This window comes from Pteronotus mesoamericanus, unplaced genomic scaffold, assembly GCF_021234165.1.
Source record: "Pteronotus mesoamericanus isolate MK-2021 breed Mesoamerican mustached bat unplaced genomic scaffold, CSHL_Meso_final contig_20, whole genome shotgun sequence".
NCBI classification, from domain to species: domain Eukaryota; kingdom Metazoa; phylum Chordata; class Mammalia; order Chiroptera; family Mormoopidae; genus Pteronotus; species Pteronotus mesoamericanus.
The window spans coordinates 3,172,043-3,316,221 of record NW_026555085.1 but is presented as its reverse complement, the minus strand read 5'-3'; the positions used below and the strand labels follow the sequence as shown (position 1 = coordinate 3,316,221).

At 41.7% G+C, this 144,179-nt stretch overlaps 4 protein-coding genes and 2 pseudogenes across 10 annotated transcripts; 3 read left to right on the top strand and 3 right to left on the bottom strand.

The window, feature by feature from the left end:
• Positions 1-26,363: 26,363 nt before the first annotated feature.
• Positions 26,364-38,137, bottom strand: BRD2 (bromodomain containing 2). 6 transcript variants are annotated; one of them, XM_054569186.1, is made up of 14 exons: positions 37,771-38,137; positions 37,070-37,249; positions 33,963-35,280; positions 32,092-32,395; positions 31,325-31,462; positions 30,693-30,831; positions 30,400-30,614; positions 29,934-30,308; positions 29,289-29,417; positions 28,857-29,096; positions 28,454-28,719; positions 27,569-27,873; positions 27,247-27,369; positions 26,364-27,130 (listed from the first exon to the last, which is right to left on the bottom strand). In XM_054569186.1, exons 3-14 carry the CDS (start codon positions 33,989-33,991, stop codon positions 26,994-26,996), a joined length of 2,400 nt encoding a protein of 799 aa, XP_054425161.1. In that variant the 5' UTR covers positions 33,992-35,280; positions 37,070-37,249; positions 37,771-38,137; the 3' UTR covers positions 26,364-26,993. The 6 variants fall into 6 exon arrangements, with proteins under 6 accessions (XP_054425161.1, XP_054425159.1, XP_054425162.1 ...); XM_054569184.1 differs by lacking the exon at positions 37,070-37,249; XM_054569187.1 differs by lacking the exons at positions 37,070-37,249; positions 37,771-38,137 and adding an exon at positions 37,464-37,556.
• A 66-nt stretch (positions 38,138-38,203) lies between these two features.
• On the bottom strand, positions 38,204-48,043 carry LOC129067925 (DNA polymerase epsilon subunit 2-like; annotated as a pseudogene).
• Positions 48,044-52,599: 4,556 nt separating this feature from the next.
• Positions 52,600-56,052, top strand: LOC129066989 (HLA class II histocompatibility antigen, DM alpha chain). The gene is made up of 5 exons (XM_054568700.1): positions 52,600-52,784; positions 53,996-54,268; positions 54,824-55,102; positions 55,330-55,455; positions 55,815-56,052. The coding sequence occupies exons 1-5, from the start codon at positions 52,697-52,699 to the stop codon at positions 55,817-55,819; spliced, it is 771 nt and encodes a 256-aa protein (XP_054424675.1). The 5' UTR covers positions 52,600-52,696; the 3' UTR covers positions 55,820-56,052.
• A 9,670-nt stretch (positions 56,053-65,722) lies between these two features.
• On the top strand, positions 65,723-71,100 carry LOC129066987 (HLA class II histocompatibility antigen, DM beta chain). 2 transcript variants are annotated; one of them, XM_054568698.1, is made up of 6 exons: positions 65,749-65,949; positions 66,654-66,935; positions 68,151-68,435; positions 69,770-69,886; positions 70,034-70,069; positions 70,407-71,100. In XM_054568698.1, the coding sequence occupies exons 1-6, from the start codon at positions 65,895-65,897 to the stop codon at positions 70,421-70,423; spliced, it is 792 nt and encodes a 263-aa protein (XP_054424673.1). In that variant the 5' UTR covers positions 65,749-65,894; the 3' UTR covers positions 70,424-71,100. The 2 variants fall into 2 exon arrangements, with proteins under 2 accessions (XP_054424674.1, XP_054424673.1); XM_054568699.1 differs by lacking the exon at positions 70,407-71,100 and having other exon boundaries at positions 65,723-65,949; positions 70,034-70,125.
• Positions 71,101-72,024: 924 nt separating this feature from the next.
• Positions 72,025-82,137, top strand: LOC129067924 (HLA class II histocompatibility antigen, DO alpha chain-like; annotated as a pseudogene).
• Positions 82,138-110,510: 28,373 nt separating this feature from the next.
• Positions 110,511-140,914, bottom strand: LOC129067923 (uncharacterized). The gene is given in 7 exon segments (XM_054570201.1): positions 110,511-111,507; positions 111,636-111,809; positions 115,872-116,048; positions 120,401-120,503; positions 139,288-139,483; positions 139,636-140,004; positions 140,906-140,914. Coding segments are annotated over 7 exon segments (2,025 nt in total).
• Positions 140,915-144,179: the final 3,265 nt, after the last annotated feature.

The following is a 144,179-nucleotide window of genomic DNA, read 5'->3' as shown; positions in this document are numbered from 1 at the left end:
AAAGTCCTAGAGGAGAACATAGGCAGGAAACACAGATATCCCACGCAGCAATATGCACCAGTATGTCCCCTAGAGCAAGGGACATAAAGGAAAGAATAAACAATGGAGCTTCATCAAAATAAGAAGCTTCTGCATGGCTAAGGAAAACATCAGCAAAATGAAAAAGGAACCAAACTTATGGGAAAATATATTTGCCAATGATACCTCAGACAGGGGTTTGATCTCCAAAATATATAAAGAACTTACACAACTCCACTCCAGGAAGACAAACAGTTCAATTAAAAAATGGGCTAAGGATCTTAACAGACACTTCTCCAAGGAGGACATACACAGGACACAGAGACATATGAAGGGATGCTCAGCATCACTAGCCATGAGAGAGATGCAAATGAAAACCACAATGAGATACCACTTCACACTGGTCAGAATGGCCATCATAAATAAATCAACAAACAATGGGTTCTGGTGAGGTTGTGGAGAAAAGGGAACCCTAGTACACTGTTGGTGGGAATGCAGACTGGTGTAGCCACTATGGAAAACAGTTTGGGATTTCCTTAAAAAGCTAAAAATGGAACCTCCTTTTGACCCAGAGATTCCACTGCTGGGATTACACCCTAAGGATACCAAAACTCCTACTTAAAAAAACCCATGCACCCCAATGTTCATAGCTGCACAATTTACAAAAGTCAAGTGCTGAAAGCAACCTAAGTGCCCATCAGTAAATGAGTAGATCAAAAAACTATGGTACATTTACACAATGGAATACTATGCAGCCGAAAGAAAGAGCTACTACCCTTCGCAAAAGCATGGATGGAACTGGAGAGCATTATGCTAAGTGAAATAAGCCAGGCAGTGAAAGACAAATACCATATGATCTCACCTATAAGTGGAACCTAATCAGCAAAGCTAGCAGGCAAGGAAAATAATGACCAACAGCACTTAAAGAAAGAAGAAACCGATGGGCACAGGAGGGAGGAAAGGAAGAGAGTAGTGGGGAGGGGAAAGGGAAGGGTCAGATCAAGGAACAGGTATGAAGGATACATGGATGAAGCCAAGATGGGGAAGGATTAAGGGAGGGGTGGGGCAGGGGAAAGTGGTGGTGGGTAAATGGAGACAAATATATTTGAAAAATAAAAAAATGTAAAAAAATTTTAAAAAATAAAAATAAAAGAAATGAAAGAGGGGAAACAACACTAGTTACCACAGAAATACAATGGATTGTAAAAAAATATTATGAACAATTATATGACAAGAAATTGTACAACCTGGGTGAAATGGATAAATTTCTAGAATCATACACTCTCCCAAAACTGAATCGAGAAGCAGCAGAACACCTGATCTAATGAAATTGAAGCAGTAATCAAAAACTTCCCAGAAAACAAAGGTCCTAGACCACATGGCTTCACAGGTGAGTTTTACCAATCATTCAAAGAATAACTAACACCTATCCTTCTCTAACTATTCCAGAAAATTCAAAGAGAGGGAAGACTTCCAAGCTCTCTTTTTTAGGCCAGTATTATCCTAATTCCAAATCCAGGTAAGGACACAACAAAGAAAGAAAACTATAGTCAGTATCTCTGGTGACTATTGATGCTAAAATCCTCAATAAAATATTATCAAACTGGATCCAGAAATACATTAAAAAGATCATACACGAAGATCAAGTGGGATTCATCCCAGGGTTTTTACTGATGCAAGGTTGGTAGAATATTTGCAAATCAACAAATGCGATACATCACATAAACAAAATGAAAGATAAAAATCACGATTATCAATAGATGCAGAAAAAGCATTTGATAAAATCCTGCACCAATTTATGATAAAAACTCCCAGCAAAGTAGGAATAGAGGAATCATACCTCAACATAATAAAGGCTTTATATTAAAAACCTACAGCCAACATCATACTCAAAAAGCAAAAATTGAAAGTGTTTCCCTCAAGATCAGGAACAAGACAGGGATGTCTACTTTCACCGCTCTTATTCAACATAGTATTGGAAGTCCTAGCCACAGCAGTCATACAAGAAGAAGAAGAATGGCACCCAAGTTGGAAAGGAGGAGGTAAAACTCATTATTCACAGATGACATGATACTGTACATAGAAAATCCTATAGGCTCCACCAAAAAAAAAAAAAAAAAAAAAGAAAAAAACAACTAGACCTAATAAATGAATTTGGCAAATAGCAAGATACAAAATCAATACTCAGAAATTGGTGTCACTTTAAAAAATACTTTATTTATTTTTTTTAAGGGGAGGGGGAGAAAGGGAGAACAATGTCCATGTGTGAAAGAAACATTTTTTGGTTGCCTCTCACATGCCACAAACCAGGGATGGCAAGCAACCTAGGCATGTACCCTGACCAGGAACTGAACTGGTGACCTTTCCATACACGAGCTGGTGCTCAATCCACTGAGCCACACCAGCCAGGGCTTGGTGGCATTTTTTATACACCAATAATGGACTATCAGAAAGAGAAACTAAGAAAGAAATTCCACTTACTATCGCAACAAAAAATGAGGTACTTAGGAATAAATTTAACCAAAGAAAAGACCTATATTTGGAAAACTATAGAACACTGAAGAAAAAAATTGAGGAAGATACAAATAAGTGGAAACGTACATTGTGTTAATGGATTGGAAGAATTTACATCATTAAAATGTCCATACTAACCAAAACAATCTATAGAGTCAATGTAATTCCTATAAAAATACCAATGACATATTTCACAGATCTAAACAAATATTCCAAAAATTTAAATGGAACCAACAAAAGGCTCTGAGTATCCTCAACAATCTTGAGAAAGAAGAATGAAGTTGGGGGGATCACAATGCCTGGTATCAAACTATATTACAAGGCCACAGTAATCAAAAGTGTCTGCTACTGGTATGAGAAGAGACAGTACATCAATGAAACAGAATAGAGAAACCAGGAATAAACCAATGTCTCTATGGTCAATTAATATTTGACAAAGGAGGCAGGAGCATAAAATGGAGTAAAAATAGCCTCTTCAACAAATGATGTTGGGAGATCTGGACTACTACTTGAAAAAGAAAGAAAAGAAAGAAAGAAAGAAAGAAAGAAAGAAAGAAAGAAAGAAAGAAAGAAAGAAAGAAAGAAAGAAAGAAAGAAAGAAACTAGACCACCCACTTACACTATATACAAAAATAAACTCAAGATATATAAAAGACTTAAATATAAGTCATGACACCATAAAAGTCCTAGAGGAAAGCATAGGCGGTAAAATTTCAGATATCTCATGTAGCAATATTTTTGCTGATAGGACAAGGACAAGGGAAACAAAGGAAAAAATAAACAAATGGGACCACATCATATTAAAAAGCTTCTGCACAACTAAAGAAACCATCAGCAAAATGAAAAGGGAACTCACTGTATGGGAGAATATATTTGCCAATGATATGCAGACATGGGTTTGATTGCCAAAATATATAAAGAACTCACACGACTCCACGCCAGGAAGACAAAGAATCCATCTAAAAAATGGGCAAAGGACTGGAACATGCACTTCTCCAAGGGGGACATATAGAGGGCCCATGTACATATGAAAGGATGCTCAACATTACTAGCCATTAGAGAGACGAAAATTAATACCACAATGAGATACCACTTCACACCAGTCAGAATGACCATCATAAACAAATCAACCAAGCGCTGGCAAGGATGTGGAGAAAGGGAACCCTAGTACACAATTGGTGGGAATGCAGACTGCTGCAGCCGCTGTGGAAAACAGTATGGAATTTCCTCAAAAAACTAAAAATGGAACTGACTTTTAAAAAATTTTCTTTTATTGTTGTTCAATTGATTAAATTTATTCCTAGGCACCTCATTTTATTTTGTTGCAATATTAAATGGCATTGTTTTTCCTAATTTCTGTTTTTGATGTTTCATTATTGGTGTACAAAAATGCCTTCAATTTCTGAACACTGACTTTGTATCCCACTGTTTTGCCAAATTCACTTATTAAGTCATGTAGTATTTTGCTGGAGTCTATAGGGAAGTGACAGTTTTATTTCCTCCTTTCCAATTTGGATGCCTTTTATTTCTTTCTCTTTTTCTTTTTTTAAAAAATTTTTATTTATTATTTATTTTTAGAGAGAAGGGTAGGGAAGGAGAAAGAGAAGGAGAGAAACATCAATGTGTGGTTGCCTCTCATGTGCCCTCTACTGGGGACCTGGCCCACAACCCAGGCATATGCCCTGACTGGGAATCGAACTGGCGACCCTTTGCTTTGCAATCTGGTGCTCAATCCACTGAGCCACGCCAGCCAGGGCTTATTTCTTTTTCTTGTCTGATCGCTGTGGCTAGAACTTCCAATACTATGTTGAACAGAAGTAGTGAAAGCAGACACCCTTGTCTTGTGCCTGACCTTAGGGGAAAAGCTTTTAGTTTTTGCCCATTGAGTATGATGTTGGCTCTAGGTTTCCATATATGGCCTATATTATGTTCAGGTATGCTCCCTCTACTTCCACATTGCTGAGTGTTTCTATCATAAAGGGGTGCTGTACCTTATCAAATGCTTTTACCACATCTATTGATACGATCATGTGGTTTTTGTCTTTCCTTTTGCTTATGTGAAGTATTATGTTTATTGACTTGTGAATATTGAACCATCCTTGCATCCCTGGGATGAATCCCACTTGATCATGTTGTATGATCTTTTTAATGTATTGCTGGATGTGATTTTCCAATATTTCGTTGAGGATTTTAGTGTCTATGTTCATCAGCAATATTGGTCTGCAGTTTTCTTTCTTTGTTGTGTCTTTATCTGTTTTTGCGATTATGATGATGCTGGCCTCATAAAAAGAGTTTGGGAGTCTTCCCTCTTCTTGGATTTTTTGGAATAGTCTGAGAAAGACAGGGGTTAGCTCTTCTTTAAATGTTTTATAAAATTCTGTGAAACCATGTGGTCCAGGGCTTTGTGTGTCAGGACTCTTCATTACTGCTTTGGTTTCACTAGCTGTTATTGGTCTGTTCAGGCTTCCTGCTTCTTCTTGATTCAGTTTTGGAAGATTATATGTTTTTAGAAATTTGTCCATTTCACCCAGGTTTTCAAATTTCTTGGCATATTTTTGTTCATAGTAACTTCTTACAATCCTTTGTATTTCTGTGGTTTTGGGTGTAATTTCTCCTTTTTCATTTCTGATTTTATTTAGCTGGGCCATCTCTCTCTTTCTCCTGATAAGCCTGGTCAAAATCTTGTCAATTTTGTTTATCTTTTCAAAGAATCTGCTCCTGGATTTATCTATCCTTTGAATTGTTCTCTTAGTCTCTGTGTCATTTAATTCTTCTCTGATCTTGATTATTTCCTTCCTTCTATTTGCTCTGGGCTTTGTTTGTTGTTGTTCCTCCAATTCTTATAGATGTAGGGTTAGGTAGTTTACTTTAAAATTTTCTATCCTTTTTATGTAGGCTTGTATTGCTATGAACCTCCCTCTCAGGACTGCCTTCACTGTGTCCCATAGGTTTTGGGCTGCTGTGTGTTCATTTTCACTTGTTTCCAGAAACTTTTTGATTTCTCCCTTGATCTCATTGTTAATACATTCATTGTTTAATAATATGTTATTTAGTTTCCATGATTTTGACTGTTATTGTGTTCTTTCCTTGAGGTTGGTTTCTAGTTTCAAGCCACTGTCGTTCAAGAAAATGCTTGATATGATTTCAGCTTTCTTGAATTTGTTGAGCCTTGTTTTGTGTCCTATCATGTGGTCTATCTTTGAAAATGTTCCATGTGCATTTGAAAAGAATGTGCATTTTGCTTCTTTGGAGTGAAACGTTCTGTACATATCAGTTAAGTCCATTTGATCCAGTGTGTCATTCAGTGCCACAATATCCTTGTTGATATTGTTTGGAATATTATCCATTGTTGACAGTAGGGTGTTAAAATCCCCTACTATCAGTGTGTTGCTGTTTATATTTTTCTTGAAGTCCTCCAAGATTTTCCATATATATTTGGGTGCTCCTATGTTGGGTGCATATAGGTTTACAATGTTTATGTCTTCTGGGTGGATTCTCCCTGGAGTATTATCAAGTGTCCTTCTATATCTCTTCTTAAGGCCTTTGTTTTGAAATCTATTTTGTCAGATATAAGTATTGCTACCCCAGCTTTTTTTTCCTATAAGTTTGCTTGAAATATTTTTTTTTCAGCCCTTCAGTTTCAATCTGGTTAGGTCTTTTGTTCTGAGGTTGGGTCTCTTGTAGGCAGCGTATGTGCAGATCATATTTTCTTATCTATTCAGCTACCCTATGTCTATGTCTTTTGATATTACATTTCATGTTGTCCTGCAGCTCCCTTAACCCTTCTTTGTTCTTTCTGAGACTTTTTTGCTCTTGCTGGGAATTTTTTTCTACCTTGTCCTCTAGCTTGCTGCTTCAATTCTCTGCTTCATCTAGGCTGCTTTTAATTCCCTCAACTGTGTTCTTCATTTCAGAAATTGTATTCTTCATTTCCTCTTGTCTCTTCTTGATAGTTCCTATGCCCTTTTTATGCTGATGTAGTTTGCAGTAAGTTCCTTGAAGCTTCCTTGGAGTTCTTTGAAGTTCTCACTGTGTTCCTTGAACATCCTTAAAACCATTATTTTGAACTCAGTGTCTGATAGTTTGGTTGCTTCAGTTTTGTTCAGCTGTCTTTCTGGGGATTCCTCCTTTCCTTTTGGTTGGGGGTTGTCTCTTTGTCTCCCTATTTTAGGTGACTCTTGTTTTTTTCTGCTTTTTTTGATTTATCTGCTTTGACTCCCTGTCTTCATGGTGTGATTTTTCTGTGGTAGGAGACCTGTGGGCCTCAGTGGTGCAGTCTCCTTGATCTCCTGAACTTGATGCTCTTGGGATGCCCTCAATGCCGTTTATGTTGGCTCTCTGGATGTAATTGGGTTTGGTTGTTGGGCCTTTCTTTGGTGGGTCCTTTTCTCCAGCTGGCTGAATGAGAGTCACACCACCCACCACATCTTGTATGCTGGAGTGCAGGTGTTTTATTTTACTTCAGCGGAGAAACAGGAAATGTACTTGAGGGGGAAAGCACCAGGTGGGTAGTCAGGAGCTCCTTTCCAAGCTTCAGCTTCTGCATTCACCAACTGAGTAAGTTGGTTAAAGCTCTTCCCTCACTGGAACTTCACCTTCTCTTCTGGAAAAACAGGATGAGAGATGGCTCTAGGATCCCAGTGCCTGCCCCTCCTCCTTTGGCTGCTGCCTCAGCCTGTGGAGGGCGCTCGCCATCAGGACTCTGGTAGCAGCAGTGAGGGACATGGAGCTAAGAGCGTGGCATGTGAGGAGCTTTGGAACTTCCTGATGACTGAGTGATTCAACCTCTGGGAATATATCCAAAGAATCCCAAAACACCACTTCAAAATTATATATACATCCTTATGTTCATAGCAGCATTATTTACAATAGCCAAGGTTTGGAAACAGCCTAAGTGCCCTTCAATAGATGAGCCGATGAAAAAACTGTGGTACATTTACAGAATGGAATACAATACAGCGATAAAAAAAGAAGGAATTCTTACTTTTTGCAATAGCATGGATGGAACTGGAGACTATTCTGCTAAGTGAAATAAGGCAGTCAATGAACGACAAATACAAAATGATCTCACTTATAACTGGAATCTAATGAACAAAATAAACTAATGAGAAAAATAGAATCAGAGGTACAGAAACATGGAACAGACTGATAGCTGCAGGAGTGGGTGAGAACTGGTTGAAAGAAGGTGAAGGCATTAGACAAAGAACAAATATGCATGACCCGTGGATGGAACAGTGTGGGGATTGACTGTGGGAATGGGGGGCCCGCTGGGGGGCGGGTGCAATTGGGGAAAACTGGGATAACTATAATAGCATAAACTAAGAAAAGTTTTAAAAAAACAAATACCTGGGTAACAATTTGTAAAGTGTACAGTTGTCTAACCACTGTGTTGTACACCTAAAACTAAAACGAAATAATGTTGAATGTAAAATAAATAAATAAAATAAAAATTAAGCAGAAGTTCCAACGTAATAAAATAAAAAATAAGAGGAAAAAGGGAATCTTACCAATTAAATCCTAACCCATAATTTCCAGAAAACTGACCTTCCTTCAGCTACAGGAAGACTTGTGCCATCCCGAGGATCTGAGACGGGAGGGTTGGACGTGAACCTTGAGCCTCTGACTCCTTTTCCAGGGCTCTCAGCAGTCCGCCGGGCTGCCTTGTCCTGGCCCTTGGGTTTCTGTGTCACAGACACTCCTGCCACCATCGCCTTTCCCCCTCACACCACCCGCGCGGCGTCTCTGCGCCCCAAGCGCCGCCCGTGCCCCTGTCCTTAATCGTCTCGCTCCGCGCCCACGCACCCCGTCTCCCGCTCCGGACCTGATGGCGCAGTTCGAGCAGAGGGTCATGGCCAGGATTTAACCTCGGGGATCCCAAGCATGACGCCCCTTCCCCCGCAGGCGGGCCGGCGGCCCCTGCGTGCCTGTGCCGGCCAGAGCGTTGGGCACGTGCCGGGTCCCTCTGTCCTCTCCGCTCCACCCCCCACCCCGCCCCCGCAAGCAACCCTTCCATTCTCCAAGGACCAGCTCAGGTCGGAACAGGGCTTGTCCCCTGAGAACCCAGGATCGAGCTCAGCCTCAGACAACACAGCACGTGTCATGGATGAGACACATTTTCCTCTCTCTTCCTGACCTGAACTCGCCTAAGCTACATGGGTTGCTACGGACCAGGCTTCTTCCAGGCCTGCGGTGCTCGGGGCAGTGCGCCTGCGAATTCCACGGGGAACAGCTGTTCTCGGTGGCGCTGAAGACGAGGGAGGCTGTGTGAGGCCTGCTTGAATTTGACGACTTCACCCACTTGACCCGCAGGTGGGGCTGGCCAGCACTGTGGTGACCAAAGCCCCCTGGACGTCGGGCTGGAGCGCTCCAGCTGCGCCGAGAGCCACCCTGACGCGCCCTCCTCCTCCAGGCAACGGAAGCCCAGAGCCGCCTCCCGCCACCTCACAGGCCCCTGTCCGCGCTGGCCCTGGGCTCCCAGAAGCTGCGCCTGTGGTGCTGAGCCCCTTTCTTCCCAGGAGGCTCTAGATCTCTCCCACCTCTTCGGCAACGCTTCCTCCTTGACGGAGGAGCCCCGCCCCCCGGACTCCCCTCTTCAGGGACCTGTCAGGTGCAGGAGCCGCTGGCGCCCCCACTGCCCTCCTCCTCTTCTCCTCCCTCTGTCCACCCCCCGCCGCCGCCCGCCCCCGCCCGCCCCATGGCCTCCTGGCCCAGCGGCTGCCTGCCCGCAGGTGTCTACATAGGAGCACATGTCCCTCAGTCCCAGTCCTAATAAGGCCCAGCTGCAGCGATGATCCTGGGATTTAGGGCCTCATTTCTCCTCGTGCCTCTAAAGGTGACCCACTCCCAGAGTCTCACATAGAGCTGGGCCAGACCAACGTCTTCACCTGCATCGTGCACAACCTCTTCCCCCCGAGATCCACGTGGCCTGGCTGCGCAATGGTCCAACAGTCACCGACGGGGCGGCCCAGACCAGCTTCTATTCCCAGCCGGAGCGCGGGTTCCGCATGTCCCACTGCCTGACTCTCGTGCCCTCAGCAGAGGACATCTGCGACCGCTGCGGGCGCACCGGGGCCTGGGTGGCGCTCCTCCGGCCCTGGGGTGTGGACCCTCGCCGGCCCACTCTCCTCAGTCCCTGTTCCCTTTACCCTGAAATCCCTCCGCTGCGCCCCTCACCTTCCTCTCTCTGCCAGAGCCCCTGGTGTCTATCCCGCTGCCAGACACCGCGGATACCCGGGTCTGTGCCCTGCACCGGAGCATGCGCCTTGTGGGCGTCCTCGTGGGCATCGTCCTCTTTGTCACAGGCACGTGCATGTCCAGTGTCACCAGGTGCAGAGCTCAGGGGTCTGACGGGGGTGGAGGGAGTGGAAGAGGCTGAGCAGAATGAGGGCGGAGAATCAGAAATGCTGTGGGGAGGAAGGGTGACATGGACACGCAGGGGACAGGGGACAGAAGAGCAGAGGTGAGGCGAGGGGGGAGGTTTCAGGGAGGTGGCAGTCAGAGAGAGGATCCCAGGATTGTGAGCCTAACCAGCCTTGGTGATATGGGTTTTTCTCTTTTAGGTAATGACCCTTCTGAGAGAAATGGATTGTGCGAGACTCCTACGACCCCTCCACGTTTCTGGCAGCCCTTGCCTGCTCCCTGCCACAGTCCTAGTATGCCGCCCCCCCCCCCCCCAGCCCTCCCCGCTGACTTGGGATCAGCCTCTGTCCCCTAGGTCTCTTCCTTTCTGTCCCCAGTGCTCATGGCAGGACTTGCGGGGCACCAACTCCTTCCTTCCCCCTGCCCGTGCACTCACACACACTCACGGGCACACATGCACACACACATGCACATGCATGCACATTCACGCACATGCACACACGCACTTTTTAAAATTTAATCTTTATTGTATTTTTTCCACTACCATTTTGTCCCCTTATACGGCTCTCCCCCAGCAATCACCACCTCTTGTCCACATCCATGAGTCATTTTTCCTTTTTGCTCAATCCCTCAGTCCCCTAACGTCCCCCAACATCCTGCTTTCCATCTATGAGTCTGTCCCCATTTTCCTTGTTAGTTCAGTTTGTTCATTAGACTCCACCTCTGAGTGAAATCATATGGTATTTGTCTTCCTTTGACTGGCTTATTTCACTTAGCATAATGTTCTCTAGGTCCATTCATACTGTCACAAATGGTAAAATTTTCTTCTTTTTTTTACGACTGAGTAGTATTCCTTTGTGTAAATGTCCCATAGTTGTTTTATCCACTCATCTACTGATGGACACTTGGGCTGCTTCCATATCTTGGCGATTGTAAATAATTGTGCAATGAACATAGGGGTGCTTATGTTCTTTCAAATTAGTGTTTTGGGTTCCTTCGGATATATTCCCAGAAGTGGGATTGCTGGGTCAAAAGGCAGATCCATTTTTAATTTTGTGAGTTATCTCCATACTGCTTTCCACAGTAGCTGCACCAATCTGCATTCCCACCAACAGTATAAAAGGGCTCCCCTTTCTCCACATCCTTGCCAGCACTTGTTTGTTGATTTATTGATGATCACCATTTTGACAGGTGATACACACACTTTCTTGCTCTAAGCAAAGCTCTGGTTCACAGCAATAAATTTATTAGTGATGTTGGCACTGTATACTTTCACCAGTCTTTGGCCAGTTATCCCAGGGTGTGAGGGATGCTGGACTTGGAAAAGGGGATTCTGGGTCATGGCCACTGAGCATGACCACCTGGCACTGGGGATTGGCAGTTAACCTGAGGCCGGCCCAGCTTCATCTGACTCATCAATTCAGGGCCCATTGTATGTTAATGTGAATGGGGGATTTCACAAAGACTTCAACAAATTTGTCTCCTGATTTCAGATGTGCTGTGAACAGGATGCAGAATAGTCTGTTGTAACTACCTGAAACCAACGACAGTTCTGAAGGGCACAGGGAGAGGAGACGTTCATGAAAATTCCATTCTTGTTCAGATTTACTCTGTAATGAAGAGGTCATTGGTGTTTAGCCAAGACATACAGCGTTTTCTTCTTCTCCTCCTCCTTCTTCTTCCTCCTCCTCCTCCTCTTCTTCTTCTTCTCCTCCTTCTCCTCCTCTTCTTCCTCCTCCTCCTCCTCCTCCTCCTCCTCCTCCTCCTTCTTCTTCTTCTTCTTCTTCTTCTTCTTCTTCTCCTTCTCCTTCTCCTTCTCCTTCTCCTTCTCCTTCTTCTTCTTCTTCTTCTTCTTCTTCTTCTTCTTCTTCTTCTTCTTCTTTTTCTTCTCATTCCCTAAAGATGTATGCAGACAAAGAGTGTCCTGAGGCTTGAATAAGATGGCTATTTCCTCAGCCTGGGGTCAATCATATCAGTTAAGAGGTAGCAGAGTAGATCTGTAGGTGTCTGGTGAGAGGGGAGGTCTAGCCCTGCCTGCTGTGGCTCAGTTGGTTGGCACATCATACCATAACCAAAAGGTTATGGATATGATTACAAGTGAGGGCACATCCCTAGGTTACAGTTTAGTCCCAAGTCCAAGCATGTGTAATCCCTGGTTTGAGCCTGGGTGGGAGGCAACCACTTAGTGCTTCTCTCGCATTAGTATTTTTCTCTATTCCTTCCTCTCTGTTTAAAGAGCAATGAAAAAATGTCCTCTGGTGAGCATTAAAGAAAAAAAAAGAGGGAAGTTCTAAGAAAGATTGACTTGAAGACTCTCTAAATGATGTGAGAACTCAGGAGTTGAAGAATTTTTAGTTTTAAGTTATAGTTAGTAAGCTTAGTAATTAATGCATGTAAAAAGCTATTGTTCCTGGAACTGAAGGTATGGCCTACTCTGACTCCAGAAGGCCACAAGCAATTCAACCTTTGTGCCCCAGGAGGACTGCAAGCAATCAAGATGGTATCTGAGCCCTTGTGCTGCAGGGAAGAAATGTCTACAGCCCAGGACACAGATAAAGAATCACCAAACAACAGATGAAAAGATGCTAGGAAAATTGCTGGACTGCACTTTTATCTGATGAACCTTTCTCTTGAGTTCCAAACCCATTACCTACCCTTTTATTCTCCTTATAAAAAAAAATCAGCTTGAAATGAAATGTTTAACGGTCTCTTGGGGTACATAGCCTGCCGTCTTCTCAGATCACCGCCCATCCGAATAAAGCACCCGTAAAGATTCAAACCTTGTCTCTACTTATTGATTCTGGTAGTACAGGCAGTACAAACACTGACTTTTCTGGTTTCGTAGATAAGTGGCCTAGAAGATTTTGGTTACTGTGAATGAGATAAAAAATACACACAGAAAGAAAAGTAACCATACAAGCTAGTATATGTCAAGGACCAAATGAGTGGTATAGACTAGTGGTTTTCAAATCAGAATGAACATAAGAGAGTCACTTGGGAACCTTTTAAAAAGTTCAGGATTCACCAGATCTACTGAAGTAGGCTCTAAGGGGAAGGAGGAGTAGAGACAGGGAGTCTGTGATTTTGGACAAATTCCAGATGATGATTCTGCAGCCATCCTTACAGGCTTCCTTTATTTCTTTAACCTCCTGGAAAGCCTTCTGGGAAGTGACCATGCCTTTAGGGGAGCAGTCACTTTCCCTGAGGCTGCACTAACTGTGATCCAGTTTCATCTTGTGGTTTGACTTCCTTTGGTGTAGAGGCTCCAAATCTGAGCAAGCCCAAATCTCGAAAGGAGAGGACACCATGGCATTTCTGGTCCCTGGAAACTTCTGCTGCCTCCTCCCTAGAGCCTCAACCCAACTCCTGAGATGTGGTTGGATTCCAAGTTGCCCCCTACCCCTTCCCTCAGGCCTTCAGTCTCTGACTCTGCTGCAAGGACAAGGTCTGACCGTAACACCTGGGACATGGTTACTCAATAAATTATGAACTGACTAAAGAGTCAAATGTGTCCATTCAGCTCTCAAGTTTCTAATGACATGCCCAAATAAAGAAAAATTAATAATATAATTTATGCTGTTATTACTTTTATTACTATTATCTTTCATTTATTGAGCACTTCCAATGTGCCAAGCACTAATCTAAACATTTTACTTTTGTCAGATTACTTGTCTGCACATTCACCATGAGGCACACCTAGAGTTTCCCAAATTGTTTCATGAATCTCCAGTGTTCTAAAGAATGTTAATTAAAAGCAAATTGACATAAGTAATATTTTCTTCTAAAATATACTTTAATATGTGTAAGGAAATGTCAAACATATGTAAGTGGTCATTATTAAATAGTCATCTGCCATTTAAGATGGAGATGCCATTTTTTTTGTAATTGCAAAAGACTGGAATTATATAGCGTAAGAATGGAATAGTTGAAAAAGCTGTGGCACATCCACTCAATGGGGTAACATAAAGTTGATAGAAAGAATGAGGAAGGTCTCTTTTATTTGGCTGGTTTTTTATCCTTACCCAAGGACATTTTTTCATTGCTTTTAGAGAGAGAGGAAGAGAGATGGAGAAAGAGATACATCAGAGTGAGAGAGAAACATTGGTCAGTTGTCTCACATATGTGCCCTGATCGGGGATCAAACGTGCAACCTAGGTATGTACCTTGAATGGAAATCAAACTCACAACTTTTTGGTGTACGGAATGATGCTCCAACCAACCTAGCCACATCCACCAAGGGAGAAAGATCTCTTTGAAGTGATGTGGAGGGATCTCTGGGATGTAGTGGAAAATGCAAGATACAAAGAAATGTGTCCAGTATGTGCTACCTTTAAGGTAAGAAAAAAGGGAGATATACATTTATAAAAAGCCACACTGTATAGATAAACCAGAAATTGATTTGAAAAAATGAAGGAAAAGAATAGATTTTAAGGAATGGGTTTGAAGCAATAGTAAATGTTGACTTTTTAAAACATTTTATTTATTGATTTTAGAGAGAGACGAGGGAGAGAGAGAGAGAGAGAAACATCGATTTGTTGTTCCACTTACTGATGCATTCATTGGCTGATTCTTGTATGTTCTTTGACCGGGGATTGAACCCACAAAACTTTGGCATATCTCGATGATGCTCTAACCACCTGAGCTATCCAACCAGGGTAACATTGACTTTTGAAATATATAAATTCTTTACAATTTTTATAAAAATTAAACAAAAATTGTGAAATCTAAAACAAACAGAAACAAGTAAAAGCATTTAGTTAAAACATTAGTTAAAGTAATTAGAAAACAATATTGTATATTTTTAGTGGAATATATTTTAAGGACAAAAAATACCAAAAACATCAAATGTCACTCAATAGTTTAACAGTCATTGTTAACAGTAATATTGGATATAATTTTGAAACTATGTTATGTATATTGTAAGATAGAGCCAATCAGTGATTACTGATGTAATGTAATTAGGAACCAAGATCTTGAGTGTATATAAAGGAAGAAAAAAGAAGCTGAATTATAACAAATGTCAATTCTAACTAATAATTTATTATATATCTATAAATCCTGGCCCCAGCAAATGGAGAGCCTGGAACCAATGGTACCTCAGCAGCCATGAGCATCCCTAGTGCACTCACTGCTGTTTCCAAACACCACTGTCCATGAAAGGAGATGGAACTTCTTGGAGAAGTGACTGGCATCAGGTCTGGGTTAGGGAAACTACAAGGCAAGCATGTTTTAGAAAACAAGGAAGTGGTCAAAGACTAACAGAGTCCTGTCAAAAGAAAAGAGCAGGCAGCTTGAAGGGGTTCTCATTTGGGACAACTTGAACATCAGAGAAATGACCATAATTGACTTAAATCATTGAATATATAAAAATCTATGAGTCCCTAATAATGATTCAATAAAGATAAAACAAACAAACAAAACTTCACTGTTACCACTGATGTGATATTTGAATTCCTAACACAGAAAATTGGTCCTCGAAGGAGACAAACGTATCTATCCTTACTTTTCAGAAGGAACTATGTTGTTCCTTTGATGAGAAAAGTTCTTCACTTTAGATGACTGCCAGCTAGTAAATGTAGATGAAATAACAGAACTAGAAAGCCAGCATTTTGCACTCTAATGTGATTATTGGTTTAGGGAAGGCACCGTAGATGTTAAACCATTAGTAGAACAGATGATGGGGAACTGGAGAGATACATCGTGCCAAAGTCCCATGCCTATAGAGCGTTTGCTAGTGACAAAAGGGAGAAACTATCTTTACAGAGGAGAGAGACCTGGCTGTCACTACCTCAACTCAGTAATCAACTTGGGCTCATGAATAATGGGACAAAAATATAGTAATCATACGCTCCTGAGGAGATGATAAATGAAGTACACAGCATCGTCTATGAAGAATTATTGCAAAAATCTTTCATCTGAATCTAAGCAAGACTTTAGTTCAAAGTTCTAATTTATAGAAAATATATTAGACAGAAGAATAAGTTAAATAAAACCATTAAGAAACATCATACAGATTCAAAATGTGGGATACTCTACAAGACAGTTGGCTTGGTCTCTTTAAAAAGGCAGTGAAGAAATGGTTAGCTTGGGGCCCTGATTGGAATGGCTTGGTTGGGCATCAACACGTGAAGGGAATGGTTGCTGGTTCGATTCCTGGTTGTATCACATGCATGGGTTGTGGAATTGGGGGTTTGGTCCTGGGGAGATGTTTCTCTCCTTCTCTTTTTCCCTCCTTTCCCTTTTCTCTAAAATAAATAAGTAAAATCTAGAAAGAAAGAAAGAAAGAAAGAAAGAAAGAAAGAAAGAAAGAAAGAAAGAAAGAAAGAAAGAGAAGAAAGAAAGAAAGAAAGAAAGAAAGAAAGAAAGAAAGAAAGAAAGAAAGAGAAAGAAAGAAAGAAAGAAAGAAAGAAAGAAAGAAAGAAAGAAAGAAAGAAAGAAAGAAAGAAAGAAAGAGAGAGAGAAGGAGGGAGGGAGGAAGGGAGGGAGGGAGGGAGTAATGGTGGGTTGTGGAGAGATTAAAAGAGACCTAAGAAATATTACAATCAAATTTAGTGGATTATTCTGGGTAATATCCCTGGGGAAAAACACAGATAAAGACACTTTTTGAGACAAACAGGAGCATTTTAATATGGACTGTGTAATCAATGATATTAAGAAATTATTTTCAGTTTTGTTCAGTATGATTATGGTACTATGGTTGTATAGCAATATATCTTTATGCTAAAGTATTTAGAGATGAAATACCATGATGTCTTCATTATGCAATGGATTCAGATACACAAACTTTCACAGTTGAAACAGACAGGAAAATCTTGACAGTCACTGAATTTATGTTATGGGTATTCAAGTATTCTTGGTACTTTTTCCAGCTTTTCTGTCTGTTTAGAATTTTCACAGTGTGTGTGTAATGCTGTGCCATACTTGACAATAGCAGATTAAATGAGAGATCACTGGAACCGGAATCCATGAATTGATGTATGCCACCTATTGAGTAATTGAATTACTCCTCTGTAATAGATATTTTAAATATTTTGTTCTCTGATTTTAACTAAAATAAAATAATCATTATGTAATTCCTTTAACATTTTGTTTCATTGCATGATTATTAAATACACACATGAAATTTGACCATTTCTTCCAGCAACTTTTTCATCCATGGGTTCAAAGCACAGTCTCATTTTTATCTTGGAGTCCTACAATTGCTTCATTGACTCTTATCCTTTGAAAAAAATGTACCATAGTCAAAAATTACTATAATGCTGTCTATAGTCATTTCATGAACTAAACTCAACTGTAAAAATATTAAGATGGTTTATAATTTTTTGCTTTTCTCCATGTTTGAGATTTTGTTGTCAGTCCTAATCAGAAAACAGACAAGGTTAATACAAAATAGTAAAAATGGAGAAGATACAAATCTTATAAAATCTTACAAAGTTCTTGTAATGTTTATTCCTGGTCTGTAATTTTTGTCATTCCTTTTCTGTCCTTCTTTCAGTACAAGCTCAGATATCACCACCCCTATCCCATTTCCTCTCATGGTCCTGTCTACCTGGTCACAGCCCCATCTTCATCACCTTCACCTCCTACACCCTGGTTCTCACAGGCCTTGTCCTTCATAAAGTTCCCAGTGGCTAAGCCACACCTGAAGAAGGGTTGGGAGGGTGGTAGATATAAATAGTCACCATTCAGGTATTACTCAGTCCAAAGTGAATAATTTCCTCTTAGTCTGCTTCCTCTTCACACAGCAAAAGCAATCACTGGGAACTCCCTCACTTGTACTTGGGGAACAAGGTGGTTTCATTTCTTCTTTGTGTATTCATACTTCCTAATAGTCCTTCAGCTAAACTCAGTTAGTTGGGCTTGGTGAAATAAACTCATTTCACAGAGCATGGAGGAATCTTGGGCAGAAGCTACTTAGGTATAGATAGATGGAGAGAGAAAGAGGAAGGGTGTGTGTGTGTGTGTGTGTGTGTGTGTGTGTGTGTGTGTGTGTGTCCAGCCTTATTCTTTGGTTCACGTTGGTGGAGTTAACCACATCTGGATGTTTTTTTCCTAAGTTTCACTTTGAATTCCTTTCTTGCTTATATCTAGAACATAGTCAAAAATTTTTGATATAGAAGAAAGAATATAAACTATGAAATCAGCTTTATCCTGTCTCACTAGCTCTATGATCTTATGCACATTGTTAGACTTTCTCATCTCTGAAACAGGAATAGCAATGTATATGTCATCAGGATGTTGGGTGGACTGAAAGAGGTAAGTGTAAAAAGTGCCCATCAAATTACCTGGCAGTTAGCAAGAGCCCAGTGTCAATATCTTTTTCCTGGCTTTCTCCTTTGCTCTCCGCTCCCCTGGAAACCATGGAAACAAGGTCCTTTCTGTTTTGTTTTGACCTTACTCTGAAGTGGACCCTAACCACCACTCCCACTCACAGACTGCTCTCTGAACTAGCCTTGTGAGTTGACCCTAAGCTGCCCCCATAGTTGCTCATCATTCTTTCCTGCATTCAATTTTTTTCTCCTGGCCAAATCATTGGTTAAATCACAATGGGGATCTCCAGGATCTATTTGAGAGGCCAAAGCTAGTGATGGAAGAACGTGATACCAGGGATCAGGATGAAGGGCAGGCGATGGACTCAAGAATAGCAAATCAGTGACTTGGAATCAGGTCCAGAACAGGATACAGAGTTTTAAGGGGAAGTCTAAGCACAGGTTCATGGCCAGTATCAACACCAGGTCATTGACCAGACCCTAGGGAACTGGGGGCCACAAAAGAAGAGTTCTGTAGGGAAGGAAGCAGCTACAACTAGAAATCTGATATAGGAACCCTAGGGGGTTGGGCAGCTCTGTCCTTTCTCAAATCAAAAACCATGGAAGAAGAAAAACCATCATTCTCATTCCCATCAAAGAGCACTTTGGTTCACTCTCATAAGGACGAGGACTTCCTGGTCCTTTGTAACTATCACTCTGTTAGTGACTTTTCAGCTTTTATTTCCCTGGGGTTACTTAAAAGCATACAAACTTAGAAAACCAGGAAAACTGCCTTTTTTTTTTTTTTGAGAGAGAGAGAGTGAAAGAGAGAAGCAAAAAGATGAGGAAACTGTGAAACTGTCCCCTTTTTTGTAGCAACTCTGGCTGAGAAACTCGGATTAGGCAGAAGGACAGGTAATAACCATTTTCACAAGAACTCTCAGTGTCTCTACAAACTGCCTTTATGGGAAGGCAGTTCTGACATATACATTGCAGGTACAGAAGAGGAGAAAGTGCCGATTGACCCATTCTCATAGTCTCAGGGATTACAATAGCAACAGCCTCTTGGAGGGCTGACAGTTACAGCTGTTAGAAGCTCACTTTAGAAATGCTCTTTTTTCAAATGAACACCTGACACAAATTCTTATCCCTGGAGAACCCCTTTTCTCCTCCAACCTCAAATCAAACATTAGCTTAATTAACAAGGTTTGCAATGTCTTCACTGGCAAACACATGTGAGAAATATTTTGTATAGATATTTACTTCTTATACAAGAACCAAGAAATACATGAAATTTGTTAAGGATGATTTGCTCCTCTTACTTGCATGAGGAGCTATTCTTATCTTGGCCACCTTAGGTTGAGGTGACAGGCCTGGTGCTCAGGGAGGGAGGTCTTCTGGCAAGGGGGATGGTGGGGCAGGGTGTGAGGGAGGAAGATGGTTGATGATCCCCCGAGACAACATGGCACAGCAGAAAGGCATGGACTTTGGGACAAATGATGTAGGCCAAGTTAATACACCTCTGTGAGCCTCTGTTTTCTTTTCTATTAAGTGGGCATAATAGAATCCAATGACTGGGAATTGGATATTTTGGTAACCATGAGATGATGTATGTAAAGTGACAAGCATAGGGCATTGAAAATGATAAATGCCTAGTGTATGTTAGCTCTATCTCCCCACACAGCCAAAATAATGATATCTTCTATTCATGAGGTGATGACGTATCCCAATTTTCCTGGGATTTCCTGCTTTATTGCTAGAAGTCTCATGTCTTGGGACTTGCCTCAGCATGCAGCAAACCAGAGAGTTGGCTCCCCTATGGTTAGCACACCTTGATGATACACCTGTCTAAACCTCAGCTCTTGGACCTGCCAGCAGGGCTGGGGCAGGGCTGTTGAGCCTCCTTTGGGGATCTGTGCTTGGGTACCTGGATGAATACAAATGCCAAGAGGTGGTATAACCATCTTTTATGCATATATCTAAACTGTCCCCTAGCACTGGGAGGGTTAAGGCTATAAGGAACAAGACACAGTCCCTACCTCAAAAAGGAGGTATAGGAGTCATGTATGTATAAGGGGACAAAATTAAGGAGGAAGGAAGTACTTAAGTGTGAACTGAAAATGGAAGATTAGCCCTGGCTGGTGTGGCTCAGTGGATTGAACACTGGACTGTGAAGCAAAGTGTCACTGGTTTGATCCCCCGTCAGGGCATATGCCTGGGTTGCAGGCCAGGCCCCCAGTAGGGGGTGTATGAGAGGCAACCACACATTAATGTTCTTTCTCCCTCTTTTTCCCTCCTGTACCATCTCTCTAAAAATAAAGAATAAATAAAGAAAATGGAAGGTCAGTCTGATTGACAGTCCTCCAAGGTTGATGAGCAGAACAGCCTTAATAGGCCACGCTAACTCAGTGCAAGACAGCCTGGAAACAGCACAGTGGTTGAATGGAGAGGGCCCAGTACAGTTAGTTTAGCAAGGTCCCTTGGAAGGTGTGTGTGTGCCGAGGGATTAAAGGATAGTTAGAAAAGCCTTTTATAAAAAGATTTCTTTATTTTTAGACAGAAGGGAAGGGAGGGAGAGAGGGAGAGAAACATCAATGCATGGTTGCCTCTCACACGCCCCCCTACTGGGGACCTAGCCTGCAATCCAGGCATGTGCCCTGACTGGGAATCGAACCAGAGACTCTTTGGTTTGCAGGCCAGCACTCAATCCACTGAGTCACACCAGCCAGGGCAAAAAAGTCTTTATGGTGGAGGTAACAAGCTATTTTTGGAGACTCTGTAGGATTTACTGATGGGAGAAAGAGGATGTTCTGGGCAGAGTGAACAGTGTGTGTCAAGACCCAGTGGCAATAAGCAGCATGGGAGAATCTCAGAAGGCCCATTTTTGCTCTGAGTTGAGCACATAGTTCAAGTAAGGGTGAATGAAGGACATGACCTTTTAGGGGTAAAAAGGGCTAGATAGAGGCCTTGTAGGCCTTGCGAAGGACTTTAAACCTTAAGGGTAATAAGCAACATGATCAGATAGATTTATTTTCTAAAGAATCTCTCTGGCAGTGTGGGGGATAGATTAATCAGATGGAAATGAGACTGTGGGTAGACCAGTAAGAAGAGAGTCATGACAGTCCAGCCTGATGGGGGCACTGATAGGAAAGCAGTGACAGAGGAAGGCATGATGGGTAACAGCGAGGGGCGAGAGAGCAAGGGGCAGAAATTCAGGCAGATCACCAGGCTCTGGTTCAAATGACTGGGAGAATAATGATACATTAATAATCCTGGCTTTGCTACCACTTATTTACAATAGAATTCTTACCGAATATCTCTGAGTCTCAATTTCCTCATCTGCAAAGGGTGATGACTACCTCATGGCATTATTGTGAGGACTTAAAATTGTAAATGTTTTCATAAGTGTCTGGCACATTAGCAAGTTCTGTATGAGTGCTTCTTACATACACAAAGAAATCACAGGAGCCTGTGGGACATTGCCATCAGGCAGCTGAAAAACAGACTTGGGACTTCGGAGCAAGGTCTGGACAGATTTTATGGATCAGCGTTGCCTCCAGAGGAGTGGGTAGAATTGCTTAGAGACACTGTGCAAACAAGGAGAAGAGGACCAAAGACAGTAACACAGAGACAGCAACATCTTGTGGAAGATCGAGGCTGACTTTTGAGGAGTAGACCAGGAAAGGCTGTGTGAAAAGTAGGAGGGTAGAAGTGGCGTCACAGGACCAGGGGAAACACAGGAGGTGCTTCAGAAGTCACAGGACATGAGGCCTCTGCACTGTAACAGTGACGCTCATGTTTCAAAAGTTGAAGTGCAGGGAAGTAAGAAGGAAAGAACCTAGAGATGGGAAGGTGGGCACAAAAATATCCACAGATTCAGGAAGTCATGAATAACATCATCACCAGGTGGCTCCAAAGAAAGACCCTTTGTGGCTGTCCTATGAGCAAGTGTCTCAGAGCCAGCCTTTTCTGATAGACTTGCTGGAGTTTCACTCACACCTGCCAGTCAGCCAGATGGCACTCATGTAGTCAAGGATCAAACTTCCACTGCTGCAAAGCTCTGGGCCTCTCCATGTCTCCCTATCGACATCGCTGCCTCTCCATCCCAAACCACTATCCTTACTTGCTGGGTCTGAGCGCAGTTACTGCTTTCTAAATTATCACTCTGCATCCATTCTTGACACCCCACAAACCCATGATTCTCTCTACTGCAATTTCTTCAGAGCATGTCTCCTAGCTGCCCACCAGTTCACAGTATTGGGATTCTAGTGTTGCAACTCCTGGAGAAAGATTGCTGGGTTCAATTCCTCCTCCAGCACTAACTGGCTGTTGGGACTTTGGACAACTAACTTCTTAACCTCTCTCTGTGCCTCGTTTCCTCAGCTGTTAAATGGAGCTATGAGGATGAAATGAGTTCACAGTTTCTGTCCTTCCTTACCCTCCCTCCCTCCCTCCTCCCTCTCTCTTTCTCCCTCCCTCCCTTTTTTTCTTAGTACAGTGCTTCGCATAGTAAATTCTCAATAAATGTGAGCTATTGTTAAAATATTTGGGATAAAAATTCAAGTTCTTATCATGGCTTCTCCAACTTTCTGGCCTTTTCTGAAAGCACTCACCGTTTCATTCTTACAGCTTCAGCACCACCTGCGTTCAGGCAATTTACTTTCACATCTCAGATCAGTGATCTCAGATCGGAACCCTCTTCTAAATTCTTTATAGATCTTTGCATATTATGCCACCAGAACCACTTAAATTTAAAAACCAACCAACCAACCAACCAACCCTGAAGTTGCCTAATGTGGCCCCTTTCCTCACTCCCAGCATACAAATTATGGGGCAGCAAGCTGTCCATTCGGGGCTGGAGACCAGTTAGTGGGAATTTGGAAAGAGCTTGAACCAAGGTGATCCAAGAAAGGGGAAAGCAGCAAAGGTGTGAGATGATAGAATCATCAGACCAGTACCCTTCTACCATTCCAACATCTTCATTCCAGAGCCCAGAGAGATCTTCCTCAAGTTTATTTTGGGTAGGCCCCAAAGAATCTCTGGTCCTTGTGCTGGGAACCCTTCATGCTGGTCCCTCAGGGAAGCAGGGCTTTCCAGTAAGGATAGTCCTGAGCAAACCTAAGAGCAAGGTTGGCAGGGCTGGGACTGCGGTCCACACATTGGGGTTCAAGAAAGTTGAAGTCTGAAAGTCATGCCTTTATCTTCAAAGTCAATACAACCACTGTTACCATGCATGACTGGACTCTATGTACAGAACAAGCTTCTCTCTTCATCAACTTCGCAGAGCTTGTTGAAGAATAAAAAGCAATCAAGGAAATTCAATAAAATATGTTGACTGAATAAATATTCCCTATGGAAACATTCAAGAGGAGCAAATGGCATGAGAAGATGAAAAGAGAAAAGCAGAGGCAGTGGGACACGATTCCAAGAGCTGAAAAGAGCATGGAGGAAAATGGCCATGGTGTTAGTTGTGCTGGAGATCAGTTACTGTGGAAGGCAGTTGTCCCAACTAAGATGGCACCCAGTCTGACTCCTGAAACTATCACAATGTCAAAGGGGGATGTGACAGGGTAGAGCTGGGGTTTGGACTAAGGGAAAAAGGTAAATCAAAGGACAAACTGGCTCAATCCTCAAGGGTCAGGGAGCAGGGCAGGGACTTTCCCAAAAGGTTGATGGTCAGGAAATCCATACTATGTTAATTGGCTACTGATGCCAGTTACTGTACTGTATGTCCAGGGCCACTTTGCCAGTCTCAGCCAGATCTGCAGTCAAGGGGATGAGGCAGGCCTCCTCTCACAGCATTTACGGTTATTTCCAAGGTTATAGGAAACCCTGCTAAGGTGCCTCCAAAGGTACGTCACAAATACTTTTTTCTCCCTGATTTAACTTTTTATATTTTTTCCCACTACCATTTAGTCCCCTTATACCTCCACCCACCCAGCAATCACTCTTGTTCATGTCCGCATCCTTTTTCCTCAGTCCCACCACCCCTCTCCTCCTCCCACCCCAGCCGTCATCCTGCTCTCCCAGTCTGTCCCCATTTTCGGTTAGTTGTTTGTTCATTAGATTCCACATGAGTGAAATCATATGATATTTGTCTTTCTCTGACTGGCTTATTTCACTTAGCTTAATGTTTTCCAGGTTTATCCATGCTGTTGCAAAGGGTAAAATTTTCTTTAGTCTAGTATTCCAGCGTGCAAATGTCCCATAGTTGTCTTGTCCACTCATCTCTTGACACTTGGGCTGCTTCCGTATCTTGGCAATTATAAATAATGCTGCAATGAACCTAAGGGTGCTTATGTTCTTTCGAATTAGTGTTTTGGGTTCCTTCAGATATATTCCCAGAAGTAGGACAGCTGGATTAAAAAGCAGATCTATTTTTAATTTTTTGAGGTATCTCCATTACTGCTTTTCAGAGGCTATACCAGTCTGCATTCCCACAAACAGTACAAATTGGTTCCCCTTTCTCCACATCCTTGCCAGCAGTAGTTTGAGAAACACACCTTCTTTTGATAATTGAAACTTTTTATTTTCTCAAAAACATTTTAAGCATGTATGAACATAAGGATATGAAGCTACAGTCTGTCTTCAAAGTTTATTATAACAACCCTGGCCAAGTAGACTGGTTAGTGTTATCCACATATACCAAGGTTAGGGTTTGAACTCTGGTCAGGGCATGTACACAAGCAACCACGAATGCATAAATAATTCTCTCGCTTCCTCTAAAAGAAAAAATTTTTTAAAGGCTCTATAACTAGCCTCCTCCTCAAATTAACCCAACTTAAACTTGAAATTCCTTCTGAAATGTTACATGCCAAGTGAGGGGATGTCTAGCAATATGAACAATGTCCACACTCCCCAGTTGTCTATGCACTGCTCAGCTCCTGTAACTCAAGAGCTCTACAGCTTCCTTCGTGGGGTCAATCCATTTCACACTTGGGTCTTTCTTCCCTGCTGCCTTTTTTTATTCTCCAAGAACTTTGCCTTCTTTCCCAAAGAACGCTGCTTGTCATGGTATGCCTGTAGTCCCAGGCATCCATCTTCATAAAACCTCAACCTGAACATTTATTCCTAAGACTTTGATTCTTATCCCACTAACACAACGGAACTCTATTCAGTACCCCTTAGTTTTCAAACTCTTACCTAATGCTCAAGAGGACCAGAACTCAAAAGGAGTTGAGGCCACTCAGTATTTGAGTTGGCCAAAAAGCCCAATCAGTTTCTTTCCCTTTAAAACTAAGTGAAGGACTTTGTGAAAGTTCAGTTCTCAATCATGGCTGCACATCACCATTTTTGAGCTTTTGAAAATTGTTGCTCAGATCCCTATTTGCTGAAAATTCGAAACTGTAGAATCTTGAAGTTAACTGCCGTTTTAAAAAGCTCTGCCAACCCTAATATGTAATGAGGGTTGGAGGATCACTGCTCCTTTCAAAATCTTCACTATCATCTCCACCAGACTCCACCCTATACCTTCTTTCAACATTTCTAGCATAATGAGTCATTTCCTTTACATTCCCAATTCATAGCCTTTCAGAATTGATATTTCCTAGTACAGCCCATTATACTAAGCTAAATGTCTTACTTTTTTAAGTCTGTGAAACCCAGTTCCAAAAACCACATGTCCCAGCTCCCTGAATTACATGGCCCCTCCCCCCTTGGAGAAAGACATAGGTTTAGATTTATGGAGGTTTTTGTGATTTGAACTTTGTGAGAATTGCTGTTAATGATCTAAATTAACATACTAATAAACTATGCAGGACTCTTGTCTAGTTTGAAACCAAAGCAGCAAATTACAAAAGTAGGCACAACTGCCTTCTCAAGGTAGATACCCAATGCCTAAAGAATGTATGATTTGGCCACCTCCCACCCCCCTCACCTTCTGTGTTCAGGAGACAATCCATACACCCATCAAGCAGAGGAAAATCTCGGAGCCTCCTCCAAGTCTTGAGCTCTAAGCTCATGATTAAATAATGCATGAGCCAGGGTTTGCTTTTCTTCATCTAAACCACAGTAAATCATGAACCTAAAGTTTATTTTGAAGGACTCACTTTACAAGGGACAGATGTATTTACTTTGGCCCCATCAACAGCCTACAGGTTTTTAGAAAAACTAAGACAATCCATCAAGATGGCTCTGACTTGTTTCACCTCAAAATTCTCAGACTATTCTACCATTTTTTTTTTTTAAAAGCACCACAGAAACAAATGTTAGGTAACTCAAAACTTGAATAATACTTTCTTTATTTACAAGTTAGAATCAACAGACAATCCAGGGGACCAAATGGGGAGATGACAGAAACCCCCAGGGGCCCCAAATTGAGGAAAGGGGAAAAACAGAGTAGAAAAAATGTCAACGTAAAAAATGAGCTCCACTTTCTTCCCTCTCCATGGAGGCCAAGAGTGATCACATCCCCACAACCCTCAGCCTTACCTAACTTAAAATAAATTAGAACCAACCTCAAAACTGGGCCTTTACAAGTGAACAGGGCAGCTATGGCCTCAGGTAACCCCCTATGAGGGCCTTTGCCCACTAATACCATCTACCTGTCCTGTCCCAGACATTTTGAATGGGGCTTCTATGCCCCATTTATGCCCAAGAGATCACTCTCTATGGGGCTGGAAACTGAACCTTATTTTGTCCCTTGTGTCCCTCCTCCAGTAAGTATCCTTGCATCCCTCCCCCTGCAGAGCCAGCTCTCCTACAGTGGGGGGAGGGGTGAGATGAGGAAGCCTCCTACGGTTGGGGGGGGAGAGGGTGAGATGAGGAAGCAGCACAGCAAGGGGAGAAGGGGTGGGGCAGGGTGGTCTAAGGATCCGGTCCTGCGGAGCCTCCTGCCCCATCTGGCCTGGCCCCTTAGCCTGAGTCTGAATCACTGGTGTCTGAAGAGGAGGAAGATGAAGAGGAAGAGCTGGAGTCTGAGCTGGAGCTGGAAGCGCTGAGACGTGACACTGCTACTTGCTGAGCAGACAAGGACTCTGTTTTTTCACTTGCTGCAGAACAGTGTTAAAGGTTAAAGATGTGGTAAAAGTTTGATCTCCGTTTTTGAAGGCAAGGCAGTCAGCAGGGGAGAATGCCGTGAATTTGCAGTGATTTACAGGATACTCACCTTTCTTAGGGGGTTTTTTGGTGGAATTGAGCTGCCCACTAACATCTTGTAACCGCTTTTCTAGTTCCCGCTTCTTCTCCAAAGCGAGTTCCTCCTTTGTCTTTCCCACAGGTTTTTTAATGGCTAGGAAAAGAATTTTAACAGGACTAAGACTGCTGTAAGCATCCTAGTTTCTACACCCTGGTGTTGCCAACTTCCTTTCTTGGACACCATCCTGGGAGCTAACAGTTGTAATTCCATCAAGTATGCACACCCTACTACCCCCTTTTCTTATATTATCCTCAGGATCTCTTAAAAATTGGTGAACCTGATTTATACTCACTGTAGGGCTTCCGAGGTTTCTTTCGAAGGCAGGAAAGGACGTAGCGCTCAAGCTCTCTAAGTGTGGATGGCTTCAGAGTTTCAAAATCAATCTCAATCTCTTCTGGGTTTGAGTCACGTAAAGAAGGCTCTCTGGCTTGGATTATGTGCACAACTCGACCCAGCTTCTCCCCAGGTAACTTGTTGATGTCCAAGCTCAACTGCCGCTTCTCATCGTAACTCATGGGCCTACTTTCTTCCTCCTCCTCTGAATCATAGCCTGTAGGCAGGGTAGGTGGGGCCATCTTTGTGGTCTTTTTGGGCAATCTATGGGCAAAAAAACCCCTCTCAGTTAGAGAAGCATCCTTACCCTCTCCCAACATGTTCCCACTGTTCCAATCCAATACTTTGGATTTCCTGCCAGGCATGCAGCTTGGTTTTCCATTAAGGCAAATGAATCAGAGCTAGGGCAGTACAGTAGGGAATGCGAACCACTTAACATTCATTTTGGGCTTTGACAACTAAATACAGGTATGCTGGCATGAGTATATCTTTTGTTCCCTAAAGCTCTACTAACCCACCTCACCGTAGAAAACAAGAAAAAACAATTATGGACTCACTGGTTTACATTAGGAGTTGATCAAACCATGGTCCTCAGGTCAAACCTGGCCTGCCACTTGTTTTTGTAAATGAAGTTTTATTGGAACATGTATCCACGTTCACATCTTTATTGCCTAGGGCTACTTTTGCACTGTACTGTCAAGAGTTGAGTAGCTTAGAGAGACCCTGTGGTCCTCAGAGTTCGTGTCTGTTGCCTGGCCACTTACATAAAATGTTTGCTGACTCCTGGCTTAGGAGTAAATGTTGCAAGGAATGGGAAAAAGCATCCTCCCCTGTTAGGACTCACTTGGTGCCACTTCCTCCTGAGGGTCCAAAGCCAGGGGGACCTAGTGCGGCACCACTGCCACCCCCACTGCCACTCGCTTTCTTAGCCTTCTTGGGCTGAGAGAGGCGGGGTGCCCGAGAGCCCTTGTCGTCATCATCTACCCCAGTTCGGCCTCGATGCTTCTCGGCCTTCCGTTTTTTCTTTTTCTCTTTTTTCTCTCTCTTCCGCTTGGGCTTGGATATTGGGCCTTGGGACAAGGCTGCCAGTTGCTCATGGACAGCCCGGAGCTAGAGAGGAAAAGGAATCATTATGTGAAATGGGAAAAACACATAAAAGCAGAACAATTTAAAAAGACTGAGGAAAAACAGGGGGCAGGGGAAGGACTCAGGCATGAATTCTTAGTAAACTGAATAGTGACCAGTACCTGTTCCTGTAGTTCAGCCAAGCGATGAGCCCTTTCTTCCTCAGAGTCAGAGCTTTCACTCTCTTCATCTTCCTCATCATCTTCCTCCCCTTCCTCTGAAGAGCTCTCACTGCTACTTTCCTCACTAGAGGAATCTGAAGATGATTTGGCCAAGCCAGCAGGCAAGGCAGTAGATACTGGTAGTGGCCCTGGTTCCAGTGGTTCATCTGGCATCTTGGCATAACGGAATTCAAATACATCCTAGAAAGAGAGGCAGACTTTTGAGTCTGCCTCAAGCTGGGGCAATAGTACCGATCATACCCAGCCACCTGGTGACACAACTCCATTTTACAACTACAAAAATCAGGAGATCCTCATGTTGAGATATGCAGTGTGGGTAACAAAAAAATCTCCCGATGTATTTATTTTCCAAACTCCAACCTTGACACTCACCTGTAGCTTTCGTGCCATGGCCACAACATCATGGTCAGGGGGATTGTACTTGTAGCAGTTGGAGAACATAAGCCGCACATCAGCAGCAAACTCCTGGGCATCCCGGTAATCACGATTCTCCATCTTCCGCTGCAGAAGGAGGCAGCATCAGAAGCTGTGTAGGTAGGGAGACTCACCATTCCCTGCCAACCCCAGACAGAGCAAGAGCAGCCCTCTCAAAAGCACAGTGGGGATGACTTTAAGGATCTGTGCCCCAAGGTTCAAGTTTGAAGTCAAAAGAATTTGGGTGGGTTGAAGGAAAAAAAAATCTGTCTAGGAAAAAAGAAATCATCTCTAAGTGATGGGAGGATCAGTGGCCTCTCTCCTTCTCTTCACTCCCTTTAAGTGAACACCCTCACTAAGTAGGACTTAGCATAAGCAGTGTTGCTCTGAATATAAAACCCACCACAGAGTTTCAAACTCCAGAAATTAGAAGCTCTTATCAAGTACTTGCCCAATTGCCACATTACTATTCTGTAAAAATTAAAATTACTAAGTACCAAAGATTGCTGTGTGCCCCCCTAAGGGGAAGTGACTAACAGTTCTTACTGATCCTTAGGCTCCAACCACTGTCTGAGCATCCCATCTGCCCAATGCAGTGGATACCTTGACAGTGCTGAGGTCCATGGGGTGCTTAATGATGTCGTGGTAATCATGCAGGCCAAGAGCAGAAGCATCCACCGGTTTATAGAAAGGCCAGGCATAGGCAGCATGCTTCTTAGAGAGTAACTCCTTCAAAATCCCATTGCAATGTTTCAATTGTTCAGACAGTTTTCCTTTTTTGGAGCTCTGGTGTTGTTGCTGAGAGTCAGGCAAGTCTTTGCGTGGGGGCTTAATGGGACGACCACTTTCTCTACGCGTAGGAGGAAGCCGTGCTGCCTTAGGCTCAAGACCCCCAGGGGGGCTAGCTGGGGAACCAGGAGCCAGGATGGCTGTAGGTGTAGGGGTGGTAGTATCTGCTTTCCGCTTTACCCCCTTTTTCTGCAAAAGAGATGGAAAAGCCTTTTACTTCAGGTCCACTTCATTCAAGCTTGTCCTCCCCATTGTCCAAAAGAAATCCATGGATCTATACCTTGGCAAGGGGCTGGGCTGGGGGAGCTGCAGAGACAGCAAGGAGCGGGGGTCCGGCAGAATGTAAGGACTTGAGAAGGGGAGAAGAGATGACCGATGGGTGGGGAATGTTGAGGACAGTGGTAGGTATCTCAGGAGGTGGAGTATACAGGGCTGTGTGAGATACAGAAGAGACAGCAGGCACCTGATGGGCACTGGTGATACTGCCTTGGAGTGCTAAAAGAGAAAAAAAGATTAGTTTGATCATCTTTCCCATCTTTTAGTCTCCATTAGCAAAACTCCCACTCTTCATACCTGCCAATTTGGCCCCCTTCTTGTGGCTGTTCTTAGGGATGGTCACCACAAGCTCTTGTTCCTCTTGTGGCATTGATGCCACTTTCTGTAGAAAAATCTTTTCCAGCGTTTGTGCCATCAGGACAATATCATCAGTGGGCTACAGAAAAAAAGTGTTAAATATCAGCAAAGGATAAACCCTTTCCCAAAGGAATTCCTAGCACCAGGCATCATCACCACCACTCCCTTAGCTGGTTTGTCACCAAGTACTAAGAGTTACCTATACTGGTACACTAATTTCCACTTTCTCTCCCAACTCTGTCGCTCAAAATACAAGGGAAGAAAACTCAGAAATAATGGAAGGAGATCTGACGAGGAAAACAGATCCTGCTCTATTCAGATCTCGTCAAGTTTCTGACAAACATGGCCACCCCCAAGTATGAAAAGTGTTCTACTTAAATAATCTTTAACTCTGGATTTTTGAAGCTGTGTCACTTAGTGTAGTGGTACCCTCTGAAACTCATTTTGTAGGTGCTAACTATTGAGAATTACCTCCTATAGTAAAAGACTTGGACTTCGAGTAGTTAAAACATCTTGCAATAAAAGCAGTCTCTCACCATCTACTAATGAACACACAAAGAGGAAAAACTCACTTTGTTATAAATGTAACAGTTGGTAAACATGGTATTAAAATCCTGCATACACTCTGAAGCAGCCCAATAGTAGTTATTTTCAAGTCTCCTCTTAATGGTACCCATGTCCATAGGTTGCTTTATAATTTTGTGATAATCCTAAAAGCAAAGAAAAACAAAACAGAAACAAACCTAAGTTAGAGATAGTTGAAAAATGCCTCTGTTCCCAAGCAACAAAAGACCCCAACACACACACACACATATACATACCCCACGTCAGAGAGGTACGTAAGTCCCCTAAACTGCGGCCCCAATTAAACTACAGGACAGAAAAAAGTGGAATAGGATTCTTCACACCCAGTAGGAGGCCCCTTACTGTCTTTCTCTAACCACCCAACTCCCACCCACTCTGGAAGGTCTCCCATCCTGTGACATTACCTCTGGGGCTGGCTATCCATGGGCTGCATGAGGGAGAGGAAGAAGCTAAGAATTTTGGCCACCGTGGTCCTCTCCCAACCCGGGGTGGGAATCTGTAAAATGGAGCCAGGGCACAAAAGTTAAGGAAGGACACATGGAGGGCACAATGAGAGATGCCAAGACAGCAAAAGGATGGATCAATCATAAAGGATCAAGAATCCAGAAATATGGTAATCTGGTGGCTATCTGCCCTATGGGGTGGGGAAGAAGGGAAATCCCTAGGGGCCGCAGCACCTGTACTAAACAGCCCACCCCACTCACACACATTCTTATTCATTTCCACACCTCCCCACTCCAACTTTGCAACTCACCGGCAGACCCAGTTTGACGGCATCCACAGGCTGCCGGAAGGGCCATGCAAACTGATGTTTCCACAGAGCCTTCATCACTACCTTGTGCAGGTACTGTAGCTGGTTGGTAACCCGTCCTGGTTTTTTGGGATTGGATACCTCCGGGGGCGGTGGGTTGGCAGGGGTCAGTTGTAAGGCTGGCACTGAAGCCATTGTGGGGCTCTCGAATCCTTCATACAACAGGGAAGGCTTTCGAATCCTTTTCCCAGGCGCTGCAGCCTCCGGACCTAGCCCCAGTAACCCTGCATTCCCCTCCCCAGGGAGCCTGTGAAAATGGGAAACAAAATTAGATATGGTAATCTTACAGCAACTAGGGAGCGCAAAATTTACACTATATACCCAACAAACCCAGGCCTGGGACCTACTGAGGTGGACAAGTTTAACCACAAGCAGTATTTAAACATCACGGGAGATTCTTGTCCCTACTGCCATACTTTCTGTTTTCTTATTTTTAGTACACCTATGTAGGTCTCACCTATAGTCTAATGGGCTCTATCAACTTTTTTTTTTAACATAGGGGAAAAAAGCCCCCAAATGGTTTCTTACACGACATAACGGATTACCACAGGTTTATGGGGAAGAGACTTAAGCAAAATGGGTGGAGCTTAGAAACTCAAGCCCCAAGCTAGAGGAGGACCTCATTCACAAGGGGCTTGGTGGTTGCGCCTGAGGGAAGAGGAAGGAAGCAAAACAGGGAGAATTTCAAAAAATGCTGATGAGACAGCTAGGAATCCATTTGGGCAGAAAAGATCAGCATCCTCCACAAGCTCTACACAGTTAACTTCAAAGCAGAAAATGAACCAGAAGTATAACAGAACACCATACCCCCCCCCACTAAAAAAATCCGATAACCACCATTCCTGGGACTTTACAGCCTGAAATAACTCAGTTGCCAGCTCCCAGAAATTTCTTGCAAATGCAGTCTGCTTCCTCCAAGGGGCTCAGAAAATAGAGCTGCCCATTCAAGGTCAGCAAGTTCCCTCGTAAGAGGAACTGACCTCCCCCACACCTTGCTAAAAAAACAACATTCCGACAACAGTTTCCACTGTGGTATCAACTCTGGAGATCAAAGGCCAACAGTGCTTGAAGTTTACATTCTCTCCGATGCTCCTCAGGACCAGGTGTTTCCCAGGGCCTAAGATTAAAATCACTACCCTGATACCTCATTGTCTACACCTGAAGACAGCTGGACTCACGAATCCTCACCTCCAACCTCCCGCCTTACCATGAAACTCAAGGCTATCAAAAAACGCCCTCTCCCCAAACCACGTGCGCGCGCGCGCGCACACACACACACACACACACACTCAACACAAAACTGGCCCATTCCCTGAAAGACAAGCAGGGCTTTAATGACCTACTCTAGACACCAAGAACCCACAGGCTAAAACAATCATCCCTCTATCCTACCCTGGGAATTCCCGTTGCCAGTCCCTGAAGCCGTCACCATGGCAACCGTGTAGGACACTTGGATGTGGCCAAGAACACTCGGGCAAACCGTCGCAAAACATCAGACCCCCTACCCAATCAATGTCATCCTTCCCCAGTACATTCCCCTACCAACCTAGCTCTGACCGACTCGGTGAAGACTGGGCCACAACGGGGAAAACAACGGAGACATTGACTACCTTCTACTCCCTCCACACGCAGAGTCTGGGACAGTACCACGGTTCCAAAACCGTCGCTCAATCCCCTCCGCGAGCCCCCGAGTCAACAGCCGCTCCACTGAATAGCGACGCGCTCGAGTCGGTTCTGTATTCCCTTCGAACCCGACGTCCCACACCCCCGTGCCGCAGCCCCGCAACGTTCCCTTCCCGCTCACGGCGACGTACTTGTTGTGGGAAGTCACGTTTTGCAGCATCTTGACGGCGGGGAACCGGCGTTACACTTAGCCGCGTCAAGTCCGGGTGGTCTCGGTTCCCCTTATCTCCCCGTCCAGCATAACCCAGGTAATAGGGGGGGCCGCTGCCCTGCCTTCCAGGCGACAACCCCCCCTTCCCACAGGGCAGGCACGAAAGCAGTCTCCTCCGCTGTTTTCACGGAAGGCTCCCGGCAGCTTGGCGCACTCCACAAGAGGCAGACAGCGAGAAAATGGCGGCGGCCCCAGCAAAGGTGGGCGAGCGAGACGAACTCTTCAAACCCTAGGAAGGACCCCGATCCCAGACACCGTCGTCAATATCGTCCGATGATGGTCTGCAACGATCCCCTCTTCCTGCGGGGACCATCCGGGGTGGACAAAGTCCCGTTTCGATTTCGATGGAGGCGGATGAACACGGAAAAGTGGTTTAGGGAGCCGCCGCCTCCATCTTTGAAATCCTCTCGAGGGCGGAGTAGAGGGGGGGTGGACAGATTCCGAGGACTGGGCGGGGCCCGAAAAAGGGGAGCTTCTGGGGCTTCTATGGGGTCTGTACTGTCCCCCAAGACCAGTCATAGGCCGAGAGGAAGGCCATTTCCAAGAGGATGGACGTGGATTGTAATGGCGGCCCCGACGACTTGAGAGCTCTGTATCAGTAGGCAGAATCCTCCAGCCCGTCCTAGAGGTTGCTCCACTCCAGCGCGAAATGGCGCCGCGGAGCTCCGCGCCAGCCCTTTATATAATAGCAGTGGGGGGGCGGAGCTTCGCCGCTCATGCGCGCCACCGTGCTCGAGATTTCCCCCACCCCCTCCGCGCGCGTACGCTCACTCGCTCACGCGCTTTAAGTCCAGTGGAAGCAGAAGACACGCCTCTCCGCGGGAGCATTTTCTATTGGTCCGCTGAAGCCATTATGTCATAAACTTCATTTCCAAAGCGTCAGTCACCAGGCAGAAGAGTGCCGCATTGACCCATAGGGACACGGCAATCCGCCATTATCACTGAGCCAATTGGCTGCGCTGTGGTTCGGCGACTCCAAGAAGACAGGGAGGCTGGCAGGTTGCAGCACCTCCTCCCCATATTCCTTTCCAACAAAGTCTTCCCAGGCGTGGAGGCCCGGTGCGACTGGCGACTGCCGAGCTCGGGGCAGGTCGTGCCATTCGTAGCTCCTCCAAAGGTCAGACCAGCAGGACGGGTGGGGGATGCGTGGGCGTAGCCAACCTCGGCCCGCCAGGGTGTGGCTGTAGGTCGCTTGGCCAGTGGTGGTTCTCGACAGAGAGGCCGCTGTGGTGAAGAATCTGAAATGAGAAGACGCCATCTTAAAAGCCACGGCCTGGCACTCTGGCGAACAGCTACGCATCCCGAACGTACCGAAGACGGAATCTAAAGTCTCTCTGTTCCACACAAAAACAAAACAAAACACACACACACACACAAAAAAAACAAACACACAAAAAACCCACAGGCTTGCTAGAGTCTCTAAAATCGTCCCTGCCCTTCCCCAGGTCACACAACCAACCGAAAGGCAAAGGCAAAACACTCCTCTGATTCTTTAAACTCCCCAAAGCTTCTATCAAGAAGGTAACCAAACCTAGAAAACGTTCCAAAAGCTTACACCTTGAACACATGACCGATCCGTACCCATTCATACTTTGTAATCAATACAAATACCTGCCTCCTCGACAAAACCTCGGTAGCCCTGAATTGGGAGCAAAATCCGCAAACATACCTATGAAACCCGCCTCCTCCCCAAATTTCATTCCGGTGTCTGCCTCAGAGCTGAAAAACACAAGTCCCGCCAGTGAGTGTGAACATCACCCCCCCGCGCTGCGGAGAACTCGGTCTTCCCCCCCACGTAGCCCACCTCCCACATTCCAAGGGCATGCCCGCACCCCCCTTAGGGTCCCACTGCTGCGGGGGGCAAGTGGGCCCCCATCCCCCCACCAGGGTCCGGAGTCCTCCCCACGGAGCGGTTGGTCCATCGGTCAGCACCAGGGAGGAGGGCAAGCGGAGGAGGCGGCCGCTACCGCGCACTAGCCCTCCCCCTCCTTCTATCCCCTTCTCCCCTCCTCCCCCGCGGGCCGTCCGCCTCCGAGGAGGGGCAGAAGCCATTTTGGGAACTCAGTTTCGCCCCCTCCCTCCAATCTGTTTATCTGATTATGGTTAGACTACGGATGACTAAAGAAGAGCCAGAGCACAAGGTCAGGATCTCTAAAGCCATCTCTGGGGCTCCCTGTCCCCTTGCGGGAGAGTAAATACACCCCATTTCCCTTTTCTGGATACCAAGGAAAACATTGCATAATCAGAAAGGAAATTAAAGCAAGTCAACGAATGTAAGAACTCCTTCGCCTTGGAAGGCTTCTGATGACCTAGATCCTTGAGCTCCAACCACATCACCCTTCTCTGCAGTTGTTCTTGAGCCACAACCTCGTTACTGCGTCTAAAATGGCCGTCAATCTCCTGCCTTCACGACCTCCCGAGTTAGACAAACCCCGGGGGCGGGGGTGGGGTGGGAATGCGCCCCGGGAAGGCAGATTCGCTGTCCCTCTTTCCGCCAGGGATCAGGCCTCGGTCTCAAAAGTACATGCGGGCCCGCCGCTGCAGCAGACATAGTCAATGACACAGCAACTTTGCAGAAGCCTCCCCTTCCTCAGTGGCCCAGCCTCTCAAATCTGCTTTTCTCCACCCGGGACCATACAAGTCTGCACAGAGACCAGCCAAGAAAGGAAAATTTAGAGATTGTGAAAATTATGGGCCTTAGAGAAAGCGAAAGGGCAGCTAGACATTACTTTGGCTGGTTTCCCTGAATTGCGGAAAATCACTGCTATCCTTCTTCCTCCCAAACCTCCCTTCCCCCACAGAAGTCACACAGGAGGCTACAGCTACTCAGTAATTTGGAAAAGTAACTCTTTCCTCCTTTCCGTTCCCACCCCCGCTGTACACAAGTAGAAAACTGTTAGGAATGGGGGAAGGGAATAGAGGCGAAACACACCACCCTGGAGAAACCCGAAACCTTGTGATCTGTGAAATCCTCCCAGGTCCTAAGTCTAACTTCTTCCAGTTCCAGACGCCCTCCCTTGCACCCACCTTGGGCCTCTTGTCTGCTCCCAAGCAGACTCCGAGCTTTCAGCCTAAGATCCCAACGGGGCAACGAAGGTTTGTGCAGAAAGCTCCACAGGTCGTGTCCATGTGAATGCACACAATTTCGATAAGTAACTCGAAGCGTAACCTCCAGCATGCCAAATGACGACTGCGAGCTTCCTACCGCTGACACAAAGGAAGCACAGAAATGCTCTTTCTAGAGTCTGTGGAGACAGGGAGTGGGCGCCTGGGAAAAATCTCAGTTCGCACGCCAGGCTGCCCACTCTAGCCCCTCACACCCGTGAGTACGAATTACAGTCACCACTTCCACTCAGCCCATTAGGTCTCGCTTCCCCCCCTCACCCACCCCCGACCCCGGCCGCCAAAAGGAAAACCTCACCTGGCTCCGGGTTTCCGTATCCGTCGGGGATGAAGGGAATTGGCGGGGGTGGGAGCACAGCGCCCCAGGCCCCTTTGCCCTCCTATTGGTATGGAGGCCTGAAGTTGGCCATTCCCCTCCCCCATCAGAGTTGCCCTCTCCCTCTCGCCCCTCTTCACGCTCCCATTCACTGACTGTGAAATACTTGAAGGACACACCCACCCTCAGGATTCTACTCTGAACCCCAGGAATCTCCCTCCCGGACTCCCCACCATTGGTTAAGCACGTAAATGACTGGCAAAATAACCCTCCAAGGGCTCCTTCTTACCTGGATCCTGGAACCATCCAAAGGGGATCCAACGTTACCCTCGGCTCGGTGCGGGGGGAGAATGTAATCCGGGGTGTCACCCCCCCACCCCGGAAACTGAAGCTGTTGGGGGAGGGGGCGTAGCCCCCAGCCCCTCCCTTCCCCAACGAGTGGGGTGGGGTGGGGAAATCATCGAGGCCGCGAGGCCACGTAAGCAACACCCAGATTGGGTGAGCCGGGTCACGTGCTAGCTATTTCACTCCTCCCCGTCCGTGGGGCAGACAGTTTTCCGAAGGTTTCTGGGGGTCGTCCGAGGGACCAAGGGAACTGCATGAACCTAGTCCATTCCCAGAGACTCAGAGCGTTACAATGCCGTTGCTTCTCTATAATCCACGGCTTCCCATCCTGCTTTCGCTGACCTTGTCCCCGCCCCTCAACGCCTCTCCTAACGGGTTCAGCTAGGCTGCCGCAGCCCGGAAACGTTGCACTGCGCAGGCGCAATGGTGTGACCAGCTTGGGGCAGGGGAAAGGAGTGCTGGAGGCCGCGAAGGAAGTAGTAGAGCGCAGGCGTCGGGGCTGGCACCGCAGCTCCGGCGGCGCGTTGAAGGCGCTGGGTGCGTGGGGCGGAAGCGGGCGAGGCGCATGGACCTGGGACCTCTGACCTCTGACCTCTCTGGGCTATTCCCTGGTACCCGCAACCTTCCGGGGTGGCTTGACTAGATGCCTTCTCCGCAGGTATCAGGTGCAGCTGCACGCGTTTGGGCTGGGTCCAGCGAAAATGCAAGCCGCGGAGCTGTAGTCAGTGAAGGAGAATGGAGCCTTGATTTGGAGATGTGAGGGTTTGCAGCGTGAGAGGGACTTGGTCACCCTCGTGGTGCTTGCCGCGGGGAAATGTGCCAACGCCAGGTGTGGGCTTTTTATTTCGCCTCTTTGCTTTACAATCTCTCGTTTTCCCCGAACTTCGGGGAAAACTTCCTTACTTCATTGAGACCTGCTAAGCCTTGGACTGTTCTATCTTCTGCCAAATTTACCAGCCTTCTCATCACTTTTATTACTTTACTCATCTCGTGCTCAACCATTTAAGTTAAAACTCTTAATAGTTTTCCCTAAGGCTTTGCCCGCAACTCTTGACCTTGAGTCAATCCCATAAAAATCTAATCTAGGGATGTTACAGTGATTGAGTTGCCACTTAAAGCAGACCTTTTACTTGTTCATAGACAATAATTCCTCCCTTGACCCTGAACATAGTTAAAATTTTCGCTTTGTAGTCCGCAACCCCTTCACTCCCCACGAGTAACAACAGAAACAGGGCCATGTCTGTCACTAGAAGTCCTCATTTCTGTGTAGGGAAATTCCTTTCCTTTTGACCTGGTTGACCTTATCTTTTGCTCTGAAGCTATCCTTCATTTTCTACCAATTGGCATTTTTAACTTTTTCATTCTACAAGTTTCCCAGTCCAAAAAAAAGGGAAAAAAAATAACCTTATCACTATTGTATCCTCTTGTAGACTGTCTTACTTCTCAGCGCCTCTGCACAGCCAACACCTGAAATTACTTAAATTTTCCTCTCTGCCCCTTTATTCCACTACTGAAACTCTTCCGGCAAATGTCACCAAGGAACTCCTAACTGGTAAGAGCAGGAAGCACTTTTCAGTTCTTACCTTCCTTAACCAGCTCTCTAAAGCGTTTGACACTTGATCATGCTTCCTTCCTGAAATTCTCAGCACCCTTGATTTCTGTGACCAGTTTCACATGTTTCTCTCCCTACTTGTCCAGTTGTTCCTCTCCGGTCTCCTCATGTACTCTCTGTTATTCCTTTCTATGTGTTGATGTTTGCCAGGATTTTGCTTCAGTTTATTTCTAGTTTTGTTCATCTTCTCTAAGTAATTTCACTCAGTGACACAAATTCTCAAATATGTCCAGACAACTCTCCTGAGCTTAACTTGCTACTAAATATTGCCACTTGGATAACCCTAGACATTTCAGCCTGTTCAAAATTGATGTGATCTGTATGCATGAAAGATTTGATCCTACGTTACCCAGGCTACTTGTGAATGGCAGCTGTTAAGCCACAATGCCTGGAATCTGGGAGCCCATTCTTGATGTCTTTTCTTACAGCTTTATATCTACTAAACTTATCATTTTGCCTCTAAAATACCCATTGAATCACACTCGGTCGTTATCCTATCACCTGAGCTACATTAACAGCTTCCTAACTGATTTTTCTTACTTCTAGCGCTGTTCAATTCAGTGACCACTAAGCCACATGTGACTATTTAAGTTAACAGTAAATACAATGTTAACTTTAGTTCCTCAGTTGCACTGGCCACATTTCAAGTTCTCATTGCCATATGTGGCTGGCTAATTGCTGTCATATTGGACAGCACGCAGTATAAAACATTTCCATCATTGCGGAAAGTTTTGTTGAACAGTGCTGCCCTGGATTTTGCTCTCTGCCTCTGCCGCAGTACTGTTAGGAGGGAGGTGTCCAAAGTACAACTTTGGCCTTGTGTTACTGTTTAAACCTTATATTAATTCCTCGTTGCCTATGAAATAAAGTCCAAATTCCTGTGCTTGACAGAAAGGTCTACCTACCTCTTCAGTCTTGAGTCTAGCCACTCTCTCTTGTATCCTATACTCCAGCTATAATGAACTGTTTCCTAGACATCATTGTTTTATGCCTATGTATTTAACACATACTGCAGTCTAATTGGCTTTTCCCAATCCATTTCAGTCCCTAAAGTATCTCAAAAGCCTCCTCTTGCCTCCCAGATTGAGCTGACTGCTTATTCCCTGGTGTCCCTATTACTGTACCTTTCACAGTGAATGGCAATTATGTGATTACATTTTGCTCTCCTTTATGAGACTTTGATCTTGAGAACAGGGCCATCTTGTTGTTGTTTTTTTTCAGTATATATTCCTAGCTCCTGGCATAGTACCCAGCCTGTATGAGGTGCTCACAAAGTAAGCAAAATGTTGAAGGAAATTGATGCTTAAGTGAGTACATGACTTAGGTAAGATTGTAATGTATATGTTTATGGGGTACCATGCATAGTTTTGGGGAAATAATCATAGTAAGACAGTCATTGCTTTCAAATACATATTTGAGACATTAGAGTGGTATGAGGAAAGACAGAAGCAGTACAGCAAAGGTCTTTTTTACAGAAAGCAGTGAAGTCCAGTCTGGCCAGAAGAGAATATAAGCTACAAGGACTAAAGCAGTAGGAGAGAATACCAGGAGGTAAATTTATTTGAGGTGGTATTGTGAAGGATTTCTAGTGTTGTTAAGTTAGGACTCAGTGGGAAGCCACTAGAAGTTTTTGAGCAATGACTTAATCAGGATTATGTCATAGGAAGGAACTCTATCTTCATATCCCTAGTAACTAACACTATACCTGTTAATAAACACAAAATGAAGAGGGTAAAGGGGGGATAAATGACGAGGGAAGAAAACTTGACTTCGGTGGTGAACACACAGTACAATACACAGATGATGTTACAGAATTGTATACCTGAAACCTATGTGATTTTATTAACCATTGCCACCCCAGTAAATTCAATAAAAAATTTTAAAAACCCACAAAATGAGAATATCAGGTTGGAGGGAGATGAGACTGGTGATAGCTAACATTGTTAAGTACTTGAAATGAATCAAGCCCTGTTATAAGTCCTTTACATGTATTAACTTTCCTAATCATTATAATCCTATGATGTAGGTACTGTTGTTATCACCCCCATTTTTCAAATGAAGCAACTGAAGCAAGAGGTGTTAAATAATTTGTCCATGGTCACACTATTAGTAAGTGACCAAAGCTGGGATTTGAATCCAGGCAGTTTGCCCCCAGATGGCATGGGCATGTTATTCTGGTTGCTGAACATTGCAGGTAGTTTAAGATCTAGGATTGAAGTTGGAGAAAAAAAGGGAGAGGTAGATTTGGGAGTCATCTTTGAGGCAGTGTTTGAATTAGTTGTGTTAGTAGGTGAGATTTATAAGGGAGGAAGTATGGGACAGAATTTAGTTGTGAGTCAGGGATTGAGCTTTGAGGTAGCTCCCCAGGGAGCAAGAATAGGAAGTGGAACCAATGGAAGAGCATCAAACAGGAAGGAAAAGCAGAACAACGTAATATGAGTAAGACAGAACACGAGTGGGCTCTAGTGAGGACTTGACGTTTGATGAATGAGTTTTTAAGTGTGTTTGTGCCATGGATGTCTTTGGCAGTTTGGTAGCACCTTTTGACCTTGTCCGACAGTAATACTTGTAACTGCATAAATAAAATATACAATTTTCAAAATTCAAAATATTTAAAGAAATATGATATACTAATATGAGTTTTATTAATACAGCACATGTGTTTCTCAATTCGCACATTAAATAAAATGATTTACTGGCAGGTCTAACAACTTCCATAATTGTAGAAATATTTTGAGATGTCTGTTTATGTGATACAAAAATATTAATTGATGATTTCTATTGATGATGACATAATGTTAGTACTACAAAGATATATTGTCTACATTTATAAAACTAAATTTTAGTTGGTTAGATACTATTGAAAATAAGGTGACTTTTTTATTCCATCAAAGTTCATGGACCCCTGAATTTTATGACATGTGGACTGTAGGATAAGAACCTCTGTTCTGACTAATGAGGAAGTAGGACCCCCCGCAGATAGGTGTGGGAGAATGAAGAAAGGGGAACAATCACTAGCTGGTGTGGGGCTCACTACTGATACTGGAAAGCACTTTCTGTCATCTGGGGATAGAACTCGAGTATAGGCAACCCATGCCAAATAATTTAGACTGAGTATAGTAGAAAGGAAAGGTCTATTTTGAAGTTTCTTGATTGAAGAAGTGAGAATTACCTTTGTAGGAATATTTACCAGGCAACAGTGTATACCATGGATTGGCTTTGGAGAGACTGGAGGTGGGTCAACCAGCAACCTTAGCACACGTTCATGCACGGGGTCAGGAGGAATAAAGTGGTTGCAGCATCAGAACTAACTACACTCAGAACCCTCTGTGGTTCACAAGATCCCACATGGCTTTGCTTCTGCATGCCTCCATCCTCATCTGCTGTCCTCTCCAGCTCACTAATTATGCTGCAGCCACATGGGTCTTCCCTCACTTCCTGGAAGAAGCCAGCCCCTTTCCTGCCTTGTGGTCTACACATGCTGTTCCCTCTGTTGGTGTCCTCTTCCCACTCTGCCTGACTAACTCCTACTCACCCTTCAGATCCCATGTCAGTATCAGGAGACTCCTAACTCCAGGTACTCTCTTAGGAAATCATACTTTATTTCCTTCATAGTACCTTTTTCAATTTGCTTTTTTTTTTTTTTAAAGATTTTATTTCTTTTTAGAGAGGAGAAGGGAGGGGGAAAGAGAAACATCAATTGGTTTGCCTCTTGCTCATTCTCTGACAGGACCAAAGCTGCAACCCAGACATGTGCCCTGACCTGGAATCAAACTGGCGACCTTTCACTTTGCAAGATGACACCCAACCAGCTGAGTCACACCGGTCAAGGGTACACTTTGCTTTTATAGATTTTTATGTTTACTTGTTTAATGTCTCTTTATTTTCTTTAGATTTTAAGTTTCATTGTAGATGTCTGGTGTCCACATACTTCCAGGTACATAGAGGGTGGTCAATAAATATTTGCTAAATAAATGAATGAACCTCTTTGAGCCACAGTTCTTGTTTATATAGTGAGGATAATAAGTCCCAGCTTTGTAGATCAGTTGAGAGGATCACTACTGCTTGTAATGTAGCTTAAAGGAGACGATGAATATGGGTATGTACAAACTGAGCTGGGAGTGAAGGAGAATGTGGGAGCTGGGTGGCTAGGTTTGCTCTGAAGTAAGAGGTGGCAGGGACTAGGAAGAAAGTGACAGTTGGGAAGGACCTAGAATGGAATGGGAAGAATGGTGGGATGAAATGGGAAGGCAGTAGGGGTGAAGGTGTTTGTAGAGTAGCCCAGAGACATTCCTGGTAAGATTTACTGTTGAAATCTCTTTTAGAAGGGTGTCTCTGTTGTTCCTAAGCAGGGGTGTTCAACCTTTTGGCATCTCTGGGCCACACTGGAAGAAGAGTTGTCTGGGGCTACACATTAAATACATTGTGACACATAATCACATAAACATCTCATAGTGCTTTAAGTAAATTTATGATTTTGTATTGGGCCGCATTCATAGCCATTCTGAGCCGCATATGGTCCGCGGGCCTCAGGTTAGACATCCCTGCAAAAGTTTGAAAGCTTCCAGGCTGAGCTTCAGCACCTTCAGTAACCAGCAGCTCATCTATTCATCTGATATGCAGTCACTTGGTGGGCCTTCTTGGTGGATGCTGAGAATGTAAAAAAGAATATGACATGATCCCCTTAAGGTCCTTGCAGTGGGGATGAGGTGATTGAAGCAGACAAAAATAAAAGAGATAATGATGGTGATGGCAGGCCAGGGTGCTGTGTTCACTGAAGACACCACGCACTGACCTCTATTCAGTTCTGAGAAGGCTTCCTGAGGGAGGTGAGATTCTGTCTCAAAGGAATATAGAAATAGGTTAAATAGGATCCACATGAAAAGTATGATACGACTGAATATGCATAATAAAAATACCCCTTTAGCAGCACTGGAAAATAATAAGTTTGGAGACAGACCAACTATGAGAAAGTCGCAGTAATCCAGGGAACAAACCAATGACTGAACCATTGGGAATGGAAAGAAAAAGTAGGACAGATTTAAGACGGGTTGAAGAGGTAGAATTGATAGGAATTGGTATACAATGGGATGAGAAGTTTTGAGAAAGATGAAATCAAGGTTGACTCATTTGTACCTTAGATAATTGACTGGACAGTTATTAAGTTCTGGAAAATAAGACTTGGAACATGTTGGGAAGGGAAGGTGATGAATTTTGTAAATGTTGAGATGGAGGTGCATTCAGAGTAGTATTTGCTAAACTTAAATTTGTCTATTAGAATTCATTATTGAACCATCAAGAGGGATTTATGAGACAATATAAAATAGAAAACACCAATTTTTTAAGAAATGAAAGCACAGTTTGAAAACATAAGACACTCCTTTTCATTTAAAACATCTTTTAGGCATTTTTGAGATAATTGGGGAAAAAACATTGTGTTAAATGAAGTTAAGCAATTGTTTTTAATGTTTTTGGTGATAGTATAGTTACAGCAAAGGAAAGTTACCATCTATTATAGATATTCTTAGAAATATTTCCTGTGCAATATAATGACAACACTTGCTTAAAATACTGCAGAACAAGGGGTATGCAACAGAATAAATGAAACAAGGGAAGACTTTCAGAATGTTGAAAATTGTTGAAACTTAAGAGAGTATGTAGGGGTTTATTCTTTTGTATGTTTGAAAATTTTAATAGAATTTTTAAATATATTCTTTTAGTCATAAATCCAAAGGAAACCAATTAGTGGAATATATTTCTATTCATAAATCAACATTGGATCGTATCATATTTTGAGTTCGTGGCAAGGTTTGTGACAGACCAGGATCATCAAGCAGATGACATATCACCCAGGCAGTTACTTGGTAAACGCTGTCTGAGCATTAATGCAGATTTTACCCCCTTTTTATGCCTCAGGTGATCTCACATAATTGGGACGCCATGAGTTCAAGAGAGCTGTGTTGAGGTGGTTGTTTGGTTTGTAGTGATTTTCCCTTCTCTGGAAATAGCTCTAATGCACAGAGGTGATGATATTGTGCTTGGTCACAGCTCATTGATCGGAGATGCACATCTAATACAAGGCGAGGCATGTTAATGGCAACTAACTCCTGGTGCTCGGGTCCCTGTGGCTCCCCTTCCTGGGGCTAGCTTATTTCCCTATAATTTTGATTTCATGAGCTTGCTCAATTTCCTTCTAATAAATTGCCATTTTAAAATTTAAGTTAGGATTGGTTTCTATTGCTTACAACCAAAATAGCCTTATTAAATATAATAAGTTGTTGCCAATAATTATTCTGTAAATATGTTTTGTATTTTGAAATAAATTTAAAAATAAAAAATACATTAAAAAGTTTCTTGGGGGAGACTTTTCTGGGGACAACTGTTGCAAAGCACCCAAACGAAGCTGCCTACAGGCAATTGGGGGTAAGCGGTGGGGAACAGAGCAGAGCTGAGCTGGAGGGTTAGATTTGGTCGACTGCAGCCGGTCGGTGGAAAGGGAAGTTATATGGGAGTAAATGCCATTCAGGACATGTATGGTGTAAGAGAAAAGGTTGAGGACAAAACTCCAGGAACATCAATACTTAAAGGGTAGCTGAAGGAAGGATTCCACGAAGGATACTGAGAAGAAGATGGCAGAGAAATGGGAGGACTTGCCAGCAGGGAGTATGATCTGGACGCCAAAAAGCTACGAAGGAGGGCCTTGTCAAATGTTACAGGGAATGCAGAGTCCACTTGACTTAGCAACGCAAATACTAGTGAACAATTTCATTGTGGAGGGTTAAGGATTAAGGGGAGAGATGGTTGCCACGACTCTTTGAGAAAATCTGGCTCCGCCAAGAAGAAAACAGCAGTAGTAGAAGGGGTGGGAGAGCTGAGTGTCAGAAAGCCGCGGCCTCCTGGGTTTATGGTGTCATCCTGCTGTTCCCAGATGTACTTGTATCTGAAGACCAAAGCAAATAGTTCCTGGTAGACCAGACCAGCTCCCTTGCTCCTCTTTTGCCCACTATTATCACTTTCCCAAACTGATGAAACTGTTTTTGAGATCATTTTTTTTGTGTGGATATATCACAAGAAGTATTTAATAAACATGAATATTTTATTAAAATACATATTTTGAAATACAATATAAGATTTATGAGTTTAAAAGCTAAACAGGAAGCTTCAGTGAAATTTCCTGCCTGTTCTGGGCTTTCCTCAGCCCCCTAGGGGATACTTCAATGAGAGACACTAACTTAGTAACAAATACTAACTTACTGACAAATACATTCAAATTATTTTGAACCATAAATAAACATGAGAGTAAGTAATCAAGTGGCTTAACAAAATTTTATTTAACACAACATGTAAGATAGTTTCATAAAGAAGACTGAACTTACATGACTTGGATATTACAGGAATATCCAAAATACTACTAGGAAAAGGGACACAGTTTCTGCACATTTTATTCATTAAGTCTTCACGAAAGACAATAATTTCTTGTGTACAATACTGAATTCTGCAAGGATTAGTAGTAAAAACCGAAAGTGGCACTCTTTTTTTTGAATTCATTAGTAATGTTTTCAGCAAATGGAGGCCTTGGTAAGATGGAACCAAATCCAGGATCCTCTGGACTAGGTACAAACACAAAACGACTACTTTGGTGAATATTGGGATATTCATGTATTTTGTCTGCCAAAGGTTTTAGGGAATCTTTCAAAGCTTGAACTTGATTTTTTCCATATGGTGCAGATGGAAAACTGCCACATAGGATGAAGCAGGTTGGAGGTGCTGGTGAATAATCAGAAAATACGGTGTGAAGTTTGTCCAATACTTCTTTCTTGGTCTAACCAAATATCAGATATAAACACAAACATGGCATCTTTATTCTCATCTTCTAGTTGTTTTAGTTTTGCAGAAGTCTTTACAGATATATTAGAAGGCCCTCCAAAAAAATTAATATTTTCCATAGTATGCCCTAGTAGTTAGTAGAGGGTTCAGTGGGTGGAAATCCAAAGACATTGACATGAAACACTTGATCTGCAGCCTTCGGCTAATACAAAGCAAGGCTCTGTATAAGCCACTATGAAACTGAGCTTTACTAAGATCCAGTTGTACTGTTTCCGTCGGATCTTCCAAAAAAATTTTTCCCCTCTTTTAACTGTGTTACCATTCCAAGAACAACTACATCTCCAATTTTCGTCATACTGCCCAATAAGGTTTCTACTGTTTTAAGCTGGAATTCACTTCCACTTTCATCAGGGTGAGAACCTATCACTGGAGGAATAAACAGTTCATGTCTTTGGGTCCTCTGGTGCAAAATTGTGTATCATTCACGAAACAGCTCTGCTTTATCTCTCGCTGTTCCAAATAAATTTGGTGCAGAATAAAGGGAGAAGTTGTTTTTTTTTTTTTCAATTGTACACAAAGCATGAAATATCAAATGCTCCTATGATATTGAAAATATGTTCTATGGTTTCACCTACTGACTGACTGCCTTCCTGGACTGCTGCTTCCACTACACGCTGTCCAATCATGGTGGATGACAGGTTGCTTTTCAACTGCATCAATGATTTTTTTCCAGTGCATCTTCAAGCTCTACTTCACTGATAGACTGAAGAGCTTCTGTGAGGATTTAATAGCTTCCTCACACTCACTCCCTCTGAGCTCCAGCACTGCGGTAGCAGCTTGAAACGCACCAGTGGCATCCAGGGAAGAAGTGATGTGTCTGGCATCAAGATGAGAGCTGGAGGACAGCTCTCTCCCAGACAGAAAGATGGGTAGAAGCCATTGTCCTTTCTCTGAACCCTCCTCCTATAGGGCCATAGAGCCATGAGGTTGGTGCCGTATGTAGCCTGCATCAACCTCAAGATATTATGAGGTTGTTGGAGGGTCCTGACAGGAAGAAGGAAAGGTAGTTACTAGTGTTTGAACAAGTAATTAGCCGCACCCCACTCTTGTCCTGGTGACAGAAGTTATCACTCTCATGCTGGCTTTGTCCACCCTCTACGCTTTCCCTTGTTCCTCCCACCCAGAGTAGTTGCAGCATCTGCTATATGTTTTCCCAGCCCTCCCATCTAGACCTCCTTCCAAACAGTCCATTGTATCTGGGACACAATGTGTTCATTAACCAGTTGTCATTCCCAAGGGCTAATGAGGCTCTTCTTTGGAGGGTGGGTTTATTTTGGTTCCCCCACCCCAATTCTGACTACAGGCATAGAACAGGGTTCAGCAAACTACGGTCTGTGAGCAAAATCCAGCCCACCGTCTGTTCCTATGTGGCCCGAGTACTAAATGGTTTTTACATTTTTAAGTGGTTGAAAAAATTATATTTTGTATCTAACTTATATGAATTTTAAATATCAGTGTCCTTAGGTAAAAAGAAGGTTAAGAACAGAACTCCACGGACACCAATATTTTAAAGAATAGCTGAAAGTAGTCCAGGAAGGAGACCAAAGGAGAGGCCCAAGGAGTGGGAGAAGAAACAGGACACATCACTTTGCTCTTTCACTGACATGTTGCCTGGGGCTGTTGGCAAGCCTTGCTGAGTGATGACCCAGACAGTGGCCCACAAAGCCTAAACTATTTACTATCTGATCCTTCACAGAAAAAGTTTGCTGTCACCCTGGGTGGCTGTATGCCATATATCTCCTACCAGCTTGGTGATGTCACAGACTTTACTTTCCTAGGGGCCTGAATCTTCCCACCACAACAACTAACATGGGTTAGTCCACAAAGGGAGGGACACTGGGAAAATGTGATTCTGTTTTTTGGAGTGTAATACAGTGATTTTCAAACCCTCCCCCAACCCTGGCACCCTGCCTGCCACACACCGCCTACTCCCACCCCCACCGACGTCTCAGAATATCCAGGAGGTCATGGGGTTGCCTTTGTTTTGGGCTGTTATTGCTGTTACTTGCTTTTCTAAAGGGAGTACGTATTTTGAAATTCTCAGAAATATGGATGGACCATATTAACAGATTAATTTCTATTGCTTAGTGGCCACATTAGTTCTTCCCCCACCCCTTCTGTCTTTCTCTTTTCTACTCTATCAAACTTGCAGCTATATGCTGACAGTTTCTTCCTCACCTCCCACTTTTCAGCCCACGACCATCTGGAGTCACTCCTACTACAACACTGAAACTGCTCTCCATTAATCTGTCAACCATCTCATAATAACCAAACCAAAGGACCCTTTTCAGTCTTTCCTTGATTTCTGAGTAGCAGTTGATAATGCTGACCTTGCCCTTCTTCACAGAATACCTCTATTTCTCTTAATTGGCTTACTCTGTGTTGTTCCAGCTCTTTAGATGCTCCTGCTGCTGCCGCCAGATTCTCACAAGTCAGTACATTTTAGTGTACTGGTTATCATGCAGTTGTGACAGTGAGTGCCTATACCATGTCCTGGACTGCTAAGTCCAGGATTCTGCAAGGTGTGTATTTTGAGCCCTCCTGGCCATTTGCCTTCCTGTTAGATTCTGTCAGTAGGAGAAAGCTCAGAAGGCAGGAGAAACTGAGAAGCTTCCTGCTTTCTAGACTCTGACTGACTGGCAGTAGCAGGTAGTTACAGCAGCAGCAGGGACAGGTGATTCTGGACTCTAGCCTGCTGGGCAGAGGAAGTGCCTTCTCAATGATCCAGCCTTGTTAGAGGTGACAGCTTTTCAGTAGATCCAGAATGGACTATGATAGTGTGTGCCCTAGGGCAACAGCAGGTGTACATGGATTCCAGCTCTGGCAACAGCAGCTTCTGATTTCCAGGTGTTCCTCTCTCCTATGTGCACCTCCAGCCACTCTTCCCTTTTGCACTTCTTGCCTTTGTAATGAATTCTCTTTATTAAATCTCTCAGTCGGAAATCCCTAGTGTAGTTATATACTCCTTACCGGATCCTAGACACTGACAGGTGTGAGGTCTGGGTTTGAACTCTTGCAAACTATATTCTGTGTCTCTCCCCAGTCATCTCTGCGCAGTTCACTTGGGTGATCTCATCCACCACCTCTGCTTCAAGATTTGTGTTGATGGCTCTCAAATGAAGGTTCTTCAACCCAAAGTGGAAATCCGTACCCATATGCCCTGTGTGGCTGTTCTATGGACATCTCAAATTTGTCATGCATAAAACTGAATTCTCTTCATCGAATCTGCTTCTATGCCATTTTTTTTCTTTTTCAGTTCAGTCCATCACTGACCACTCACCCTGCCAGCCAATCTAGAAACCTTGATGTTATCCCTGACCCTCCACCTCACCTTCCCAGTCACTAGCCAAGCTCTTTAGATTCTAGTTCCAAATTATCCAAATATTTGATTCTCCCATCTCCTCTCTTCATAACTTTGTTACCACCAGTGTTCAGCTAGATATTGATAAAGGAAAGAGAGCAAAGGGAACTAGACATTGAGCTTAATAAAATGGGCTCAAAATTAGACATTAAGCTTAATGTCTAATAAAATGGAAAGCATGAGGCTGTTTGCTTCACCAGGAAGTTGCAGTTTCACACCCCAGGAGATTATAGCAAAGTGCTCCACCACAGGGATAAACAGTCCTCCCTCCCCCCGCACCGCCTCCAGCACCAGATTGTTGGGGGGCCCAGGGAGAGGTGCTGGACCATAGAGGCCTATTAGTCTAACTAGAGAGTGTAAACCTATTCAAAGCCCGCAAAAACTTGGGAAGTTGACTGGTTCTTTTGAGAAAGTTCCTGGCCCATCCCAAGCCCAAACTAATATAACCCCAGGGGAACAGAGAAGCACGCGCACACTCTCTCTCTTCCCTCCTCTCTTCTCTATTGCTTGTGACCCACGCTCACACAGTACATGCACCTGTTCTCTTCATGGCCATGAAGCCTTAGCCATGTGGCCCTGGCCTCCAGGAGAAAGCCTGAATACCATAGTACAGCAATGCACTGCAGCTGGAAACACACTAAACTCTCTGGCTGTTGGCCTGGACTGTGCTTTGATATGGAGCAGAAACTGTGGGCAGCAGCCTTCATCTTGGCCCTACTGAAGACAAGATTGGACTTCTTTCATGGTAAGATAGACAAAGAAGGGACACTGGGAAGTCAAGAGGAGCACCCCCTTAATTGTACATCATCAATAAACCCTACCAGAAAGCCACATCCTCCTGTGTGGGTTTCAGGAAATTTTTTGCCTTTGGACTCCAAAAGAGTCCCACGTCTATTGATAACTTGGGTTCTTAACGTTTGTTACCTAAATCACGGCTATATTGCAACAAGAGGGCAGCGTGTGCGTGCAGCTCTTTATTTTGGTGTCATATACTACAGACTTGTGACCAACAGTTTTGCCTCAATTCTTTCTAAGTTCCATTGTTTGAAATATCAGAACAATTCTTTTTAATTGTTGAAATGGTTGTTCACTCTTCAGTTTTAGTATCACCATCATCTGCTAAGTACAAGCCAGACCCTCCTTGTGGCAAAACAGGGCTTATGTGATCTGGTTCTAGCTCATCTTGACACTCCCCAACCCCTCCCCAAGACCGAACAGGGACAGAGGAGTGGTCTCCACAACATTCACATATGACTTCACAGGTGACCCCACAGGAAGGTGCTCTGAATGCCTTCAACTTTTACACATTTGCCTGTCCCTCAACCTGGAATGCTTTTCTCTCCCCTCATGTTCTTTTAGTCAAATTGTTTTTTCTTCAAGGCTCTTAGAAGCCTTCCTGAAATGCCTCACTTATTCCTTCAACTTATAAAATTACTACTTCCAAAACACTTGGCACATTCGTATTTAAATACATTATATTGTGTATTTATTGACCCTCCCTCCAAACACATACTAGATTTTTAAGCTTTTGAAGGCAGGAATATGCCTTATTCACCCATGTATTTCCCAGCACTGCAGAATGCACTCAAGCTGATGATGGAAGGAGGAGGGGGCCTGGAGAGGTCCTTGAGGGTGGGCAGAAAGCAGAGGCTGAAGAGCCCTGTCGGTTTGCTGTGGGAAGAGGAGATTCACCGGCAGGGCACAGGGTTAGATTACAGGCTGAGACTGTAGCCGACATTGAGAGGGGTCCCCACCAGGAGGCAGACATTCCTGCACGCCTACCCAGCCCAGTTACACACCCTATTCTGGCCTGGTGAAAGAGCAGTCTTCAGGAGGTTGCTGGCCCCGGCCCTCTCTCCCCAGAGACTGGTGATGTAAAAGCCTTCACTTCTGTGATTGGTTTAGCCAAAATGGCAAGTGAACTATTGGAAGTGAGCTGTCAGAACATGCTCTCGGGACGGAGTCTGGAGAGCTGGTGGGCTGCTCCTAGCTCACAGTGTGGGTGAAGTGATGGATCATGAGTGGCGCCCCGGACCTGCACTGCTGCATATGCTACACCTTCTGTGGCTGCTGCCCCACTCCTGGACCGCCCCTCAAGGTATGACAGCATCTCCCCTTTGCTTCAGTCCTGTCGGGGCTCGGGCCTAGGGAGCCAACCCAGAGCACTGGAAGAAGAGCCCTGTGCTTAATAAGTGGTTAGAAGTGTTGTGGGATAGTGAAACTAACAGATTTGGGGAAAAGCTACTATGGATGGATGGCTGACAGTGTCAGGGGTGCTTTACATATTTCATTTAAGAGTCTCTTGAAGCACAAATTATAATATCCATTTTCAGATGAAGAAAATGAGACTCAGAATTTAAGTATCTCATGCAAATTCACACATTGGAAAGTGGTAGAGCTGGGATTTTAACACTGTTCCACTGAAGGGTCACTATGTAGTCTGTAATCAACTCACCTTGGTTAATTGGTCCTTAATTTCCTTCTCTGATAAGGATGGGACAGAATGGAAGAATAACCTGGAAGATCCCTTTTACTCTGAATGTCTATTATTCTACGTGTAGGGTATTGGGTAGGTTTCCTGGTAGCTGGGAGGACTCCTGCCAGAAGTTTCATAGACTAGGGATTGTTTCTGGCAGCTATGGGGTCACTTCCCCTAGTCCTGTCATTGCAACAGCTGGACAGTTGAGCAAGGAGGGGAACATGTTTTCATAGAGGCCTGGTGCCAAGGAAGTGGTTGAAAAGAAGCCTGGAGGCGGTTTTTCAGTTTACCACGTGTGTCTGAGCAGAGGAGGGACAGTGTCATCTATAGCTTGGGGAGGCCATAACCATTTCTTCACTCTCCCTTCTAAGACTGGGGAACCCATCCAGGACCTCCACAAGTGACTGTGGTGGCCTGTGAATTAGACAGAGGTCTCCCCTTTGGGAGGATGCAGCCCTGTGCCAGGACGCATGTCTTGGTGAGCAGAATGCAGGCTGAATTTCAGCCTCCAGCTGCCTCCTTAGCTGGGTGCCTTTGAGCAGTGCACAAACCGCAACCAACACTGTGACACTTTAGACCGTAGACCACTTTTACTTTTTACAACTTTAGACAATTGGCATTTTCATGGGTGGGGTAGTTTGGAGAGATCCCAGTAATTTATTTTTCACCCATGCTAGGAGGGAGAGCCCAAATAAAAGACACTATGGGGGTTATACCCCACCCCTGCCCCTCTGGTTGCAGCAGGCCTGGCTGTTTTCTAAGCTAAAGAGGAGAAGGAGGAGGTCCCCCTCCCTGAACCCCACCCTGTCTCCTTTCCACCCCTACTGCAGGGTGGCGAGATAATCTGCAGAACCACACGTTCCAGCACACAATGTACTGTCAGAACTGGAGTCCCAGCCTGGGACTCTCAGAGGCCTACGATGAGGACCAGCTTTTCTCCTTCAACTTTTCCCAGAACACTCGAGTGCCTCGCCTGCCTGAATTTGCTGACTGGGCTCAGAAGTCTGGAGATACTTCCTCCATTTTCTTTGACAAAGGATTCTGCCAAGCCATGATCCAGGAAATAGGCCCAAAACTTGAAGGGCAAATCCCAGTGTCTAGAGGTCAGGGGCTTTTCAGGAGTGGGGTGGGGGCTGCATTCTTAACCTCATTAATCTGTACTTGAATTGCTTTCCTTCACAACTGCCCCACCTTTGGTGCCTGTTTTTGTTGTGGGTCAGAGACAAGTGCCCAGATGTAGAGGCATTCAAAGCTATTGTATTTATTACACTTGATGGAGTTAGCAGGGAGCAGTTGAAGACTAGTGAATATGTGTTTGTGTTACTGTGCCCAGCAAGATGGAAAGAAGAGAGTGGAAGTCCCTCACGATGCACCTGTGTTTTAATGAGAAGACAGCTTGTGATTAGATGCCATTGTGAGGACTGACAGGAAGTGCTGCAGGCAGTCAGGGTGGATGGCTGCAGGGTGGCCTGGATCTGGCTCTGACTCTAGGTCCGGCTCTGGTTCTCACCTAGAGGAAGACCCCCTCAGAGCCCCAGTGCCTCCCTCATCTATCCCCACAAAGCTTGTCCCCATTGACTCTGTCTCTGCACCCCCTTCAAACACTGTGGCACCATCTAAACTGTCCCTTTTTTCCCTTATACCTCAATCCTCCCCAGGGTTTCCTGTCACTGAGGTGTTCACGCTAAAGCCCCTGGAGTTTGGCAAGCCCAACACGCTGGTCTGTTTTGTCAGTAATCTCTTCCCACCCACATTGACGGTGACCTGGCAGCATAATTCAGCCCCCGTGGAAGGTGCTGGGCCCACTTTTGTCTCAGCCATTGATGGACTCAGCTTCCAGGCCTTTTCTTACTTAAACTTCACACCGGCACCCTCTGACCTTTTCACCTGTGCTGTGACTCATGAGATTGATGGCTGCACAGCAATTGCCTATTGGGGTGAGATTCTCCTCCCTGGACACCTGGTTCATTTGGGGACAAAAAGGGATAGACTCACGTGAGGGCTTTCTTTCTTTACTTGGACATTGTTTAGTCCATTGTCACTCAGAGCCAACCTCGGCCTTCCATGCCTCCATTTCTCCCTTGTCATCCCAGACACATCATTCTCCTGGGTGGGGGGCTCCCCAGCAAGGTCTTGGGGCCCACCCACTTCCCTTTGTCTCTAGTGCCCCACAGCGCACTGCCCTCAGATCTTCTGGAGAATGTGCTGTGCGGCATGGCTTTCGGTCTTGGTGTGCTGGGCATCATTGTTGGCTTGGTCCTCATCATCTACTTCCGGAAGCCTTGCTCAGGTGGTACATCGGGGCATCTGGAGGGGCTGGTGGGCTGTGGGAGCCATAAAGTGGTGCGTGGGCAGGCGTGCCAGGATTATCCCAAGCATGGGGAGGACTTAGAGTGACCCTCAGGCCCTTGGGTGGGTAGGATATATTGGGCACCCTGGGCATTCACCTTGTTGTGGTCCTAGTTACCCACACAGTTATGGGTGACAGAGATGGCTTGGAGTGGCAGAGTGATATGGGGAAGGATGCTTGGAGGTGACATGGGGTCAAGGAGAGATCAGTTTCTGTAGGGTGTGCTGCAGGCAGGGAGGGGCTCTTAGGGAGGAGGAGGATCCCCCTGATGGCTTTCCTCCCTTATTTTCTCTCCTCAGACTGATTCTTCCTGATCAGAGCCTGATGCCAACACCTTCGGCCATCCCAGCAGGGGGTACCTAGGCTTCTCACATCCTGCCTAGGGTTGCTCCTTCTTGGAGCAGAAGGCCTGGGACTCCCCCGGCTGTGCATGTGCCTGTACAGGTTTCTCAGATGGGGTCTCTGCTATCCCCAGGCTGGCATCCGGGGGAACCCAGAGTGACCTTTCCATCATGACCACAATCCTTCCCACTTCAAGGCAATAAATCTTTTTTAAACTCATGATGTTTGTTTCTGGATATCTCAACTTGAGTGAGTTCTCATTTCAAATTCAACATGTCTTAACCTGAACATGGCTTCTTGCTTTCTTTAGGGTCTGGGAATTGCTTTGGAGGAGGGGGTGGCATTAAGGTTAAGAATGAAATTATTTTGGTTTTGGTGAGGGAGTCTCTGTTCTTTGCATTGTACCAGAATCTAATCTAAGGGAAAACACCAATTCTTTTCAGAAGCTGGAGCCTCTCTGAACCACCTCATTTCTAAGAGCAGCATATGTACGAGTTAAGAGTATGGGCTATGAAACCAGAGTGCAGGGAATTCAGTCATGACTGCAAATTTTAGCTGTGTACTCTTGGATAAGTTACTTAACCTCTCTGTGCCTGGGAATCATATTCTGTAAAAGGATGATGATTACAGTAGTGCCCACATTAATAAGATTGTTGTGAAGCTTAAATAAATTACTATCTGTCAGATGCCTAGAACAGTGTTTGGCACATAGAAAAGGTGCTCAATAACTTAGCAAAGATTTTCACAGGGGAACTTAGCATCATTGACTTCTTTCTCTTTTCTAGAACCTGTTTTGAATCTACCTTCAAGTATTTTCTCCCTTTGAGATGTTTTTCTTTTCGCTTTACCATTCTACATCCATCTCTTATTGCTTCCTACTTCTTCCTAATTTCTACTTATTTTCCAACTTATCCAGAAATTCCTGCCAGTCAAACCTTAAAGCTGCTTTTGTTATGCTGTGTAATCTTAGATAATTTCCATGCCCTCTCTGGGCATGAAATTCCTCATCTGTAAAATGATGAGTTGAGGTTAGGTGTTTTCTGATCAAGCATTCTATTAGACTGTCACTTAGAATACCCAAGCAGCATTCAAGATGCTCTCTACTCTGGGTGCCCTTCCTTTTTTTCTTTTTCAATTTTTTTAAAAAAAATTTATCATCTTAACCATTAAAATACATATATTTTAGAGAGATGAGGGGGGGGGGAGAGAGAGAGAGAGAGAGAGAGAAACATCAATGTGATCAGTTGCCTCAATTGCCTCCTGATATGTGCTCCGACTGGGGATCAAACCTGGGACCTTTCTGTGTATGGGATTATGCTCCAATCAACTGAGCCACACTGGCTAGGGCTGGGTACCCTTCTAATAAAAAAAAAAAAAATCATCCATTCTTCCCAGCTGGAGTCCTGTTCTTCAATGAGTGTGTTTTCTCTCTCTTTCTTGACAGTATCATGTCTGCTTCATTCATTTAAGTGCATTTACTCAGGGTTTTTCCTCTCACCAGAATACCTTTCTTGTTCTGTTCTGCTTGTTCTTATCTTAACCAGCATTATAGATCCAGCCCAGGTTTGACCTCTTCTGTGAACCTCTGCCTAATCCTGCGGCCCTAATTAGTCTTTATTAAGCTCTTCCAAGACTTAGTGCTGGAGTCTTGGAAGCACTCAACCCGGGCCTTACTCTCAAGGATATTCTGCCTTGTTTCATATTTTAATTTTTTTCACTCAACTAGTTTGTAATTTCCATAATTCAGGGATAACAGTTTATGCTCCCACCAACAGAGCAAAGCAGTTCTTATTTTCCTTGATCATCACTAACACATGAGATTATTTGACATTCAAATGTTGTCAATATGGTGGGTGTAAAGTGGTATCTCATTTTAATTTGCCTTTCTCTCATTACTAGTGAGGCTGAGCATCTTATTATAGGGTTCTCTCTGTGTGAGTTGTTGATTCATGTCTTTTGTCTATTTAAAAAATTGCATTTTCTTGTGAATCTGTGGGGATTTCTAATATATTCTATATAGTAATCTTATGTCAGTATAAATATTGCAAATGTCTTCTTCCAGTTTGCTGCTCATAAGTTAAATTTATACACAGTTTTTTTCCCTAAATAGATTTAATTTTGACTTCAAAATCCTTATGGTTTGTGCTTTTATGATCTTAAGAAGTGCTTTCTAACCATAAGAAAATGAAGTTACAATTTTTGATGGACTATAAAGTGATACAGTAATACCCCATTTTTTCAATGAAAACATTTCAAAGGTTTTTTTGACAAATTTTAATATATAAAATTTTAGTGATATAGAATTTATAGGGAAATAGTCAAATAGTCAAACTACCTTTATTTAGTTACCAACTCACAAATTTAAATTCACATTTTATAATGTAATATATTAATGTAGGCATATTGCTATTTCCACTCTCACATTTCATAAAACAATTTTCTTCTAATTCTTCTCATGAATTTATTAATTGAGACCAGTTTAGGATAATGTATCTTCTCCAAATAGCTTTGAGAAAGTGGGCTTAATTTGAAAAGAAAAGGTCTTCAGGACTTATATATAAGGTAATTCCTTCTTTCCTGATGAATAATTTTGGGTAAAAATAAAATGCCCTTATATTATCTGGCTGTATATGGTATTCTACCGTGCTGTTATTAGTGGTATTGCTTTCCTTTCACATAGAGATCTTTATTGATCTAGAATTTTTCTATGTGGTGTAAGGATAAAACTTTCTTTTTCTCTAAATAGTAAATTGGTCTTTTTAATACCATTTCCCAAATATTCCATTTACTTCTAGGGATTTTATATCAAGTTCCCCTATATGCATGGATTTCTCTATGGATTATTCAGTTCCTGTGTCAGTATCATATTGTTGTAATTACTAAAGCTTTTTTAAAAAATTTTTAAATCATGTTTATTCTATTACAGTTGTCTCAATTTTTCTCCCTCTGCCCCCCTCTACCCATCCCATCCCAACCTCCCACTCCCACAGTCAATTCCCACTCTGTTGTCCATATCCATGGGTCATTCATACATGTTCTTTGTTTAGTCCCTTCCCCTTCTTTCCGCCATTGTTCTCCATCCCCATCCCCTCTGGTCACTTTCAGTCTGCTCCATGTTTCCATGCCTGTGGTTTATTTTGTTCATTAGTTTATTTTGTTGAATAGATTCCACTTATAGGTGAGATCATATGGTGTTTGTCTTTCACTGACTGGCTTATTTCACTTAGCTTAATATTCTCCAGTTCCATCCATGTTGTCACAAAAGGCAGGAGTTCCATCTTTCTTTCTTTCTTTTTTTTTTACATGCATATTGATTTTACTTATTTTATTTTTTAAATGTCAAAATCCATGATAAAATATTAAAAAATTTACATCCTTTATAAAGTCTTAGCAAGTAAAACATGACTCCAGCACAGAAATAATCAAGTAGATAAATGAAATAAAATGAGCATTCTAGAAAAAATGTATATGTCTGTCTAACAATGTAATGCATGATTAAATTGATATTTCAAATCAATGGGTAAAATAAGGTGCATGGACCACTATTACTTGAAATAAAACAGATATAGAGCCCTATTTCACATATTATACAAAAAATATTCAGGTGAGTTAAAAATCAATATGTAAAATCTCAGGAGTTTTAGGAGAAAATACAAAATAACATTTTTCTTACCCTGAAGTAAAATATTCAAACCCAGAAGCTATAAAGTAAAATATTGACAATATTACTACATTAAACATTTAAGACTATACAGTAATATACATATACAAAAGTTAAAGGACAAGTAATAGAATAGGAAAGTATTTGCAACACATCTAGAAAGGGTTAATAGTTTGGGGGGGATTTTTTAGGGAAAAAATTCTACAAATATTTAATCAAAAAATAGATAAAGAATATCAAAAAGTCATTTAAAATAAAGCTTTTTAATATTCTCTTCTTTATCAGAATTGTCCAAGATACTCATGGGCTTTATTTCCATGTACATTTTAGAATCAGTTTATCAAATTCTTCCCAAATCCTTCTATGATTTTGGTTGGGACATCATTTTGGTTAGGGATTTTGGTGGGGGAAATTGGCTTTTTCATTATTTTAGGATGCCCCATCCATGAAAATGATATGTCTGCTATTTCTTGAGATCTTAATTTATGTCATTTAACAAAGTTTTTTTTCCTATAAAGTTCTTATACTTGTATGTTAATTTTTAGATACATTAGAGTTTTTATTACTATTATAAATTATTGGCAATTTTCAATTATTTTTTATTGATTCCGAGGAATATAGGATTTAGAATCATAAATCCTGAGTTCAAGTTATGGTTTATTACCTCATATCTGGGTGAATCTGGGCAGTTACTAACCTCTCTCTGCCTCCATTTTCTCATAGTTAAAATGGAGCTAATACTCTTCAGGAGTTTTTGGGGCAAATCATGTAGAATATTCTCTAGTAGTTCAAGTAATTTGGCTGCAGGATGGAAGGAGGATGAACTAGTTACAGCAACTGTAACCCAAAGGTCAGGGTCTAGACTCGAGAGCAGGAAAGCCTGATAGGGGAGAGGGAGTGGGAGGCGGGACGGAGCCCAGCTGACAGACTGCAGAGCGGTGCCGTCCTCTGGTAGGTGCAGGGGTGCGTTGTTTTAAAGAGACATTGAAAGAAGTCACAAATGTGCTCTCATGCTATTGGTTTTAGATTAATGGGTTGAGCAAATTTTGAGTTTATAAAGTTCAGATTTGAGTTAAAACCATCTGTCCAGAAGAGGAACCTGAGAATTTGGAGGGAGTGACTTTAGGAAGTACCTGGAAGAAATTTATTATCATGGCCATAGTCTCAGGAAAAGCATGAAACCACATTTGTGACCTCCTTCAATGTGAAATGCCAATGACGTTATCATAGTTCATTTTTGTTTTAGCCGGCTCAGGCCCCTGGTGGACTTTGGATAGCACCTCATAATGTGGCCAGGCTTGTGGAGGCACATGCCATGACTGAGAACCAACCGCCTTCCTCATCTCTGACTCAAATTCAAACCCATGTTCAAGGCTCACCTGCAGGACCCTTCAATGGAGAGGACTTCCTGTCCACCACATCCACAATGATTTCTCTTTTTTCTTTTAAGTCCACTGGACTTACTGCTTACTCACCTTAACATATTCTCTTTGTAGAAGTTTATTCTTACTCCCCAACTGACCTCCAAGTGAATGACGAGTGATGGGGGGCAGACTCCGTATCTCCTAGCTCTGGATATCCCCTGTAGTGCTTTGCACCTACACACACCTTGGTTAGTACACTTTTGGCACCTGGGAAAGGGAGGACTCACTGCAGGGGCCCTTACGTAGTGGTAGTGACATTGGGGCAGCATCTGGAATGCTGGCTGGGGTTCCCTAACCTCTGCAGTCCTAATGCTACATAAATAGGTATAAAATCACCAGCAATGGACAGGGCAGTTGAAATAGTCTTTGGGTTGACTAGAGGTAGGGGACAGAGCTATGCCTGTAAAAAATAAAAAATAAGGTTAAGAGAAAGAGAGGAAGGATGAAACTGCTTCACTGAGCACAGGTCTCTGGGTTTTTTTGTCCTTCTTTATTCTAAAAATTGCTCTCAGTCTTCTCATTAATAGAGAAGTGAAATCTACATTTCTTGCTGCTCCTTACAGGTTTCACAACTTTGACTTCCAGAGCAGAGACTTAGACACGAGAGGGACTCCGCTCAGCACCAGTGCGCTGGCCGAGGGCCACACCGGCGCAGGCCACATGGTGGGTGAGAAGTCCTGTGCTAGGCCAGGCTTTGTAAACATTGAAAAGGATCCCAAGACCTAGTTCTTGGAAGATTAGGCTTCCTCCTACCTAGCGGGAGGAGGAGGACGTATGGGGGAAGTGTGTGTGTGTGTGTGTGTGTGTGTGTGTGTGTGTGTGTGTGTAGGAGATTTTGCCAGTTTGAAAACCGAAAGACAAAGTGGAAGAGACATTGGTTCTAAGAGCAAAAGGAATTCTGGAAGGCACCACTAACTGTGAGGGTCATCTAAGTCCCAGGAGATAGTGAGAATGTGGGCACACTCAAGTGTGTGCATGCGTGTGTGTATGTGTATGTGTGTGTGTGTGTGTGTGCCTCTAGACCTTGAGTGTGTATCTTTGGACCTATTTCCAAAACTGTAGAGTAAGGACAATTAACAGGTCTTCTAAGATTAAATGAGACAGTGTATAAAAGACCTGCTTAGTACAGAATCTGTCACAAAGTAGAAGCTCAACAAATCTTGGACCCCCACCCCATTTTCTGCCCACTCCAAAGCACTTCGTGGTTCATCAGAGGAGTTAGAGCCTAGAACAAGCTTATCACCAGGGTGAGGTTGAGAGTGCAGGTGGCCAGGAAACATGAGCACACCTTCAGTTAAGCTCAATCATATGAAACAAGTCTTTTGCTTCTGATATTCATTCATTTCAGTATTGCCTTTGGTTCATGCTGGTTTTTTTCCTTCTATTTTTTTTTTTATAAAGATCAGAAATTTCTTGGAGTCAGAGACTTTGGAGGAGGACAGACAAGTGAGGGCTTCTTCTTAATCCTCTATTGTTTAACTGGCTGTTAAATCACATCCAAGAGCTTTCAGAAACCAACATGAGAAGGGGCAGCCCTGAAATCTGTTGTAGAACAGAGAGAAACCAACTTAGCAGTGTAACTTTGTGATGGAAAAAGCCACCAGTGGTATAGTTCACAATAGGATCGAAGGATGAATTGCCATTTAAAAATCCATCTTTTCCAGGGTAATGGAAAAGTATTCCATGTTAGTGGATTAGAAGAATTAACATAGTTAAAATGGCCATATTACCCAAAACAATATACATTTTAATGCAATTCCCCTCAAAATCCCAATGTCATTTGTTAAAGAAATAGAACAAAAAAAATCATCAGATTTGTATTGGAACCACAAAAGACCCTGAGTAGCCAAAGCAATCCTAAGAAAAAAGAACGAAGCCAGAGGTATCACATTACCTGACTTAAAATTATACTACAGAGCTATAATAATCAAAAAAGCACAGTATTGGCAGAAAAACAGACACACATACCAATGGAACAGAACTGACAGCCCAGAAATAAAACCACAAGAATATGAGCAAATAATTTTTGACAAAGGAGCCAAAAACACACAATGGAGAAAAGAAAGCCTCTTCAATAAGTGGTGGTGGAAAAATTGCAAAGCACATGCAAGCTAGATTAAAGTATGTCCCCATATACAAAAATTATTCAAAATGGATCAAAGCCCTAAATATAAGATCTGAAACAATAAATTGCATAGAAGAAAACATAGGCACTAAACTTAGGAAAGCATTTTATGAATTTGACACCTAAAAGCAAAGGAAGTAAAGGCAAAAATAAGTGAATGAGACTATATCAAATTAAAAGGCTTCTGCACAGCAAAAAAAACCCCCAAAAACAACAACAACAAAAAAACCCAGACAACACAATATTGATTAAAAGGCAATTAGCTGAATAGGAGATGAAATTTGCAAATAACAGCTCCTACAAGGGGTTAATATCTAAAATATGTAAAGACTTCATATAATTCAACACCAAACAAACAATCCAATTAAAAATGGGCAGAGGACCTGAACAGATACCTCTCTCAAGAAGACATACATAACGCCAACAGTTAGATGAAAAGATGTTCAACTTTACTAGCTATTAGGAAAATACAAATCAAAACTACAATGAGACAATAGATAACACCTCTCACCTGTTAGAATGTCTATTTTCAATTAGACAAGTAATAACATGATGGAGAAGTTGTGGAGAAAAAGCAATCCTCAGTCACTGCCGGTGGGAATGTAAACTGGTATAGCCACTATGGAAAACAGTATGGAAGTTTCTCAAAAAATTAAGAAAAGAGTTACGATATGTCCCAGAAATCTCTCTTCTGGGTATCTAATTGAAAAACTTGAAAACATTTATTTGCAAAGATATATGCACCCCTCACCCTTGTTCATTGCAGCATTATTTACAGCGGCCAAAGCATGGAAACAACTAAAGGGTCCTTCAGTAGATGTTTGGATAAAGACTATGTGGTACATACAAGGAGGAATCCCCCAAAACAGGAATTTATTTATAAAAAATTGTGTATTTACTTTTACATGTTTAAACTTCAGTCACTTTCAAAGTACTCTCCATCTGATACATCTATCGTGATGTTTTTTCCACTTCTCAAAATAGGTTTTGAACTTGTTGATTTTGATGCCTTTTAGTGCTTCTGCCATTTTTTGTTTCGCCTCTTCCACACTGGCTAAACATTTCCCTTTGAGGAATTTTTTCATCCAGGGGAAACAAAAAAAAAAGTCATTTGGGGCAAGATTGGGTGAATAGGGAGGGTGGGGCATGGGGGTCATGCCATTTTTGGTCAAAAACTGCCAAACACTCAGAGCAGTATGGGGAGGTACATTTGTAAATCACCCATCATGAAATGGGCAAACATGTTGAAAGAGTCTTCAGAAAAATTCAATAAAGCCAAATGCAGCCTCTCACAAAAATGCCAGCTGGTCCACTGATAGAGATGGGTTCCTAGAACACTCACTCAGCGGGGAAAGCCTGTGGTACAAGGTGCCTGTCCTCCAGAAGATAATCCCAGTTTACTTTGGGTGCACCACTCCCCCAAATTGGGATCCTACTCAGCCATAAGAAAAGATGAAATATTGCCATTTGTGACAACATGGATGGACCTTGAGAATATTATGCTAACCAAAGTAAGTTAGTCAGAAAATCATGAGAACCATATGATTTTATTTATATGCGGAGTATAAAGCTGAAAGCAACAAATGAACAAACAGGAAAAACTCACAGACACAGACAACAGTATGGTGGTTACCAGAGGGCAGGGCGATGGGGGCTAGTAAAGGGTAAAGGGGGCCACGCATAGAGTGATGGAGGATGATTTGACTTTGAGTGGTGGGCAAACAACGCAGTGTACAGATCATGTACCATAGAAATGTACACTTGAAACCTACTGGCCAATGTCAACCCAGTAAATTTGATTTAAAGTAAATAAATAAATAAAATAAAATGTGCCTTTTCAAGGGGAAGGAAAGCAGAGAACTTTAATCTTATTTTTTTCTCATGGCTTCATAATGCAGGGACCTGCCCTGGTTCAATGGGACCAGTGGGGGAAACACACAGGGGGGTTTTGAGTTTGGGGGAGACAGGTGAGCTTTGGGTATGGGCCCATCACCAGTGTTTATCAAGGGGTTTAAGTGGAGCTAGCCTGCAGTCTGCCCTGAGATGGCTCAGAGTGTAGGAGGATAGGGCTTCCTGCTCCAGAAAGCAGAAAGGAGGAAATGAAACTCCACTGGCTAGATGAACAAAGACTGTGGGCCCAGGCAGGGATTTTCAGGCCCATGTCCCTGACCCAGGGTGGACTGGCCTTCCTGATTCTGTCTTGCTCTGAGGCCAGAGAGAACCCTCGCTCTCCTGTCTCCTTCATTCTCAGCAGTCCTGCCTCTGCCACCTGCCCCAGAAGGGCCTGTGTGCTCTGTCTGCTGGGTGACAGGGCAGACCAAGGGTTATGGAGTATCTTCCCAAGTAACCTCCCTTTAAGGAACAAAGAGGTTACCTAGTCTGTCTTTGGGGAGGACATTGAGAGGAAACCAGCGGGCAGGACAGGCTACAGCGTCCTGGGGATACTAGGACCCAAGGAAATCCACCTGCAGACTGGTCGTTCCACAGTTAAGAGTTAAGAAAGAGACCAGGAGTCGCTAAGAGCCTAGGGGAGGATGAGATTTACCTAGCAACTGATGACACTAGGCTGAGGCACTCACTGATTTGTCTCTATGATTATTAGCCAATCTGACAATCCTGTTAGATGAGGAACAAGTTAATGTCCAGGGACTGCGTGGCTCCAAACCACTTGTTTAGTGGAGATCAAGGGGCCCAAGCAATACCATATTCCATTCAAGGTCTGGAGATCATTCACCCAGGGTGGGGTTTCTGGGGCAGGCGAGAACTCCAGGCCGCTGGAAGAGGTGGCCCAGGGGACTGCATTCCCTGTGTCTCCCCAGAGCCAATCATGACCACACTCCTGCGGCTGCTCCTGGGCCTCAGCCTGGGCTGCACCGGAGCAGGTAAGGACATTCCTCCCTGGGACCTGCCTTCCTTTGCCCTTTTTGGGAAAAGGACTTCAGTTTTGTTATTGGATTTGGATGCCCTAAACTAGTTTGTCTCCTTATTATATCTGATATATATGTTATATATAAAAATATATATAACATATATATTATACATGATATATATATTTATATATATCTGATAGCACTTGCATTGTACCTTTGTAGCAATTTTAATAGTAATTAAGCTGTGTAATTACCTGTGAAATAATATGGATTTCCTGCTGTAATGTAGGCAAGGACCACATCTGTCGTCTTTGTTGTATCCCCGGCCCCTCACACAGTGCCTGGCACACAAAGATGCTTATAAATATGTATGGAGTGAATATTTAATAACACATCTGGCACTGAAAAAGGCTGACTCTTTCCCTTGACCCCTTTTCTCACTCAACAATGTGGTTTATTGGAACTACATTGTCCTGGGTAAATCATCATTTTTAAACAAGCAGATAGTCTTGGGCCACTCTTTAGTCTCACATAAGGAAGAAACAGGTTCTAAAAACACCTCTGCTACTACTATCTAGTCCCTTAATCAGGGCACCTGGGGACTCCAGCTAATGAGCTTGGTCAGTAGATGCTGCCTGATGTGAGAAATGTGTGCCCCACTCCCTGGGTGTCACTGAGCTTGGTCTCTCACCTGCCCTCTTCTCTGGCTCCTGCAGGTGGCTTTGTGGCCCATGTGGAAAGCACCTGTCTGTTGGATGATGATGGGACTCCACAGGATTTCACATATTGTATCTCCTTCAATAAAGATTTGCTGACTTGCTGGGATCCAAAGGAGAGAGCAATGGTCCCTCTTGAATTTGGGGCACTGAATGTCCTGGCCACTTACCTCTCCAGTTACCTCAACAATCAGGAAAACCTGCTCCAACGCTTGTCTGAAGGGCTCCAGGACTGTGCCACACACACACAGCCCTTTTGGGCGTCACTGACCCAAAGGACACGTAAGGAGGGAGGGGTGCCAAGGGGCTATTAGGAAGCACAGTTAAGAGAGGGGAGGCCAGGGAGGAACATTCAATGGGCAAGGGGTTTGAGATCTGGGCAGAAAACAAACAATGTGCGTACCTGGATGTAGAAAGGAGGGTCACCACTGAAGGGAACACAAGGTGGCTGGTGGGGATGGAGCAGGAATAAAGGAGGAGAGGTGATGTTTGAGCCTGCAGGGAGCTCTTGAGGGGAGAGTCCACGTTTTCCTCCTAGGCAGGCATCTCAGGAGGCAGCCCTCAGTTCCCCCAGGGGCGTGTCAGAATAGCCAGAATGGCTTTCCCCAGTTGTTCCTGCCTTTCTGTCCCAGGACCTGATGTTCTAGGTCTGGGATGGACCCAGGCACAGGAGTGTTTAGAGAGCCTCTGACCGTGTGTGCTCTCATCCTTAATCCCATGCATTGAGAGTGACTTGAGACTGGTAAAAGGAAACTTGATCTCTGCAGGACAGTGTATTGCATCTTGAGATGTGGTTTCTGAGCCACCTTTGTCAGAATTGGCTGGGGAAGGAGCTCATTAAAAATGCGAGCCCTTGAGAGCCACACAGACCTGTGGAATGAAAATATCTGGGGATGCGGGCTAGGGAATCTGTGCTTTAACACAATTTTTAAAATTTTGTTTGAAAAGCACCAAGAGAAAGACAAGCAGGTGGGTCACCTAGGAGAATAAATTAGTAAAAAATGTATATATTAACAATCTCATTAATTTGAACTACACCTATCCAAATTTAGGAGAGTCCCGAGATAGGCTTGTTTCCTTAAACTGAGGAAAAAGGACTTTATTTAGCAAAATAGTTTGTTAAATAAGGTTTGAGGACAAAAGTCTTTGTCTGCCTTTATATAAACCCCAACTTACAACTCTGGACAACCATTAGCTTGTGTGCTTGAGATAAGTACAGTGATGTCTGAAACAGCTTGCGGGTCAGACCCGGCTTATACTTACTGTGACCACACCTAATTTTGGAGAAGAAAAAGAGAGGGGCAGTGAAGGAATGGGAGAAAAAAAAGAGCGAAGCAGGAATAAATTCTGATTCCTTACTTTTAAAGGGATGTGTGGTGGCCTGGGGTGGGCATGGAGACAGTAGTTTGACAAAATCCATGAAGAATTAAAGAAGGAAAGAAACCAGGTTGGAGAAAAGGCCCTCCCTCCCTCATGACCATGTTTTCCTCTATGCAGGGCCTCCATCTGTGCAAGTAGCCAAAACCACTCCTTTCAACACGAGGGAGCCTGTGATGCTGGCCTGCTACGTGTGGGGCTTCTACCCAGCAGATGTGACCATCACATGGAGGAAGAACGGCCAGCTTGTCCCTCCTCATGGCAGTGCCCATAAGGTTGCCCAGCCCAATGGAGACTGGACATACCAGACCCTCTCCCATTTAGCCACAACCCCTTCTTTTGGGGACACCTACACCTGTGTGGTGGAGCACATTGGGGCTCCTGAGCCCGTCCTTCAGTACTGGAGTAAGTGTGTGACAGGAGGGAGGAAGTAGGGTTAAAACAGAAAGCTATTGAAAGTGAACAAAGGTTGAAAATGAACACCAATATTTTGGCAGAGGGAGTGAAATGTGGAGAGGTCCATGGTGTATGGTAGAGAGGGAGATGCTGAGAATGAGAAGTGGGTGTGGGGGAACTTATGGAGGGTTTATGACAGAAGACAGGCCGATGGGGTACAAGAATGGAAAGTTAGTTGTTGTTGCTGTGGTGGTGTTGATGTCATGTGCTTGTCTGAGGGTGGGAGGGGAGCAGGACTGTCTTGAAAAGAGGATGTAGATTTCAGAACTAAAAATTGTGATGCAATATTCTAGGATCTTTGGATTTCAACTATTCTGCTGTCAGATCAGGAATGGGAATTGGAGAAGTAAAGAAGGTTGCAGAAGAAAGGGGGCTCTCTCCTGGCATGGGACAGTACTGAATTTGGGCTGCTTAGTCAGGGAGGAAAAGCCATGGCTGGTAAACACTTGGATGTGCATGTTTGGGGGCTAATGAACAAGGAACCAATCACAATTGCTCAAACACCAGGATCAGAAGTAGTAAGGGAATTAAGAGAAGTTACACACAGATTTGGGAAAGAGAAGAAGAAGAAATGAGGAAGAGGAAGGGTGTCTACAAAGGGCCAGGGAACAGGATCCCAGACTGGCTGCTGAGGCCACACCTCCCCGCTGTGGGGAGTGTGGCTCTTGTTGGACAGCTGAGAAGGTCATGAGAAGCAGAGGGTGGCACTCTCAGGCTCTCCTGGGCAAGTCTCCCAGCCTGCCCAAGGAGTTCTTTTTAGTTGTGGGATGTTCATTTTAGCAAGGGGAAGGAATCTAGGTGGAACAGGATTTAAAGTAGGATCAGCTCGAGGACTGTGAAGTGGGTGGAAACAGGTTCTGGAAGAACACATGGGAAATCTGGACGTGGACAGGAGGAGATGCAGAACTTATAGAATAGAACCATTTGTGGTTAGGAGAGGTGGCAACACATTTTAATAGGATAAACTCAGAGCAAGAAATGGAGCAAATATTGTCACCATGGAGTAAATGGAAAGGGAATGAGTGACGCTTTATTCTTTGGGGTGAAGGAAGAAAGTAGGATGCCTTGAGAGAACCCAGTATAAGAGAGGAACTAGAAGCTAAGGCGCTACCTCTAGGGATTCGCTAGTTATTCTAGGAATAGAGATTCACAGGATAGCAGTTTTGAGGAATGAGAGGTTGGAATGAAGCACATTTGAATCTGTTAAATGGAGGTTGAAATAAATAAAGTTGCTCTGGCAATAAGCAACAGAAATTGGTTCTACTAAGTTTCTGTTCCTGCAGCACCTGGACTGTCCCCGGTACAGACGGCGAAGGTCTCTGTGTCTGTAGCAACCCTAGGCCTGGGCCTCATCATCTTCTCGCTTGGTTTGCTCAGCTGGCGGAGAGCTGGCTCCTCTGGTGAGTAACCTTCCTGACCTCACTCCCAATCTCTGCTCACTTTCTGTCTGTGATTGGTTCTCCCATTGCTACCTCATTTGCTGTAAATAATACCAGATACTTTTATCCACAAAGACTGTCCTCTAATCAAGTACTTTCCTCCCCCAGGTTATACTGCCCTGCCTGGATCCAATTTTCCAGAAGGTAACATCTGTGTTGGTCTGTTTGCCTACTGGTCCTTTGGAAGGGGTGAAGTTTGAGGGGTCAGTGCTGGGTTCAGCTAAGGTGCTTATAGTAGGGGTGAGCTTCCACCTGGATCAGGCCAACAGTATGATTTAAGCCACCGTTGGAATTAGGAGCAGGAAAGAGGAGAGCCTACCCTCCTCTTCTATCCAGTGGAGTGTCACAGGGAGAAGGCCAAAGGTAGCTGCAGAATTTTCAGTATCACTGTATTAAGGGCTCTGGCATGATGGTTATAGAGATAAATGAGGGGGTCAAGTTGGTTTGAAGCCTCATTATCTCCTTTTTATTTCTTCTGCAGGCCGGCACGTTTCCTAGAGGCAGGATCCTACAACTTCCACTCCAAGTGAGAAGGAGATTCAAACTCTTAGTGATGCTTCTGTGTCCTCTAACATCCTCAAACCCTCCAATTTTTCTTGGATCTCATGGCTTCCCCATCTGATTCTTTATGTTTCCCAGTCTCCTCCCCATGTAAACCTTGGAAACAGGGAAATTCATTTCTGGGAATATTCTGTAATCAAGTAACTGTCCAAGGCTGTATTTCTGGGGTCAATATAATCTGGGGAGGAAGGCTAAAGACCTTCATGGGAGCCCCACTCAGACACAGAGGGCAGTGAGTCACTGGTGATATCTCTGAGGAATAAACTCTGGTGGAAGGATGGCTTTTCCATGCCTTTTCCTGAGGCACTGGGGAGGCACTATGGGTAGAGTTGGGGACTGGGGTTGATTCTTTCCGACTTGAGTGGAGAGTCCTCCTCCCATTTCTCCATCTAGAAAGATAGAATTTGGGGCTGTTTTAAAGTTCATAATTCATAAGAAGAAATTGAACTGTGGTAGGATGGAGTCACAGAGTAAGGTAGAGGAAGGGATTAACAGTTTATTTTGCTTCATAAAAGGTTTTATGAGGGTTAAATGAGCTTGTATGTGAATATGACTAAGAACATTGGGTGGAACAAAGCGAGCCCACAATAATGACTCAACTTTCTGGGCCAGGCATTGCACCAGGTGCTTTAGACACGTTATTTCATTTGATCGTCACAACCCTGACACAGACCCTCAAATAGTCAGGATCCAGGGGGCAAAGCTTAACTTCAGATCTGAGTGCTGGTGGTTATTTCATCCATATCCTAAGTGGGGAAGAGAACACAGCTCGAGTGCCAATCATGACCTAGCACTGGGTTGACAGATTAATATTTGTACAATATCTCGCCATAACCCCACAAGGGAAAAATTGCCTCCCTCCAAGTCACACATGAAGAAAGTGAGGTTCAGAGAGGTTAAATAACTTCTCTAAGGTATGAGAGTGAGTTCTTTATAGGATGTTTGTCTACCTGAGCGGGATGTAACTGGACTGTTTTATTCTGAGGCCCCTTGTGCTGGTGAGCACCACTCTTCAGAGCCAGATTCCGTTCCCTCCTTCCCCAAACCCAAGGGGCAGCCACTGTTGGGTACTGGATTTCAAACTGCAGGAGCCAGGTGCTCTTTGTGTCTGGTGAAGAGCAACTCCTCCTGGACTCGGAAAGCGGGGCTGTGCCACTGCTTTTGGAATAAGAGTTGGATACTGGACTTCAGGCAAAACAAAACAAAACCAAAACAAACAACAACAACAACAAAACCCCAAACAAACTCAGAAATGATAAGTACTCGACAAACTTAGCCTAACAGAAGATTGTGGAGGGAGAACCAGGAGTTACAGGGGCTTGTTTGGGTGGGGGTATCTATACAGGAACACATATGATCAGGATCTGATGACCTGGGAGGGTCAGGCAATTGTGCGGAATCTTCTTGTGTGCTGATGTCCATGGCTGTGGGTGGGCAGGAGGGCTTGCCATGGGGACTAGGCCCCTTCAGCCTGGGACAGTTTCTATGCTGATGGGGGCCTGCATAAGAGTGGGAGTAGCACTGTTCATACAGACTCGATGTCCCACGTAAGTGCTCAGTGTTTGTCCAACCCATGAATAGAGCTTCCACACCCATGGTTTCTACAGAAGAATCCTTGTGACCAGGGCATCTTTTCTGGAAGAAGTTTACTGAAGAAGTCATTGAGAGGGGAAAGTGCTCATGAATTCGAAATGGTTATTCTCTGAGCAAGGCCATGAAAGTAGGAAGAGAAAGTGTACAGTATGCTGTGCTAATTGGTAAATGCAGGCTCAGAAATTAATCTTCATAAGTTTTATCCATTTTCTATTTAAGTTTTTATATAGTGTTTAACTAATTAGCTTGGGTATCATGTAAGTAATCTCCTTTTACTTGACAATGTGTTTCTTTAATAACTTCCTATTTGAAGTCTTGTCATGTTTCATTTTCATTTTTCCATTCACTGTTCTTGTTTTTGTTTGTTTGACAAAGCAAATTCCATTTGAAATTCTAGTCTAGTCTTGGGGTAGGGCTTTGGGTTTTGTCTGTTCCTATACGGTTTTGAAGAAGCTGCACGTCTGAAGGGCCTGGATCTGGTCACAGCAGAGAGATGCAAAGTGGCAAGATCCTCAGGGGAAAGCAAAGGGTTAGAAGGGTTAGCTAATTGGATGGCTTCCTGTCCCCCTCTGGAGACTCCCATGCAGTCTTTTCTCTGCCCTAACCTTGTATGTTCCCATATAGATGGGGAGCAGAAAAGCTCTATTTAGGTCTCCTGGGATCCAGGACACCAGATTACAATAGGGAGAAAAGGGAAGATGTATGTGTCATTACACAGGGGAGTGACGGGTACCTGGAAGGGAGGTAGAGGAGGGGTTACGGGGGCAAGCTCCAGAACTGCATGAGCACAGTAGAATGTTGAACATAACGAAATGTCAAAAAGGGGTGTGTGTGTGTGTGTGTGTAAGAGAGAGAGAGAGAGAGAGAGAGAGAGAGAGATGGATTTTGGGTTATCTAATCCAAATAGCACAACAAATGATTTCTTCCCTTCAATATCTTGTTTGTTTTAAAAGCTGAACTTGGAGCTGGAATTGACTTTAAAGATCGCATAGCCCCACTCTTCAATCATAAAAGAACTGGCTCTATGCTCAGGAGGGCATGCACAGAATCTTCAACCATCAGTGAAGATAATGCTACTTTAGAGAGCTGTGTTGACTTCAAGTTTGAGGTTTTTATTTTGACCATTAAGGAAATGGTAGTAAAGCCCAAATACACAGCAGTGGGGGTTAGGTGTCCTCAGCGTTGTTTCCTGAGGGAGAGCATGTTTCTGTGTTCCAGGTTCTCTCTGTTTCCTTACTCATGCACACATTCAGTTGAAAGGAACAGACAGGCACTGGTATTTAATCTCAACGTTTAGGAAAATTATGTTTAGATCATCTTCTCAGGTAGTTCTGTTTGTAAAGTGAAATTGGGGATATTGAATGACAGATGATGGTGGAGTCTAACTCCGTCCCCACTTTGGTTTTGCATGGAGGGCCTGACATCCCGAAGACCTCATACCACCTTGGTGCTTCCTGCCACCCCTTGGCCAGACCAGGCCGCAGGAGCTGCGGGGGCGGGGTGGGGGGGCAGCAAATACACAGAGATTGTTCCCAGGCAGAGGTTTACTTGCTCTCCCAACCCTTCCTTTCTCACTTTTCCATTGTACATGAGGCTTCCAAGAGCCCCTGGCCAAACTGGTCTGGGCAGTGAATGAAGAAATAAATGGCTTTCATTGTATCAGGGCCACAACAGAAAACAGGGCACACTCAAAGTAGGATAGTTCAAGGAGAGTCTCTTTACAAGGAAGTGTTACAAAGAAGTGGGTGACAGATGGTAAGTGACCTGGCACAGTAGGTGAGCTGTCACTACCCCAAGACCTGAAGAGACAAGGGACTGATGAGCTTATCAACTCAGGACAGCAAGCTCTATAGGGTCTATAGAGCCACTAGCTTGCCAGCAGCAGTTTCCTTCAGTCAAGGGACAGAGCCAGCCCAAGGTAACTTTGCAGGAAGGGAGCCAAGGGAACAAAATCCCCGACCTCGCCCTCCTCCTTCAGCTTTTGGGGCAAGGTTGAAAGCAAGGAGCTTGAAGCAAAGAGCTTGGGAGCCTGTGATGTTGTGCATGCAAGCACCCCAGGCAGTAACCAGGGTGGAGGAGTGTGGTTTGGGAAGGACAGATAAAGAACAGCTGGCACATTTGTAATATGAAGGAAAGAAGCCAAGGTTGGGGAAAAAGATATAAAACTCGGGTTTCCTTTGGCCTTAGACGAGGACAAGACCTCAGTAACAAGAGAAGACCAAGTTTTTCGTTTCCTGCTGGGAGCTCAGGGAGGACACTCATTTCTGGTTCTCTTCACCCCCAAGATTTGTGTACTTCTTTGTGGATCTTTACTTTTTCATACATACTTTACAGTAAGTTTATTGAGTTCCTCAAAGTTAAACTTGAATTTTGATTTATATTGAATTTATAGAGCCACTTGGGAATAACTGATTATTTGTTAATATTAAGTTATCCCATGCAAGAGCAAAGGGTATTTCCCTATTTATTCAAATCATCTTCTTTGCTCTTTATTATGCTTTTTTAAATTTACTTTTTCCACAGAGGTTCTATATATGCTCAATTAATTCTTAGACATTTTATAGGTGTTGCTGCTATTGTGATTGGTGCTTTATTGTATTTTTACTTTTGAATCAGTTATTTCTGATGTATAGAAATGTAACCAATTTTTAAAATGTAACTAATGTTATAACAATTATGGCAAAGCTTTCCTGAGCCTACCCAGCTCAGCTGGCTCACTTGCTGTGAATCAGGCCATTTTAATACAGCCTAGAGTGGCAGGATTCCAGATAAGACAATGAGGACCACTTCATTGACCTGGACCCATGCTAGGTACCAACGGGGGCCCATTGTGCCCCACCAGCTCCTCACTTTGCATTGGGTGAAGTTGCATGAGTTTCCTTGGAATTCCAGATTTCCCCTGTTTTAAGCACCTGCATAGCAGCTCAAATGCCATGGTTGAGGTTGAACCCTAGTCAACTAGCATGAAAGTCAGTCCCACATATCAACAGGCCAACAGCAATCAAGACTCAATTGAACAGAAGGGACATTCCTAGAGTACCCAGCTCAGGAGATCAAGGAGAGTGCATCACTAGGTCCTCCAGGTCACCTACTACATAAGGCCACCCATAAATATGGAAAGTCATAGTAGATCTATCTAATGCATAGAAACAAATACAAAAAGACAACCAAAATGGGGAGACAGAGAAACAGGTCCCAAATAAATGGAGGAGGAATCTCAAGGAGAAAAGCTAAATGAAATGGAGGCAAGCAATCTATTAAATGCAGAGTTCAAAATAATCTTTCTAAGGTTGCTCAAGAAACTTAGTGAGAACTACAACAGCATAAAAAAGAACATAGAAACCATGAAACAGAACCAGTCAGAAATGAAAAATACTGTATCTGACATCAGGAATACACTGGAAGGAATAAACAGTAGTTTGGATAAAAGAGAGGGTCAAATCAACATTTTGGAAGACAAAATAGAAAAAAAAATCTGATCAGACTTCCAGCCAACATGGAGGCATAGGTAGATACACTTTGTCTCCTTGCACAAACAAAAGAAGGACAACAACAAATTTAAAAACAAAAACAACCAGAACTGCCAGAAAATCTAAGTGTATGGAAGTCCAACAACCAAGGAGTTAAGGGAAAAATATTCATCCAGACTTTGCCACAATGCAGTGATGTGGGCTGCCCCGCGCCCCCCACCCCAGTGAATACCTAAGGCTCCGCCCCCAAAAGGTAACAGGAGTGCTGAGACAAAGAAATATGGCCCAAATGAAAGAACAGATCAAAACTGCAGAAAAATAGTAACTAAGCAATGAAGAGATAGCCAACCTATCAGACACAAAGTTCAAAACACTCATAATCAAGATGCTTACAGAAATGGTGGAGTATGATCACAAAATACAGGAAAAGTGAAGGCCATGCAAAGTGAAATAAAGAAAAATACACAGGGAACCAACAGTGAAGGGAAGGAAACCAGGACTCAAATCAATGATTTGGAGCAAAAGGAAGAAATAAACATTCAACCAGAACAGAATGAAGGAACAAGAATCCAAAAAAGTGAGAGAGGCTTAGGAACCTCTGGGACAACTTTAAATGTTCCAACACCTGAATCATAGGGATGTCAGAAGGAGAAGAGGAAGAGCAAGAAGTTGAAAACTTATTTGAAAAAATAATGAAGGAGCCGTGGTTGGTGTGGCTCAGTGGATTGAGTGCCAGCCTGTAAACCAAAGGGTCACCAGTTCAATTTCCAGTGCAGGGCACATGCCTGGGTTGTGGGTCAGGTCCCCAGTAGGAGGCATGTGAGATGTAACCACATATTGAAGTTTCTCTCCCTCTCTTTCTCCCATCCCTTCTCTAAAAATAAATAAATAAAATAAAGTGAAATGTAAAAAAAATTTTAAAAAAAGAAGACTATACTTCCTTTAAAAAAATAATGGAGAACTTCCCCAATCTGGCAAAGGAAATAGACTTCCAGGAAGTCCAGGAAGCTCAGAGAGTCCCAAAGAAGTTAGACCTAAGGAAGCACACACCAAGGCACATCATAATTACATTACCCAAGATTAGAGGTAAGGAGAGAATCTTAAAAGCAACAAGAGGAAAGGAGACAGTTACCTTTAAAGGAGTTCCCATAAGACTATCTGGATTTCTCAAAAGAAATCTTGCCGGCAAAGAGGGGCTGGAAAGAGGTATTCAAAGTCATGAAAGGCAAGGACCTACATCCAAGATTACTTTATCCAGCAAAGCTATCATTTAGAATGGAAAGGCAGACAAAGTGCTTCCCAGATAAGGTCAAGTTAAAGGAGTCCATAATCACCAAACCCTTATTATATGAAATGTTAAATGGATTTATCTAAGAAAAAGAAGAAGATCAAAACTATGAACAGTAAAATGAAAACCAATTCACCACTATCAACAACTGAACCTAAAACAAAACAAACTAAGCAAACAACTAGAACAGGAGGATAATCACAGAAATGGAGATCACATGGAGGTTTATAAGCGGGGAGAGGGAGGGGGTAGAATGGGGAAAAAGGTACAGGGAATAAGAAGCATAAATGGTAGGTACAAAACAGACAGGGGGAGGTTAAGAATAGTATAGGAAATGAAGAAGGCAAAGAACTTGTATGTACGACCCATGGACATGAACTGGGGAGGAGGGAATGCTGGTGGGAGGGGCACAGGGCAGAGGGGAACAAAAGGGAGAATAAAAATGGGACAACTGTAATGGCATAATCAATAAAATATACTTTAAAAAAGACACCAAATCAGAGCAGCAACAAAAAAAAAATTAAAAAGAATGAGGAAAAGTGAAGGAAATTTGGGAAACATGAAGCATCACAACATGAGCATCATAGGGGTACATGGTGAAGGAAAAAGACACAGAAGTCCAGGAAGTACAGAGAGTTCAAAACAAGATGAACTCAATGAGGTCACACCAAGACGCATGATAATTAAAATTGCAAAGGTTAATGACAAAGAATCTTAAAAGCAGCAAGAGAAAAACAAGTAATTACCTACAAGAGGGCTGCCACAAGATTGTCAGCTGATCTCTCAACAGAAACATTTCAGGTTAGAGGGGATTGGCATGAAATATTCAAAGTCATGGAAATCAAGAACCTAGAATCAAGATTACTTTACCTAGCATAGTTATTATTTAAAATTGAAGGAGAAATAAAGAGTTTCCCAAACAAAAAAAGCTAAAGTAGTTTGTTACCACCAAACCAGCACTACAAGAAATGTTAAAGGGCCTGCTCTAAAAAGTAGAAGAGGGATAAAAAAGAAACAGAGTTAAAAGAATCAAATAGCAATAAATATGTAACTACCAATAATCACTTTAAATGTAAATGGCTTAAATGCTCCAATAAAAATACATAGAGTAGCTGAATGAATAAGAAAGCAAGAGACATATATATCCTGTTTACAAGAGAGCCACCTCAGAACAAAAGACACACAGATGAAAAGTAAAGGAGTGCAAAGATATTTCATGCAAATGGAAATAAAAAAGTTGTGGTAGCAATACTCATGTATGATAAAGTAGACATTAAAACAAAGAACTATAGTAAGAGACAAAGAAGGACACTATATAATGACAATCCAACAAGAGGATATTAGTTTGGTAAGCATTTATGCAACCAACATGAGTACCTAAATATGTAAAGCAAATCTTGATGAACATAAAGGGAGAGATTGAAACATCAGTGGATAGATCCTCCAGACAAAAAATCAACAAGGAAATGGTGGCCTTAGATGACACACTAAATCAGATTGATTTAATTGATATCTTCAGAGTAATTCACCACAAAGTAGCAAAATATACATTCTTTTCAAGCACACATGGAACATTAGGACACAAAACAAATCTCAATAAATATAAGAAGGCTGAAATAATATCAAGCATCTTCTCTGACCATAATGGTATGAAACTAAAAATCAACCACTGGAAAAAAAAACTGAAAGACACACAAAGTCCTGATGGCTAAATAATGTTAGTAAACAATGAATGGGCTACTGATGAGATCAAGGAAGAAATCAGAAGTTACCTTGAAACAAATGAAAAAGAGAACACAAAAACTCAAAGTCTACAGGACATAGCAACAGCGGTCCAAAGAAGGAAATTCATAGCATTACAGGCCTACCTCCATTCATGATAATACAGCTCTCCATACAGCCCCCATTCATGATAATAACTCTCAGCAAAGTGGGAATAGTTGGAATATAACTCAACAGAATAAAGGCCATGTATGACAAACTCACTGCCAATTCATAGTCAATGGGCAAAAACTAAAAGTATTTTCCTTAAGGTCAGGAACAAGACAGAAATGTCTGCTTTCCCACTGTTATTCAACATAGTACTGGAAGTCCTAGCCACAGCAATCAAAGAAGAAAAAGGAATAAAAGGAATCCAAATTGGAAAGTAGGTAGTAAACCTGTCATTATCCACAGATTCCATGATACTGTACATAGAAAACCCTAAAGACTCCACAAAAAGGCTACTAGAGCTAATAAATGAATTCAGCACAGTAGCAGGATACAAAATTAATATTTAGAAATTAGTGGCATTTCTAGGTACCAATAATGAACTATCAGAAAAAGGAAAATTAAAAAAAAACAATTCTATATACTAATTCAACAAAGAAAAATAAGGCACCCAGGAATATATTTAACCGAGGAGATAAAAGAACTGTTCTTGGAAAACTATTGTGCATTGAAGAAAGAAATTGAGGAAGATACAAATAAGTGTCCTTGTTCATGGATTGGAAGAATTAACATCATTAAAGTGTCCATACTCCCCAAAGCAATCCTATCAAAAGATTGCAAAGCAAAGCAATGCAATTCCTATTAAAATACCAATGGCATATTTCATAGATCTAGAATAAATATTCCAAAAATTTATATGAAACCAAAAGAGATCCTGAATATCCTCCACAATCTTAGGAAAGAAGAACAAAGTTGGAGGAATCACAACACCTGATATCCAACAATACTACAGGCCATTGTAATTAAAACATCCTGGTACTGGAGTGAGAATAGGCATATTGATCAATAGAACAGAACAGGATAGAAATTATCCCATGTGTATGTGGTCAATTAATATTTGACAAAAGAGGCAAGGGCATACAATGGAGTAAAGACAGTCTCTTCAGAAAATGGTGTTGGGAAAATTTGACAGGTACATGCAAAAAAATGAAAGTAGGCCACCAACTTACACCACACACAAGAATAAACTCAAACTGCATAAAAGACTTAAATGTAAGTCACAGAACTGTAAAAGTCCCCCCAAAAAGAAACACAGTCAGTAAAGTCTCAAACATCTCTTGTAGTAATATTTCTTGCTAGTATATCTCCTAGGGCAATGGAAAAAAAGGTAAAAAGAAACAACTGTGACTATATCAAACTAAAACTTCTATACAGCCAAAGAACCTATCAACAAAATGAAAAGGAAGCCCACTGTATGGTAGAACACATTTGCCAAAGATATTTCTGGTAAGTGGTTAATTTCAAAATATATAAAGAACTTATTTAACTCAACACCCAAAGACAAACAATCCAATTAAAAAATGGGCAATGGACCCGAATAGGCACTTCTCCAATGAGAATGGGCAAATGGCCCAAGACATATGAAAAGATGCTCAACATCATTAATTATCAGAGAGATGCAAATTAACGCTACAGTGAGGTATCCCCTCACACATGGCAGAATGGCTACCATGAATAAATCAACAAACAAGAAGTGCTGGTGAGGATGTGGAGAAAAAGGAACTCTAGTGCACTGCTGATGGGAAGGCAGATTGGTGCAGCCACTGTGGAAAACAGTATGGAGTTTCCTCAAAAAATTAAAACTGGAATTTACTTTTGACCCAGTGATCCCACTGGTGGGACTATATCCTAAGAATCCAGAAACACCAATTCAAAAGAATTTATACACCCTTATGTTCATAGCAGCATTATTTACAATAGACAAGATCTGAAAACAACCCAAATGCCCATCAGTAGATGAGTGGATAAAAAGCTGTGGTACCTTTACACAAAGGAATACTACATGGCCATACAAAAGAAGGAAATCTTACCTTTTGCAGCAGCATGGATGGGCCTGGAGATTATTGTGCTAAGTGAAATAAGACAGTCAGGAAGAGACAAATGCCATACGATCTCATTTATATGTGGGATCTAATGAACAAAATAAACTGATGAATAAAATAGATACAGAAACATGGACACATGGAACAGACTGACAGTTGTCAGATGGGAGAGGATTGGAGGGGACTGGACGAAAGGCAGTGCGTGGATTAACCAAAACATACATGCACAACCCATACACACAGAAAACAGTGTGGTGATGGCCGGAGGGAAGAGGGGTTGGGGGGGGGGTTGGAGGTAGGCAAAGTGGGGCTACCAGTCCTACCGTGCCTCGAGGCAGCTCACCCATGGGTTCGATAGGGAACAGCAGTTCTCTGTGGAGGAGGGAGGCTGTGTGGCGCCTGCCTCAGTTTGGCGACTTCACCCACAGAGGGAGCTGGCTGGATCTCAGCAAAGCCCCCTGGATGTCTGGCTGGAGCGCTCCAGCTGCGCGGAGAGCCACCCTGACGCGCCCTCCTCCTCCAGGCAACGGAAGCCCAGAGCCGCCTCCCGCCACCTCACAGGCCCCTGTCCGCGCTGGCCCTGGGCTCCCAGAAGCTGCGCCTGTGGTGCTGAGCCCCTTTCTTCCCAGGAGGCTCTAGATCTCTCCCACCTCTTCGGCAACGCTTCCTCCTTGACGGAGGAGCCCCGCCCCCCGGACTCCCCTCTTCAGGGACCTGTCAGGTGCAGGAGCCGCTGGCGCCCCCACTGCCCTCCTCCTCTTCTCCTCCCTCTGTCCACCCCCCGCCCCCGCCCGCCCCCGCCCGCCCCATGGCCTCCTGGCCCAGCGGCTGCCTGCCCGCAGGTGTCTACATAGGAGCACATGTCCCTCAGTCCCAGTCCTAATAAGGCCCAGCTGCAGCGATGATCCTGGGATTTAGGGCCTCATTTCTCCTCGTGCCTCTAAAGGTGACCCACTCCCAGAGTCTCACATAGAGCTGGGCCAGACCAACGTCTTCACCTGCATCGTGCACAACCTCTTCCCCCGAGATCCACGTGGCCTGGCTGCGCAATGGTCCAACAGTCACCGACGGGGCGGCCCAGACCAGCTTCTATTCCCAGCCGGAGCGCGGGTTCCGCATGTCCCACTGCCTGACTCTCGTGCCCTCAGCAGAGGACATCTGCGACCGCTGCGGGCGCACCGGGGCCTGGGTGGCGCTCCTCCGGCCCTGGGGTGTGGACCCTCGCCGGCCCACTCTCCTCAGTCCCTGTTCCCTTTACCCTGAAATCCCTCCGCTGCGCCCCTCACCTTCCTCTCTCTGCCAGAGCCCCAGGTGTCTATCCCGCTGCCAGACACCGCGGATACCCGGGTCTGTGCCCTGCACCGGAGCATGCGCCTTGTGGGCGTCCTCGTGGGCATCGTCCTCTTTGTCACAGGCACGTGCATGTCCAGTGTCACCAGGTGCAGAGCTCAGGGGTCTGACGGGGGTGGAGGGAGTGGAAGAGGCTGAGCAGAATGAGGGCGGAGAATCAGAAATGCTGTGGGGAGGAAGGGTGACATGGACACGCAGGGGACAGGGGACAGAAGAGCAGAGGTGAGGCGAGGGGGGGAGGTTTCAGGGAGGTGGCAGTCAGAGAGAGGATCCCAGGATTGTGAGCCTAACCAGCCTTGGTGATATGGGTTTTTCTCTTTTAGGTAATGACCCTTCTGAGAGAAATGGATTGTGCGAGACTCCTACGACCCCTCCACGTTTCTGGCAGCCCTTGCCTGCTCCCTGCCACAGTCCTAGTATGCCGCCCCCCCCCCCCCAGCCCTCCCCGCTGACTTGGGATCAGCCTCTGTCCCCTAGGTCTCTTCCTTTCTGTCCCCAGTGCTCATGGCAGGACTTGCGGGGCACCAACTCCTTCCTTCCCCCTGCCCGTGCACTCACACACACTCACGGGCACACATGCACACACACATGCACATGCATGCACATTCACGCACATGCACACACGCACTTTTTAAAATTTAATCTTTATTGTATTTTTTCCACTACCATTTTGTCCCCTTATACGGCTCTCCCCCAGCAATCACCACCTCTTGTCCACATCCATGAGTCATTTTTCCTTTTTGCTCAATCCCTCAGTCCCCTAACGTCCCCCAACATCCTGCTTTCCATCTATGAGTCTGTCCCCATTTTCCTTGTTAGTTCAGTTTGTTCATTAGACTCCACCTCTGAGTGAAATCATATGGTATTTGTCTTCCTTTGACTGGCTTATTTCACTTAGCATAATGTTCTCTAGGTCCATTCATACTGTCACAAATGGTAAAATTTTCTTCTTTTTTACGGCCGAGTAGTATTCCTTTGTGTAAATGTCCCATAGTTGTTTTATCCACTCATCTACTGATGGACACTTGGGCTGCTTCCATATCTTGGCTATTGTAAATAATTGTGCAATGAACATAGGGGTGCTTATGTTCTTTCAAATTATTTTCAAATTTGGGTTCCTTCGGATATATTCCCAGAAGTGGGATTGCTGGGTCAAAAGGCAGATCCATTTTCAATTTTGTGAGGTGTCTCCATACTGCTTTCCACAGTGGCTGCACCAATCTGCATTCCTGTCAGCACTGGAAAAGGTGTCCTGTTTCTCCACATCCTGACTAGACCTTGTTGTTTGTTGATTTATTGATAAGAACTATTTTGACAGATGCAAGATGATATCTCACTGTGGTTTTAATTTGCATTTCTTGGATGATTAGTGAGCACCATTTTGTATGTTTATTGGCCATCTGTATCTCCTCTTTGAAGAAATGTCTATTCAGATCCTTCACCCATTTTTTAATTGGGTTGTTTGCTTTTTTGGTATTGAGTTTTGTGAGCTCTTTATAAATTTTGGATATTAACCTCTTATCAGATATATTGGTGAGTAGGTTCTCCCATTTTGAGGGTTGTCTTATTCTTTTGTTGATGTTTTCCTTTGTTGTGCAAAAATTTTTTGGTTTGATGTAGTCCCATTTGTTTATTTCTTTTCTTTTGTTTCACTTGCCTGGGGAGATATGTCTGATAAAACATTGCTACACGCTATGCCTAGGATTTTGCTGCCTATGTCCTCTTCTAGTTTTGAATTTATTCTTTTGTGTGGTGTAAGAATGTGGTTTAATTTCACTTTTCTGCATGTTATCTGTCCAATTTTCCCAACACCATTTTTTGAATAAACTATCTGTAGCCCATTGTATGTGCTTGCTTCCTCCATTGAATATTGCTGTGGGTTTATTTCTGGGCTTTCCATTCTGTTAAATTGACCTATGTGTCAGTTTTTATGTCAGTACTATGCTGCTTTGATTACTATGGCCTTACACTATAGTTTGATAGTAGGTAGTGTGGTTCCCCCAAATTTGTTCTTATTTCACTGGATTGCTGTTGTTATGTGGGGCCTTTTGTTGTTCCCTATAAATTTTTGAAATATTTGCTCTACTGTGAAATACATCATTGGAATATTAATAGGAATTGCATTGAATCTATAGATTGCTTTGGGACTATGGACAGTTTAACAAATTTTTTTATTATTGTATTTTTTTATTTTTTAATCATGTTTATTCTATTATACTTGTCTAAATTATTCCCCCTTTGCCCTCCTCCACCCTTCCTACCCCACCCCCATCTCCCACAGTCAATTCCCACTCTGTTGTCCAGGTCCATGGGTCATTCATACATGTTCTTTGTTTAGTTCCTTCTCCTTCTTTCCGCCATTGTTCTCCATCTCCATCCCCTCTGGTCACTTTCAGTCTGCTCCGTGTTTCCTTGCCTGTGGTTTATTTTGTTCGTTAGTTTATTTTGTTGAATAGATCCCACTTATAGGTGAAATCATATGGTATTTGTCTTTCACCAACTGGCTTATTTCACTTAGTATATTATTCTCCAGTTCCATCCATGTTGTCGCAAAAGGTAAACATTACTTCTTTATTTCTTTTTTATTTTAATGTAGATTGGTTTTATTTATTTTTTTAATGTCAAGATCCATTATAAAATATTTAAAAATTTAAATCCATTATAAAGTCTCAGCAATCATTACAGCTGCAGTGAAATAATCAAGTAGATCAATGAAATAAAATGAGCATTCTAGAAATACATGTATATATCTAACAAGGTAATATATGATTAAATTGATATTCCAAATCAATGGGAAAACTATGGCTTATTCAACATATAAGGTGCATTGACCACTATTACTTGAAATAAAACAAATATAGGGCCCTATTTCACACATTATACAAAATATATTCAGGTGAGTTAAAAGTCAATATGTAAAATCTCAGAAGTTTTAGAAGAAAATACAAAATAATATTTTTCTTACTCTGAAGTAACATATTCAAACCCAGAAGGTATACAGTAAAATATTGACAATATGACTATATTAAACATGTAAGACAATATAGTAATATTCATGTACAAAAGTTAAAGCACAAGTAATAGAATAGGAAAGTATTTGCAACACATTTATAAAAGGGTTAATAGTTGTTTCTGGTTTTTCTTTTTTTTTGTTTCTGGGGGTTTTTTAGGGAAAAAATTCTACAAACATTTAGTCAAAAAATGGATAAAGAATACCAAAAAGTCATTTAAAGCTTTTTTTAAAAAATAGAAAGAGGCAAGAAATTATACAAAAACAGGTTTAGTTTCAGCAAATAATAAAGTAACAATTAAAATAACACATCACTGTCACAATCAGATTAATAAGTATTAAAAATATTGGTAATATCAAGTATTGGTGACTGTGAAAGGAATTGACTTTTTTCTTCATAGACTCTATTTCTTCATCTTCTTAAAGCAGTCCGTTTAGCATATTTTGCAGTGCTGGTTTGGTGGAAATGTATTCTTTTAGCCTTCTTTTGTCTCAGAATCTCCTTACTTCGCCTTCCATTTTAACTGAGAGCCTTGCTGGGTTGAGCAGTCTTGGTTGCAGGCCGTTGCTTTTCATTATGTGGGAGATTTCTTGCCATTCCCTTCTGGCTTGTAGTGCTTTTGTGAAGTCAGCTGCTAGCCATACCGGGGTTCCCTGAGATGTTACTACCTCTTTCTCCCTTTCTTCCTTTAGGATTCTCTGTTTGTCTTTGATATTTGCCATTTTAATTATGAGGTGTCTTGGAGTGGGCCTCCCTGGGTTCCTCTTGAATGTAACTTTCTGTGCTTCCTGGACTTTTTCTCTCTTCAAATTAGGGAAGTTTTCCATCATGACTTTTTCAAACAGGTTCTCTATCCCTTGCTCCTCTTCTTCTCCTTCTGGTATCCCTATTATATGGATATGATTACATTTCAGGTTGTCCTGCATTTCCCTAAATGCTTCTTCATTCTTTTTGAGTCTTTTTTCATTTTCTCTCTCTTTCTGGGAGCTTTTCTCTACCTTGTCCTCCAGCTTGCTGATTCGATCCTCAGCTTCATCGAGCCTGCTTTTGATTCCTTCTACTGTGTTCTTCAATTCAGAAATTGTATTCTTCATTTCCTCTTGTCTCTTCTTCATAGTTTCTATGTCTTTTTTCATGCTGATATAGTTTGCAGTAAGTTCCTCGTAGTTTCCCTGTAGTTTTTGATAATTCTCTCTGAGTTCACAGAGTTCATTGAGCTTCCTTAGAACTGTTGTTTTGAACTCAATATCTGATAGTTTACTTGTCTCTATTTCATTTATTTCTCTCTGGGGATTCCTCCTTTCCCTTTGAGTGGGGGGGTATTTCTTTGTCTTCCTATTATTTGTGAGACTCTTCTTTTATTGCTTCTGCATCTTAAATTGATCTGTCTTGATTTCCTGACTTTGTGGTGTGAACTTCTATGGAGACCGCTGTTTTTATTTCTTCCAGGATCTGCCTCTGATGATGTCAGATGTTGACCCTGTCTGACCTTAGGCAGTCTGTTTGAGACTTCCAGGAATCTACTGTCTGTGGCTGTCTCCTTCAGCTGTTAATCTAGTCACTCTGCACTTAGCAGTCAGGCTTAGAGACACCACAGGGCAGCACAGAGTCCCTCCAGGGGGAGGGGTTATTGGGTCCTCTCACACTGCTGCCACTCCGGGGGTGGCCTGCCTGGGCCAGATGGCTGCTGCCGTATGGGGGAGGAGTCAGCACTGGGATCCCGCCTGCTGCTCTCTCTTCTCTCCCCAAAGCCTCCATCTCCAGTCCCTCCTCAAGTGGCTCTAGACCAGTCTGCACCTCCTTTAGCCAGGGATCTACTATCTGTGGCTGCCACCCTCTACTCAGCTGTCAGGTTTTAGCACTACCAGGCCTAGGCCAAGCCTTCTGGGGGCGGGGCTATTGTGTTTTCTCAGGCTGTTGCTGCTCAGGGGAGTGGTCTGCTTGAGCAAGATGGCTGCTGCTGCATGGGGAATGAGTCAGCACCGGGATCCCGGCAGCCACTCTCTCAGTTTTCTCCCCAAAGCCTTCCTCCCCAGTATCTCCTCTGGTGTCTCCAGCCCACTCTGCCCCTGCCTTTGCTGGAGCCCAGGGTAAGTGTCTGCAAACAAAAGTTTGTGCATTGGCCCTTTAAACAGTTCTTTGCATTTCCAGCCACCCGTCTCTGGCAGAGAGCAAGGGTGCCGCTTTTTGCAACTGGATGTTATCTGTGTACTTTTTGGGCTCTGGTGCTGTAGGCTGGAGATCCCCAGTTATGGTTCAGACCTCGCTCATCTCAGGGGGATCCAATTGGCCATTTCGATATCCTTCTGGTGCTGCTGCCCGTGAGTGCTCCACCTGCCTTTTCAAGTCTCTACCACATTCCTTACCAGTTAGGTTGTGCTAAAGCTGATTCTTCTGTCTGTCCGAGGTTAAAAGGCTCCTCTCTCGCTATTGTTCAGTTGTTTGTTCCAGGCGATTTCTCCAAAATTTAGTTGTAATTCCAGGTTGGTCCTGGGAGGAGGTCAGTGTGACTTCCACTCACTCCTCCATCATCTTGATTCTCCAAGAGTCTGGATATTTTAATGATGTTAATTCTTCCTATTCATGAATACGGTATGTGCTTCCACTTTTTTTCTTTTTTTTAGTTTCTTTCTTTAGTGTCTTATAATTTTTCGAGTAGAGGTTTTTTAAGTCCTTAGTTATATTTATTCCTAGTTATTTTATTCTTTTTGAAGCAATTGTGAATGGGATTGTTTTTCTTAATTTCTCTTTATATTAACTCATTATTGGCATATAAAAGTGCAACTGATTTCTGGACATTAATTTTGTATCCTGCTATTTTGCTGAATTCATTTATCAGTTGTAGTAGTTTTTGGTGGAATCTTTGGGATTCTCTATGTACAGTATTGTGTCATCTGCAAATAAAGACAGTTTTACTTCTTCCTTTCCAATTTGGATGCCTTGTATTTTTTCTCTTGTCTGGTTGCTGTGGCTAGGACTGCCAGTACTATGTTGAATAAGAGAGATGAAAGAGGGCATCCATGTCTTGTTCCTGATCTTAACAAGAATGCTTTTAGTTTTTGCCCATTGACTATGATGCTGACAGTGTGACTGTCATATATGGCCTTTATTATGTTTAGGTATATTCCCTCTATTACTATTGTGCTGAGATTTTTAATCATAAATGGGTGCTGGATTTTATCAAATGCTTTTTCTGCATCTATTGATGTGATCATGTGGTTTTTATCCTTCATTTTGCTTATGTGGTGAACTCACATTTATTGATTTGTGAATGTTGTACCCAACCTTGCATTCCTGAACAAATACCACTTGAACATGGTGTTTATGATCTTTTTATTGCATTGCTTATTCAGTTTGCTGGTATTTTGTTGAGGATTTTAGCATCTATATTCATCAGAAATATTGGCTTATAATTTTCTTCTTTTGTAGTATCTTTATCTGTTTTTTTCATCGTTGCTCAAGTGCAGTTGTCTCCATTTTCTCCTCACTATTCTCCCCTGCCCCACCCACCTCCATTTCCCACCCTCTAATTAGGATAATGTTGATTCATAAAATGAGTTTGGGAGTCTTTCCTCCTCTCAAATTTTTTGAAATAGTTTGAGAAGTGTTAGTTCTTGGAATGTTTGATAAAATTCACTTGTGAAGCTATCTAGATCAGGGTTTTTGTTTGCTGGGAGTTTTTTGCTTATGGCTTCAATTTCACTGGTTATAATCTGTCTATTCAGAGTCTCTGATTCTTCCTGATTTAGTCTTGGAAGGTTGTATGTTTCTAGGAATATATCCATTTCATTCAGGTTGTCCAATTTGTTGGCATATAGTTGTTCGTTGTCTTCTCCTACAATCCTTTGTATTTCTTTGGTGTCAGTTGTTATTTCTTCTTTTCTTTTCCGTTTTTTTAAATTTGGTCTTCTCTCTTTTTTCCTAAATGAGTCTGGTGAAAGGTTTGTCAATCTTATTTAACCTTTCAAAGAATGGCAGCTCTTGGATTCATTGATCTTTTGTATCTTTTTTTTTTTTTACTCTATTTCATTAATTTTGCTCTCATATTTATTATTTCCTCCCTTGTACTCACTTTGGTCTTGTTTGTTGTTCCTTTTCAAGGTCCTTAAGTGTAAAATTAGATTGTTTATTTTTGGCTTTTTCTTGTTTCTTGAGATAGGCCTGTAACACTATGAATTTACCTCTTAGGACTGCTTTCACTGTGTCCCACAGATTTTGGTTTGTTGTGTTCTCATTTTCATTTGTTTCAAGGTAGCTTTTGATTTCTTTCTTGATGTCATTGTTGACCCATTCATTGATAAATAACATGTTATTTAGCTTCCATGTCCTTGCATATTTTTCTGTTTTCTTCTTGTGATTGATTTCTAGCTTTACAGCATTGTGGTAGAGAGGATGCTTGATATGATTTCAATCTTTTTAAATTTATTGAGACTAGTTTTGTGTCAAACATGTGGTATATTCTAGAATTTGTTCCATGTACACTTGAAAAGAATGTACATTCTCCTGCTTTGGGGTAAATTGCTCTGAAGGTATCAATTAAAATTATTTGATCTAGTGTGTCACTTAAGGCCACACTCTCCTTATTGATTTTTTTGTCTGGAAGATCTATCATTGAAGTCAATTGGGTGTTAAAAATCATCTATCATGACTGTATTTCTGTCAATCTCTCCCTTTATGTCCACCAATTTTGCTTTACATATTTAGGTGCTCATATGTTGGGTGAATAAATGTTTACTAGGGTTATATCCTCTTGTTGGATTGTACCCTTTACCATTATGTAGTGTCCTTCTTTGTCTTCTATTATAGCCTTGGTTTTAAAGTCTAGTTTGTCATATGTAAGTATTGCTACCCCAGCTTTTTTTTCTTTTTCCATTCCTTTACTTTTAATCTGTGAGTAGCTGTCATTCTGAGGTGGGTCTCTTGGAGACAGCATATGTATGGGTCCTGTTTTCTTATCCGTTACTTACCCTATGCCTTTTGGTCAGAGCATTTAAACTATTTACATTATAGTGATTATTGATAGATACATATTGGTTGCCACTTAAAAAAATATTTTCCTATGTTTTTCCTTTTCTTTTTCTTAAAGCAAGCTCTTTACCATTTGTTGCAATACTGGTTTGGTGGTAACAAACTCCTTTAGCTTTTTATTGCCTGGGAAGCTCTTTATTCCTCATTTAATTTTAAATGGTCTTAGTTGTAGGTCCTTGTTTTTCATCATCTTCAATATTTCATGACAAGCCCTGCTTGCCTGAAATGTCTCTGTTGAGAAATCAAATGACAGTCTAATGGGAGCTCCCTTGTAGGTAATTAACTGCTTTTCTCTTATGGCTTTTGAGATTCTTTCCCTGTCTCTAAGCTTTGCCATTTTAATTATGATGTGTCATGGTGTGAGTCTCTTTGGGTTCATCTTGTTGGGGACTCTCTGTGCCTCTTTGACTTGTGTGTCTTTTTCCTTCACCAGATTAGGGAAGTTTTCAGTCATTATTTCTTCAAATATGTTCTCAATACCTTGCTCACTGTCTTCCTTTTCTTCCCATGAAGTGGTTATGTTATGCTTCATGTTTTCCTGAAGTTTTCCTCAACTCTTTCCTTTTTTTAAATTCTTTTTTCTTTTTGTTCTGCTTTTTTTTCTATCTTGTCTTCCAAATCACTGATTTGATCCTCTGCTTCATCTAACCTTCCTTCCAGTGTATTATTTATTTCAGATGCTGCATTCTTTATTTCTGACTGGCCCTTTTGTATGGTTTCTATGTCTTTTTTCATGCTGTTGAGTCCTCATAATCATTACTCTAAACTCTACATCTGATCAATTGCTTGCCTCTATTTCATTTAGTTCTTCTGGAGCATTCTCTTGTTTTTTCATTTGGGGCCTGTTTCTTTGTCTCCCCATTTTGGCTGCCCCTTTGTGTTTTTTCCGATGTATTAGGTGATCTGCAAAGTCTCTGGTGTAGACCTATGTCAAACACTGCCTGTGTCTGGCCCTAGGCTACCTGTTTGGAGCTATCAGCAATCTACAGCTTGTGGTTCCTTCTGCTGGGCTTGGGTATGTGTACAAAGAACCATGTTGTATATCAAGGCTGGCTTTTACCAGCACCATGTCCAGAGGAGGGTCAGCTAAAATCTCAGAGCTCCCAGAGATTCACCTCCACCTTCAGGCTTTTTGTTAGGCTTCATTACTGAAGTAGCCTCCAGCTCTATTCCTAAGCATCTCAGCTTAAGCTCCCCATTGTAGGGCAAGAGGGATTTCTGCAGGTGAGGCTATTGCTTCCCCCCCAGGCTGATGCCACATAAAGTGGAGTGCTCTGTCCAAGAGGGATGGCTTTTGCAATATGGGAAATGACTCAGCACAGGGATCCCAGTGGCCGACCCTTCAGCTATCTCCCCAGAGCCACCAGCCCCAGACTCTCTTCACATGTGTCTAGTCTGCTCTGCCCTCCCTCTGCTGGAGTCCAGGGTAAGTGCCTACAAAATAAATTTTTTTGTGTTGGCCCTTTAGAGGATGTCTGCACCTCTTGCCGTCTCTCCCTGGTGGACAGAAACCACAATGCTTTTCACAGCTAGATGCTATTTTGGTTCCTTTCCTGGTACTGATGCTGTAGGTTGCGGAGCCCAGCTTGGGGTTTAGACCATACACTACTTAGAGGAAACACACCAGCCACCAAAATATCCCTCCATAACTTCAGCTCCTCCCTGTGGGAACCCAGCCAGCCCTCTTGCACCTCTGTACTTCCTGCCAGACTTGTGGTGCTGGTGTGGTATCTTGTGTAAGTTCTTGGTTATAAGGCCTCTCTCCTGCTAGTGTTCAGGTGGCTATTCAGGATGATTTTTCTGTAGTTTAGTTTGGTCCTAGGAAGCAGTTAGTGTAGTTTGCACCTACTCTGCCACCATCTTGAATCACTAGTTGTAATTTTTTTTAATTGCTTTTTATGAAGTTGAGAAAGTTCCCTTTATTCCTATTTTTTCTGAGTTTTCTTTTTTATCATGAATGAGTGTTCCATGCAATCAAATGCTTTTCCTGCATTAATTAATATAATTTATTTTTCTTCTTTAGCCTGATAATATGATAGATTACACGGACGGATTTTTGAATATTGAATCAGCCTTGCATCCTTCAAGAAACGCCAATGATTGTAGTATATGCCGTTTTTTATATATTGTTAAATTGTATTTGCTAATAATTTGTTAAGGATTTTTGTGCTGCCCTGACTGGTGTAGCTCAGTGGTTTGGGCATTGTCCTGCAAGCCAAATGGTTGCTAGTTTGATTCTTGGTCAGGGCACATGACTGGTTTTGTGGGCCAGGTCCCCGGTTGGGGGTTTACAAGAATAAACTGATTGATGTTTCTCCTACACAGTGATGTTTCTCTTTCTTTCTCCTTCACTTCCCCTCTAAAAATAAATTAAAAAATATTTCTAAAAAAGGGTTTTTGTGCTTATTAATGAAGGCTATAGGTATATAGTTTTTTAAATCTGTTTTTGGTATCAGACTCATGTTAGTTTCATAAAGTGAATTGAGAAGTGTTTCCTCTTCTTCTGGAAGAGACTGTGTAGAATTGGTGTTAATTTTTCTTTAAATGTTTCATAGATTTTTCCAGGAAAACTATCTGGACTTGGAATTTCCTTTTACATAGTTCAAATTTCAGAATCAGTACCTTAATAGTTATAGGGCTGTTCAAATTACCTATTTTATAGTGGGTGAGTTGTAGTAATTTGGGTTTTGTTTTTTTTTTTTGAGAAAGTGGTACATTTTGTCTAAATTGTCAAATTTTTGTTCATGGAATTCTTTGTAGTGTTCTCTTATTATCCTATTGATCTCTGCAGGGTCTGCAGTATATTCTTTATTTCATTACTGGTATTGATAATTTCTATCTTGTCATCTTCTCTTTTTCATTCTTGTTAGAGCTTCCTCTATTTATTCATCTTTTCAAAGAACCATCTCTGTTTCATTGATTTTCTCTATTGTTTTTCTGTTTTCAGTTTCATTGATTTATGCTCTTTATTATTTCTCTTCTTCTGCTTGCTTTAGGTTTATTTTGACCTTTTTCTAGGTTCTTGAGGTAGGAGCCTAGATTATTGATTTGAGATCTTTCTTCTTTTTTAATGCATTTAATACTCTGTATTTTCCTCTCAGCACTGCTTTAACCATGCCCCATAAATTTTGATATATTGTATGTTCATTTTTATTCAATGTATTTTAAAATTTTTCATGAGACCTTCTGACCAATGGATTATTTAAAAGTAATTGCTTACTTTACAAGCATTTGGAGATTTTCCTGTTATCTTTCTATTACTTATTCCTAGTTTGATTTCATTGTGGTCAAAGAACACACTCTATGATTTCAATTATTTTAAATTTATTGACATTTGTTTTATGGCTTCAGATACAATCCATCTTGGTATATGTTCCATAGGCCCATGGACACTTGAAAAGAGTATGTATTCTGCTGTTGTTGGGTGCAGTGTTTCTTTTACTAGTTCATTTTTTATTGTATTTTTTCCATTACCATTTATCTTCCTTATACCCTCTTCCACCTCCACACACCCCTAACCCCCTAGTCACCACACTGTTGTCCATGCCCATGAGTTCTTTTACTTTTTTGCTCAATTCCTTCACCCTCCAAGTACCTCCCCAGAGCTGTCAGTCTGCTCTCTATCTATGAGTCTGTCTCTATTTTGCTTGTTAGTTCAACCATAAAAATAAAATTAAAATTTTTTTTACCTTTTGTGACAGCATGAATGGACCTGGAGAACATCATACTAAGTGAAATAAGCCAGTCAGAGAAAGACAGGTATCATATGATTTCATTCAATTGTGGATTAGATACTAGTGATTGATAGTATTGCAGTGTTCTTCTATATCCTTGCTGATTTCCTAATTGTTCCATTACTTTTTGAAAGAGTTATGTTGAAGTCTCTAACTATTATTGTGGATTTATTTATTTTTTCAATTCTATTAGTTTTCGCTTCACATATTTTACAGCTCTGTTATTTGTACATAAATATTTAGGATAGCTATGTCTTCTTGGTAAATTGACCCTTTTTTATTATAAAGTGTTTCAATACATCTCTGATAATTTTCTTTACTCAGAAGTTTATCTTATCTGATAGTTGCATATTTACTCATGTTTGTCTTTGATTGATTGCATCATATATATTTTTCCATCCTTTTAGTTTTAACCTGCCTATATTGTTATAGTTGAACTGAGTTTCTTGTAGATAACATATCTTTTGTTCATTCACTTTTTAAAACTCCACGCTACCAATCTCTCTTCTAATCGATGCATTTATACAATTTACATTAATGAAATAAGTGATATGAGTTTTAGTCTACTTGGGCTGACATAACAAAATACCATAAACTGGAGGCTTTAAACAATAGACATGAATTTTCTAACAGTTTTGGAGACTGGAAGTCTGAGATTGGAGTGCCAGCATGATTGATTTCTGGTGAGTGCTTTCTTTCTGGCTTGCATCCTGGTTATGTCCTCACATAAGGAGGGCACAGGGTGGAGAGACAGAATAGTTTTTCTTCCTATTTTTATAAGGACGCTAATCTTGTTAGATCAGAGCCCTACCTTTATGACCTCATTTAACCTTAACTCCATTAAGGTTCTATCTCCAAACACATTGGGGGTCAGAGAGCTTCAATATATGAATTTGAGGGGAACATAATTTAGTCCACAGTAACATGGTAGGGCTCTTTCCTGCCATTTTTTTCCCCTGTTTGTTCTCTCTCTCTTTCATTTCTCTGTTTACTTTTCTTTGTTTTTCTGCAGCTTACTTGAACATTTTCTATAATTTGATTTTTATTTATTTTACTAACCTATAGTGTTTTCGAGCATATCTATTTGTATCTTTGTATATCAACTTTAGTGGGTTTTTTTAGATATTACATTATACATACATAATTATCACAATCTAGTGGTATCATCACTTACCAGCTTGTGCCTTTACATCCCTTTTTCTTCCGTTTATAATTATCTTAAATATTTCCTCTACATACATTTAGAACCACATCACAGTATTATAATTTTTGCTTTAACCACCAAAGATAACTTTGAAAACTGAAGGAACCTTTATTATACTTATCCATGTATTTTTTAAATTTTTATTTTTTAAAATATTTATTTATTTTAGAGAGATGGAAAGTGGGGGACAAAGAGAAAGAGAGGGAGAGAAACATCAATGTGTGAGATATACATTGATCAGTTGTCTCTTGCATTCCCCCAACTGAAGGCCCAGCCCGCAACCCAGGCATGTGCCCTGACTGGAAATCAAACCAGCACAGGCTGGCCCTCAATCCACTGAGCTACACTAGCCAGGGTTTTATTTACTCATATTTTTTGCTTACCTTGTTCTTCTTTCTTGGTATCCAAAAGTTCCTATTTTATTTTCATTCTGTTTAGATAACTTCTTTTAGACATTATCATTATTGCTGGGTATGTGTGGGAGATCTCTGTCACTCCTAACCCCCATCTCCTCCACCACTGACATCTTGGGGAGGGAGCCCCATTACTGGTCTTAAGAAACGAAATTCTTTGCATCCAAATTGGTCTACTTGGACACCACTGCAGGGTGATGTTGGGGTGCCTATTAAAGCCTCAAAAGAGTGGACATTTAGGGTTCCCATTTGGATTTTCTCGTGTGAGTAGGAGTGAGGCCACAGTTATTTCTAAGGTGTTTCCCTGGAAGAGTACAGTTATTTTCTAAGTTTTCTGTCTTATTAGGCTGCCTCTGTCCTGGTCTTTTGGTTATTGGTATCAGCAATTTGTGCATCTGTGTGTGTGTGTATGTGTGTGTGTGTGTGTGTGTGTGTATGCTCCCATTGGCCCTTTCAAATTGCCAGTTTCTCTAGCTCCAAGTCTGGGATACATGAGTCAAAATGAAAGGCCAGGGAACTCACCAGTGTCATTTCTCAGATCTGGGCTTCCTACAGGGTCTGCCTTCTTATCTTTAACTTTCAGAATCTTCTTATGTTTGTTTCATATATAATGTCCAGGGTTTTTAGTTGTACTTAGTGGGAGGAATAGAGAAAAATATGTCAATTCCATTTTCCCAGAAGCAGAAGTTCTTGCTATAAGGTTTTTATGGACAACTTTTACAAAACTAAATAGATTCTTTTATTCCTAGTTTTCTAAGAGTTAAAAAAAAAACATAAATAGATATTAAAATTTTAAGGATAGTTTTCCAGAATTGACTTACTTTATATGTATTTTTGTATTTTCTCTCTTAATTTCTTAATAATGGTAGATTATATTGAGAAACTTTTTGATTTGGAACATCTTTGCATTTCTGGGATAAATCCTATTTGATCATCCTATATTTTCATACTTACAGTTGGTTTCATTTAGTTAATATTTTACTTAGGGAATTGCGGGCATAAAACTTGCTTTTCTTGTATTTCCTTATTTATTTTTGTAATAAAAATTCTTATAAACAATGAGCTGGGTAGATTTTGTTCTTTATTCTCTTTTCTGGAACAACATATATGTATATCTTTTTTTTTAAGTTGTATTTTATTGTTTATGTTATTACAGTTGTCCTCACTTTTTTCTCCTTTGCCCACCTCCACCCAGTCCCCCTCTCCCTCAGGCAATCCCCATACCATTGTCCATGTCTATGGGTCATGCATATATGTTATTTAGCTAATCGATTTCTTCATCTTCTTTCATCCAGTCTCCCCACACCACCCCCCAAAGGCTGTCAGTCCATTCCGTGAATCTATGCTTCTATTTTGTTCATTAGTTTGTTAGTGTATTTTTTTCATTAGAGTCCACATATAAGTGAGATCATATGGTATTTGTCTTTCATTGACTGGCTTATTTCACTTAGCAAAATAGTTTCCATGTACATCCATGCTGTCGCAAAAGGTTAAAAGGGCCTTCTTTTTTAGTGCTGTGTAGGATTCCATTGTATAAATGTATCACAGTTTTTTTTTTATCCATCCATCTCCTGATGGGGTACTTAGGCTGTTTCCAGACCTTGGCTATTGTAAATAATACCACTATGAACATAATGGCGCATATATTCTTTTGTATTAGTGTTTCTGGATTCTTAGGATATATTCCCAGAAGTGGAATTACTGGTCCAAAGGCAGATCCATTATTAATTTTTCTGAGGAAACTCCATACTGTTTTCCATAGTGGCTGCACCAGTCTGCATTCCCACCAACAGTGCACTAGGGTTCCTCTTTCTCCACATTCTCAGCACAGGAATTTTTAAAACATGAAATACCTGACAATTTAGTCAGGTGCACTGACCTCTTTTCTCTTAGATTGTCAAAAAAATAAATAAATAACAAAAGCCAACACAATAACTCTCCAGTGTGAATGAATCAAAATCATAGCATTTTTTTGTCAGATTGGCAAAAAAAAGAAATATATATATCTATATAGATATATCTAGATATATATATTTGGTGTGCCACAAAATTTTAGTAATTAGTTTATGTGTGCCATGAGATGAAAAAGGTTGAAAATCATTGGGTTAGACAATGACAATTCCCAAGAAAGGGAAGAGCCAGAATTTAAACTTCAGCAATCTGGCTACTATGCCCTATGGCCTAAAAATGGCAGTACCATCATACATTGGTAAAACACTTTAATTTATGAGCACTCTCCCCTATACTAGACTTATGGGGTGATCACTTTGTAAGTTACATAAATGTCTAACCACTTATGGTACACCTGAAACTATTATAGTTTGTCAACTGTAATTGAAAATTCAAAAGAAAATGTTAAACTAATCTGCTTATTCTGCCAAGTACTTTCCTTCAAGTTTGTTTTTAACTATAAATATTGTTGTTTGACAGATTAAATTTTAAACGTGTGTGGTAAAAAAAAATGCTTGTTTATGTCTATTCTAAGTATAGTCAGTAACCATAATTTTAAAGCCAATGGCAGGGCACATAGTCTACCAAACGGTATTATGCAATCATTCATTCTGCATGCACTGTTTGAGTGCCTACTGCATGCCAGGTACTGTACTAGTTTCTAGGTATATAAGGATGAGCGAGAGTCACACAGGGTGATCAAAGAACAAAACATTTAAAACTGAAACTACCTCAGAAAATCCAGATTGACTGTTGTAATTATACATCATAACTTGTTGGATATTACCAATAAAAATAAAACATAAAGAAGAGTATCATTAGATGCTCCCAATAACCAGTGTTGGGTAGCGAGGACTAACCCCATTTTACGAATGAGGAACCAGAGGCCCAGAAAGATCGCTGTTTAAGTCCATCCAGAGCGCCTACGTGACCCCCTTCTGCCGTTCCCAAGCAGAGGTCGGGAAACCAACGTAAGGTAAAGCCGGCTCCTGGTGGCCTGAGCGAGCACAGGGTCCCTAGGCAGCGTTCCGTGACACTGGCCATGTCTGCCTCCCTCTGCCCTCTCTGAACGCGGCTGGGCCTTGGGGCTGGCTCGCTCCAGCACTGCGCTGCGGCGGGCACAACGGATCACGGAGGGGCTGCGAAGCCACAGACCCTCCAAGACTCCTTGGCAAACTCTGGGCCAAGGCTTCTCTCCGCGAGTCCTGCACCCCTTCCCAGCGCCCCGCGGGCTCCGGAAGTCCATTCCCCCCTCCACCCCGCCGCTCCCGCCCCGTACTGCGATGCCGCTGGCGGGGAGTCACCTCTGAAACATCCTTTGGCTGAAGGGGTGCCTCACTCACGGAGGGCCCCACTGGGGTCCTGTGCTTTCAGTGCGCTGCGGCTCCCTGCCTTGGGCAGTCTGACGCTGTTCAAAGGCTCCGAGCCCTGCAGCCCTGTAGCCGTCCTGCGAGGGGAGAGGGGACGAGAAAGGCGGAGCCCCGCGCGGCCACCCAAGGAGGGGAAAGGAGAGAAGAGGAGTCCAAGTGTAATTGTCTCGGCTGGACAGTCAAATCTCAGACCTGGAGGGCAGGCTATCAGGAAGGGCTGGCCCTTAGGAAGAGCACGCTGGAAACTCACTCAGGCAGGAGCTGAAGCTGTAGTCAGCAGTGGGGTTTCATCTTCCTCCCTATTGGTGTAGTTTTAAGGGCCAGCTTTTGTTTTCGTTAAATCTTTTATTGCTTTTAATTCTCATTGATCCGTATCCATATCTTTATTATTTCCTTCCTTCTATTGCGAGGTTTGTTCTACTCTTTTTAACCTAACTTTTTGAGTTCAATGCTTAGTTCATTTTATTTAGTTTTTTCTTGACAAGTGTATTTAAAGGTAAAAAATTTTTCTGCTTTAAACATATCTAAGAAATTTTGATATGTAATGTTTTAATTTCTAGCCTCTTTATTCTTTATAATTTTTAACTCATTTATGGAAATTTTAAACGTCTTTGCAATAATTTTAAACATACAGAAAATTTATAAGACTACTACAAAGAATTCCTATGACACTCTGTTTAGACTCACTAACTTTTAACATTTTGCTTTCTTTTCCTCTGTTTTTGTCTCTTTAATGTTTTTTCCTGATCATTTGAGAACATGTTAGAGACATCATGACCCTTCACTGCTAAATATTGTGATGCATTTTTAAAGAACGATGACATTGTTTTATAGAAAAACAGGTATGGTAATATTGAAGAAATTTAACTTTGATATAATACTAGTATCTAATTTACAGCACATATTCAAATTTGACTATTTTCCTCAATGAAGATCCTTGTGGTCCCATAACTCCCCCAACCTCCTGCCCTGAAATCCAGAATAATGCATTTCAGTAAGTTTTCTTGTTTCTTTAGTCATTTTTAATCTGGAGGAGTTCTTCAGCTTTTTCTTGATTAAGGCTTGATTAATAAGCTTGGACTTAAATAATTTTATTGTTCTGTTCTTCAAGATCTCTGCTTATTTTTCTCTCTACCTACCAGTTTTTGAGAGAGGTTTGTTAAAATCACCAACTGCAAGTAAAAAAAGTCTTCTACATGTCGTTCTTTTAGTCATTGCTTTACAAATTGTGCAGTTATGTTGTTGATGTTATATATATTAATGATTACTATATCTTCTTGCTCTATGGTTTCTTTTCAATTATAAAAAATATTTTATTTTGTCCTTTATGCACTTTTATTTAAACCTTGAATTCCAGTTTGTTGTGTATTATTGATATTGTTGCACAATATTCTTTTGGGTCATATTTGCCATCTGGTAAGTCTTTTTCATCCATTTAATTTCAACTTTTATGTGTCTTCTTGTTTTAAGTATATTTATTGTAAATACACATTGGTTGGTCTTCTTATTTCCTCTATTATGATAGCCTCTGTCTTGTAATTGGTAACTGCTAATATATTAAACATTTTTGCAACTCATTTCACATTTTGTATTTATAGTATATTGCTTCTTCCTTTTTCTTGCTTTCCATTTAATGGACAAATTATTTGGATTTTAAGTTATATAGGCCTGAGTGGTGTGACTCAGTTGGTTGGAGCATCATCCCACAGACCAAAAGTTTGCAGGTTTGATTCCTGGTCAGGGCACATACCTAGGGGCGGATTCAACCCCCACTGGGGTCCGTGTGGGAAGGCAGCCGATGGATGTTTCACTGTCTCTCTGTCCGTCTCAAAGCAATGAAAAATAAAATGTTCTTGGGTGAGGATAAACAGTTTTTTTAAGTTATATATACTGATTACGTTCTTATGATGATTGGTTTTAATTTGACATATGCTTATATTTGCTTACCTTTCTTAATTTCTTAAATATCTTGCTATTTATATGTTGTCCCTAAATTCTATAGCATACTCATATATCCTTTTGATTTAAATGAAAGTATTATTTATTTTACCTGACTGGCATGGCTCAGTTGGTTGGGTGTCATCCTGCACAGTAAAAGTATTATTTATTTTAAAATTTTCTTCCAGGCTTATTGCTGTATGGATGACAAATAAAATTGTATATATTTAAGCTGTACAATGACTTCTAAAAATTTAATCTTTATTGTATTTTTTCCACTACCATTTAGTCCCCTTATACCGCTCTCCCCCCAGCAATCACCACACTCTTGTCCACGTCCATGAGTCCTTTTTCCTTTTTGTTCAATCCCTTCACCTCCTCACCTCCCCCACCACTAGATGTCATCTGCTCTCCATTCATGAGTCTGTCCCCATTTTCCTTGTTTCCTTGGTTCAATTTACTCATTAGATTCCACATGTAAGTGAAATCATATGGTATTTGTCTTCCTTTGACTGGCTTATTTCACTTAGCATTATGTTCTCCAGGTTTATACACGCTATCGCAAAAGGTTAAGTGGGCCACTTGCTCAGCTCTCTGCCGGTTTTCAGTCACTTCCCCTGCTACCCACAAGCAGAGTGGGCCCTTCTGGTGCTGATTCCCAGGTAGGTGGGTTTGTGTACCCTCTGGGACCCTGTGAGTCTCTCCAACGAACTCTCCTGTGAGTCTGGGAGTTTCTCCTGCTGCCGCAACCCCCACAGACTTTTACAGCCAGAGGTTTTAAGGCTTTCTTTTCCTGCACTGGAACCCCTGGTTGCGTGGTCCATCTCACTCCCCTGTTGTTCTTCCCATTTATCCACACACAAATGTGGGAATGCCGGGTCTGCCAAAGGCTACGTTGCTGCATGTCCTCTCTGCCCAGGCTGCCCGTCTCCCCACTCCTACCAGTCTGGATGAATGTTTCTTCTTTAATTCCTTAGTTGTCATACTTCCATACAAATGTTTCCAAATGTCTCTGTTCCTGGTGTCAAATGGGGTAGTGAGTGGGAATTCTGATCTGCCTGTGTTCCAGGGACAGGACAGAGAGGAGACTTGGAGATTCATGAGGTAGCGGTGCATGTGACGATATGTAAGAGGGAGGTACACTTGTGTTGAGTACTTAGAGTGTGCACCACTGAGCCAGTGCTGGGGACACCTGGAGAGTGTTTTACTTCACACAATTCAGAAGAAATGCTTTCAGCTGGTTCATTCCAGGAGGATATTGTCTAGTTTTGGGGGAGGCTGTGTGATGGTGCTCCATAACACTGCTAGATGGTATTAGCCTGTGGTCTTTAAGATGTATTTGGCTGTGTCTTTTCTCTAATTTAGAAGCATTCCATATGCCTCATGAATTCTTTCAGATTAGCATAGGTGGGTGTTCAGGACCCTTGGAGCAGTCTGCTGCAACCATCCCAGCTGGTTCTGTTTCCTCCTGTCTCCTCATTGGCCTCTACTTCCATCCCTCTTCTTAGTTGATCTTGGCCAAGATGGCAATGTCTGACACTAGGTATACAGCAAATTCTTGATTCTTGTTGAGTTGGTTGTGCTCTTTATATCTGAAGGTTTAAAAAGGCAGAGGGTTTTTCTCTTTATAGGCACCCATCTAATTTTTTCTCCCTGCAGTGCTCAGTAGCTGCTATCACTGAAGTGCCATCACCAGGCTGTGCCCTAACTGGAGCGAGCCCTTCAGCGGCAGCAGCCCAGGTTTGTTGGTGGGCCCAAGGGTCAACAACAGTTGTCTTTTTTTTTTCTTTCAAATTATAAGAGGAAGTTTATTTAGAACGTTACAGAGGCAGAAGTGAGCCAGCTGGGCTGTGTAGGGTTAGGAAACAAGTTACAGAGGTGGAAGAAGGGCCCTTGGGGCTTAGGAGAAAGAAAGGCAAAGGCAACACCTGGCAGGCAAGAAGAGGAGGAAGGGAAAGGTGCAGCCATGCCAGAGAGGGCGGTGGGGAGAGAGAGAGACTCAACAGCAGTTTTAAACCAGTTTTGTTTCCCCCCATGAGAAGATGAAATTGAGTTTACCCTATCTTTACTGTTTCTTTGGAATGTACTGGGTTTAGATAAATGTGGAATGTCAGCTGTATTACAAAGCAACATTTTAGATTGTAGAAATGATCTGTTTGGTGAACTGTATTTGCATGGGTAAGACTGAGTAGGCATTAGAGTTTGTAGGCATGCACAAGAAATGTACAAAAATATGTTGGGAAACAGACCTTAGTTTCCATGGTGTTTCTTGAACCTGAATGTGACCTTGGCTTTGAATTTACATTCACAGGCTGTTATAAGATGTGGTCCCTGCCATGTGTGAGATTTTCCTGTCATAGGACAGCTCCCATCTACCCTTGCGGTCTTGTCTGTTACAATCAAGCATATTTCCACGAGATGGAAGAGTTGGGAAGCAACACCTAGACGATTGTAAAGATTCTGTGAAGATACGTTTAGTGCTCTCAGGCCAGCCAGCTATCTATCATGTCCTTCCACAAAGCAAAGTGAAATAGATTCCAGGTTCTAGTTTATTACTCATTATTGTCTTTTGACTGTGTATCTTAATCTGAACCCAAGACCCCAACTGAGTTGTATAGAGTGGGCATTGCAGTTTTCTTTCTTCAAAATAACTTTATTTTTGGTGCTGAAATTTTATTATAAATAAACAAGTAGTAACTAGAAGGCCATCTAGTATTCATTGACCAAAGCCTTAAAATTCTGTCATATATCCAAATTTCTTTGTACAGCATTGGAACAAAAATAAAATCAGAGTTAATAATAAAACATTACATTTGTATAATGCTTTGAATTTTCCAAAGTGCTTTCATGGACATTGTTTTACTTGACCTTATTTTCTCTTCTATCTTCTCTAATTTATCAAGACTTTTATTATACCTATAAAAAGATACCTTCAAAATCCATTTCTCTAATTTTGAACCCACTGCTGTACTCAGTACTCATGTATGCCATTATTTAGAAACAAAGGAGATAAAAATTACTGAAATGACTCAAAGCAAGAGACCTGATAGGATTTTAAAACTGATTGGATCGAATTTCTGGTTTGGACAGTTGAGTGAACAGTGATTTAATCCACAGACAGAGGGGAAGATATAGGGGAAGGGCATTTTGGGAAGGGATTTAGGGCATGTTTTTAGTAAAGGTCTTAGGAGAGGCCAGTTTCCACTATTTTCACACTGGAGCATCTTACCTTCCTCCAGGATCCCTCATGTTCACATCTGTTAGGAAAGACAGGAAAGCCAGAAGACAGTCCACCTAATGGATAAGAAAGAACAGCTGGGCTACATGGGGTGGGTCAGGAGGCAAGAAGGCTCAGGACACAGTACCAAGTAACAACTTATCAAATATCATGAAGTGTCAGCTGGCATATGAAGGAGCAACAATAGGCCTGGGGCATCGGGATCGCGGTCCATACCCAGTCCTGACGAATTAAAACCATTGCATAATTGGAAATATGATCACTTCCAAAGGAAGAAAGTGGACTGTTTTTTCACAGTTCTGATCACATTTGGCAATAAGGGATAGCTAGAGTAATGATCTGATATATGGGCTCTTAGATCTGTTTTTTTGATCAACTTCTCATGGCTGGTAGCAAGATAGAATGAGCTTGTCACAGACAACCAGCGTTAGAATATTCTGGGGTACTGATTTCTGGATTCCCCTAGACCTGCTGAATTAGAGTCCCTGGGGCCAGAGCCTGAGAATTTGTATTTACATCTACTTTTTAGTAACTCTTAAGTACATTGCATACTAAGAAGCACAGGTAAGCAAGTTGGATTATGAGTTACTTTTATCAAGGAAAAATTACGACAAATATTAATTAACTTGGGCAATTGGACATTTCCATGGTTTGAGAATACTGATGATGACTTTATCTAATATTTCCTGGCTGCTCTATTTTCAGCATTATGTCTACATTTATTATTTTTTTAATTGAGGTATAGTTGACATACATTATATTAGTTTCAAGTGCACAGCATAATGATTTGATATTTATATATATTATGAAATGATCACCACAATAAGTCTAGTTAATATCTGTCACCACACAGTTACAATTTTTTTCTTGTGATGAGAACTTTTAAAGTCCACTCTCTTAGCAATTTTCAAATGCACAATACAGTATTGTTAACTATAGCCACTATGCTGTATGTTATATCACCATGACTTGCTCATTTCATAACTGGAAGTTTGTACCTTTTACATTTACTATTCAAGTTTATTTTTCACAAAGTCTTCTTTCTTCTGGTGCAAAGGAAACATTTTTGTTTTCCCTTTTAGTTAAAAATTTCTAAGACATCCTTAGCTTTAATAAAAATGTTTCCAAAGAATGTTCAAAATGTGGCCAGTAGACTGACAGTCTGAAGAACTGTCAGTGGGAGTTTGATAAATATTCATTAACATCTGGATTGCAAGGTCTTTTGGGCAGAGGAAGAGAAGTAAGACACCACCATTCCCTGAAAGGGCATATACTCCAGTTGTGTAGACAAAAGACTAAACACGCATTTGAACTGTGGTGGTCAAGTTTTTCCAAAAAGGGGTAAAGTCCTTGCTATGGTCTAAATATTTGTGTCCCCCACTACCAAATTCATATGTTGAAACCCTAATACCTAATGTGATGGTGTGAGAAGGCAGTGCCTTTGGGAGGTGAGTAGGTCAGGAGGATGAGCCCTCATGAATGGTGTTAGTGCTGTTATGAAAGAGACCACGCAGAGAGCCCTCGCCCTTCCTCCGTTTCAGGGCACGATGTGAAGGCGATAGCTTGGACCAGGAAGAAAGCCCTCACCAGAAGGAGACCATGCTGGCACTGTGATATTGGACCTCCCACCTCCAGAACTGAGAAATAAATTTCTGTTGTTTATAAGCTTTCTGGCCTCTGGCATTTAGTTATAGCAGTTTGAATGAAATAAGATCCCTCAGTAAAAAAATTTGAGCACTTCCATACATACGTTTATTTATAAATTGTCATAAATTATGAGCATGACTAGTAATATGATTATACACAATATAATGCACACAAATAGGAAGTTTAAAAATTGTCAAATAAGTAGAAGTGGAAATTCTAATATTTCTTCCTATACTCCAAACGATCTTGTGTGCATGCCCTGCAGTGTACACTCTCCACTGGAAACTAGCACCTCAGAAAGCAGTTTCTGCCTGCATGTCACCAAGTGCCACATTTTATGCTGCAGACAAAAAGTACTTCAGAGTAGAGAAATAAGAGCAAAGCTGGACTGCCAGAACTGGTCAATGAATTGAGTAAAATCCAGAAAACAAAATATATTCAAGTAAATCAAAAAATAAGAGACATTTGCTTTGGGCATTTGTAATAGGCTCTTATAAGGGAGACAAAGAGAACACAGGACAAAAGTGAATATACAGAGGGAAGGGAAACACAAGATTGAAATGTAAACACCACTTCCTCTGGCGACTGTTGCCCTACCCTCAGGTGGGTCTTTGCTGACATCTATAGGCTACAATTTGCCAGATATTTTACTTAAGGATAATAGAATGCATGCTTGTTTTCTTCATCTTTTCAAAAATAAAAGTTTATAATAAAAAGTTTATAAAAGTTTAATAAAAGTTTATAATAAAAAGTTTATAAAAGTTTAGTTTTTAGGCATTCGTTTCTTCTTGTCAGTGACTCTTGGTATTGGAAATGTTTCTCTTTATTACTTTATGGATCAGCTGTCTTGAATTATACTTGAAGTATGACTCATATTTTTAAAAAGATTAATTCAACCAAGTTTTGTGGCAAAGAGACTGCACCTTTGTTGTTCATGTTGTATCTCTGGCACCATGAATAGCTCATGGTGAATATTACAGAATGCCTTCTGAACCATTGAAATATACTCTAAAAATCTCAGAATTGAAAGGAACTCTGTGACAAACAATTTAATAAAGTTAAAACCAACTAACATGCAATGAATTATTATTTTGGTGAAAAAAAGCTTTATATAAATGGCCAAAATTGTCCTCTAAGCAAACCAACAGGGACATCTAAGTTGAAGTTAATACTGATTTATATCTGGAAGACACCTCAGACATAGTCTTTCTTAAACCCTTCTATTGCAGATAAGGAAAAGCTAAGCTTTAGAGACATTCGAAAAATCCTGTGCAATGCCACACCACTTCTTGAGGGGAGTTATTTTAATATGAAACAAATTACGTGTGGTTATTGTTTTTCAGAAGGAATTATTACAGGTTTGTTTGCTTGTTTTTAAGTAACAGGCCTCTCTCTGCTATCTAGAAACTATTCAAACCCTTGTCTTCTTTCTGGAGCAGTTAGTAGGGGTTACTAGGCTTCTTTTCTTTTCTACTCTACCAGAATTTTTGGAGGATGACAACAGCACTTTGGAATAGCTGTTAGTTCTAGGCCCAGAAAACTCCTACTTTTTCTCTATCTTTCTGAATGTCCAGTTTCCCCTTTCTACTGCTTATAAGTTCTGCCTGGTTAGTCATGACGTCATTTACTCTAATTCAAACTATTGAATTTAATTTCTAAAACAATTTAGCGTTTTTTATAAAAAATGATACCTACTTTTTACCAAAAATTCAAGCAATGTAGGGCAAGTATCAAGATAAGAGGGAATAATCACCTTAAATTTCTCCACTGAAACAGCTATTATGAAATTATTCTTATTATTTTAAGGGATGGCTATTATTTCAGACATCTTCCTCTGCCTAGATATAATGAAGAATAGATATATAAATAGATAAAAAGTAAATGGGATGAAAGATTAATTGTTATTCAAAGTTAGTAGGAAAAAAATAAAATAACCTAAAAGAATTATTGAAGTTCAGGTGAATGTTTCTTCACTGTTGATACCAGCTTCTAAATTATTCCTAAAGTTTGAGGAAAATTTACAACAAAAATGAACCTATTGAAACTCTTACAAATATGCCCAAGCCAACATGTACATAAATGTTCATTGCAGCAAAAGTTAATGAAACAGAATAAAAGCAAGTCGAATAAACACACAAACAGTAAAACGACCAAGAAATCAACATCAAGTCTGTCAGAACTGGAAGAGATTAATAAGCTGCGGACAAATCATATGATAGTATGCAATACAACCCTTCAAATGAATGAAGGGGAGCTACGTCTATCAACATGAATAAACATATAATGGAGAAGGAGCAAAAGTTGTAGGAGAATGAATACAGAGTTAGATAACATATTATAAAACTTAAAACTTTATAAAATAACACTTTATAATGTTTCAGGATTTGCAATTGTTTAGTGAAACTTTTAAAACATGCATAGTAATGATAAAACTGACTTTATGCTTGGCAGTTACATCTGGGGAAGGAGAAAAAGAAATGGAAGTGTTCAGGGAAATCAATTGTATTTTAGTCATTGATTTCTTTTAAAAATATTTGAAACAAGGCAAAATATTAAGGTTTAGTAAATTTGGGTATTTGGCCAATGGATGTTCATTAGCCTTTCTTTATGTTTAAAATATTTAACAATAGCCCCGGCCAGTGTGGTTCAGTTGGTGGGAACATCATCCAGTGCACCAGGGGTGTCCCCACATGTGGCCCAGGATGGCTATGAATGAGGCCCAGCACAAAATTGTAAATTTACTTAAAACATTATGAGATTTTTTTTTTGTGGTTACATGTTGCACTGCCACATAAAATAAATGAATATATGCTCTTACTTTTTGTACTGCATGCGTGGCATGCAGTATGTGGCTTCCAGTGTGTTATCCTCTAAGCACAGAAAAGTAGAATTGACACCATCAGACATTACATGTGCTCATGGTGACTTAACAAGGCAGAGATTGTCAATATTTCAACTAACCATTGCAACGTTCGGCATTTAATGTTACTTAGAAGTCACATAAGCATGCTTCTTGGATTGTCAAAGGTACTTCCACACCTCACACATCACCTTCCATGCTTTACAATCAGCCCTCCACCTTGCCCTGCCTCGGCAGCCAAGAGGACTGCAGAAGCACCCAAACCTTGCTTTCTATTTTCCTGTCAATTAATTTTCATAATAAAATTAAATAAAGTCTCTTATCTATTATTGGTTTTTTAATCCCAGCATGACTTCTACAACATCTCAAAGGAAAAAAGAACCCCCCAAAAGAAAAAATTACTGATGAAGGAATATTGTTCAATATGAAGTGGACAGATGGCTACTTTTTTGTTGAGGCAAATAGTGAGGCACTCTGCTTGATTTGTAGGGAATTTGTGTAAGTTTTCAAAGACTATAATTTGAGAAGGCATTATATGCAAAAATGTGCTGCCAAATTCAGTGCATATGAAGAATTATGTCATAATGACAAAATAGTGGAACTGGAAAAAAGTCTGTCTTCTCAACAAAGAAATTTTTTAAATTTTTATTTATTTTTAGAGAAGGGGAAGGGAAGGACAAAGAGAGGGAGAGAAACATCAATGTGTGGTTGCATCTCGCACCCCCACCTGGGGACCTGGCCTGCAACCCAGGCATGTGTCCTGAACTGGGAATCAAACTGGAGACCCTTTGGTTCACAGACCAGCTCTCAAACCACTGAGCCACACCAGCCAGGTCAACAAAAATATTTTCAAAAAATATAACTTAGATGGATTCCATTGTAAAAGCTAGTTATGTGGTAGCATATTTAACAGGGAAAAAAAATCAAAACCATTTACTGATGGTGAGTATTAAGCAATGTATAGAAAGCATGGCAGATGTAATTTGCCCTGAAAAAAAGGGGGATATTTCTAAAATCAGTTTGTCTCACCAGACTATAGCCAGGAGAACTGAAGAATATCTATCAAAAGAAGTTCGGAGAGTAAAGCTGTTATTTTAAAGTTTTATGCTTTGGCAATGGATGATAGAACTGATGCTACAGATACAGTTCAACTTGCCATTTTTAATCGCAGTATTGATGATGAATATAAAGTCACTGAAGAAATGGCTTCTTTAGTGCCATTAAAAGATATACCTAAATCTAGAGATTTATATGAGGCAATAAAAATGTTAAAGTGATTTTCTTTGTCCATTGTCAACATATCTGGTATAGTTACTGATGGTGTCCCAGCAATGGCAGGTAAAAGAGAGGGACTTGTAAAAGTAATAGAACACGATGCAATTGCTACCCAAAACTCATGTTTGATGAAGTACCACTGCATAATACATCAAGAAAATTTATGCGTAAAAGCTTTAAAAAAATGCACAAACCCAGAAGCCACACACCGCAGTAAAACTGAGGCTACTTATGCATACAAATAGCAAAAGCTTATGTTCATTTATTTTATGTGACATTGCAACACATAATCACAGAAAAATCTCATAATGTTTTAAGTAAATTTACAATTTTGTGTTGGGCTGCATTCATGACCATTTTTGGGGGGGGACGGTTCTCATTTATTAAGATTTAATTTTGCATACATTTCTTTAATTAGTCAAGCAAAGCCAAGTATATCTTTAATTTTACAAAACAGCAGACTAAGATACAGGAATCCTAGGATAACCATCTTGTACATTTTTTCTCTATTTCCTGATCTCATCTATTTTATTGCTGAGCACTTTTACATGATTAATTCCTATTCCTATGCCATGTTATCTTGCTCCAGATCACAAAATGAGATGGAAGGTTTCCTAGTTTGTTACACGGAACAGCAAAATTCTTATCCTCAAACCTGTTAAACAGTACTAAATACATGACCAATGTTATTCGTGAACCTAAACTCTGAAGCTAATCTTTGAGGAGAAAGAACATTTGAAGCATACTAAAAAGAAAGAAAAAGGTGAAATCTGCAATTCAACACTCCACTACTTAGAACCTTGACTTCCCTCTTCAAATACAGTGGAGAAACTTCCTCAGACTTTACTCAGGACAGGAGAAGCTGTTGGATGTGACACTGGAGCTCTCACCAGCCATGGTGGTAGTACCATCACTGGTGGCGGTGCTGGCCTCAGCTCTCTCTCTCTCATCTCTCAAAGCATCCTCATACCAGCGGGGGAAGGCAGTGGGATCAGTCCCAGTGACCCTGGTGAAAAACTCCAGGACTTTCATCTTGGTGGTTTCAGCATAGGCTCTTGGACCCCACAGGAACTCGTAGCGTGGAGGATCACTGTTGGGCACCTGCTGGCACTCCAGGTATTTTTCCTGCACTAAATCGTTGGTCATGAGCTTCCTGGGTTCCCCATAGTTGAAATCCTCCCTCCCAGCATACAGCCCAATCATATTCAGCACTTCCCAGATTCTCTCTTCTGGGGCACGGTTACCCTCCATGAAGATTACGCCCAAGATTAGTATCAGGAAGCCAGTCTTGGGCATGCCCTGGTTGTCACTGACTAGCCCATCATAGGTAAGGTCTAGTATTTTGACCAACACATAGGAGTGGCTGGTGGGGTCCACTTCCTTCACTTCAATGCCAAAGACAACCACCATGCACTCACAGACTTTCTGGAAGATCTCAGGGAAGTGATCCTTGTGCTCTTTGATGACTCTCTTCAGCATTTCTGCCTTTGGGACAGGCTCCTTTGTTAAATACTTGCTACTCAGGTATTTTACCAATTCAGCCACCTTCTTTTGTAGCCCTTCAGCATACAAGGACTCAGGATTTGGTGGAGCCTGCTAGGTGCCTGGACCCTCTTGCCTGCTGGAGCCCTCATTTGATTTGCTCGAGGGAATGGCTTTGATGGCAGCCGGGGAGGAGCAGGCTCCCTGGGAACTCTGGGGAACACTTGATATTCCAGCAGCAAGCGTGTTTGGAGTCTCCTGGATCAAAGGAGAAAGAGAGGAGGAGGAAGCTTCCTCCTCAGTTACAGAAACCTGTGCAGCTACCGGGCCTGGAGACTTTCTTTGGGCCTGAAGGCTTCTTTAGGCTTTTGGCACTGACTTTACACTGCCAGGCATGATGACTTGTGTTGGGAGCAGCAGGCAGGAGTGTGAGCCGGAAGTGGGTGATGGGGCTAATGGCCTTAAGGGATAGCAGGGTTCACGTACTCTCTCCTCCCTCTGCTGGTCTGAATCCAGTCTGAAGATTCTGGTCCCTCAGACTCCGGAGGCCAGAAGTTCACGTATGTCACTTCCTCGCACTCTGCCTGTGGTCTGCAAGAATGGCTGAAGGGGGATTCATTCATGACCATTTTTAAGTGATCATGCAAATCATCATCAAGACTGTGAATTTGAAAAGAGCCAAGGGATTAAATCATCACAAATTTCAGAAATTCCTTAAAAGTATTGATGCTCACTATGGCGACATCATTTACTTTTTGGAAGTAAGATAGCTAAGTCAAGGCCAAATGTTGAAAAGATCTTACGATTTGCGACATGTTATCAAGTTGTTTATGGTAAAAAACAAATTTGTGCTGGAACTTGATGATGAAAACTGGCTTACAGATTTAGTATCTTTAGTGGATTTAACCACTCATTTAAATGAGTTAAACATGCATCTTCAAGGTGAAAACTGATGTATCAATACCATACTTCAAACCATAACAGCATTCCAGATGAAACTGAAATTATGGCAAGATCAAATTGAGGCAAACAATTTTATGCATTTTGATATTTGGCTAAACATAGCTCATAGTTAACAGTGAAAAATAGGCAGCCCTACTTTTCAATTTGATACAAGAATTTGAAAACAGACTTCAAGATTTCTGGGAAAATAATCAATATTTTGCTATATTTGTGACTCCATTTTCAGTCAGCATAAATATGTTACCTGCCAATTTTCAAATGGAATGCATAGAGCTGCAATCTAACATTCAGCTTGAAGAAAACTTGATCCTGTCTATTTACTGGACTTTTATAAGTCCTATCTTCCCACAGACAAATTTCCCTTGCTTCACAATCGTGCCTTATTCATGTCATTGTTTTTTGGCAGCACCTACATTTGCACATAAATATTTTCAAGCATGAAACACATTCAGAGTAAAATTAGAACCAAAATATCTGATGAGCACCTTGAGAACTCACTGAGAGTTGCAGCTACTTCTATCAAGCCAGATGTTGATGCACTAGTTTCTCAAATACAATGTCAAACATCCCGCTAGTTTTATGTTGTTCTCTTTTATTTTATTTTTAAAATAAAAATATTTTTAAAATTCAATGACATTTTATTACTTAGATGTGTATATTTTCTATATTAGTGATCACAAACTTGGGGCCTGTTGGATGATTTTAAAAGATTATCGAAAGAGCCACTGTATAATTAGGGTTATTATGTGAGGACTCTTTTTCTTATCTGTGGTGGTGGATATCATGAAAATTATGCACAGATCTTCTTTTTGCTCATCAGTTTATGTTAGTGTTTGTATATTTAATGTGTGGCCCAAGACAATTTTTCTTCTTCCAGTGTGGCCCAGAGACACCAAAAGGTAGACACCCCTGCCATACACCAAAAGGCTGGGAGTTTGATCCATGGTTAGTGAGCTTATGGGAGGGAACCAACTGATATTCCTCTTTCACATTGGTTTTTCTCTAACTCTCTCTCTCTCCTCTCCTTTCTCTTTGAAATAAATAAACATTTTTAAAATATTTAACAATAAAATACATTAAATTTTTTAAAATCATAAAGAAATTGGCAACTAATGGATTTTTTAAAATATTAGGCATATAAGCAATTATTGTTATTTGTCCAAAGAACTAGACATAGTTCTGTTGAATTTTAACAGAATTAATTAATTGATTCTATTATCTGTAAATGGATTATGAGAATAAGAAGTTTGATCAGAAAAGCAGATATCCTATAATTAGCATGAGGGACCTAGAATATATTTTGTGCAGTTACAATTATTAAACATTGCCTTTTTTATTTTACTTTTTAAAAGATTTTATTTATTTATTTTTAGAGAGGGGAAGAGAGTGAGAAAGAGAGGGAAACATCAATGTGTGGTTGCCTCTCAAGCACCTCCTACTGGGGACCAGGCCTGCAACCCAGTCATGTTCCCTGACTGGGAATTGAATCGGCAGCCCATTGGTTCACAGGCTGGCACTCAGTCCACTGAACCATACCAGCCAGGGCAATAGTAAACATTTCTAATATACAGAAAATACAGGGAGCAATGGCTGTGGCCGTGACCCACTACTGAAGTATAGTTTGCTGTTTGCTCCTCTTTTCCCTCCTCAAAGCAATTGCTTGTTTAAACTCAGTGTATGTCATTCAATGTGTTCTGAGAGTTGTCCTTGCAAAAGATGCCCATTTAGTTTATAGTTACACAATATTATATTGCATTAATACAGCATAATCTCATGTATTTGTTTGTCCACTGATGGACAGCCCCAACTATAAACAACCTGCAACAAGCACCCCCTAGGCATACTTCCTATGTGTAAATATGAGGGATTCTTTAGTGCTCTGGGACATATAAATAGAATTCTTGGGTTGTAGCATATTTGCACCTTCAAATTTATTCAGCATTGTATGTGTGAAACACATAGTTGAAATAAGAAAGAAAATTAACCCTTCTGCCAAGAGTGTGTGCAAGTCCCCATTTCTCCACATCTCTCCATTAGCACTTGGTGCAATCAGGCTGAGATAATAGTTATTCTTGTGCACCCTCTTCCAACTGCTTTACTCTTTCACATTCAGGCCTTTAATTCATTTAAAATTTATTTTTGTGACAGTGAGAGATAGGAATCTGATTCCCATGCTCCTTCCAACACATGGAGTTAACCAGTTTTCTAAGCACCATTAACTAATATGTCTAGCAGTTCTCAAAGTGTGGTCAAACGATCCCTGGGAAAGAGAGCTCCCTGGGATCCTTTTAGAGGACCTACAAGGTCAAAACTATCTATAATACTAAGATGTTATTTGCCTTTTCACTTTCATTCCCATCAGTGGACAGCAGAGTTCTCCAAAGGCTATGGTGACGTGTAAAGACATCACTGTTCTAACAATTAATGGATTGTGTGCTGTGTATTGTATTGCCTAGAATTCTTTAAGGTAATGAATTTAGGGCATAAATATGCACATTTTTAGCAGTTCATTTAGTTCTTCAGTACTTCAACTGTGCTCTAACCAGCTCTCTTCAGTTATATCTGCTATAGTCTCTGCAATTTCATTATCTCCTAAGAAACCATTATCTTTAAACATTTTGTTTACTTACTTTTAAAGAGACAGGAAGGGAGAAAGAACGGGAGAAAAACATAAACTGATGTGTGAGAGAGACATGAATCGGTTGCCACTTGCACACCCCGAACTGGTGACCTTTTTGGTTTGCAGGCCAGCACTCAATTCACTCAGCCATGCCAGCCAGGGCAAATACCATTATCTTTAAATTCCTGAGCTTTCCTGCTTTTATAAAGAATGCAAGGATTAAGTTTATCTTGTTTTGCAACAGTATTAAAATATTTTCAAAAACATTTTTGATTTTCAAATTTTATGTGAAATGTATTCTTTTAGAATTGAATAGTATTTTATTCTAAGATAAAAGAAAGTTTGTTTATATTTTCTTGTATTTAAGAATGCATTGTGGGCTTCAAAAGGGGAGATTAGAAGACATTTTCTAAAATTCCAGTCAAGATGAAAACGTAGGTAAACACGGCTCACCTCCTTGCATAACCACAGCAAAATTACAACTAAATTACAAATCAAGCATCACACAGAATCATCAGAAATTGAGTTGAATGAAAGTCCAACAGCTATGGAACTAAAGAAATGACATCAATCCAGAAGGATAGGCAATGTGGGGATGTGGAGATGTGGTATGGACAGGTCCCCACACCCACATGTGGTGGCTACAACTTTGGGAAGAATATCTCAGGAGAGAGGTGTTCCCAGCCCCACACCAGGTCCCCTAGCCAAGAGTTCCAGTGCCAGAAAGATAAGTCCCCATAACTTCAGGCTGTAAAATCCAGCACTTTTTGAGTTGGTGAAAAAAATTACTTGACTCCCTGGCAGTCCCTCTTAAAGTGCCCACACCAAACTTACTCAGATGCACTCTCTCTGAGTTTCAGTACCAACCAGGGTAGCATCTTGAAAGGCACTAGTGGCTTATGGGGAGGAACTGAAGTGTCTAGCATCAGGGCAAGAGCTGACGGATAGCTCTATCCTAGGCAGAAAGGTGGGCAGAAGAAATTGTGCCTTTTCTGAGCTCTCCTCCCATAGAGCCACAGAACAGGCAGGTGGATGCCATGTCTGAGACTCCATTAACCTGGCTTACACTATTTTCTCTGCCCTCGTGTTTACCTGAGGCTCCATCCCACCCAATTATGGCCTTCCCCCAGCCCTCCTACCTCTGGCTAAGCAGCTCCAGGCTTGGCACTAGCAGCAGCCACCTTTGCATCACCTGGAAACCTCCAGGCCTAGTACAAGTAGCAACCATCTGCAGGTTGCTTTGTAGCTCACGCCCGATGGCTGACACTAAGTCAGGTGGCTGATCCTGACCTGTACCACCCAGGAGACCCCAGAGCCTGTGCACATAGTGGACAGCTACAAATCACACTGGAGCATCCCCACCCTGCCCCTGCAAAACTGATTCTCCACAGAGGGTAGAGATTGGTGGTCAGTACCTGAAGGTGACTGGCCTGGGTAAATCCCTCCCATTGACCTGCCAACAGCAATCAAGGCTCAACTACCAGAGAAGGGTGTACTTAGCCCACACAGAGGGTACACCTCAAGTATCCAGCTTTGGGGATAGGGGAGGCTGTCTCACTGGACCCTACAAGCCACGTTACTAACAGGGAGTCATAGCAGCTCTACCTATTAACACAGAAACAAACACAAAGAGGCTGCCAAAATGAGGAAACAAAGAAACATGGCTCAAATGAAAGAACAGATGAAAACTCCAGAAAAAGAATTAAACAAAATGGAGATGAGCATTCTATCAGACACAGAATTCAAAACGGTGGTTATATGGATGCTCAAGAAACGCAGTGGGTACTTCAACAACATAAAAAAGAGCCAGGCAGAATGAAGGATATACCAATAGAAATGAACAATTTACAGGGAATCAACAGGAGAGTGGATGAAGCCGATAATCAAATCAATGTTTTGGAACATAAGGAAGCAAAAGGAATAAAACCCCAAACAAACAAACAAACAAAAAGAAAACAAGCAGCAGCAGCAGAAGAAAGAATTAAAAAAATGAGGATAGTATAAAGAGTCTCTGGGACAGCTACAAGTATACTGATATTCCCCTCATAGGGGTGAGAGAAAGAGAAGAGAAAGAGCAAGAAATTGGAAATATATTTGAAAAATTCATGAAAGAAAACTTCCCTAATTTGGCAAAGGAAATAGATATGCAAGTCCAGGAAGCACAGAGTCCCAAATAAGATGGATGCAAACAGGTCCACACCAAGACACATCATAATTAAAATGAGAAAGGTTAAAGATAAAAAGAGAATCTTAAAAGCAGCAAGAGAAAAGCAGTTACCTACAGGGGAGTACCCGTAAGATTATCAGCTGATTTCTCAAAAGAAACTTTGCAGGCAAGAAGAGATTGGCAAGAAATATTTAAAGTCATGAAGAGCAAGGACCTACAACCAAGATTGCTCTACCCAGCAAAGCTATCATTTAGAATCAAAGGGCAGATAAAGAGCTTCCCAAACAAGAAAAAGCTAAAGGAGTTCATCATCAGCAAACAATTACTATATGAAATGTTAAGGGACTTATTTAAGAAAAAGAAGATCAAAGCTATGAATAATAAAATGGCAATAAGCCCATACCTATTGAGGACTACCAGTCAAGATGGAGACGCAGGTAGATACACTTTGCCTGCTCTCACAACCAAAAGAAGGACAACAAACCTAAAACCAAAAAAACCCCAGAACTGCCAGAAAATCATACTGTATGGGTATTCCACAACCAAGGAGTTAAAGAAGAAACATTCAACCCTGGCTGGTGTAGCTCAGTGGATTGAGTGCTGGTCTGTGAACCAAAGGGTTGCCGGTTCAATTCTCAGTCAGGGCACATGTCTGGGCTGCTGGCCAGGTCCCCAGTTGGGGGTGTGTGAGAGGCAACCACACAATGATGTTTCTCTCCCCCTCTTTCTTCTTTCCTTCCCCTCTTTAAATAAATAAATAAATAAATAACATCTTTTTAAAAAAATAAAGAAGAAAACACATTCATCCAGACTGGTAGGAGGGTTGGAGACAGGCAGCTGGGGAGGAGAGGATGTATGGCAAAGCGGCAGCTGGCAGACTAGTCAGTCCCACATTTGCATGCGGATAAACCAGGAGGAACCACTGGGGAGCAAGACAGACCGCACAACCCAGGGTGCCAGCACAAGGAAAGAAAGCCTCAAAACCTCTGGCTATAAAGAACCTGTGGGGGTTGTGGTGGCAGGATAAACTCCCAGCCTCACAAGAGAGTTCGTCGGAGAGATCCACAGGATCCTGGAGTGTACACAAACCCACCCACTTGGTAATCAGCACCAGAAGGGTCCAATTTGCTTGCAGATAGCAGGGGAAGTGACTGAAAGCTGGCCAAGAGCCAAGTAGGTGTCATTGTTCCTTCTCTGGGTCCTCCCCCACATACAGAGCCACAACACAGCAATGGGAGTTGCCCCACCCTGGTGAATACCTATGGCCCCGCTCCTTACAATGTAACAGGAGCTCTAAGACAAAGAAATATGGCACAAATAAAAGAACAGATCAAAACTCCAGGAAAAAAATACAACTAAGTAATAAAGAGATAGCCAACCTATCAAATGCAGAGTTTAAAACACTGGTAGTCAGGATGCTCACTGAATTGGTTGAGTATGGTCGCAAAATAGGGGAAAAAAATGAAGGCTATGCAAAGAGAAATAAAGAAAAATATACAGGGAACCAACAGTGAAGGGAGGCAAACTAGGATTCAAATCAACAACTTGGAGCAGAAGGAAGAAATAAACATTCAACCAGAACAGAATGAAGAGACAAGAATTCAAAAAAATAAAAAGAGTCTTTGAAACCTCTAGGACAACTTGAAACATTCCAACATCTGAATTATAGGGGTGCCAGAAGGAGATGAGGAAGAGCAAGAAATTGAAAACTTATTTGAAAAAATAATGAAGGAGAACTTCCCCAATCTGCCAAAGCAAATATACTTCCAGGAGATCCAGGAAGCTCAGAGTCCCAAAGAAGTTAGACCCAAGGAAGCACACACCAAGGCACATCATAATTACATTACTCAAGATTAAAGATAAGGAGAGAATCTTAAAAGCAGCAAGTGAAAAGGAGACAGTTACCTACAAAGGAGTTCCCAGAAGACTAGCAGCTGATTTCTCAAAAGAAACCTTACAGGTAAGAATGGGCTGGCAAGAAGTATTCAAAGTCATGAAAGGCAAGGACCTACATCCAAGATTACTTTATCCAGCAAAGCTATCATTGGGAATGGAAGAGCAGATGAAGTGCTTCCCAGATAAGGTAAAGTTAAAGGAGTTCATCACCACCAAGCCCTTATTATACAAAATGTTAAAGGAACTTATCTAAGAAAAAGAAGATCAAAATTATGAACAGTAAAATGACAACAAACTCTCAACTATCAACAACTAAATCTAAAGAAAATAAAAAACAAAAACAAATTAAGCAAACAACTAAAACAGGAACAGAATCACAGAAATGGAGATCACATGGAGGATTATCAGTGGGAAGTGGAAAGGGGGAGAATGGGGGAAAAGGTACAGGGAATAAGAAGCATAAATGGTAGGTCAAAATAGACAAGGGGAGGTCAAAAAGAGTATAGGAAATGGAGAAGCCAAAGAACTTGTATGTATGATCCAGGGATCATAAACTGGGGGAGGGAGATGCTAATGGGAGGAGGCTCAGGCCAGAGGGGAACAAAAGGGAGAATAAAAATGGGACAACTGTAACAGCATAATCAATAAAATATCTTTAAAAAACACATACCTATGAACAATTGAACCTAAAAACCAAACTAAGCGAAAAAGAACAGAGACAAAATCATGGATCCAGAGAGATTTTTGATGGTTGCCAGATGGGAGGCAGGAGACGGAGAATGGGTGATGAGGTGAGGGGATTAAGAAGTAGAAATAGGTAGTTACATTATAGCCATGGGGATGTAAAGTATAATGTAAGAAATGGAGTAGCCAAAGAACTTATATGCATGACCCATGGACATGAACAAAGGTGGGGGGATGAGCTGAGGGGAGTTGGGGGTGCTGGGTGGGAGGGACAAAAGGGGAAAATCTAGGATAACTGTAACAACACAATCAATAAAATATTTTTTTAATTTAAAAAAAATTTTAAGAAGACATTTTCTCAACCCATGTGTATGTTGCCTGTGTCTGAAGACACTGAAAAAGATGCAATTGATGCATCAGCAAGTTCTCTAACTCTGGAAAGGAGAAATATGTTCTGAAGAAATTGGGCAGAACTTGGAATATAAAAACATGTCTAAAGCTGTCTTTCCTCCAACTTTATAGATGTTAACAATTTATCTTATTGTGCCTTATGAAGAGAAAATTAAAAAAAAACTAATACGATTCCAATTAAGTTGCAGCATCGTTTTGGGTCCAGTCATTCAGGTTTCAAAGAAAAAGGAATTGACAATTTTATATGCAGATATGACAGACTCTTTAAACGCCTCCTACACAATAAGTTGTTGTATAGCATTGTCTGGAGGAGCCCCTACAATGGTAGAGAAAGTAAGAGAAAGTAAGAAAGCTTCATCCTGGTGCACTGCTGAATGCCTGCTGGATGGGAGGTCAGGAGGGGAGAGCATTTGCTGCCACTTGCTAACCATACAGCAACCTGTCAAACTGGAGACCTACCTGCAAACACAGAGACTGAGTTAATGCTGCATCTGAAAAATGTACCTTTACCTTAGGAAAGGCACAATCTCTAGATGTGCCTTGACATGCTGTTTTGCTTGCGCTGATTTGTCATCAGTGCCAACTAGTTGATGAAGATCTTCCTCTGTGGATGCTTGGCGACAACCACAGGGGTGTTGAAACAGTAACAGCGTTGTATAACCTTTTCTGAATCTCACGGGATTTTTCCTGTAAAAACCGTGTTTTCATTTGTGCTGATGGTGCAAAAACAAGGTTGGGTAATAAGACTCCAGAGAATGGCATCGACTATATCGGTGGTCATTGTATTTTTTACCACAACATCCTCACCGTTTTTAGTCAGTTTCAGTAGAGAATGTCCTTGATGAAGCACTAAGAAGTATTGTTATTAAACCTCAACTCTTGAGTACATTTAAAGAGTCATTCTGTGATGCGGTAAGAAGTACCCAGGTGGCACTTCTGCTGCACATTGCGAAGTGGTGGCTACTAGGAAAACACTTTGCGTTGCAAGAGAAACTAGCTGCCTTTTCCCTGGAACACATTTTTTTTTTTCCACTTGGAAAAACAAACGACTGACAGAAAACTGGTTATTCAGACTTGGGAGTTTGGCAGCATTTTCTTGAAAATGAAGGAAAGCAACTGATGTATCTGTTGTCAATAGCAACATTTAAGCTTTCCAGTACAAATCAGAATTTTGGTTAGTTTAGACCTGTTACTCTGTGATCCCAAAAAACTTTTCAGATGACATCAGAGGTAATATTAATGAATGTGATTTTTGATATTGTATGAAGTATTAGCATTTAAATATTTGTAATTCAGTGACCTGATATTTTCTAATGACCAACGCATGATGTTACAGAATTGTGCAGGTGAAGTATCAAACTGCAGGACAAGCCAATAGATTTTAATGACTTCCTGTCATTTATCCCTTGAACCAGAAACTTTAGATTCACCCTAGATTCTCTCTCTCCTACCTCTTCATTTTATTACTCAGTATTCAGTGTAAATTCCACCTCCCAGGCAACCTTAACTAAATCCTCTCATCTTCATCCCTACTATATTACTGATGCCTTCAGTCAGAGCTTTGGTAATTTTACTCTTTTATAACAATTGTCAAATCTCTATCACAGCCCCTGAGGCATTTCTTGACCCTGCCACTGCCTACCTCTCTCCTTGTTTCCTTTTATTCTCCAGTAGGCTGATCTAATTACTGTTCCTTATTAAAAACATGCTGATTCATGACTCTCTGCCTTTACATTGTGAGGTTTTCTCAGCCTGGAATGTCCCTCTTTTTCTGCCTACTTATAAAATTCAGGTAATATCTATCAAAATTCCATTCAGATGTCTCTTTCTCCAGGAAGTTTTTCTTAACCTGACTCACACCAGTATGAGTTAATCACTTAATTTTTCTGGATTACCTTGTATTTTTTTCTGTTGTAGTACTTCCCATTCTGTACTGTGTCAGCTGTCTTTGGAATTCTTGTTATGGAATTACCATTTGGTTTGATGATGTTTACCTATATTAAGCAATCCCATAAGAAGCCTGTGAAACTCTCTGTTGGGTTCCTTAAAATAATATCATTGGGAGATTATTCATTTAATTACTAGGTTTCTTTTTTTAGAGACTTAAGAAATATAGTTCTCGCCCTGGTTGTTGTGGTTCAGTGGATTGAGTGCCGGCCTGTGAACCAAAGGATTTCCAGTTCAATTCCCAGTCAGGACACATGCCTGGGTTGCAGGCCAAGTCCCCAGTAGGGGGTGCGCAAGAGGCAACCACACATTGATGTTTCTCTTCCTCTCTTTCTCCCTCCCCTCTAAAAGTAAATAAGTAAAATCTTTTAAAAAAAGAAATATATTTCTGGTCTTATCACCATATTTGTTATTCTTTGAATTTGTTTTATACGGTAGCCACTATTAACACCTTTTTGAGCTGGTTGATTTCAAGTCAAAACTGTGGCCCACCTCTAGCAAATCTAAGATTTTGTTATCTATAATGAGCCTCATTTTAGACTCTAGTAAAGAGTCTTGCTTCATGAGAACTGAAGTCATGCACAGTCAGTTTCCCCATATTCATAGAGAACTGGGAAGCAGTATGAGAAACACTGATGTGCAGAACCTGCAGCCTGAGCAGGTTGTTTGTAAATTTCTGTACAACTGTTGTATCTGGAGGATAGATAGGTGGAGGATGCTTTGTGCTTGAGAAGGTTAGGGAAGCCATATGATTGAGTTTTCTCTTCTAATATATGCATTATTTTCTCACTAGAAAGGTGTCATTGGATACTTTTCAACTTCCCCAAGAACCTAATTATTTCTTCCATTGTTTGAAATGACAAATGTTCCCATTCCTGAGTAAAAACAGGGGGTAATTGAAAAGTAAGGTATCCAAGAGGATCTAGAACCCCAAACTCCAGCTGTCTGGCTAGTGCAGAAGATGCACATTTTTTGATAAAAGAAAAGGACCCTGGGAAGATGACCAGGTGTACAGTTTGTGGAGAAAATGTGGATTAGCTTGTATGTCTTCAGAGTAAGAAATTTAAAGGTCTGGAGTCTGTTGTTTGTTTTTCAGGGACTGGTATGACTGTAATATAGATATTAAAGGAAACGTACTTCCTTTGGAAGGTGCCCCTAAATTAGAATGAGGTTATCAGATGGAGGATATTAGGAAGTAAAAACCAATGTCTTTCATGTTCAATGAAGGACATATTTTTATTGATCTCAAGAGATTATTATTATTTTTAAAGGTTTTATTTATTTATTTTTAGAGAAGGGAAAGGGAAGGAGAAAGAGAGGAGAGAAATATCAATGTGTGGTTGCCTATTGCACGCCCCCCTACTGGGGACCTGACCCGCAACCCAGGCTTGTGCCTTGACTGGGAGTCGAACCAGCGACCCTTTAGTTCACAGGCTAGCACACAATCCATTGAGCCAAACCAGCCAAGGCTCAAGAGATTATTATTAATTTATATGACTCCAAAGCAGGAGTCTCAAATATACCCCAGGGAATAAAGAAATTAACCCAACATACCTAATGCTTTAAATGTTCATAACATTTAAGAAAAATTCTAGGCTGGGATAAAAATCAAAGTACAGTATCAGAGAAATTGGGTTCCACTGCACCCTGTATTTAAGAGAATGCAGAGGAAAATTCCAATCTGTTACTTACATAATAAAGCTAAGGAAGTTACAGAAGTTAGCCTTCAGAAGATGGAACAGTTCAGTGATTTTCTGCTTGGAAAAATTGCTTTAAAAATTAACAAGTGTATATTTATTATAAAACCATGTCTCAAAAGTAGTCCCATTTGTTTATTTTTTTTCTTTTGTTTCCCTTGTCTGGGGAAATATATCCAATAAAATATTGCTACCAGCAATGTTTGAGATTTTGCAGCCTATGTTTTTTTCTGTGATTTTTATGGTTTTGGGTCTAACATTTAAGTCTTTGATTCATTTTGAATTTATTCTTGTGTGTGGTATAAGAAGGTGGTTGTCTAGTTTCATTTTTCTGCATGCATCTGTCCAATTTTCCCAACACCATGTATTGAATAAACTATCTTTAGCCCATTGTATGTGCTTGCTTTCTCTGTTGAATATTAATTGACTATAAAGATCTAGACTTATTTCTGGGCTCGCTATTCTGTTCCATTGATCTATGTGTCTGATTTTATGCCAGTACCATGCTGCTTTGATTTCTATGGCCTTCTAGTATAGTTTGATATTAGGTATCATGATTCCTCCAAATTTGTTCTTCTTTCTCAGGATCGCTGTTGCTATGTGGGGTCTTTTGTGGTTTCATATAAATTTTTGAAATATTTGCTCTAGTTTTGTGAAATGTCATTGGAATCTTGATAGGAATTGCATTGAATCTATAGATTGTTTTGGGTAGTACAGACATGTTAATGATGTTAATTCTTCTTATCCACAAATATAGTATGTGCTTCCACTTATTTTGATCTTCTATTTCTTTCTTCAGTGTCTTAAAATTTTCTGAGTACAGGTCTTTTACATCTTTTGTTAGGTTTATTCCTAGGTATTTTATTCTTTTTTGTAGCAATTCTGAATGGATTGTTTTAAATTTCCCTTTCCATTAGTTTGTTATAGGCTAATTAAAATCCAACTGATTTCTGGATATTAATTTTTTTATCCTGCTACTTTGCTGAATTCATTTATCAGCTCTAGTAGTTTCTTGGTGGCATCTCTGGGGTTCCCTACATACAGTAGTATAATGTCATCTGCAAATAAGGACAGCTTTACTTCTTCCTTTCAAATTTGGATGGTTATTTCTTCTTCTTGTCTGATTACAGTGGCTAGGACTTCCAGTACTATGTTGACTAAGACACATGAAAGTGGACATCCCTGTCTTGTTTCTGATCTTAAGGGGCATGCTTGTAGTCTTTGCCCATTGAGTATGATGTTGGCAGTGGGTTTGTCATGCATGGCCTTTATTATGTTTAGGTACATTTCCTTTAATCCCATATTACTGAGAGTTTTTATCATAAATGGGTGCTGGATTTTATGAAATGCTTTTACTGCATTTATCGATGTGATCATGTGGTTTTTATCCTTCATTTTGTGAATGTGTACCAACCTTGCTTTCCTGTAATAAATCCCACTTGATCATGGTGTATGATCCTTTTGATGGATTGCTGTGTTTGGTTTGCTAATATTTTGTTGAGGATTTTAGAGTCTATCTTTATGAGGGATATTGGCCTATAATTTTCTGTCTTTGTAGTGTTTTTATCTGGTTTTGGAATGAGGGTTATGCCGGCCTCACAAAATGAGTTTGGGAGCCTTCCCTCCTCTTGAATTTTATGAAATAGTTTGAGAAGGGGAGGTGTTAATTCTTGTCAGGATGTTTGGTGAAATTCCCCTCTGAAGCCATCTAGTCCAGGTCTTTTGTTTCTTGGGAGTTTTTTGATTACTGTTTCAATTTCCCTAGGTGTCATCTGTCTATTCAGAGTCTCTGACTCTTCCTGATTTAGTTTTGGAAGATTGCATATTTCTAGGAACTTATCCATTTCAATCAGGGTGTCCACTTTGTTGGCATATAATTGTTCATAATATTTTACTACAATCCTTTGTTTTTCTTTGGTGTTAGTTGTTATTTCTCCTCTTTCATTTCTGATTGCATTTATTTAGGCGCTCTCTCTTTTCTTCTTGATGAGTCTGGTCAAAGTTTTGTCAGTCTTGTCTATCTTTTCAAAGAACCAGCTCTTGGATTCATTGATCTTTTGTATCATTTTTTTAGATTATTTATTTTTTTTCTCCACTCTTCATTATTTCCTTCCTTCTATTCACTTTTGGACTTAGATGTTCTTTTTCAAGTTCCTTTAAATGTGAAGTTAGATTTTTTAATTTGACCTTTTTCCTGCTTTTTTGAGATAGGCCTGTAATGCTATGAATTTCCCTCCTAGGGTTGCTTTCCCAGTGTCCCACAGATTTTGGCTTGACATATTCTCATTCTCATTTGTTTCAAGGTATCTTTTGATTTCTTTCTTGATCTGGTTATTGACTCATTCATTGTTTAATAACATGTTATTTAGCTTCCATGTTTTTGCATGTTTTTCAGTGGTTTTATTGTGATTGATTTCTAGTTTCATAGCACTGTGGTCAGAGAAGATGTTTATATGATTTCAATCTTCTTAAATTTATTGAAACTTGTTTTGTGTCCTAACATGTGGTCTGTCCTGGAAAACGTTCCATACGCACTTGAAAAGTGTGTATATTCTCGCCCTGGCTGGTGTGGCTCAGTGGATTGAGCACTGGCCAGTGAACTGAAAGGTTGTGGTTCAATTCCCAGTAAGGCACATGCCTGGGTTGTGGGCCAGGTCCCTGACTGGGGATGTATGAGAAGCAACTGGTTGATACATCTCTCCCATATTGATGTTTCTCTTCCTCCCTTTCTCCCTCCCTTCCCATTTCTCTAAAAATGAGTAAATAAAAATTTTTTTCAATGTATATTCCGCTGCTTTGGGGTGAAATGCTCTGAAGATATCAGTTAAATCCATTTGACCTAGTGTGTCAATTAAGGCTGTTGTCATCTTGTTGATTTTCTGTCTGGTAGACCTACACATTGAAGTCAACAGAGTGTTAAAATCCCCTGCTATGACTGTATTTCTGTTGGTCTCTCCTTTTATGTATATCAAGATTTGTTTCACATATTTAGGGCTCAAATATTTACTAGGATTATATCCTCTTGTTGGATATATCCTCTTGTTCCCTTTATCATTCTGTAGTGTCCTTCTTTGTCTTTTACTAAAGCCTGGGTTTTTAAGTCTATTTTGTTGGATGTAGGTACTGTTACTCCAGCTTTTTTTTCCTTTTCATTTGCATGAAATATCTCTTTCCATCCCTTTACTTTTAGTCTGTGCGTATGTTTCAATCTGAGATGGGTCTCTTGGAGGTTGTATATATATATGGGTCTTATTTTCTTACCCATTCAGTTACTCTGTGTCTTTTGATTGAGCATTTAAGCCTTTTTCATTTGAGGTGATTATTGATAGGTAAGTCTTTAGTGCCATTTTATTGTTAGACTATTTTCCTCAGTTTTTTTCTTTCTCTTTTTCTTCTTCCTCTTAAAACAACCCCTTTAACATTTATTGCAGTACTAGCTTGTTATTAACAAACTTCTTTACCTTTTTCTTATATTGTAAGCTCCTTATTTCTCCTTTGATTTCAAATGATAGCTTTGCTGGGTAAAGTAGCCTTGGTTGTATTGTAGGTCCTTGCTTTTCATCACTGTGAATACTTCATACCACTCCCTTCTGGCCTGAAATATTTCTGTTGAGAAGTCAGATGACAGTCTAATTGGTGCTCCCTTGCAGGCAACTACCTGCTTTTCTCTTGTGGCTTTTAGGATTCTCTCCTTGTCTTTAAGCCTTATCATTTTAATTATGATATGTCTTAGTTCAGGCTTCTTTGGGTCCAACTTGTTTAGGACTCCATGAGTTTCCTGGACTTGTGTGTCTTTTTCCTTTCCCAGATTAGGGATGTTTTGGACATTATTTCTTCAAATAGGTTCTCAATCCCTTGCTCACTCTCTTCTCCTTCCGGTATTCCCATGATGCAGATGTTACACTTCATGTCCAAAATGTTTATTACACACGCCTCATTTTCTAAAAATTCTTTTTTCTCTTTGCTGCTCCGCCTGGGTGTTTTTTTCTACACTGTCTTCCAAATCACTGATTTGCTCTTCTGCTTCATCTAATGTACTGTTTATTCCTTCCAGTATATTATTTATTTCAGATATTGCATTCTTTATTTCTGATTGATCCTTTTTTTATGGTTTCTATGTCTTTTTTCATGCTGTTGAGTATCCTTATAATCATTACTCTAAACACTCTAGCTGGTAAATTGCTTGCCTCTATTTCATCTAGATCTTCTTCTGGAGAATTCTCTCATTCTTTCATTTGGGGTCTGTGTCTTTGTCCTTCCATTTTGGCTGCTGCTTTGTATTTTTCCCCATAGTTGTTAAACTAATCAGTGATATAGACTTAAGCTGTAATTAGCAGCCTGACTTAAGCACCACAGAGCGGGGCAATGTAAATCCTGCAGGTGGGGCTATTGCTCCCCCCCAGGCCACTTGGAGAGGAGTGCTATGCCTGAGAAAGTTGGCTTCTGCACAATAGGGAATGACTCAGCACAGGGACCCTCGTGGCTGTTCCTTCAGATCTCTCCCCAGGGCCACAAACCCCAGACTCTCCTCAAGTATCTCTAGTCCACTCCACCCTCTCTCTGCTGGAGCCCAGGGTAAGTGGCTGCAAATTAAATTTTGTGCATTGACCCTTTAGGAGGCTCTCTGGGTCTCCAGCCATCTCTCCCTGGCAGACAGAAACCCTGCTACTATTCACAGATGGATGTTATCTGGGTTTCTTTCCAGGACTGGTTATGTAAGCTGGGGAGCCCAGCTTGGGGTTTAGACCCTACACTTCTCAGGAGGAACTCTGTGACCACTGAAATATCCCTTCAGAACTTCAGCTGCTGCTTGTAGAAGCCCAATCAGCCCTCTTGCACCTCCTCCTCACTCCCTATCAGTCTTATGGAGACGTGGTTTCTTCTGCCTGTCCTTGGTTATAAGACTTCTCTCTGGCTAGTGTTCAATTGGTTATTCAGGATGATTTCTCTACAATTTAGTTGTAATTCCAGATTGGTTCTGGGAGGAAGTTAGTGTAGCTTTCACTTACTCTCCTGCCATTTTGGATCTCCTCAAGGGAACTTAATTCAATCTAAGTTTATTTAATATTCCTGATCTAGGTAAACACATACATAAGTTAAATTTTTTGTGTACTTTGAATTTAAAATATCCCTGTTCTGATTTCACCATGTGTAAAATAAAGATGCATTCTTAACATTTTATAGTCTGTATAAAACCATGCCTGCATTAAGGAAAAGTAGATTTTACTTTTTGTACAGTTATAAGTTTCTGGAAAATCAAGTGGAGCATAGAGTTCTCATATGCCTCTCATTTCCCTTCCTTCAGTTTCCTCTATTAGTCACATATTGCATTAGTACGGTTCACTTGTTTCAACTGATGAGCCAATATTAATACACTATTATTAAACAACTCAATTCTTTCTGTTCTCAAGAAGCTCCCTTCCAATGGCCCACCAGAGACGGCCGAGTCTGCACATCAGAGGTGTTCTGGGAAGGAAAACAGATGAGCATTAGGGCTTACTCTTTGTGTAGTACATTCTATGGGTTTTAACAAGTATATGATGAAGTGTATCCCTCATCACAGTATCACAAAGAATATTTTCTTTTTTAAAAATATATTTTATTGATTATGTTATTACAGCTGTTCCAATTTTACCCCCTTTGCTCCTCCCTCCACCCAGAACCCCTCACTCTCTCAGGCAATCCCCACAAGTTTGTTCATGTTCATTAATCATTTGTATAAGTTCTTTGGCTACTCCATTTCCTATATTGTACTTTACATCTTCATGGCTATTCTGTAACTACTTATTTGTACTTCTTAATCCCCTCACCTCTTCACCCATTTCCCCATACCTCCTTCCCATCAGGCAACTATCAAAATCATCTCTGTATCCATGATTCCTTGTTCTGGTTTGCTTAGTTTGTTTTCTAGATTCAATTGTTGATAGATATGTATTTTTTGCCATTTTATTATTTATAGTTTTGATCTTCTTTCTCTTAAGTAAGTCCCTTTAACATTTCATATAATAATGGTTTGCTGATGATGAACTTTAGTTTTCTCTTGTCTTGGAAGCTCTTTATCTGCCCTTCAATTCTAAATGATAGCTTTGCTGGGTAGAACATTCTTGGCTGTAGGTTCCTGCTTTTCATGGCTTTGAATATTTTTTGCCAGTCCCTTCTACCCTGCAAAATTTCTTTTGAGAAATCAGCTGATAGTTTTATGGGAACTCCCCTGAAGGTAACTGCTTTTCTCTTGCTGCTTTTAAGATTCTCTCTTTATCTTTAACCTTTGGCATTTTATTTATGATGTGTCTTGGTGTGGACCTGTTTGCATCCATCTTATTTGGGACTCTCTGTGCTTCCAGAACTTGTATGTCTATTTCCTTCTCCTAATTAGGGAAATTTTCTTTCATTATTTTTTTCAAATAGATTTCCAGTTTTTTGCTCTTTCTCTTCACTTTCTGGTACTCTTATGATGTGAATGTTGGACCTTTAGGAGTTGTCCCATAGGCATTTACACTACCCTTTTATTATTTTTGGATTATTTTTTCTTGTTGTTCTCATTGCTTCTTTTCTGCTTCCTTATATTCCAAATCATTGATTTGATTCTCAACTTCATCCACTCTATTGTTGTTTACCTGTAAATTGTTTTTTATTTTAATTAGTGAATCCTTCATTTCTGTCTGGTTCTTTTTTTTTGCAGTTGAGATCCTCACTGTGTTCCTCGAACATCCATATAACCAGTGTTTTGAATTCTGTGTCTGATAGAATGCTCATCTCCATTTTATTCAGTTCTTTTTCTAGAGTTTTGATCTGTTCTTCCATTTGGTCCATGTTTCTTTGTCTCCTCATTTTGGCAGCCTCCATGTGTTTGTTTCTGTGTAATACATAGAGCTGCTATGACTCCCTGTCTTGGTAGCATGGCTTGTAGGGACCAGTGTGACGCAGCCTCCCCTATAACCCAAACTGAGTACTCGAGGTTTCCCCTCTGTGTGGGTTGAGTATACCCTCCTCTTGTAGTTGAGCTTTGATTGCAGGTCAATGGGAGGGATTTGCCTGGGCCAGTCAACTTCAAAGACTGGCTGTGACCACTGACCACCAACCTCCACCCTCTGTGGAAGATCAGCTGTTCAGGGGCTTGATGCTGGTGCTCCGATGTGTGGTCTGTTACTGTCTAGGGTGTGCAGGCCTTGGACTTTCCCAGGCAGTGCAGACCAATGTCAGCCCCTACCTATGTTTTGCCTGGGGCCGCCCTGTATGAGCTTAAAGCAATATGAGATGGCTGCTACTTGTTCTGGGCTTGGAGATTCCCAGGAAAATCCAGGCTGTGAATTTAGACTGGCTTCTGCTAGTGCCAGCCCTAGGGTCACTTAGACAGAGGCACAGGGGCTGGGGGCTTATTGAAGATGGCTATTGGTTGTTTGGGAGAACTTTAAATTTGAGAAGCATAAGCCAAGACCAGCCATTCATATGGGAAAGACACTGTTAACAGCTTGGCAGGCCCATTAAGTTGGGTTGGGTGGAGCCTCAGGGTATCTCCAGGCAGGGCTAACATTGTCAGCCACATTGATGGTGCCTCACATATGACACCTACCTACCATCTTTGTGGCTCTGTGGGGAGAGGGTTCAGAAAGGAAACAATGGCCTCTGCCCACATTTCTGTCTGGAGAAAGCTGTCCCCCAGATCTCACCTAGACGTCAGATACTTCAATTCCTCCCAGTATGCTACTGATGCCTTTAAATACTACCCTGGTGCTGGAGCTCAGAGGGCATTTATTTGAATAAGTCCATGTGCAAGGTCTTTAAGAGGAACTGCTCGAGACTCCAGAAGTTTCTTTGACCAACTCAGTCCCCACTGTTTTTTCCCAGAAGTTATGGGGACTTATCTTCCTGGCATTGGAACTCTTGGCTGCAGGGTCTAGTGTGGGTCTGGGACTCCTCATTCCCGAGGTATCCGTCCCAAAATTTATCCACCACATGTCGATGTGGAACCAGCCCATTCAAGTGTATCCACCCCCCTGTCCAGTCTGAAGGGATGTGGTTTCTTTAATTTCTTAGTTGTCAGACTTCCATTCAACTCAATTTCTGACAGTTCTGAGCAATGGTTGTTGTATACTTTAGTTGTAATTTTGATGTGGTTGTGCAAGGAGGCGAGCTGTGCTTACCAACATCTCCATTTTCCAGAATGGTTTCACTATCCCAAAATTGCAGAGCTTCATCTCTTCATCCTTCCCTCTCTTGGAATCCCTGTCATCACTGATCACTTTACTGTTTCCATAAGTTTTTTTATTTTTATCCTCACCCAAGGACATTTTTCTTTTCTTTTCTTTTTTCTTTTTTTTTTTTTTTTGAGACAGAGGGAGTAGGGAGAGAAAGTGAAACATCAATGGTAGAGAGAAGCACCAGTCAGTTGCCTCCCATAAGGGCCTGGACCAGAGATTACGTATGCCTGGACCTGGGACCTAAACTGCAACTTAGTTATGTGCTCTGACCAGCAATTGAACCTGTAGTCTCTCCATTATGGGACAACACTCCAACCACATGAGCCACACAGTCCAGGGCTACTGTCTCCACAGTTTTTCCTTTTCTAGGACATTCTGTAGTTGGAATCATACAGTACGTAGCCATTCAGATGGCTTCTTTACCTTAGCAATATGCATTTAAGCTTCCTTCATATCTTTTCATGGCTTGGTAGCTCATTTTTAAAAATTGCTGAACATTTCATTGTATTAATATATCAGTTTGTTTATACACTTAACTATTGAAGGATACCTTGTTACTTACAAATTTTGGCAGCCTCCATCTTTTAAAACTGAAATGCCAGATTAAATAAATGGAATACCCTGAATTTTATTCACTTAACTTACAGAACTGACTAGTTGTTATTCCTTAAGTTAATGTCTAGGAGTGTATAAATGTGGTCAAATAAATTGAGACACAGTTTAAATATTCAATGTGGCAAATGATGTGGAATCCTCAAGTTACTCCACTTATAGCATCTGGTAAAAGTTATGGTATCATATTTCTCTGATAATATGACCGTCCTTACAGTACTCTCCCCACCTCCCCTTTCACCATCATTTTCCTCCCACTTTACAAAAGAAAGGCATACTGTTTACCTACTCCAAATACAGTTATGGTGCTTTGACCTAGGGATAAGATATTTCTGAGTTATCGAGGAACAAGACAATTCAAAACCTGTGTCCACAAGGCCTCCTTTAGTCAGCTTTGTGTCCTTTGTCTTGCACGGACATTTCTGTTAAGACCAATGATCCTCAACCATTTTGTGCCCCAGGAGATACCTGGCAATGTCTGAGGACATTTTCATTGAGGTGTTGGGGCTGCTGGCTGACATCGAGTGGGTAGGAGTGGGAAATACTGTGAAACATTATACAATGCAGAGGGCAGCCCCTACAATGAATCATTTAGTTCAAACATCAGTAATACTCCAAGCTAAGTAACCTTGTGTTAAGGGTGACTCGTGGCTTAAGAAATGGGGGAGTTTTGGCCTAAGTTACAGTATTCTGCATTCAGAAAATTCCTTGGGAGAGAAGCTGGAATGCTGGACATTTTTCTTCTGAGGATCTCAATGACTCCATTCCTGACACTCGTAGAGAATGAATGGCTCCTTAGCACTGCGAAGAAATACCAACAGCCATGGTTTTTATTTCACTCAATGACAAACTCATGGTGAAATTTCAAACCCTATCTGTTTTAGGATTAGAGTATTCTAAACATAAAAATCATGTAAAGAATTGCTGACTTGCTGCAAAGCACTCTAAAGACCAAAAAAGACCCACTGACTCATGACTCATCTTACTTCACGTGCTTGTTCTGCATGGTTTCAAAGCAGGGAAGGCAAAAATCTCAACATTTACACCTGACAGATCAACATCACATTTTGCAGGAAAACTAAACACATAATGGGGGTACTTTAACTTATCCTTGGATTTATTTAGACTCATGGGAGAAATATTTTAATTAACTTTAAAAATATTACTGAATCATAAAATACATTTTTCTACTTGGGAAAAGGTCTATAATATACTATTACTGCTCTGCTCACATTTGTTTTTAATATGCCCACTATGTTTTTAATATACCCACTAGATTCAGATTAATCTGAAGGGAATAATTTGTGGATTCTGCTATAAATAATACACATTGAAATCCATAATAGAGTTTCTGTAAACCTACACTTCTCTTAATTTTGCTGTTGATTTCCACTAAGTAGATTAAATTATACTCTTAAATGTAGAAATCCGCTTATGCATGAATACAAAATAAAATTTTCACAAAGCAGTCTTGGATATAATGCCCTATTTAGAGATCCAGGTTTATTTATTTTGGATTAATTTCTCCCTCTTGGATGTTGACACACTGTTCTACATCTGTTAAATGTGTGATTATAAAATTAATAATTTTCTACAGTGAAAATTATACACACATATTAAAGTGTCTATCTCTTAGACATCTACAACAGTGTCAATAATAAAAATAAATTAAAAAAGTGCCCATCTCTTTGTCATACTTTTTAAAGGCACTTCCAGGTGACATAAAAAAATGGAAAAAGATCTTATTTAGAACCTATTGATTTTTAATTTCCAATTTTGTGGATTTGTTTCTTTCTAATTCCAGTTTCATCTAATCTGAGTATCACAAAGTGCCTCTATGTGAAAGACTAACAGGTATAATTATTAGCTATTTAATAAGAATTTGTAAAGGCTTTTTAGTATATTTCTAAGAACAGAGAAAGTGAAAGAACCTAATGTGTATTTAAAAATACTTTTGCAAATCAATTAGTTTCTAATTCTTTGCTTCAACAAAGTTGAAGAAGAACTCAACATGGGTTATGAGATTATTAAAAATAGTATTTAATATTATCTATTTAATTTTTGGCATATAACTTAGAAGAAATCTTAAAAATCGGGTAAAGTTGCTACAACAAAATTCTTTCCATTCCCATACTTATTCTGTTCCCATTCTTATTTGTATCAACAATATCTTTTGTTTCATGCAAAATTTTTTTAAAGAAGTAGAAATTGTATAGATATTTAAGGAATAGAAATAATATTTATAATAATGATAAGAAACTTATCAACATGAAAATAAAGCCCCTATGTATTTCAGAAAGAGATGCATTTTCAGTTAAGTTTTACTTTTTAAAAATTTATACTTTTTATATTTTTATTTACTAAAATCTCTATTATTTATATTATTTTGGTCAGCTGTGTATCTCTAATAATTGTAATATTATCTTAATCCATATAACTTTGTCAACACTTAGGAAATAAATTAATTTAGGAACATAGTTTGTTGCAAGGAAGCATAATAGATGGAGCAAGACTTCCAAGAACAAAAATGTGAGAGGGGGCCCAAAAAACCCAGAATTTATTTATTAAAAATTGTGTATTTATTCTAACATGTTTAAGCTTCAGCCACCTTTAAAAGAATTTGATGCAATACATCTATCAAGATGTTTTTTCCACTGCTCAAAACAGTTTTGAACTCATCAATTTTGATGCCTTTTAGTGCTTCTGCCATTTTTTTTTGTTTCCCCTCTTCCACATTGGCAAAACATTTCCCTTTGAGGACTTTTTTCTTCGAGGAAACAAAAAAAAAGTCACTCAGTGTGCGATCCAGTGAATAAGGAGGGTGGGGGGTGGGGGTCACTCTGTTTTTTGGTCAAAATCTGCTCAACACTCAGTGCAGTGTGGGCAGGTGTGCTCTTAAATCACCCATCAGGAAATGGGCAAACATGTTGAAAGTCTTCAAAAAAATTATGCTGAAGTGGAACACAGCCTCTCAGAAGAACACCAGCTAGTACAGATGGGTTCCTAGAAAACTCACCTAGCAGGGGAAGCCTGTACTACAAGGGGCCCACCCTCCAGAAAATAATTCCGGTCTTTTTATTTTGGAGGGGGTTCCCCCTTGTATATTAGTGAATATATTAGGATGTAGCCAGGGTTGAGAACTGGGAAAAAAAAATCAGCTGTTAATGAAGAAGTTGTTTGTGAATTTTTTTTATCCTCACCCGCGGATTTTTTTTATTATTGATCTTAGAGAGAGAAACATCTATGTGAGAGGAACACTGATTAGTTGCTTCCCATACACTGCTGGACCAGGGATTGAAACTGCGACGTTTTGGGGTATGGGGTGATGTTCCAAGCAACTGAGCCACCTGGCCACGGCTGTTTGTGGATTTTAAATTTTAATTATGGGTGTTAAAAGTTATGGTATTTAGATACCATTGGATATGTGACAGAGTGATTAAAAGTTTTATTTACACATGTTAATTGTTAATGTATATAATATGTTGGAAATAATACACCTGGCAACTATTTGAATCCATGCTGAGAATTTCTGGTCGCCCTAAGCTGTGGGAGGGGGCATCTGATCTTTCACAATTCTCTTGGGAGAGGTGTGAAGGAAGACCTCTGAAGCAGTCCTTCCTCCTTTCTGTGTTGCCCTGACAGGAACACGAACTTACAACTGGAGAAGAGATACCGGAGTCAGCAGAGTCATGAGGAAGGAAACACTAAAGGAGAGACACATTTGTCTTGAAGCCTTTCTAGAGGGCCTGCCCCACACCCCAAATCACCAAACCCCAAAGCTCCCCCCAGCTCACAAGGCTGTTCTTTAATTTTCAGCCATTCTTCCCTACAGCAATGAACCAATTTTCCTTTCCTTTGTATTTGAATCTCTCGTCCTTAACTTGAAGCTGAGGATATCCTCTTCTGCTACCTGTGGAGAAAAAGTCACCCCTGTGAGGTCAGGGTGGAAGAGGGGTTTGTGAGGTCCTAGAGTAAACCATTAGTCTTTTTTTTTTTTATTTTTTAAGATTTTATTTATTTTTTAGAGAGAGGGGAAGGGAGGGAGGGAGAGATGCATCAATGTATGGCTTCCTCTCATGTGCCCCGTACTGGGGACCTGGCCCACAACCCAGGCATGTGCCCTGACTGGGAACCAAACCGGCCACCCTTTCGTTTGCAGGCCAGCACTCAATCCACTGAGCTGCACCAGTCAGGAACCATTAGTCTTAAGGTAGTATAAACATTTTAATACCAGACCCTGATAGAATCTGGAAACAGGAAGGGGAGAGGCATAAGATTAGACAACTGCACTCCTAAGTCTGTCCTGCAGCAGTAGCTTCTGCCAATGAACCATACATCTGGGGACACCACCAAGTTTCTTTGACTCCAAATTTGCTCCTCATATAGGCCTGGGGTAGATATCTCTTTGATTAACCAGTCACACAGTTGCGTAGCACCGCTTACACATACATACATGCTCACCTGGTGATTGTTCTTAATCAAGTCTGGCACCTGGTTTCCTCCCATTGAATCACTGGTGAAAAATATGGAAAGTGCAAGAACAGAGTGCTTGAAGTAGATCTTATGGAGATAGGGGAACCATTTCTCAGGTGCTTGGATGTCTTTTTGGCCAAGCTCCTGGCTCTGTGAAGTGGGGAAGATCTGAATGTACAGCAGGCACAGGGAGCTCAGCCCACAGGGGCAGGCCATCACAGGCAGACGCCTGACATTGGGCACTGGGACTCCTAGAAGACCTGAACTGCTGACTGCAGTTCTCCATCTTGACTGCTTCGCAGACTGATATCCAAGCTGTCTCCACCAGGTTCTTGCCTCACCTCCTGTGACCAAAGCTGCAGGAAGTTACTTGAATGTGCTGGCTGGCCTCGTAGGCCATACCTCCTGCCTATCAAGCTCACACCTGCCTGCCTGATGATCCTACCCCTTCCCATCCTCTATAGCACATCTGTGAGTCACCATCTCTGGCCCTAGCACACAAGTGGTGGCATATGTGTACCTCACTTATTTGAAGTGGGAAACCCACAAGTCAAGATGAAAAGACCTGGTATCCTCACTCTCATTCTACTTGTTTATCTGTATTATCCAAACTCCACTCGAATAACCACAGCACCAAGGAAGAATAGACCATCAATTACATCCATTATAAGGAGATAAGGAATTGGCTTTGGGAAGGGGAAGAGATGGCTTATGATTCTCTCTAGCCTGGAACGCAGGTCTTGCTTAAGGCAACCTGGAGGGCTGCTGATTTCCCTGGTCTAAGAAGAGATTCCCTTTCCCCCATATCCTTCTGGATCCCATCCCCATCTCAGGCTGAGGGATGAGGATGTGAGGCCCGGAGAATGGTGTCTGAGAGAGAAAATGGCTGATGCACAAACTCAGGCCACCTCAGGTTAATGGGAAGGACTTATATATCCAAACAAACGTGGTAAGAACTGAAGGCAAAAATGCACCACCAGAAGTATCTCTCGAGACCCTCCCCAAGGACCTGGACTCCTTTAATGATTCCATAAGATCAGGATTGTTAGGGTAGACGGTGATGTGGGCTGTGAAAGAATTCACAAAAAAAAGAAAGTGCAGAGAGCAAAGTTTTTTTACATTTACTTTCCCAAGAGACGGAAAGAGCTCGGTGCAGAGTTGTGCACCAGCCCTGAGAGGTATGGACTGTGAGCTTTTATAGGATAATGGGGTGGTTGTAGATAAAGCAGGGTGTTTCAGTTAGGCTGCAACTTGTTTCGATGTTATCTTTGGGTGCAGGGTCAGGTCCCGATCTTGTGGTCTGGTATGTCCTGTTTCTTAAGTTCCTGGAACCTCTGTGCCTTCAGGGCACTTCCAATAATTTTTGAGTCCTGAGGATAAAGGCTCATAAAACAATTAGGGTCAGTCATGCTTTATGCAGTCCAGCTAGCTCTGGGAAAGGGCCTGAAAAGGGGACTTTTGTCCTATTAAGGAGCACTCAGAGTTTTACCGAATGTGGACCCAGAATGTGGACCCATTGACGCGGGGACGGGGGGGGGGGGGGTAGCCCCAGATGCTATTACTGGAACAACGTCCCCCCTTTCCCGGAGTCCCTCTGTTCTAGGTTCTTTGCCTGCCGCCCTTAAAAGTTATGGTTCTCAATGGAAGAGTTTGGTGAAAAGGAAAGGACCTATTTATTCAAAAGGTATACAGGTTTTGAATAATGGCTAAATGTCACTGTGAAACCTCAAACTCCCTTTAAAAACACCCACCAACACACACAGTCCTGTCTTTCCCCCACTTTGCCCAGTCAGGCCAGTCAGGGGTACCTCCTTCAGAAGAAAATAACAGAAGCCTGGAACTCAGCTAGGCAGGCCTCTCGCGGTTCCCAGCAACATCTGCTGTGTCGCCACGATCTCCATTTCTTAATCCAAAACAACATAGCATCTTCTCATGGACCACTGGCAAGAGTCCTTTCTCCCCTTTCTTTCCAGCTCGGTCTTCGCGGACTTCGCGGTCTTCGCGGTCTTCCCGGTCTTCACATTGTTCCCGTTTCTGTGCCCCACCGCCTCTCACACAGGCCCTGTATCTTCTTGCCAGTTACATCTGGCATTAAAGTTATGCAAACCTTCCTGGTTAGACTTGTCAAGATGCAAAATAACTATCTTTGCATATGAGGTCTGTAGCTATCCAGCTGTTATTGACATGCAAAGTAACCCTCAAAGGCCCTGCTCCATGTCTCCCATCCTCCAAGGAGGCTGGGGGCGAGGGAAGTGTGAGAGAATACCCTATAGTTCTCTTGAACACTCCAAGTTCTGGACCCCATTACAAGAGTACCCCTCCCAGAAGTAAAGGGTCTCTAAAGGTTTAGGCAGACACTCCTCTCCCTTGTCAGGAAGGAGACCCTTTTTCATTGCTCCCCCTACCTCACAGGGCCTCATGGAGGGAACCAATGAGGAATGTAGTGGTCCAATCCCCTCCTCATTACCCGTGCTGGGTGATTCCTGGGGTACATGATTACCGTCCCAGACCTCACCCTGCAACGGCGCCTCCTGCACGTCCTTCATGTATTTGTAGAGCCTCCTTATGCTTTCTGGCTCCAGGCAGGCGCTCCAGAACTCTGCATATGGGTGTCTCCCTTTGAGCCTGGGGTTTGGAGCCGCAGTGTCCACTTCTGTCCGGGTCTCCAGGTCCAGGTTCAGGCATTTTGGTGAGGGTCATGGGAGAAGCATAACTCGCCCCGCACCATCCCCTTACCGCAGAGCTAGTGCACCTGGAAGCCTACATCCAGGGGAATCCGCCTTGGGTGCATCCCAAATGCCCCAGCCTCACCTACCTCAGGTCCTGAGGCCATGCTTGGCCCAGCTGAACGCCACTCAGGGTTGGGCGCAGTGGGTACCCGGAAACGCCAGCGAATTTGGGCTAACACCCTGCCTGCAGAATCTCTATGCTCTGGGGGTGGAGCTGGCCTTCCAGTCTTAGGTGAGCTGAGATGTCCAGCCCTTGGGCTCCACTCCGAGGTTTTCTCAGCCTGTCCGCGCTGTTCCAGGGCCTGGGACTGTGACCGTGCACTTTGTCTTGCCCTTTCCAGACTCAGAGCCCAACCCCGGCCTCTGGCGGCTAGATAGGGGGTGGCGGTGAATGGCAGCGACCCAGAAATACCCCGACTGTGTGTCTGCGTTGTCAGGGTGGTCGATGATGGGAACTGTGAAAGAATTCACAAAGAGAAGGACGTGCAGAGAATAAAGGGTTTTTATTTTTACTTTCCCAAGGGACGGAAAGGGCTAGGTGTGGCGAGATATACCAGCCTTGAGGAGTGGGGACTTTGAGTTTTCATTGGATTATAATTAGATTAAAAAAGGATGCAGGGCTGCTGTTGTGTGGCCCCCGGTCTGTTGGGGCACTGTAACTTGAGGCTGCAGTTTCTTCCAGTATTATCTTCTGCCTGTGGATGTAGTGAGTGGTTAATTCTGTTCTGGCTTTCCAATTATTTCCAGTCCTGGGGACATAAACTCAGAAGAGTAAAATGGCAGTCATGTTTGACCAGGACAGGCCTCCTCGGCAAATGGTGCCACAATAGCCAATGGGCTTGGCTTTGTCCTTCCACACACAACCTGAAGCAACCACTCCAGGACTCTGGCGGGCTTCTTTTTTACTTCCCACCCCTCACAGCTGCTAGTCCAGTGGCCAATTATCCACTTGCAGGGAGGATGGGGGAGTGGAGAGGCAGGCTGGAGGAGGTAGCAGGGGTAGAGTGGGGAGAGGAGGTGGGATTAATGTGGCGGGAGGGTGCGGGGGCCGGAAGTGTTACTGTGCCAGCATTTTCCTCTCAAGCGTAGTTTCCTCTCTGCCCACCTCTGACAGCTGCTCTCCTCTCCAGCAGGCCGTGAAAAGAGCAGGAGGGGGATTTCTAGTAGTGCGATCAGGTTCTTTTGATGCCACAGAATGAATCAGGAACTTAGCACCTAAATTCACTGTAGCTTACTTGATAGATGTGAATCTTGAGTAACTCTTGAACCTTCCCCACTGGCTAGTGGTAAAGACTCATCTGTCCCTGAACAGAAAACCTGAAAGCGTTGGTTGTACTCCTAAGTCCACTTACAAACCTCATCCATGACTGTGAAAGACTATGTGTATATATACTGTATTTGTGGAATGCCATATAAATTATGTATAAATATATACAGTATAGTAATATATAAAAAGTATATAAGAAATATTTTATATATATGTAACGAAATAGAATAGAATAAGGTAGAATGGAAAATACCAACCTGCATCACAGACAGTGAGTGTAAGTATAGTTTCATGAAATATATATAACAGTTTTTTAAAAATTTGAAAAGCACTGATTCCTATCCCTGAACTGAACTCTCGAAGTAACCCAGAGGCCTTCTCTGAGGATCCCGCCCCCCAACATCCCACACTCATCTATAAGGAAAGGAGCCCTGAGCCAATGACTTTCCTTCAGGAAATGGCCTGTGATGGAAATGGGCTTCGCTCTTTCTTTCTGAAAATAGCTGCTGGTTGGGGGCACCATACAATGATTAACTAATTTTCAGTCACATTGAATGCTTCACTTTAGTCATCATCTATAGAAAGAATTGAATTGATTGTTAAATATCTTCCCACAAAGGAAACTCAAAGACCTGTTTGCTACACCACCTGCAACTAAACCCACGAATCAAACACTCAAGGAAAAGTAATTCTAATCCCTACACAAGTCCGTACAGAAAACAAGAGGATATATCCCCTACTCATTTTATGAGGCTAGTATAATCTTTATATTAAAAACATGACAAAGACATTACAAGAAAGAAGACTTATGTCAGTCACACTCATGAATATAGATACAAATTCCTAAATACAAGCTCAGATGAGCTTTCACACAGGGAAAATAAATCTCCCACTCAAATAAAAGATATCATTGATTTCTTGGGAAAGCTGAAGATTGTACAGTAGCAATTTCCTTCCATGAAAAAGCAAGGAGAAAATACATAGGAGTTTGGCAAATGTAGGTTTACAATTGCGAGTACATGAAACTTTATTCTTGTATCATCATGTATTCATTATTGTATTATTTATTTGTATTACAACTGTAAACCTACTTTAGCCCAACCCTGTATATCTCAAAGAGAAAAATATATGCATAGCTTCCTTAAGTTTTCCTCCTTCCTTCCTTTATTTTCTTGTCTTTTCTTTTTAATCTTGGAGTGGTAGGTTGTGGATCTGTTACTAAGGAAGAGCAACCAGTTGGAACGTCTGTGTTCCATGTCATGCCTGCCTGCAGAGAGGGAATACACTCCATCTCAGCTTCATTTCTCACCAAGAGTTATTTCAAATCAGGTGAAATTATTACTTGATCAACTCAGAAAAGCAAATGATAGAACATGCTAGAATAACAACTGTTCTATGCCAGTGGTTTTCAAAACCTGGTCTCCAGACCAGCGGCTTCAGCATCCCCTGAAAATGTATTAAAATGCAAATTTCCAGACCCACTGAATCAGAAATGGTATCCGTGGGGCCCAGGAATCTGCATTTTAACAGCCCTCCAGATGATTCTGATGCACTCAAGTTTCTGACCATCTGCTTTGATTCAGCTGTTGCCCATACTACCACTGACTTCTTGCAAAAACCTCTGGGCAAAAATCAAAACCAAAATAAAACCTCATAATTGTCTTACTTTCTAATACTCTGGATTTCCAGTACAAATAATTCTTAAACAAAGTTTTGTTTGAGCTAGAGAAAGATAACAGGTAGGTAAGCTCCCACTGAGGCCCAAATGGAGACTCATCTTACTTGATTGACTTTTTAAAATTAAATTTTTTTTATTATGGGCTCATTTTTAGGCTCAGCATGGAATAACCTGCCGTACATCACTACTCTCTGCTTGGTTCAGTCATCCAACAGTCTTTCGCACTTTGTTTAGTAAAAATCCAGTAGAGCCATTTTATTCTGTGTGTGTGAGAAAAGGGGAATGCCAATGATTTTTTTCATGTTTGACAAAAAAATTCACAAATAATTTTACCTTCCTGTAGATGGAGATGTTAACATTGTCACCAGAGCATTAAATTATTAAGATGAGTGGTCAGAATTACAGATGTTTTATAGGATAAAGGTCATTTTAAAAGGTCTGTCCAAAGTCTCTGAGGTCTAGAGGTTTGACAAATTATCCTTGTTAAAAATATTTACAAAGACAGATTTATGCTAAAACATATGTTCCTTGTTTTCCTGTTTTGAGGGCAGGAAAACATTTTTTCCTTCTTATCTGGCTGAGAATTTTGTCACCAGCATTTCAAGGCTAAGAACTAAAGTTTCATTCTTTTTTTTCTTTTATTTATTTTTATTGTTCAAATACATTTGTCTCCAATTTTCTGCCACCACTTTCCCCTGCCCCACCCACCTCCACTGCCCACCCTCAATCTTCCCCACTTTGTGTCCCCACTTTGGGTCCTTCATACATGTTCCTTGACTTGACTCTTCCCCTTCTTTTCTCCATTACCCCCTCTCTCCTTCTGCCTGGTTACTGTTGGTTTGTTTTTTTTCTTTCACTGTTGCTGGTTATATTTTGCTTGCTTGTTTGTTTTTTTTATTAGGTTTCACTTATAGGTGAGATCATATGGTATTTGTCTTTCACCCCCTGGCTTATTTCGCTTAACATAATGCTCTCCAGTTCCATCCATGCTGTCACTAAGGGTAGTAGCTCTTTCTTTCTTTTTGCTGAATAGTATTCCATTGTGTAAATGTACCATATTTTTTTTTTGTCCCAGTCGTTTACTAATGGGCACTTGGCTATTGTAAATTGTGCTGCTATGAACACTGGGGTGCATATGTTCTTTTGAGTTGGTGTTTCAGGATTCTTAGGGTATAATTCCAGCAGTGGAATTGCTGGGTGAAAAGGCAGTTCCATTTTTAGCTCTTTGAGGAAATTCCAAACTGTCTTACACATGGCGGCACCAGTCTGCATTCTCACCAACAGTGTACTAGGGTTCCCTTTTCTCCACAAGCTTGCCAGCACCTGTTGTTTGTTGATTTGGTTATGATGGCCATTCTGACCAGTGTGAAGTAATATCTCATTGTGGTTTTAATTTGCATGTCTCTGATGGCTAGTGATGCTGAGCATCCTTTCATATGTCTCTGGGCCTTGTATATGTCCTCCTTGGAGAAGTGTCTGTTTATGTCCTTGGCCCATTTTTTAATTGAATTGTTTGTCTTCCTGGAGTGGAGTCCTATGAGTTGGAGAGCAAATCCTTGTCCAAGGTATCACTGGCAAATATATTTTTCCATGTGGTTGGTTCCTTTTTCATTTTGCTGATGTTTTCTTTAGCCACACCAAAGCTTCTTATTTTGATGAAGGCCCATTTGTTTATTTTTTCCTTT

Coding starts and splice junctions, on each gene's coding strand:
- BRD2 (XM_054569186.1), bottom strand. CDS start 33,991: ATGCTGCAAAACGTGACTTCCCACAACAA. Junction 30,615..30,692: donor GAAGGGGGCCAAATTGGCAG/GTATGAAGAGTG, acceptor TTTCTCTTTTAG/CACTCCAAGGCAGTATCACC. Junction 28,720..28,856: donor TGGCTGAACTACAGGAACAG/GTACTGGTCACT, acceptor TTTCCTCTCTAG/CTCCGGGCTGTCCATGAGCA.
- LOC129066989 (XM_054568700.1), top strand. CDS start 52,697: ATGGATCATGAGTGGCGCCCCGGACCTGCACTGCTGCATATGCTACAC. Junction 52,785..53,995: donor CTCCTGGACCGCCCCTCAAG/GTATGACAGCAT, acceptor CCCCTACTGCAG/GGTGGCGAGATAATCTGCAG. Junction 55,103..55,329: donor CACAGCAATTGCCTATTGGG/GTGAGATTCTCC, acceptor CTTTGTCTCTAG/TGCCCCACAGCGCACTGCCC.
- LOC129066987 (XM_054568699.1), top strand. CDS start 65,895: ATGACCACACTCCTGCGGCTGCTCCTGGGCCTCAGCCTGGGCTGCACC. Junction 65,950..66,653: donor CCTGGGCTGCACCGGAGCAG/GTAAGGACATTC, acceptor TGGCTCCTGCAG/GTGGCTTTGTGGCCCATGTG. Junction 66,936..68,150: donor GTCACTGACCCAAAGGACAC/GTAAGGAGGGAG, acceptor TCCTCTATGCAG/GGCCTCCATCTGTGCAAGTA.